The sequence below is a fragment of the Cannabis sativa genome, chromosome 8 (genome assembly GCF_029168945.1).
Source record: "Cannabis sativa cultivar Pink pepper isolate KNU-18-1 chromosome 8, ASM2916894v1, whole genome shotgun sequence".
NCBI classification, from domain to species: Eukaryota; Viridiplantae; Streptophyta; class Magnoliopsida; order Rosales; family Cannabaceae; genus Cannabis; species Cannabis sativa.
This window is the reverse complement of record NC_083608.1, coordinates 40,890,521-41,034,699: the sequence shown is the minus strand read 5'-3', so window position 1 is coordinate 41,034,699 and position 144,179 is coordinate 40,890,521. Positions and strand designations below refer to the sequence as shown.

The window sequence follows — 144,179 nt, the reverse complement described above, 5'->3', positions numbered from 1 at the left end:
GTGAAAGACTAGCTAGTGCCATGGCAACCAACATTCCAACCGGTGATGTTGGTGGTAATAATAACATAATCAAAATTGATAAAATTAATTTACATATACAGATATAAAATATAAATATCAATTAATTGGTGTGGTGTATATATTTTTTTTTTTGCAGTGATAACAAACCAAGAAGGGAGAAAGAGTATGCTGAAATTGGCTGAGAGAATGGTGATAAGCTTTTGTGCTGGTGTGAGTGCCTCCACCACTCACACATGGACAACACTCTCAGGAACCGGAGCTGATGATGTTCGGGTCATGACCCGTAAGAGCGTCGACGATCCAGGCAGGCCTCCTGGGATTGTGTTAAGTGCTGCTACTTCATTCTGGCTTCCTGTTCCACCCAAAAGAGTCTTTGATTTCCTCCGTGACGAGCATTCTCGAAGCGAGGTATATATATACACATATATATTACCATTAAAGTATGTCACTTAATTAGTATTGATGAGCAAAATAAAATAGCCATGGTTAATTATGAAAAAATTAATTATGGTAGTAGTGATGATCTCACCAATAGACTAACAATATTTTTATTTTGTTGTAAAATTTACGAAGTGGGATATTCTTTCCAATGGTGGAGTTGTTCAAGAAATGGCACACATAGCAAATGGTCGTGAAACTGGAAACTGCGTGTCTCTACTTCGAGTAAATGTTTGTATTTATAATTTGGTTACTAATTTTCTCTCTTGTTGTGTTATATAAGTTTATTTTTTTTTTTTTGGAGATCTGAAATTCATTATTTAATTTTATTCTTTTGTATTAGAGTGCCAACTCGAGCCAAAGCAACATGCTGATATTGCAAGAGAGCTGCACTGATCAAACGGCGTCGTTTGTGATTTATGCTCCGGTGGATATTGTTGCGATGAACGTGGTGCTTAACGGCGGTGATCCTGACTATGTGGCTCTACTTCCGTCTGGATTTGCCATTCTTCCAGATGGGTCCGGTGGTGGTGGTGATGGGATTGTGGAACCTTGCTCTTCCGGCGGCTCTCTGCTCACTGTTGCGTTTCAGATTTTGGTTGACTCGGTCCCTACAGCTAAGCTTTCTCTTGGATCAGTCGCAACTGTTAACAATCTTATTGCTTGCACCGTCGAGAGGATTAAGGCTTCTTTGTCATGCGACACTGCATAATATCACAGTCCTACCTAGCTACCTTCATAATAATGTAAGTTCTCATGTCTCAAGTACAAGTATTCTTAATAGAGATTTTCTATAATTCTTACAAACTCAATATATTGCCAAAAACAATGGCACGTGATTATTTCATTCATGAGTTTTGGAGCACAAAATATATAGTGCAAGTGTAATGTAGTACTATAATTAGTTATAACAATGCAATAATCCGATTGCCTTCTCAGTTGTGATTAATTCGGGTTTTGATTAGTGTTTTTTGCAGTAATATTTGATAGAAGAAGATGGTCGAAATTAGTGAAAAGCAGCAGGGGAAAGAAAAAGAAGTAAGATAAAGAAATCTAAGGTGTTGAGGAAATGCAAATATTTTGGAGAAGTCAAGAACGCACCTTACATGATCCTTTCTTAGCATTTCAAATTTCGAGTTTTGCAAGGATTATAGGGGTTCGGGTATTGACTTCATCGAACACATTATGTAGAAAAGAAGAAGGCCTTATTCAAAGACTTGAGACCTTATAGTTTTAATTTAATGGATGTAGGTTGAATGGATTCTATCCCTTTATAATTAGATTTCATCTTCATTAACATTTGTTTTTAGCATTATATTAGAGTTGTAGGCATGTGAGGTTTAATGCTTCGCATATCTATCTAGCTATATATGTTCTTAATTATTTCCCTAGCTATTTTTTACGGTTTTCAAGCTCACAACTACAGCCAGACAACTGAGACAAGGGTTTGCAATTTTTTATCTTTCCCAATTTAATTTTTAAGAGCTGTTGAAAAATGGATATTGCTTCTATAATCTAATCTCATGTGTTCATTTCTTCATTATTATTTGGTCAATTCTCACTATTGTTGCTCACTGTATATGCAAAAGGTTTCTCTTTGATTATAGGTCTCTTTTTGATTATGTATATGAGCCTAGCTCATATATGTGCAAGGAGCTGGAAGTTTCTTTTGTAACTGCTCTTGGAATTTCTTCTTTGAGGCTCCGTTCCAGGCCTCATTTTTTAAGGCAAAGTGGCTCTATTTACAGCTCATTTTGTATATATACTAAGCATTTTTATAAGTTTCTTGCAGCTCAGTAATAAGATAGGCAATCAGAATAAGTGTTTTGAAATTCTGTTGGTAGTGGTAGTGCAAAGATCAATTTTTCGTTTATTTAAAACTGTATAGTGAAATGAGTTGTAATTAGTTAAAACTTTAGGAACATTCAGGTTCAAACAATGATTTTAGGGAAATGACAGTATTCTGACCTGATGTCACGAGCAATTGTCAAGATACTTTATAACAAAAGGAAAAAAAAATTAAATCAGACAACTAATTAGTTCACCTCAGTTAACAGTAATTATGTTATGGCAACTTAACTTGTGAATTGTTTCTATAAACCCATTAACTAACTAGTTAGTTAAAACGGTTATAGTCAGTAGTTAAATGTAGTTTGTTATAAATTCTGTTAGGCATTTTCTTGTGTATCTGAATGTATTCTTCACTATAAATAAAGAGTTCAAAGCCAACTGTTTTGGTTGAGCTTTTCTTGGCATTTTACATTTCTGTTTCTCCTTCTTTTCTTCTTCTCTGGTTTGTACCACTGGTGTGTACCAATTCTTCAATCTGCCATTACAAGCTTTACATGGTATCAATCGCCTTTGACCTCTGTCTTTCATGGCTTCCCAAGATAACAACTCCTCTACCGCTGCTCACAATGATCCTGTTACTGATACTGCTACCGCTGCACCTCCTCTGCCTCCACAAGTTCAGCCATGGAATCCATTTGCTCATTCTCTCTCTGCATCGCTCACTGTAAAGTTGGATCGCACCAACTTCTTGGCCTGGAAATCCCAAGTTGTACCAACCGTAATCGGACATGATCTTGATGATGTTCTTTTTACTGGTATTCCACCCCCACGCAATCTAGTCAATGGAGCTCAAAACCCCCAATATCTTCAATGGACCAAACGTGATCAACTTCTTCTATCTTGGCTAAGGTCCTCCATGACCAAAGGCATTCTTGCTGCCGTTGCCTCTTACACCACTTCATCCCAGCTATGGCGTGCCCTTGAACAACGTTTCACAAGCCACTCTCGTGCCCGCTTACTACAACTAAAAGGTCAATTCTCTCATGTTCGTAAGGGTTCTTTAACCATTTCTGATTATGTGGACAAAGTCCAGTCGCTTTCTGACTCTATTATCACTGCTGGTTCTTCTATTTCGGATCAAGATTTAATCCTTCAATTGCTAAATGGTTTGGGTCCTGAATACGATTCCGTTGTCTCGGGTATCACCTCTCGAAGTGATGATTTAACCATTGAAGAAGTGCAAGCACTTCTAATGGCTCATGAGAGTCGACTTGATCATCACAACGCTGTTACCGATCTGACCTTAAAGATGCAAGCCAATCTTGCCTATGGCTCACAAAAACATGGTCCATCTCGCCAATTTCAACCTGCTGCAAGAGGTTTCGCACCAGAACATTCTTTCAGACCTTTTGGCCGAGGAAATGGCAGAGGTTTTCCTTCCAACTCGCGCCTCATATGTCAACTATGCTTAAAAAGTGGCCATACAGCAGCTATATGCCACTATCGATTTGATAAGAACTGGGTTACCCCCAAACCAAATGCCAATCCTCCTCGGGCTTATCTCACTGAAGTGGAAAATGATCAAGACTCTACCAGCTACTCTCCTCAAGTTCTTCTAGATTTTGGTGACGATTTTGGGTGGTTTATCGACACCGGGGCTACCAATCATGTTACCAACACTCAAGACAACCTTGACACTGCTATCGTCTACAATGGAAATGATACATTGGCTGTAGGTAATGGTAAGAAATTGGCTATTTCTCACATAGGCTCTACTTCATTACCCTCTTCCTCTCATACCTCTCTTCATCTAAATTCGATCCTTACTGTTCCCTCTATGAGGAAAAACTTGATCAGTGTTTCTCAATTGACTAATGACAATAATGTTTTTCTTGAATTTCATAAAAATGTTTGTTTTGTCAAGGACAAGATCACTGGCCAAGTTCTGCTGAGAGGGAGGCTTAAAGAGGGTCTCTACTTACTGGGAGAAAGTTCTTCAACCTCAAAAGCAGCATTACAATGCAATCTTGCTTTTATGTCATCTGATGTGGCTACTGCCTCTTGTAATTTTCCTACTGATAGTAATAGTATCAGTTCTTGTAATGACTTTACAAGTAATAAAAATCACTCTCTTTCCACTAATATGCCTATTTGCAATCCCTCTGTATTTACTTCCTCCCTTAGTAAAGATGTTAATTCTTGGCATTGCAAGCTCGGGCATCCTGGTGCTCAAACTTTAGCCAAACTATTACCTCAGCTACCCCATACTGGCACTCTAAAAGACCTCAAATTTTGCAACTCTTGTCAATTAGGCAAAAGCCACACTCTCCCATTTCCTATTTCCCAAAGTCGAGCCACTCAACCTCTTGCACTTATTCACACTGATCTTTGGGGCCCTTCCCATGATCTTTCTATTGATGGTTATAAGTACTATGTTCACTTTCTTGATGACTATAGCAGGTACACTTGGATCTTTCCTTTAACTTTACGATCCCAAGCCTTTGAGGTGTTCATAAAATGGAAAGCATTGGTTGAAAAACAATTTAATCTACCCATTAAGTCTGTACAAGCTGATTGGGGAGGTGAATATCGACCTTTTAAACGATTTCTTGAAGATCAAGGGATCCATTTTCAACATCCATGTCCCCACACACATGAACAAAATGGGAGGGCTGAGAGAAAACATAGACACATTAATGAAATCGGTCTTACTTTATTGGCACAGGCTGGTTTGGGAATGAACTATTGGTGGCATGCCATTAGTTGTGCTGTTTTCACCATCAACCGATTACCAACAAGCATTCTCAATTGGTCCTCTCCTCTTGAAACACTCTTTCACAATAAGCCCGATTACTCTATCCTCAAGACATTTGGTTGTGCATGCTTTCCACACTTGAGGCCATACAACAAACATAAGTTGGATTTTAGAACACAACAATGTCTCTTCTTGGGCTATTCGTCTCATCACAAAGGATACATATGCCAAGCACCAGAGGGAAGAATTTATATAGCTCGGAATGTCATTTTTAATGAAGCACACTTCCCGGGTACACAACCTGCATCAGTACCATCACCTGCTGAACAAAATCAGGTACATTCTTCCCCATATTTGCCTATTTTTGTTCCCAATATTGGTACACAATCTCACCCAGCTGTTGCTTCTGTTCCTACTGTTGGTGTTTCAAATGCTGAGGATGCTGCTGTACCACTTACGGTTGCTGCTGGTGTAACACCTGCCCTTGCTGCTGGTGCAACAAATGCTGCTGCAACTGATGCAACACCAGCTGCTGGTGCACCTATTGTTCCTCCTACCAGTTTAAATTCTCCAACAGCTGCTGATGTCCCACCAGTTGTAGCTACTGGAGCCTATTCAGTTGTCATTCCTGGTACTCATAATAATATGCAAGCTGCACCATTCCTTCCCCAACCAGAAAATCCACCATCTAGCCGCCTATCTCCTACCCGTAACTCACTCACCACACAGCAGCCTGCTTCCCATACACCTTCAGACACCAATATCCACCCAATGCAAACAAGATCAAAGAGTGGTATTCGCAAACCCAAAGCCTATCTTGCCACAAGACACCCCCTACCCGAATCACTCTTACCAACTGAACCAAGAAACATCAAAGAAGCCCTTAAAAACCCCAAATGGCTTGCTGCTATGACAACTGAATTTCACGCTCTCAAGAGACAAGGAACTTGGACATTAGTTCCCTACCATCCATCAATGCATGTCATTGATAACAAGTGGGTGCATAGAATAAAGTTGAATGCTGATGGGTCTTTGGACAAATACAAATCACGGTTGGTTGCTAAAGGGTATCTTCAAACTCTGGGAATTGATTATGAGGACACCTTCAGTCCGGTTGTCAAACCAACCACCGTTCGCATTGTCTTAAGCATTGCTGTCTCCTCCAATTAGCCAGTGAAACAACTAGATGTTAGCAATGCTTTTCTCTATGGAAATCTTGAAGAAACTGTGTTTATGAAACAACCTCAAGGTTTTGAGGATTCTGCCCATCCCACTCACGTTTGCCATCTTCACAAGGCATTATATGGACTGAAACAAGCCCCTCGGGCATGGAATGGCCGACTCAAAACCACACTACTTCAATGGGGTTTTCAAGCTTCAAGGTCTGATAATAGCTTATTCATCTATGGCTCGGGCAACTCATTGGTTTACCTATTGGTGTACGTTGATGATATATTAATCACGGGACCGAATTCTTCCTTAATCTCCAAACTCATCTCTGATCTGAACAGGGAGTTTTCCCTCAAAGACATGGGATCGGTCCATTATTTTTTGGGGGTAGAGATATATAGAGATCATACAGGTATGTATCTTACTCAAAGCAAATATATCACGGATATTCTCACTCGACTACACATGGAAGGAGCCAAGTCATGTCCTAATCCTACAAGCTCTACAACCAAGCTTAGTCTTACTGATGGAGAACCTTTCGAAGATATCACTTTGTACCGAAGTACTATGGGGGCTTTACAATACCTCAGCCTTACAAGACCGGATGTTGCATACATTGTTAATAAACTAAGTCAATTTCTTCATGCTCCCACCACCAAGCATTGGGAAGCATGTAAGCGGCTGTTACGGTATCTCAAAGGGACGATAACTGATGGTTTATGGCTCTCACCATCCGATTCAATGACACTTCATGGCTATAGTGACGCTGATTGGGCGAGTTGCTTGGATGATCGTCGTTCCACGGGAGGCTATGCCATGTTCTTGGGCAATAATCTAATTTCCTGGTCTGCCAAAAAGCAACAGGTGGTTGCTCGATCCTCTACTGAAAGTGAATTCCGCGCCTTAGCCAATGCAGCTGCTGAAATAAAGTGGATTACTTCCTTGCTGTCCGAGCTACAGGTTTCCATTATCCCACCACCGGTTCTATGGGTTGATAATCAAAGTGCAACATCACTTGCCGCGAATCTTGTGTTTCATGCTCGTAGCAAACACATTGAAATTGACTTGCATTTCGTCCGAGATCAAATCCTTGCACGACAACTTTCAGTTCGTTATGTCCCTTCATTAGATCAAGTTGTCGATGCTTTGACTAAACCATTGTCTACAGATCGATTCCTGTACTTAAAGAACAAACTTCACTTAGCTACTTCCAAGTTTCGTTTGAGGGGGGATATAAACCCATTAACTAACTAGTTAGTTAAAACGGTTATAGTCAGTAGTTAAATGTAGTTTGTTATAAATTCTGTTAGGCATTTTCTTGTGTATCTGAATGTATTCTTCACTATAAATAAAGAGTTCAAAGCCAACTGTTTTGGTTGAGCTTTTCTTGGCATTTTACATTTCTGTTTCTCCTTCTTTTCTTCTTCTCTGGTTTGTACCACTGGTGTGTACCAATTCTTCAATCTGCCATTACAAGCTTTACAGTTTCAAACCGGATGAAAGCATTCATTTTCTATATCTACTTATGATAATATTATCTTTTAGCCTTAAGCTTTGTTAGATGCGATTTTGTTGTTTTGTGCAGACCAATTAACTTTGTTACATTTGTGAAATGTCAATTTCGGAGAAATTTATGTTATTGTACTTGGAATTTTCTTTTCTTTCTTTCTTTCTTTTTTTTTTTTTTTTTTGAAAGAATAAACAGTTCAGTTGAAGTGATAACTATCACAACACGTGACCCCTCCCTATGGCAAACACCGTTGAAATGACCATTATTCCAGGCCATTTTTGATACACTATCCGTAGATTGATTGTCAATTCTCTTAATAAAAACAATTACAGACATAAAAAAAAAAAAAAAAAAAAAAAAAACTAGCAAGATTCCAAATTTCTAAAATCAGGGGTGTAGCTTTCCAACAAGGAGGGAACTGCATCTTCTCTAAGGCCTTCACCACCACCAGGGCATCTAGGCAATGGCAACGGAATGAAATTCTAGCCTCAACACCTAGCCGAAGGGCCCAAAGAATGGCCAAGATCTCACTTTCCATAGCTGACTCCACCTTAATTGACTTAGCAAACCACAACTAGGAATTTGACTCTCTATCTAGCCTCCCCACTGCAAGGCCCGCCACCCTATCTTTCCAAGAAGCATCAGTCAAACATATATATAGAACTAGAAGTGGACGGAATCTTTGAATGCAGCAAAGTAACTGAGTTTCCTGCAACAAACTGATAAGGACTCCTCAAATCTCAAATTAATTCTTGATCTACATGCCATAATATCTAGTCTGTTACTTTTAAAGAAGAAGGAATTTCTCGCATCCCAAATATTCTCAAAAAGATAGCCAACGTAGGTGAAGAATTTCTACTTGTCATCCAAAAGCAGCCCCTCCTGAACTATATATTTTAACTCTATCTTATAATAGGCACACCATTCAGGAAAGGGCCAGAGAACCAAAGAGCTTTTACAAACGGGCACTCCCAAAACAAATGTAGAGGGGTTTCCATTTCTGTTTCACACAACACACAAGATTATATAGAATAAAGTCCAACTTATCCCTAGTAGGAAGACTCCTGGCAAACACTCTCCAAAGCAAAATGGAGAGTCTAAAATGAATATTGTTATTCCAAATTAGCTTCTAAAACCTGCTACCAAGATCCCCTGCTAAGCTTAAGCTTTCCAAATAAGCTCTCTTAGTGGAGAAGCACCCATCAGCTGCATTCTTCCACACCAAAGAGTCTTTATACGAACTTGAAAGCCTTTTGATTGAGCCAATCTTTTCTCCCAACTCTGGTTCAAAAATTTCTTCCCATCTAGCCATATTCCATTCAGAACTATTAACCAAGAGATCTGCCACCGTTTTCATACTAGTAGCATTGCATTTTAGAACAATCCCTCGCGAATCATTTTGACCACTAAAATCCTAAGCCCTTCGAATCACCTCCTCATAGGAAGGGTCCTTATTCCAAGCCTCAAAAAACTTAAAGGTTTGAATCTTCGCTTCTTACCCTCACAAGTAACCACCAAAATAAACCCATGATCAGAAACAGATATAGGGAAATTAGTTACCTCAGAACTAGGGTAGGACGTAAGCCAATCATCTGACGCCACACCAATCGAGCCTTTCTCTAGTAAAAATACCTGAGAAACGGTTATTTTCCAAGTAAATTGGCACCCTCTAAAGCCAAGGTCAATATTGTCCGTTTAAAGGAAAAACTCTCGAAGGATTTTAGTATCATATGGGGTAACCTTGCTCCCACCCTTCTTGTCCTACGGGCCAGACATAACGTTCAAATCACCAGATAATAACCAAGGATGATCACTCTCCAAAACCTGATCAGTGAGAGACTTCTAAAACTCCTTCCTCTCTGCATCATACGTTGCCATAGATTACAAACGAAACCTAATTGATATTCGTCTCAAGGTCCCAAACAGCCACTTCAACAACTCCCTAATCTACCTTAATAACATTAAGTCAAATATCATTATTCCTAAGTAACAATACACCACCCGCAAGACCAACCGCGACAATAGTATAAGAATTTTGAAACCCAGTAGCTTTCGCTGTACTCTTCATCCTTTCCTTGTTAGTTTTAGTTTCTATCAAGAAAATATAATCTGTTTTGTACCTTCTAACCCAAGCTTGTAGAGCTCGGGCTATCAGGGTTCTAATGTTCTATGAACACCCCAAAAATTCGACGAAAGAAACCTCATTGGGGGAGGGAGACTTGATAAGGATCGCCTCCTCGCCCATTTGAAAATTTTGAACTTGTTCAATAGCAACCTCCACCAACTGAAGATCCTATGTGATAGCATTAATTTCCCCTGCATCCTCACCGTCTTCCAAGATTGACCGAACCGTGACCCCCTTTGACTTGAGATCCCTTACCACTAATCTTTTTCTTCCCCAAGCTTCCTATCTACCTTTTCCCTTGTCTTCTCTTCGCAGACGAGCTACCACCCCCATTTTCTGCCCTTCCCAAAGAAAATGTGGTGACTTTAAGAGGTGGAAGAGAAACAGTAGAATTATAATTATTTGTCTCTTCTGTAATAAGACTACTGAGCAGGAATGATCCAATCAATAACCTTGCTCTTCTTTTTCCCCGATAGGCTTTGTCCTGTAATGGACAATTCATTATCATTACAAGCAATAACTCTTTGGACCTGTAATGGACAATTCATTATCATTACAAGAAATAACTCTTTGGACCTTGTCAGGGGTAATATGGGCTGGATCCAAGACCCCATTAACAACCTCCACTAGATCCTTATTAATGGGCCAATTAACAATAGTAGACTCAGGAAATCGATGAGGCTTTCTTGACTTACACACTTCTTCATGGGGTATCTCCACTATTTGGCGACTAGTGGGACCAATGTCCCGTAAAACTCATTATCACCCATCATCACGTACCTTATTATGAATATGTGTCATAAGATTTCAAAGAAATATACCCACTGGTCTCCTATGCATCATACCTAGCTTTTCCAAAGAACGGGAACCAATACGAATAGGTTCTCGCATTCTTCTCTGCTCCCTCTTTCCATTCCCAAAAGAGGGAGCTTCTCCCAGCCCGCTGCTGCCACTACCAACGACACACTTTCTAGCTGTCCCTTGTCCTGGACTCCTTGGAACGTCACCATCAAACGAGGTGATTACCCTTTTACCCTTATCAATATTATTGGATGTCGGAGCTTCCAACCCATGTAAGTCCTCTAGTTTCTGTTTCTGCATCAGCGAGATTTTTGGATCGAAGCAGTTGCGAATGGGCACACCAACCTTAATCCAGGCTCCATACAGAGGAACTGCTTTCCTAATGGGTGGATACGCATATTTAGTGGGTCTCTCGCACTTTGAATAAGTATGAGCCAAATAACCAAAGTTGAAGCAAATAGCTGGGAGTTTGTGGTATTTATATTGCGACACGGGAAGCTTGATCAAAGTCATATAAATACCTACTTTCTTGGCCACTATATCAGTATTTTTCAAGGTCAGATTCGACTTCGACAGTCCGTAGGCCTCCAACCAAAATCTCGCCTTGCCATATTAACCGTTTGTCAATCTCCATCTTTTTGCCAATCATGAATGTTCAAAAGTGCGTCATTAACTAGCCAAGGTCGCTTCTTTAGAACGAACTTCTTATCCTCTTGATTGTCAAAGAAAACACCCTAAACTCTTTCCTGTTCTAGCATTATTTTCATCCTCCACTTGCCTTTTAGCTCCCAAATACCTTCCAAAATCTCTTTAATTCTACCTTTAGGAACACCTTTCCTAACAATATCAACACTTAGTTCAAAGTCAGGTTCATGTTCAATAGTCATAGAATCCATGAACTGTTGGCTAGCATTTTCCACATCATTACCTTCAATTATCTCGACATCGAAGTCTTCTTCCTCCTCTTCCATTACTACCTCTTCAAGATGAAGCTGAGGGTCAACAGGGGGAGAAACCCCACTACCATCCAAGTCCGTCCCCAGTGAAGTGTTCTGAATACTGGGATCGATGTTATCCTCCTCTCTTGAAGTCATGCTAAACGATTTGAGAGAAAACAATAGGAAATAGACAGCAAAGAAATCCAAAACTCTTAATGACAAAAAAACCCCTTCTAGGACAAAATTAGCCCTGTACTTGGAATTGGATCAAAGTATTGCTAAATCATGTGATAGGCTCCAGTCAACTTATAACAAAACATTCTAACAAGTGCCTCAGATGTTTGAGAGGCCTGAGCTCTTCGTGATGCAAGAACACCTCAAGCATACCTAACTCTGAAATATCCTGTAGGCATCCCTAACTAACCCTAACATCATGCAATCACAATAAAAAACGACAGTTCTTTCCTCTTCAATCTCCCTTCTAGAGTAAGAATTATATAACTTAATTGTGCACAAATAAACCTTCAATGCAAACTATAATAATCATACAGCCAAACTTGGCAGTAAACACAGTGAAGTAACTGCAGTATTAATTTCGAATTAGTTAAAGAAATTCAGATTAAAGGAATTCATCTCCACTTCCTTATTTATTTTGTGAGGTTGAGTTCATACAATGAAAGATCAACAAAATTTTGACCATAAAAAGGGATCACCTATCTTCATCAATTAATCAACCAAATTGCAATATTTCTTAACTCAATAAACTAGAGGTCACAATCTGGAGCACTAGAAACAACAATGGCAACAATTAGAACAAACTTTACTCCACTAGTTAGTAAAGCTAGACCGCTATCAATCTCAAACCCTCTTTTTCCTAGGCAATGCATGTTTCTTTGCAGCAGTTGATGGAGTCTTGCCAGAATGTGGTAGTAGACCACGCAGGGTCGCCAATATTGCAAATCCAAAGAAAGGCCAGTACATCATTAGCAGCTTATCGGATGCTTTCCCAGACCTTACCATTTCTGATAATATAGCAACCTGAAAACAAAAAGTTCACAAACAAGTTCAAGAAAGAAAAACAAAAAAGTGATACTTTCAAATTACACCAAGTTACTCTAAGTTAAGAGGAAAGTCAAGCATCTTGTGCTCCACCATCATCAGTGCAACCAAATGCATTGGAAATTCAAGCTTAGTAAAAGGAGAGGTAATATGATATTATTGGGTGGATATTGGGATTAGCTAGCTACTCTTGGCCAGAATGGAGGAGCAAAAAAAGAACGTAGAAAAAAAAAAGGCAAAATATGATTGAACTTGGTAAATTATAATAACTTGTTTTCAGGAAAAATGGAGCCTTAATAATCATTTGAAGATCAGCATCTAAAAAGTCAAAGCCATCACAAGCATGAGACATGTTAATTCATATGGGATAATAACAACACAACATAATAAGCAGAGCAACAACAAAAAGTTCATACATTGTACGGATCTATTTCCATTATTGTATCCCTATTACCACAAAATGGAACACGAACACATTTATGGGTTTTATTCACTTCAACGTGAAACGTGTCAAATTCTACCAATCACCAAAATTTTGATATTTAAGCCATTGAAAAAGGAATCAAATTCAAAATCTGATCCAAGCCCAGATCGTAGATTTCACCAATCGAAAACAAATTAAGCAATAAAAGCGAATATAAATCATTCAAAAGAAGAAGAAACTTTACCGTGGAGGTTAAGATGGAGACGCCATAGATCAAGGAGGTAGTGGGGAACCAAGACTTGGAAGCCAAAATAGCGTACATATTGAGAAGAGAAAGCGGCCATTGAAAGAGGAGCTGGAGCCAAACTAGACCAACAAAGAAATGGGGCTTCTCTGTGAAAAGATAGTCACCGTACTCGTGAGCATACCACTTCTTCAGGTTGATTAACACTTCCGGGAACAAACTCGCCGGAAAAATCGTCTGCGAATCGATTAACGGAGCTCCTATAGCTATCACTGTTAAAAACATGAACATAATCGCATCAATCAGCTTCACCAAAACACCCATTTTTGCAAATCAACACGTTTTTTCTTCTTCTCTGTAAAAGAATGTGGCTTCACACTTCTTTAATACTCCTTTCTCTTACCAATCAACCATATCAAATAATATAATTAAATCAAATTTTAGATCTTGGATTTCTGTACGTGCTAGATAGTCGCCTCTTCTATTTACTGTTTTAACCTTTGCAAACTCTATTCCTTAATACTCGTTAATGCACTGTCCAATTTTAGGACTTCTTAATTACAAATGAAAAAATAATAATAATAATAATAATAATAAATGAAATCGCCTAAAATTCATATTAAAATACAATTTAAAGAGTTATATTAACTCTATGACAACGAAATCTCTCCTTGGCACTCATCAAGGATTTCCCACCTTATACTGCCTCTTGTTTTCTAAGTTATTTGGAGGTACAAGAACTCCATTCTCAGAGATGGAAGAGTATGGTCCACGGACATTTTATTGGACCTTGTGGATGATAGATATATTGAGTTCAAAAAAAGAGTTTTCTGGTGTAGAAAGAAATGATGATAGAGTAAGCAGAGCAGCATGCCATGCAGCAAGTTCATCACAATGATAGGACCTTCCAGAAGTGGCTGATGGCGGATGCAGCGTTCATGGAAGGCAATGCTGGCTGGGTTAGCAGCATTAATTCAGATTCTGCTCTAGAGGCAGAGCTTGAGGCTATGAAAATGGCCCTACAGTGGGCTCAAGAACTTGAATGGGATAATTTTGACTTTTTCTTTGACTGTCAAGACTGGCGAGTGGCCAAAGGTTTTCATGTTGTGCTTAACTTGAAATCTTGTTTTCCTAACTGTAATTTGCATAAAAACTCTATGACAACAACAAAAGAAAATATTTACTTTACAACAAAGAATGAATCTTTTATCTTGGCAAGGTTGGAAATTTTATCATATACTTTTGGTTGTTAAAAGTAACTCAAATTCAACATTGTAAATAAATGTAATAATAACCAAAACTATGGAATGTCGCATTACAACATTGAATTACAAAGAAAATTATAGATGAAAATAGATCTTAATTCTTAAGAATTAAACTGACAAAGTACCAAAACAATGTTGTTACATAAAAACAATGTTATTCATAAACTCAATCATGAGACTAAGAAACAAACAAGGCTGTGTTTTTAAGGCTTTCTTCAACCCCACCTATTATGCTCGTCCTTTGCCAATCCAAATCTAGAACAAACATAAACCAACCAGAGATTCATAACAAAGATTATTATCTGAAAAAGAATCCAAAACTTCATTAGCACAGGGTGAAAAAAATACTATACCATGGCCATTTAGACAGAGAAGCTGTAATCATTAATCAAGCCAGTGGTCTTGAACCAACACTTGGGATCCAGCCGCCTCAGAAAAAGAAGCTTGAGACCAAACAGATCCCACAAAGAAATGAAAGCTCTACTAGGATAAGAGGAAGGGCGTTGCATCCACAAGTTTCTCAACATGTTTGACATTTGAATGACAGCTAGAATAGCAAGGAAACTAAATTCTTCTATTCTTCTTTTTCTGTTGATGTACTTTAGCTACAATATATTTATGGATCAACAAGCTCCTCTTCAATCTACATATATATAGATAACCAATAATTATTGATTAGTTTTCATAACTGCTCCGGATGTCAAAATGCCTAAAGACTGAGAATATGGATGCATACAAACATAAATCTCTTATTACCATATGTCAAAATTCCACGAGTGAAATACCAATGCATACACATATAACATTTCTCATTTCCTTCTAATGTTATGGGTAGAGCTACAAAACACGGACAGCAAACTCAGGCACAATAATACAAATAAAGAAATCAGAATATAAAATCTAGTTTAGAGAAATCCATCTCAAATCATTCATATATGTCTTTCATTATTCATACAGCTCGTAACTATCCAATCAAGAAACCACCAATTTTAACCATAAGAATTTGTTCCAAATATGCCAACAATACCAAGATCAGAATACATATATACTCAATCAGGCAACAGAAGTATGGAAGGCAGAGAGAAAAGGACCAAAAAGGCAAAAACTTTTCAGTGCACTTATTATTAGCCAGATACAATCTCTTTTTCAAGCTCTCTTTTTCCTAGCCAGTGCAGGGCCCTTGCCAACAGTTGGAGAAGCCTTTCCAGATTGTGGTAGCAGGCCTCGCAGCGTCGCTAAGACACCAAACCCCAAGAAAGGCAAGTGCAACATTATGAGCTTATCAGATGCTTTATTGGACCCTATCATTTCTGATAAAATAGCAGCCTGAAAAGAGTTTCCCGAGTATCCAAGAAGATCAATAAAATGAGACTAATCAATCATCATAACTTGAAAAAAGTCAATACTGCGGAGTATGCATTGTTATTTGTTAAGGACAACAGGATACTTCTGATTTTAACACAAACCCAATTAGACTCTAATAACAGACATTTGGCGTTTCATAGTTTAACGACTTTGTCTTAGTTAAGTCTTTATGATAAATAACCAAACAATGCGTGGGGATGTTTTTGTATGCGTTCTTCACTCTCTTCATCTCAGTATTAAATTGATCGAGAATATAAACATAAACGTAACAAAACAAGCAGAAAATTTCATACGGAGTACGGATATGTACTAAATTATAAATTCAAAACAAACCCAAGTGGTAGAATTTTCACGAACCAAAACTATTATGAAAACCCAAGTTCCAAAAGTGAAGAGAGAACTTTACCAATGCGGTAGACGCTGAGACGCCATAAATCAAACAAGTGGTATTGAACCAAGACTTGGCACTCAAAATACCGTACAAATTGATGAGAGCGAGAGGCCATTGGAAAAGGAACTCCAACCAAAGAAGACCGACATAGAAATGAGGCCTCTCGTCAACCAGATAATCGCCGAACTCACGGCTATACCAACTAGTGAGCTCCACCAAGAAGTCTGGGATAAGACTCGTCGGGAGACACGTCTGCGCGTCGATCAACGGAGCTGCCAGCGCGATAATGACAAAGAACACGAACAGTATCGCATCAGTGACTTTCACCAAAACTCCCATTCTTCCTTTCCCTGAAAATCAAAATTCTCCTCTTTCTGGTTTTGTTGTTGACTAGGTCTTTGAGACGAACCATGATTTAACTGTTTTTTTTAGTTAATAGAAAAAATAAAATGTTATATTTTGTAAACGTCTATTTCCCGTTTTACCCTTACCAACTGTTTTCTTCTGCGTTTATGAAAACCAAGATGGAAGGTTGGTTTTGTCTTTTCGGATTAATTTTACAAAAAAAAAAACCCAAAATATAATTTTGTTACCTAAAACCCCGTCGCTAAAATCTGAAAGAGAGATTGTGTTCGGAGAAGAAGAAGAAGAAGAATGAGCGAGACGAGGCCCGTACCGAGGAGAGATAGTCCATGGGGAACGCCGGAGGGAGAGCACCGTCAGCCCAAAGCCCATCGTTGCAATGATAGAGCTGAAGACGTCATCCAGGTATGAACTCCCACTCCCTCCTCTTCAACCACTATTTTAGATCCTCCTTTTGCAGAATTTGACTCTATATATTGATAAATCATTTATCCTATTCATTGCCCTAATTTCATTGCATTGCTGTCATTGGATTAGGTATTTACTGATTCAATTAGCGAATAGGTTTATGCATTTTTAATCGGTGAATCGCCGGAGTTTGATTGTTTGTTAGTCTACCACATTGGTGATTTAGGATTTTGTTAGGTTTATTTTGCTTCTAATTATTGTTGTACTCTTTTATTTCGGGAGCTAATTAGAAAATTGGAAATGAATTAAGTTGTATCGTAGATTATTTTAATTTGCAAGAAAAAGAAGATTAATCATTAGACCAAAGCAATCGGGTGGCAAATTCCTTATAACGAAAGACCCAGTGATCTTACTAGATCTTGACCACTTGGCTACAGAGTCAGCTACCGTATAACTTTGTAGGCAGAAACTCAGCATCAAAAATGCTGAAGATAGAAATTAAAATCAGAAGTTCATAGAATTTTGAAGCAACCAATACCAGTGAGGAGAACCTTTCTTAGGACAAAGACTCCCAACTGAACCAAGATTTTTAAGACCAGATAATTTACTTTGCAAAAGAACAAGCCAACCAGGATAGCTGATTATTAAGCTTCTAGTGCAGAGGGGATACATGTAGGGTCAGTTACTTCTTGCAAACAGCTACCATCTGCTGCCTAAAGATCGTGAGGGTTAAAGTCCCTCTATCCCGCCTAACCATGAATGAAAGAAGCATCCAACAACATTACTTTTACTTTATCCACTTTAGATTTAGGAAGAAGCAGCTTCTTCGACTGGAGTTTAGTCAAAATTATGATGCTGCCTAGCTCACATGGAATCAGCAGGAATGCACCTGAATTCCTCCTTAATGATATGAAGGGGAGATTCTTTCGCTTGGTGGCAGAGGAGCACAAGAAAAATTCCCCACTCTCTTTATTGACAAGCACTAACTTATCTGCTGTTGTTAGGTAAACACCCTCCACAGCATCAGTTTGTGCAATGGATGGATATTCCATAAAATTGAGGATTTTTTTGTAAAAAAAAGATCAAAATTGGGCATAGGGTTTTTCTTGTTTAGAATGTAATTTTTTTTATACTTGAGAATTGAGATACATGTCGGAATGTATTCCAAAAACTTCAGATGGGTCTATAATTGATTACTAAGACTAAAGTTTCCATGCTTTGTCTATTAAGTTACAAACTTTTAGTCGAATTGAGCTCCAAATATAAGGCTTCATAATACTCTAGGGATGTTCACACAAAAGGCTTTTACAGTAGGTACTCCTTATAAAAAGTAGGCGCTTGTAATTTTCTGAGAAATCAGCTGAAAATTGTGCCTATTTTACACCATTCTTTTGAGTTAAACTTATCGTATTGTGCATGTGTGGTCATGTAGGCTTGTTTTGAAGGAAATCCTTTCAAGACAGTTCCAGGACCTTTCAAGCTTTTCTGGCGGTGCATGCGTTCTAAACCTGGGTATGTATGGTTTATCTCACCTTAAAAATGATGTTATTATTTTCACTGTACACATAATTTTCATTCTGTCGCTACAAGTTCATCAAACGTACTTATTGTTTGCAGGGAGGAACCAACCGAGCCGTATACCTATTTGGAATTTGATCCTCCCAAAAGAGAGGTGAAACTCGAGTGAAAAGGCATTTAGAAGTGTGGTTTTTTCTATTTTTAAATTTTCTTGGATTAGGGATAAGAGATTTGGACCTTCTTCGACCTCAACCATTGGAAGGGGAGGTGAAATGTGATTACCAGTTAGACTTACCATCACCTTTTGAAGTTGTTTAATTCAGCTTGCTGATATAAATAATATGAACCTAGATTGCCACCATTAAAACAGGGTATTTCTCTTGATTTTGAGGCAATTTGGCCTTGCACATGTTATAAAAAGCAAACTCATGTTTTTGTCAACCTTACGCATGATCACTTATTCGACAGATGTCCCAATTGATTATGGTTTAAGTAACTAATCTGAATTGGGAAAAGGGAGTATGATAAGAAAAAAAAGAATATACTAATACGTTTAATTAAAGTAAGATAAATGATATGGTTCTCCAACATTCAATTGCTAATGTATATGGCTTTTTTCTTCACTTTTTTTTTGTCCTGTATAACTAGTGTAAATAAAGCTCGATCTTTTCTCTTTACTTTTATTCTTTAAGCTTTTTCTTTTTGCTAGTGTTGAGGGACGAAATGTTATTCCGGAATGGAGATGTGGGCTCTCTCTCTCTGCCTCTGCCTTTCTCCAAAACATCCAAGGAAAGCTAACTTGTAGTAAGCCTTACAACTTCCCATGGACTTGGAAAAACTTTACTGTACAAGTTAAAACAAAGAAAAGGAAAAACAAGACACTAGAAATCAATGATTGGTTCTCCAATTGTGAGATTGCGCTCCACAGTCCATGGCAAGTCAAAGATCTTGGCTGTGATAAATTTGAAGATCTTGTTTACATTGATGTTGTACGTTGCACTTGAAAAGAACAGCGTTGCATTGAATGCCTTCGCATATGATCTTGCCTGTTACACACACAAACAAAACCCAAATCAAATTTACACATCTTTCCTTAAGTTGATATGTTTAGTTAATATCTTTTGCATGATTGAAGTGTTATAGTACAATGAATCACAAAGGTTTTTCTTTTCCTCATATTGGTCTGTCTGTCAGTAAATTGTGTGGCTATGTGTTGTTTATCGATTGGTGAAAGGGACCCAATCATACAGTTAAATCTAAAAGGAAAGAAAATTATTGGCAGATCTCTAAAAATATCTTGCTTGAAACTTAGGTCAGGTGGTCAGTTTTTGCGGCCAATATTTAATTTGAATAACAAATAAAACATTCTTAGGGTTCAACATTCAAGGAAGAAGGATGTATGAATAATATATTAGAAATCATGCTTAGCACCCTTTATTGGTACAATTGAGAAATCATGCTTAGCACCTTATAACATTTAGTGGTATAATTAAATATTAAATATAATGATTTTTATAGAATATTGCTAACAAATTATAAATTGCCACCTCTAAGTTGTGCTTGCCTCTCTTATAGTAATACTGATAATTTATTTGATGGTAAGCTTTCACTATAGTGTGTCAAACATGAAAGAGAAAAAAAATGAAGTAAAACCATGAATTATTCTCAAATCATTTGAAGATTTGGTAGTTTGCGTGGTACTTGTTCCATATCAATCTTTGTCAGCTAACCAATTCATGTTGTTGCCAAGAAATGTCACGAATAGTTTAATTGAGAGACTCGGATATTTACCTGACTTGCTATTGTCCATTGCAAATCTATGGGTAGTTGGATGAAATCATCGAACTTTGTTCCAATCAAAACTGGAATTGCCGTCTACGAAAACCCCCAAAACATAAAAGAGAGGGAAAAGAAAATCATTTAGGCAATATCAACCACAACCCATAAAGATAATTAGAAAAAGAATCCACTTTTATAAAATATAGTACATAATTATGGATAATATAGTAATAGTATATATACAATATATTCATATTACCTGGTTCCATTTCCTTGCTTGTTGATACCATCCAATGACACTACAATAATTGAGTATAAAAACTATAAGATAAAGCTATTATATTAACTAACAAATTTAAGCAAAAAAGAAGAGAAAAAACATACATACCTATTCAAGGTACACCGACTTGTCAGATCGAACATGAACAGAATAGCTACAGAATCTTTACAGGCAATTCCCATATGATCCTGGTATTTCGTATCACCTACACACCCATTTAAGAACTAATAAAATTAAATCACACTTGCTATTTATTATTAATTAGCTTTCTAAAATTACATTAAATAATAATGAATAATAAATAAAAATTACCTCCCACTTCCCAAATGGAATAGGAAATTCGTGCATCTCCAACGATTAATATCTTATCAATTGAGCTTAACCCATTCTCATTTTCATGTTTAACTACCTCTTCTTTCTCCTCACCCATGTATTTTTCCTAAATAATCAATTAAATTAGAAAAATGAAAGTGATAATTATATAAAGTTTATTCGTAATTATTATTAATTAAAGCGTACCAAAAAGCTAGTCTTCCCAATATTGGAATCTCCCAAGAGACTGATCTTCAAGGAGACTAAATCCGAATCCATTGCATAATTACGATTGATCACCGGCGTCGAAACAGGTACTTCCGCCGGCGCCGGTACAGCTTGAGTGGATTCGAAATCAGTACCGTCCACAACAATCGGTGAAGGCGAGGACGCGATGCCTTGAGGAAGCATTCTGTAACGGACAGTTTTTCTAAGGCAAGACATGAGGAGTCGATCCATGAGTCGACGAATGCACCGCCGCAGAATCATCATACGCCGTTGAATTCTCCGCCTGAGGCAGAACTGAACCATATTTTGGAAAAATCAAACCCCTCTAATCCCGAAACCAAAAAAAAAAAAAAAAAACTGATCAAAGTCGTTTGCGAAAGAAGAGGGACAAATAATCAGGCCACTGCAATTGCGGCCATGAAAATGGAGAAGGGAAGCTCAGCTTCTCTGTTAAGACTCAGTTTTGTAATTTGTGGGAAAATGTGTTGGTATTTTTAGAAATATATTGGGTTCTTTTTGTTTTTGTTTTATTTTTGGGTTCTATTTTCAGTTACCAAACGGCCTTTTTTGTCATCTATATTACTCCTTTAACGGATGGTTGACCGTCAATAAAGGCGCGATTATGTATTGTCGAAATTGCCGGCTTTCGCATACTCCCTTTTTTCTCTTGATCAGGGGTACTTTCGTCATTTCGTACTACTTATCTGTTACATTAGAATATACGAATGCGTGTGTTTTTGTTTGGTCCGGAAATTTTTAAAATGTAAGAATTTTTTTCACTAATGTGTTGTATGCGTTACGTTAAGAATATTGTCCATGCCCTTTAAAAAAAATTGATATTGTCCATAAATGTTATAATGATCTCTTAAAGAATATTATATTGATTTATTTTGAAATATGTTATATACATTAAAATAAATGTAACTATAACAAGTTACTAATAGTAAAATTTTTATTATTAGAATCAAAATAATTATAATTACTTATTTACTTAATTAATTTTTTAATTCAAATATTTAATAAGATGTTTTTTATAATTAATATTTATAAATATTTTTTATTTTTATTTATAAGGAAATTAATAAAACCAAATTAGTATCAAGATATAGGTGATTTATTAATTATTTTTATTTAATTTTTAAATTAATCATAACTATTTAATGATGATTCAACAACTAAAATAAATGTGACTACTATAATTATATATTTAATATAACTATTAAAACCTCTTTCATACAAACATAGATATTATCCTTATTTTAATTTGTTTTCATGTAATTATTATTTTGTTATTAAAAAAAAAAAAAAAAAAAAACATATGCATATAGATATATATATAATAATTTGGGTTAGAAAGGAGTGGAACCCATTTTATTTATGGCTTGGGATTAGACGTGTTGTGGGACATAATTGATGCTTACAACTACGTATCTACTATATTTGAATTCAATAAGAGAGAGGGATAGTGTAGTTTTTGTATTACTGGGTAAGATTATTCAATGGTAGGTTGGAAAAGTAGTGGTCATAAACCAAAATCAAAACCATATGAGGGCCATTAAAAGCTTTAAAATTGAGCATGTGTTTGATTAAGTGAGCTTTTATTGAGTGGACCTGGGGATTTCTTACCCATCCACTTTATTATCTATGTATATCGTAATAGCCCAAAGAAAAGTTGTTTATGTATATATAAATAGGGACACGATTTTTTTTATATATACGGTTAATGAACTCTTACTCTTAAATAGATTAGTTATTTGATCTGGCTAGAATAAGGGTATTTAGGATTAAATATATTAGTAACCGATTCACTTTTTGTAATAAAAAATTAATAAATTTTAAAAAGTAAAAACTGACATGACCACCATCAGTCTTTTTTGATTGAGGCGGTGCCACATGTCATCCTTTGATTAGCTGAAAAATGAGAGCTAAGTAGAGCGGGCAGACGAAGCCCAGTTGCGCCTCAGGCGCGTGCGTGACATGCCCAGACCACACGGCGTCGTGTGCTGCATGCGCGCGTGGGTCGGGCATGGGGAAAAAGGAGCAGTTGCTCCTAGATCTTCTACCGCACGAACCCGAAGGTGCCACGTGGCACCTATGTTGGCTGGAAGAGGATTTTGGCCCATTTGAGCTTTTGTCTTTTGTGTTGTTATTGGATCTCAAAAATACCAATTTTTATAGTTTTTGGGCCACATTTTGACAACTTTTTATTTTTTTTTTCTTTTACAAATGTTATTCTTCTCAATAAAACACAAACAAAATATTTCCAACATAAAATATTTCACATTAATTTTAATGAAAATATTAATTTAAAATTTAATTAATTTGTAATTCTTTGAATAAAAACAAGAGAAACTTACAAAAATACTGAAATTTAGATTTATTTTTATAAAAATACTCACGCGAATTTTTTTTTTCAAAAATACTGTGTTTTTATAAAACAACAGTAGAACACAAAACAGAACAACTAAAAACAACAGTGGAACAACTAAAAAACAACTGTAGAACAACAATGAAAACTTAACACAGTACACAGTATAAAACTTACACAGTAAATTATTTAAGGTAAAAAAAACCAATCTTATAAGGTGAAAATAAAATATTTCTATGATCATTTTTAATCTAAAACCTAATTAAAATAAAATAAATATACCAATGTAAAACTCAATATATAACAACACATAATTTCATGAGTTATAAGAAATTTTTCTAACCAATGTTCTACAAAACATAAAGGCACGTACTAGGTACCTGATATTTTTTACTCTTTTTGTTATTAAATATCATGCATAAACTATAAATGTACTCGGTACGTGATATAACGTACTCCACTATCACTGCAGAAATACATAGAAACTGAAAAGGACAAAAATAACCTCAGTCTGACAACATGGACCCACCCTCTGCAAAACTATTGTACTATTAACTACCACCAATTGTCATTTGATTAAACTTAGGCATCAAAAAGTACAAGTCTAACACATTTTTCCACTCATACAACGTCCTTGACGTCAAGATGTCAACCTGAGCACTGGACGTCAACCTGGGCGGCGGTTGCTAAACAACTTTCAGTAAAATGGTCGTAACTCACCAATATTACTCCTATTCATGCAATTTGAAGTGTGTTAATTTGAAAGTTCTTTTCTAGATCTTTTTACACATAGCTCACACAGATTTCAATTCGAAAAATTGTCCCCAAGTCGAAGTGTGATTTTGTCTGTAAACGACTTAAAAACGATTTGATGGACACGATTCGAGTTTCAAAAATTGATGATTATCATCCGAAGTCATTTCAAACATTAGATCACCATCAATAGTCAAGATTAGTCTATAATTATTTTTCATATTTTTTGTATTATTTTATTAATATTTTAATCGATTTTCTTGCCTATAAAAGAAGAGCTCCACTAGCTCATTTTTCACATTCTGTAAAAGCCCTATAAGGTCAGAGCTTCTCTCTCTAGAAATATGAGTTCTTTCCTTAGTTGATTCTCTTGTAATTCTTGTGAGCAATAAAAACTCGAAAGTAGACGTAACTCCATTACCATTGCGACATAGGGAGTGAACTATTATAAATTGTGGTCTCTCTTATTTAATTTCTTTCATCTATTACTTTTCTTGTCAATGTAGCGAGACGATGTTGGCCAATTTTTAGTTTCAACAAATAGTCATTTCACCAAAATAATGAAAAAGTCAATCTTCTAAAATAACATTATAATAAATTAAAATACAACCAAACAAATAAATAGAATAAAAATTATTTTCTTCTACTCTATTTTATTACCTCCACCAGCCAAATACCACATAAATATAGTCCCATCTGAATTAAGATGGCATATGGTTAGAGGTAACAAAGTGGATTGAAATGGAAAGAAAATAATTTTTATTCCATTTTATTGTTTGATTGTATTTTAAAGTATTAAAATGTTATTCTAATAGAATAACTATTTTATCATTTTGGTAGATGACTATTCTATTTTAAAATAGGCAAGATGAAAAAAAAAAATTATTATTATTTTTTATACGTTTTAAATTTGAATTTATTCTATTTCTATTCTCATTATCATTTTTATTCACATGTTTTCATTCATCCAACTATATGTTGTTAAGTGGCATAAATTAACCATTCAAATCCTCCCCTTTACATGTGGCTCTTATCCTCCTTTGATCATTGCTAATATATTTAGGGTCAGTTTGACACAGCTGTGCTGTGGAAAAAAATAATTGTAGCTGTGCTGTTAAGAAAAAACAGCTGTAGCAAATTTGTGGAAAAAAATTGAGCTGAGTGTTTGGTAAATTATAAATTTCAAAGTATTGTGAGTTGTTAAGATCTATTATAATAATAATGATAATGTTATAATCTAGTTTATTATAATCACAAATATGTAAAAATATATTTTATATAATATTTTATTTTTTTTATATATTTTTAATTTTTTTTAAATATAAATTTATATGCATTTGATAAAAATAATTTATAGTATTTTTTATTATGTTTTATCAGATGTAAAAAACATTAGAAATTTAAATATATAAGAAAAATTCTAGGTTAATGTTATTTGTTAATAATAAAATAATATAAATTATTTAAAAAAAATAAGAGATTTAATAATTATTTATTTTATTATATTTAGTTTTTTTTTTATTTTTTTTAATATGTAATAAATAAGTAAATATGGTTTTAGTACAAAAAAAATTATTAGTCTTTTAATCAAAACAATTTCTCTAAAAAGTTGGGTTGGAGCAGCTTCAGCTTTTAGCTGTAGCTTCTCCAAAAAAATTTCAAAAAACTAGTTTTTAACTGTTTACTAAACACATTTTTATTATAAATTTTTCAAAAAGCAGCTTTTAGTTTTTCCAAAAATTATACCAAACGGGCCCTTAAAATTTTTTTGATGTGGAATATTATTATTAAAATTTAAGATGTCTTTTAATAATAATAATGAAAGAAAACCATTAAAAACATTGATTTTTATCATTACTCGTAGAAGACACCGATTATGTATACTAAACCCAAAATAAATAGTTAAATATTCTGCTTTTAATTAGTTCTATTACTCTATAGTTAGTAGTTAGTAAAGGACGAACCTTCATTATTTAATCATCTTACCAAACTAAACTGATTCTTTAGTAGTTGTGACTACAAATTTCTGAATCTCATACACGCAACAAAAGTGGGAAAAATCTGTTCAATGGAAAAGGAAAAACACCCACAAAAATGTGGCACATTAATATAACATAACTATACATTAAAATATACCAACCTAAGCTTCTTTTTAAGGTGGTATTTGGTTGGAGGTAATAAAATGACATAGAATGGAAATAAAACAATTTTCATTTCATTCTTTTGTTTAGTTGCATTTTAAAGTATTGAAATAACATTCTAATGTAATGTTCTTTCCACTATTTTGGTAGAATGACTATTCCATTTTAAAAATAAAGGAAAAACCATTCCAATGTAATAATAGAAAATGATTTTTTTATCAATTTTTTTATACATTTTAAATTTTATTCTATTTCATTCCTATTTCTATTTCTATTCTCATTCTTATTTTTATATTTTTATTTCTCTTAATCAAATGCCACCTAAGTATATTTGATTATAATAATTAGTTCTACAAATATTAAATAAATAAAATATTAAAAATTCAATAATCTATAATATCTTTCGTATTTCAATTTTCAACATCAAAGTATGAAAGATGACATGCCCACCTCCACAAAGTACAAAAAATTTGAAAAAAAATATTTATGTTATATTAAATGTGATTATAAAATTAAAGTAAATATTATAATTTAAATTTAATTTTATTATACATATTTTTTTTATTTTATATTATATTAAACGTTCATTATATTTTTTTATAATTTTTTTTAAAAATATATTTTTCTTATAATTCTGTTAAAAAAAAAAAGTGTATAACATTTCAAAAAAAAAAAATACTATAAAATTAAAATATTATAATTAAATTAAAATTATAATTAACAATAAATTTAAAATATTATTATATTTTATTTTTATAAATAACTCTTAATAAAAAATAATATTATTTATTAAATAACATAAAAAAAATACTAATTATATAACTCATGTCTTAATGTTAATCTAATATATAGGATAAGTCTATGGCCTAAATTGGGTGTGGGAGCCACATAATCGGATAGTTTTGGAGTGAGGGTACATTATACCTGCTGTGTATTTGTGCATATGGGAATCTAGCCTTAATTAACTTTTATGTTTTTAGGTTTAGTAATATTTTTTTAATTAATTTTTTATTTTTAAAATTAAAAATATAAAAATATTTTTAAAATTAAAAAATATAAAAATATTTTTAAAATCATATTTATAAAATTATTTTTATTTTTTTATTTTTTAATTTTTTAATTAAAAATTTTAAATAATTTTTTTCTTAATTAATATTTTGGACTAACTTTAATCTAAATTTTGGAACTCGAACCTAATCTTCACCCTGACTCTCAATTCTGGCTTTGAATTCGAATCCAACTTTAAATAAAATTAACAAATAAAAATAAAAATTAAATTTACAGAACTCATTTTTATTTTTTATTTTTAAAATTAAAAAAGAAAATAATTATAAAACGTATTTTTGCTTTCCAAAATTAAAATTTTATTTTTATTTTTATAATTAAAAAATTTAAAAACAAAAATTACCGAAGGCTAGCTAATTAAATCATATTTAATTAATTGCTACAAAAAAAAAATCATATTTAATTAATTTTTTTTTCTTTCTACGTTTTCTTCTTCATTTTTTATCTTTTTATTCATCATCTTCTATCATAATTGCACAGAGTGGGCTTCGACAAGGCAGGTGGAGGCTTTGTCGGAAAGAAAGCCAAATCTGTTGCTTCAATGTCGCCAATAGATAATCACTCTCTTTATTCTCTATCGTAGGTACTTTTTTCTTTGCCGATTTCTGAACTATTCGTTGCTTTTGATTCAAAGCCCAAAAGGAATTGAGAAGAAAGACAAAGAGGCGGAAGACGATATGACTGGTGGTGGGTTATCTACAGGGGAATCTGGGCTTCGTTCCTTTGCTTTGTTGTTTTGACAGTATTCAACGAGATAAGCTTTGTCAAACTTGGTGTTGATGCTTTCGTTTCGGATCTCAGATGGGTGTGAGGCTCGACAACATCAGGGGATCAACGACGGCGTGAACTCGATGGTGAGATCTCGTGGTTGGGCTATGGTTGTTGGGGTGTTGAGAATCATGGGGTTCCATCTCAAAATCAATTGGCAATGAGTGGAGTAGCCCATGTTCTTATATATGGCTCAATTCTCTACCATTTATTCCATGTGGGACAATATCCACAATATTGCCCCTCAAGATGATGGCTATTTTTTGCTCATCAATCTTGAACCGTATCAGAGTGGACAAGATCGGATAGGATCACTTGCCCGCAAGGGATATGGCTCTGATACCATGTTGAGAATCATGGGGTTTCATCTCAAAACCAATTGGCAATGAGTGGAGTAGCACATGTTCTTATATATGGCTCAATTCTCTACCATTTATTTCATGTGAGACAATGTCCACAATAGTTAAAGATGGATAGAGTATGTGAAGACGACAACTGATTAGGTTAATTTTGAATTGGGACTTATCACCATAGAATGATTTATTTAAGATTGAAAGTTTTGATTGATCTTGAGCATTTGATGTTTTGAGATTGATTATGTAATTGGTGTCTTTAATTTTTGGAAAACAATTGTTTTTTTAAGAGTGAAAAAGTACAAACATTCAGGTTTGAATGGGGTAAAAGTTACAATCCCAACTAATCTCACATATTCGGTCAAGATTCTTTATTCTACAAGAAATGGAATATTTTTTATTAATCTTGTTAATTTGTGTCCACAAACATAAGATTGGGATAATAATGATAATTTACACTATATTAAACAAAAGATCTTAAGAAAAACAAAACATGAACTTTACAAAATCCTTCCAACACAGCACCGAACCCTTCTAAAACCAAATATATTATATAAAAAAAAAATAAGAAAAAATGAAAACAAAAACAAAAAAAAAAACAAAAACAAAAACAAAAACAAAAACAAAAAAACAAAATCCTCCACAATATGATTACACACGGCAACAATCGTGCAACCAACTTCATTTATGTATGGTATACTAAACAAAACCAATCACAACTACATATTAAAAGTCTTGTGGATAGGGCCATTTTAAATCCTCACACTATAAATTTTCTATTATTTTTTATACGAAATATTGAAGAGATATTTCATAGTGTTAAACACTTAATATTAGTACAAATGAAAAACCATCACATATAATTTACTTTAATATATATGGAACATTTTTTAATGGGTATTATACATGAATAGTTACTAAACAAATTTAACTATAAATATTAATTTTAAAAATATTAAACTATCGAATTTTGATCTAATAACAAATAATGAAATCACAAATTTAAATTTTTATGCGTAATTTAACTACTTAATTAAAAAAATATCAAAAAATATCTATTTTTACACTATATCAAAAATATGTTCATATAAAAATATTTAACTCAAACTCAACTTTTTCTTTTCTTATTTTTCTTACTAATTATTTTTTTTTAATTTTTTTTTTTTACCGATAGAACAATCTCAGCCCAATATAAAAATGAGAGATTTTTTTAATTAGATAAAAAAAATTAAATATAAAAACTCAAAATTTTTTAATTTTACCTATTCATGGGTAATACCCATTAAGATTGCACTCATATATATATAAATGTACATTTATGTGGTGTAGTTTCAGGTTTGGAGGCATGTCAACACCATGAAAGAAAGTCTATTGTATTTTGTGGTTGTACATGGGGATAAAGCAAGAACAGGTCTACTCTGGCCTCTCAAAAGTCTTCGCTAAGCGAAATAAGTTTGGTTGGTTGGAAGTTATGTGATGAATTTTTTAAGGAGCCAAACACAAACTTTAAATAACAAAGTAATCATGCTATAATCTCATAATTGTAATACTATTTTAGTTAACCAACTGTTCTACATCAACAAAATTCTTGTGAAAACCATAATGGTTGAAAAAGAAAGAACAGTTGTGGAAAACTTTCACTCACATTTTCAAGAAAATTTGTGGTCCAAAAGAAAGACATGAAACTAAAAACGAAAAACAAAATATATAAATATTTATTATCTACATTGGAGAAAATTTCTGTTCCTTGAATTAGGGGTAAACAATGGTCTTGAACTGGGATTTCGAAGCTTTTTAAGTTCCTCTCTCTTGTATAACAGTTTTTATTCTATTTGCCTAATTGTATCAGTGGAAGGATCATGCATGTATAACAGTATAATGAGATTTGTTCTAACAGTGTAGTGTATTAGCCTGGAAGAGAACTGGCAAACCAAGAATTTTCTTAAGGAGCAGAATGGAAGTTCACTTCAGAGCTTGGACTAGCATGATTTTGCTCGCTGCGGTTTCGCTTGAGAATCTGTTTAATCTCTGCTTCTTTTTTATCTACAAAATCAATCAAGTTCTTGAAACTAGTTGCTCGAATTGTCCGTCTTGGTGTTCCAGGCACAACCTCTTCCGGGCCTACATCAGCCTCAGGGACAAATTTTCGGTACTGACAACATATTCTCAAGGCAAATGTAGTAAGAGCAATGAAGCAGGCCACACCAGAGATAAGAAACAAGCCCCAGAAACTAGTGAGAGACAGTCGGTTTGCTTCTTGGTCTTCAGGGTTCATGCTGCAGTCCTCTGTTTGCAGCCATTTCTTACGAATTTTCTGGAGATCACCATTCTCGGAGAGTTGAAGAATGGCAGTAGATAGGTCCACTGCAAGAGGAGAGTCCCTTGGAAATGCCTGAGGAAAGCAAGGAAACTGAATTAGTTTACAATATTGAACCACATTATATTTTACATGTATTGTTTTTAGATTTAGAAAGTACTTACAAATCCCCATCCACTTTTTGTGAACTCCTGCCCTACAGTTCTGTATTGACATTTGGTATGGGACAAGAAGGCCTCCACATATGGAAGCTCGTCCACAATGGCAGCTACTCCACCAGGAACTTTTGGCCCAAGCCGAAGAGCATTACCGTACTCTTCCTCGTTTCTCAAATTGACAAGCCTTGATTCTGCAATTTTGAGCTCATTAGTGAGATACTTCCAAGCAAATGATCCGTCCTGAATGCCAATAGGATCAGTGCCCGACATCAACGAGTCTATGCCTTCAATTCTTGATGTCAGCTGTTGCACTGTGAGGATTGATGTCAAACTAGCTGTGTAACTTGAGTTGATAATCAACACCACAAAAAGCCATATGATGAGTACCAAACGTCCCAGCGTACTAACAGTGTTCTCTCCTGTGTAATGTGCAAGAAGGGGATCATGTTAGTGATCCATTATGTTGTTGAAGAGATTAATTATTGGTGTGTGAATGGAAGACTAAGAATGAAGTACGTACTGTGTGAGAAAAACATCGTTGAGAAACTAAACCTGAAAGGCAAAAACAAGGTCAGTAAACGTACTCCACAAATGGCAAGATATCAGGTGAAAGCTAAAAGCTAGATTATCTAACTACATATGTTTAAAGCATTTTCTGTGAAACTTACATAGTACATGTTCATGCATTCAACTAAACTTGACCAGACAGCTTATTTGACCAAAGTCTTTCTACTCAAGAAGGTTTTTGTGCTACACAGCACGAAATAGTGGAGAATTTTACAGCATGATCTTCAAAGTGTAGAAGCACATATGGAAAATTTCACATGTTACTGGTGATTTTATAGGCACCCTAGCCACAACCAGTTCCATTTTGCATTTACATGGATTCAAAGACATCATCGGAAGCCTTAAATGGAAATAAAACATTTTTCTCTAATCCTAGAAACAAATAAAGGATTAAAAGAAGGAAATATGTACTGACCAAAAAATAGTCATGATTTGCTTTCTCGGTGGACCACGAAACTCGTGATTAGACCTATGCTCAAGAATCCAGACAACAGCACCCACAAAAAGGAAGAAGCCACCAGTCACAATCCACATTGGCAAAGTAAATGGCTTGAGGAAAGCCCATGGACTTGTCTTTGCCTCTTTGACAGGAGCAACTACAACAAGTCCTGATTCCAAGTAAGGCTGCGTAAAATCAACCATCCTTGTTCTATTTGTAGTAATTGTAATATCCCCAACAGCAGCATCATATTTCTGTTAAGAAAACCAAACCCAAACCACCCTCATCAAATTAAAAGATAACAAAGTTTAGTAAATGTGAAGACACACTAACATATGTAGGTATCCGTGTAAGATAGTATTAAAAATAATTACTAAACTAACTCTGCTATAGGTTGGACCACTGATATTCAACAATTTGATCACCACTAAGTTAAAAGCTACATTTTAATGCCAAATACTCACATTTTCTGCAACCAAACGTACAAGTTCAGAGAATTCGGGATTTCTCTCTCCATCTCCATATAGCACATATTGTCGTGGCACAGCATAAGGCAATAGCACTACAGCGGATTCAAAGACATCGATGCAAAATCCTCTTACCCCTGGAGGGTTTTTATCTTTAGCCACGATATCTTTGTAACCAACTCGATTAGGCACTGCAATTCGCAGTGGCTTGCCATTGTTGGGAAATATCCATCCTCGAGGCGTCTTAGCTGTTTCTCCTGGCCATATAATGCTGTAAAGATGTTGATTGCTGGTAGAAACATTGGGAGGCTTTGAATATACAATCTCTGGAGCAGCAATTGACAGACCAGAATGATTTGTCCAATAACCAACCTTACGAGTACCAGTCCCATCAATGTTTAGAATATCATATGCTGGATGAACTAAGTTTTTATCCGTATCAAATTGAATCCTACCACTCACACCTGTGAAGTTCGTCCTAAGTATTGTCTTTAGATATTGTGAGCCTCCATCAAAAATGTGGAGTGATGATAAGCGCAGGGAGCTTCTGTTTGTATCTCGTAATTGTGGGTCTTTAGAGAATGATATTTTACCACCCTCATTCAAAAATACATCAAGTGCACGGGCTGCTAACCAAACTGAGTCATAGGCATAAAGAGCATAAGAATTGAAACCTGAAATACCATCATGTTTTAGTTTGTCCCACCTAGACATAAACTTTTTCTTAAGATCAGTATCTGGTGTGTAATGGCGAATAGCAACAACCCCTTGTAAAAGATTCATTATGTTAGGATCAGGTAGTCGTAATGTATCCAGGTGAGAAGGAAGCCAGTCTGTTGCAATCCAAACATAACCAGCGCCCATCATCCCTATAGATTTTGCAACAGAGAAAATATTCAAGCCAGAGTCAGGGTTAACATGTACAACATACACCCGAGATTCCATGAGGTTTACACCTAGTAAAACGTCATGGATTTCACTTATTGAGGCTCCAGGAGAAAAGGCAGCCTTGTAAGAGATTCTAGCACGATTCTTTGCCAAGGCATCACCCAAAACAGAAATCCCATTTCTGCCATAATCATCATCAACAAATATGGCAATTACTTCTCTCCATTGATGATAATCCACCAAATCGGCTACTGCATACATCTGGAAGTAGTCACTCTGTGTAGTACGAACTAAATATGAATACTGCTGTGCAGAAAGAGAAGGGTCTGTCGATCCAAATGACAGAAGAGGTACATGGAGCTCATTTATAACATGTGACATGACATGAGATATCCCAGAGGACTGTGGGCCAATTGCAGCTACAACATCATGTTGAATGAGCTCCAAAGCTACAGGGAGGGTAATATCATTAGATATCTTACTTCAAAACATAAAGAGGGAAAGCTTATAATCATATAAGTGATCCAGATAAATCTTTTCCCCATCCACAAATTGATGGATATTGATAGTTAGTGAGAATTTTTAATTATCACAGCTCATTAAAAGGGCATACAAACAAAATTCAGTTTCAGAAAGAATATTAAAAGACCCAAAAGTCACAATGATCAGATCTTTAGAGAAGGCATCGATATCAGATACTGTATAGCAGTAGAAATTCTAAGTGAATCGTCAATCCTATTGTTACATTTAAAACACTACAGTACCAAAATGCCAATATGAAACATGGCAAGCCCCAAGACTACATTTTAAAACAACTACAACATTGTAATTTTCCAGTATATACGAAATTCAGTTCATATGAATATCTTGTGCCTATCCATTACAAACAACATCATATGTTGAAATTTTAAGAAGGCCTCTTATGCTCAAATGATCATACATACAGAATTTACATTCAAATCAGATTCTCGGTAACTAAATAGTTGGTGTGGGAACCAATAAATATCTTGTGATTTTTCAAGGAGAATTCAACTTTCCAGGGCAAATACCTTCAAATTTCGACAAATTTAGTATTGTATGCAAATATAGTAAACATAGCAAGTATGAGCAAAGTACTATTCTAGCATTTGAAGATACAATGGTAGTATTTGCTAGTATGTTACACAACCAACAAATAAAGTACCATTTTTTTATGCAAGTTTATACTTAGATGCCTTTGAAGGCACTATGGCCTGGCCTAAAATCTGAACTACCAAATGTCAAATTCCTTTTTGGTTGACTCTTACTAATCTAACAAATGCAATTCTCTTTCATTCAAGAAAAAAAAAAGTAATTCTCTTCGATTAAACCAAGCAAGAGGAGTTAAAGGAATTACCTTCAATAGTTCCAAGAAATTGACTACAATTGGTATCTTGGAAAACAACATTCAATGTTGTTCCATGAAGGATGCTTTTATCAGAATTTACATCCTCAATGGCTGCTAATATCGCTGGTTTAGCAGACCTCCCAATAACCGAATTGTAAGTGAACAAAGCTCCAATATTCACAACACTCGGTCTTGAAGAAGAAGAAGAAACACTGGTATTTCCAGTACCAGCCATTGGGTTTGAAGAAGAAGAAGAAACACTACTATTTCCAGCAACAGAAATTTGATTTGAAGAAGGAACAGTAGAATTGTGAGTGGCACCCATTACTTGTACAGATGCCCACAAACTGAAAATCAGCAAAAGAAATATTCTTTTCAAGCATATAAGAGCAGGGCCAGGCCTGTTGACCAAGAAGAAGACCTTCATGGCTGAAAGAGTTTCTATATTAAACCTGGTCGATTCTTCACCTCAACCCAACATCTGTTCTCGACTGGAAATATCATAAAGCAATGTCAGTATGAAGAGGAGCAATAGGAGAATGATAACAAAATTATGACAGCTAAAAGGGTTCTTCAAATTCTTAAGAACCCAGATGGAAATACAAAGATTTAAGCTTGAACATTAACATATTCATCAGCAAATGTCCAACCCAGAAAAACAAAAATAAAATAAAATAAAATAAAAGGGAAAAACATACACACCCACTAACAGTTAGGATCCAAAATCAAAGATATATGCAGCCATGGATACCATAAACCTATTGGCTGTGTTGTTACCACCCACATGGAAACAATATATAAGAAAGATTTTCAGCGAGGGTATCTATAAAGAAAATTCTAAGTGTACCATCATATACTACTCAAGAGAATGAAGACCAAAACAAGATTATAATAAAGCAATAATTATATAAAATTGGAAAACTCACATGTTCAGATAAAGAATAAATAATAAACAATTTTAAATGAATTAGAAGAATATAAATTTTGTAAATGATGACATTTCTGCTGGGATTGATTGATTACCTCCCAAGGTTAAAGCCAACTTAAGAACTGTTAAAAGGTCATTTGTGTTTGTATATGTGTATATGAATTATGATCTCAGAAGAGATTTCACATCAACAGTAATAAACTGAAAAAAGCATTCTGAAGGCTGAAAACAGTGTTAGCAAGCTCAAGAAAAGAATTATTCTCTCACTTTCACTTCTTGTGAGCTGTGCTTTGCTCAACTAGCTAAGCTTTTTCAGTTTGCTCTCTAAAGCCTATATAAATATTTGAATATTTACCAAAAGATACACTAAATATTATTTAATTAAAGTATCAAAATTTAACCTTTTTTTATTAGTACAACTAGAAGGGGTTTAAAATAATGGTCTTGTTGGGTTTATTTCCATATATGGCCTTTGCTTGTGATTCTCTATTTTAAATTTAAAAATTACTTAGTTTTTCTTTGAAATATAATAATAAAAATTAAAGGTATAAACCTTGAAAAATATAGTATTGATTGATGGAGTAGGCCCCATCACCAAAAGCTGTGGTAAAACAAGTCATGAAACATGTGGCCTTATCTTCTCTGCCACGAGTGATAAAACAACATCAACAAGGCAGCCAGCAGCCCATCCTTCTATTTATTTTTTTATTTATTTTTGTCTCGATTAAGAATAGTTATACAACCACGTGGCTAGCTCAAGTGGCTATAGTGGGTGTGTGAGTCTTGGAGGTCTTGGGTTCGAGTCCCAGATAAAACATGTTGTAATATATAAACGCTTAAATTAAAAAAAAAAAAAAATTAAGAATAGCTATACGATTATGACCCCTTCCTTTGCTAAATTAGGAAATGACAAAGGGTAAAAAGTATCACTAGTATCACGATAGAATAATTTGCGGTGAAATTTTTTTTATTTTTTATACACTTAACTTTTTTTATTTTTTTTTATTGGTAAAATCTCTTTATGTTTTAATTTTTATACACTTAACCTCCTTATTTTTGTTATTTGTGGCAAAATCTCCTTAAGTTTATTTTTCTTTACAAATTTAAAGTTTCAATTGCTGTTAAATACTAACTGGATTACTGCTGTATCGACTTTAAGATTTTACTGTTACATATACACAGGTGTATACAGTTGTTATCCAGTTGATATTTAACGGTAATATTTAACTGGCGTGTCAAATTTGCAAAGAAAAATAAGTATAAGAAAGTTTTGCCACAAAAAAAAAATATTAAGGAGGTTAAATGTATAAAAATTAAAATATAAAGAGATTTTGCCACTAAAAAAAAGATAAAGGGATTAAATGTATAAAAATTAAAACATAAGGAGTTTCGCCGCAAATTGCTCATCATAATATTATTATTATTATTAATTGTTATATTGTTATATTGTATAATTAAATATTGAGTTTTATATTTATTTAATAACTATAATTTTTCTCTCTAAATTTTAATATATACTATTTTTTATTTAACTTTCTCGAGCTATTAAAAATTCTCTTTAAATTATTGAAATTATTGGATATAAGAATTTTCGTTCGATTCCATTTAATTTTATTAACAAACGCCCGTTAGTAAAATTAAACGAAAATTTTTGAATCTAACAATCTCAATAATTTAGAGATACAATTATTTTGTACATATCAAAATTTAAAGAAACAAACCTACTTTAAATTAATATGGGTAATAATTCACAACCTTGTGGTAGTATTGAACACTAAAAAAAATATCTAATAGCACTTCGTCGCTCTCTAAAAAATAAGTTAAATTCGATACATACTAAAATTAATAAGTTATTGTGTCAAATTTAGCATAACAATAAATGTACTTTTTTATTTATAATATTGTCATTTATTATTAAATATCAATGAGTAACTTTAATATATATTTTAATTACAATGTTATCATTATTTATTTTGAAAAATATTTAGTTTATTGTAGTGATAGCTTAGTAGTTTATTAATTACACCTCTTCTCATAAAAATAAAGTCCCAACTTTGAATCTCCATCTCTCACTATCAAAAAATATTTATATGTATATGGGTAACTATTTAATGGTTACATTTTTATTGTAAACATCATGATTACATTTTTTTTACCTGTAATAAATAGATAAAAATTCTTTTTTTAGAATTGATTAATTATAATTAACTATTTTTTTAAAAAAATAATTAAATAAATATTTAACAATACCTCTTTTAGTAATTAAAATTTATAGATAATTTTTTTATAAGTATATAAATCCCTACTATAATTATTTTAACAGTTAAGATATTTAATTATAATATTTATAATTTGTTTTTTTTTACAAAATGTAGATTTATTTTTATATAAATTAAAATTCTCTCTTTATAATAAATTTTTAAATAATTAATAGTTTTTTTACAATTAGATGATGATGTATCAAGCTAGTCTAAGTAGTATATGTTCACTAATACTACATCATTTGATATTTGTGGTGAGATGTGATAGAGGTGATTTATGTGGCTCTTGATAAGATTCAGGGAACTACCCTTTGAGGTTTGAAATTACAAAAATAAAGAGAAAAGTATACTAGTAATCTCACGCACAACTAGTAATCTCACGCACAATTTTGCTTTCCTTGTATAAGTTAGATGCATTTGAGGACTTTAAATGCTTTCCTTCAACCTATTTATTTTTTACTTTTTAAATATTTAAATAAAATAATTAAACAATTAAGTATAATAATTTTAAATTAAATTATAAGTATAATAAAATTTTAATTATGAAATTATATGTGTATAATTTTAAATTATAAAGAGTTTTGTTATAAAAAGTTAAATAATTTAAGTGTAAAAAAATAAATTGCTAAAAGATCCTTATTTAATAATAAATTACAAAAAAAAAAAATCAATAATCATACTTAATTTAATTTTAAAATATAATTAATCTTAATTAAAATTTTATAAGAAAATAAATTATCAGGTTAATATCAGATTACAAGTTATTTATTATTTATATTTATTTAATTTCTAAATTAATCACGACCATTTAACAGTGATCCAAGGTTAAAAAAATATAATCATGATGGTTACAATAAAAATGTAACCATTGAAATCTCCTCATATATATGGGTGACTACTCATTTTAATTTTAACCATCATGATTATATTTTTTTAACCCGTGAACCAAAAACAACAAAACTAATGTTTAAGCCTCAAAAAGTGGTTGGATGTATCCCAATATCCTAAGGGTCATGCGACTACATGAAAATATGTCACTGAGAAACACCCCACCACTTCAAAACTCAATAAGTTCTAATTGTGACTCGATATAAAATATATATATATATATATACTAGGTGATTGTTACGTGTCAAGCCAGTTAGTTTTATTTAATATTTTAGTTTTTTATTTGAATTAATAATTAAAATAGTATAATTATTTGAACGATTTGTTTTATAAAAATAAAATATGTGTCAGTATATTTAGTAAGTAAAATATAGTTGTGTTATAATAATGTATGTTATTAATAATAAAATGTACATTAATCTTCTAATTGAAAAAAGTTCTATTATCTCATTTCATATCTAATAATAGCTATACAACTATATATTTATAGACTTTCACATTCTTTGCAAATTACTAATAAGCACCAATAATATTTTCATATTCTAATATTTTTCAACCTTCTCCTCTTGGTGGTAAAATTAAAAATAAAACTAAAAATAAGCACAAACATATAAGGAAGGGGTAAGTTGAAAAATGTCTCTTTTATTCATTAATTAATCAAATTTACCTCTAATTTTATATTTATTTGAAACATACCTCTTTTTATATGTATTGTACCCAAAATACCCTTACATAAGAGAATCACATGGAGAGTATCTTGAAGTGACAGGGGCAAAATTGGTATAATGTTTAAAAAAAGAGGTAAAAATGATAGATTTAAAAAAAAAAAGTAAAATTAAAAAAAGATAATATAAAAAGGGTATAGAGTGTAATTTAATTACAGCCCATTTTATCTTTTTTTTTTTATTATTTTTTTAAGCCCAAGCCCAAAAATCTCTAAGCCAACACAATCAATCTTCTTTTATATTATCTTTTCTAAATATTTTATCTATATTTTTCTTTTTTAAAAAATAAATAAAAAAATTAATATTCTCCCAAAATAGGTTTGTTAGAGAGATATGTGGCTAAGATGATTTTTTTAATTTAAAAAGAGATTATTAATATTTAAAAGATTGTTTATTTAAAAGATTGTTTAATTTTTTGGGTTTAATTATTGGGTTTATTTTTTAACGGGAGATCAAACCTAATCGTTAAATTTAACAGAATATTCTTTTATTTTTAAGTATATTCTGTTAAACCAAGAATGTTAAACCAAGAAATGCCGTTAGATAGGCACTTTTAATATATAAAGATATAAACATATAAAAGAACCATCTCCAAAATAAAATAGAGTGGTTGTGTATTTTACAATGACCTAAGGGTTACTTAGAGAAATAAGCATTAAATCTATTTGAAACGCCCAACCACTGTCAATTTTCGACTTGGAGACAGATGAACCTAAATATGTGAATATGCAAAGGGTTCTACTATTAATATGTGAATATTCAAAGTTCATCATTAAATATGCAAGTATTCAAGTTTCAGGCAAGAATTTTTCAGAAAAAATTCTATATTTTACCTTGTTTTGTTATAAATTTTGATTCCTCGATAAGTCCTATTGATCTCATGCAATTTCTATCCCTAAAAACCCAAAAGGTATGTGAACATTCAAAAAGAATGAATTTATAAAAGAATCGAGAAAGAAATACCAACCTTTTGTATGAGGATATGTTCTCCTAAATTTGAGAATCACTCTAAAAGTTCTTCATCCTTCACAAAATCGTTTTTAGAAAATGAAAATCCAAAAACTTTGAAAGGTTTTTGAAGTTTGAAATTTTCAAAGGAGAAGAACGCCAAAAATGAGAAATTGGGAATGAAAGGGAAATGAAGTGCGATCGATTTGTATTTGAGGGGGTTAAATACAAATAATTCCTATTCGTTAGGATATGAACACGTGGCAAAAAAGAAACCAAAGGTCACCTCATCCAATGATCACCAACGAGCATGCTTACACACACCCCGAAGGATTTTGATGACGTGGTATCTTGGGAAAATAAAAACAATTAATACAGTCGTCTTTTTGAAACCCTCAGTAAGATAACTAAAAGTCACCATATCATGATGATAACTTGCCTACCTCTCTTTAATAGTTTTCCTATATGACACAGTTGTCAATCGCAAAATTAGTGACATGTGTTATAGTGCGAATTTTTACCTAGAAATATGAGAGCAGTCTCCTATAAATTTGACATGTGGATCAAATTCTTAAGAAAAGGATGACCTGTTAATTAATGACTTTCAAAGAGTTAACCTCGCTTGATTTGAACTCACGAGATGATGCGACCTTAACAGGTCTAGTCGCATACTATGTCTTGTATAGTTAAAGACAAGCAGTACCGAGAGGATTTAATATAAGTAGTGTATATATCACAATATGTATGAAGACTAGGTAGACTTCCCTCGTGACTAGTAAAGATTGCTTCTTTACATAAAGATGGGTTTGAATGACTGATCGTGTTCGATGACTCGTCAGGAACTCATGTGTTCCACATTTTCAATAAGCGAGATTATCCGTCTATGCAATCTTAGGTGAGCACAGACATCCAAACGACAGGCCCATGGTCCACCTAACAAATACTAAACGTACCAAAAGTTTGAGAGCTTGTGCGAGAATATAAACATGCAACTCATGTTAAGAAAGTCGCATACGTTGCCACACTTAATACAAGAACATATTAAACAGATCTTCATTTATTCTTTAACGTTTATTCTGATTTAATACTGTCATTTATTGTAAAATGATTCTAAAACCGATTAGTTATGTATATCCTGAAGGTTACTTGCTTTTCATATAAAGGAGTGATCCGAATCAAATAAATTAAACTGGAATCTTTGTAATTGTGGACTAAGTAGATTGAGCTCTGACTAAATCACTATACTTTTTTGTGTTCTTGTTATTTTTTGTCTTTTGTTCAGTTTGTTAGTAGCTAATTTTTTGAGTACTCGCTACCGTAAGTGATTACTCACAAATTTTATTTGAGTATTCTTAATAGCATTAAATATTCGCACGACTTTTGGTGTTATTTAAATTCTTCCGGTAATAATTTTTAATGAAAAACTTGAAATAAAAAAAAAAAATTTACTCTTGATATCGTATATTATTTGACACTTGACAGTGGATTAAATATTTTCCAAGTTGCAGATAAGAGAGATCGTGTCACTCAAATATCATGAATATACATATTCAATTTAGAACTTTTAATATTAAATTAATGCCCCACTAAAAATTAGAGAATATTAGAGAGAGTGAGAAAACAAAAGAAAAAGCACCTACAAAATATACAAAATTTTCGTAGTACATCGCCTTAAGGAAGTTTTGGTAGATTTTCTTGTCTATTTTGGTATTTAGAAAGTTTGTTATATTAGTTTTTTTTTTCAAGTACGTTATAGCTATTTAGGACTAATTATAAATTTTTAGAAAATTCTGAATAAATTAGAGTACCGAAAATAAAATTCAAACTATTATTTATTACATGGATAAAAAAAAATAATCACGTATGCAATTAAATAAATTTTGTAAGAATTTACACAAGTATCCCTACACAAAGATCAATTTTGAGATTTCTTTTAACTAAGTGAATGAGCACGAACTTGACACCTATTGTTTTACTATGTTTCTTTTAATTTGACTTTGCTTTACCAATTTTGGTTTTGTCTAAACAAGTCTTCGAAGGACAACACAAAAATTAGAGAAAAGATTCAATTAGAGAAGAGAAAACCAGATTTAATCTTGAACTGGTTTCAGAGAAAATATGCACCAAAAAGAAACAACAAATCAAGTAAAGAGATCAGGGTAAGAGAGAGCAAGCACAACGCAAATTTTACAAGGTTCACCACCAGAAATGGGGCTACGTCCTTGGTGAGCTGCCTAAGAGAAAAACAGTCACAATCCACTATCAAGATCCAGTTTCTGAGCTCCAAGACACATGGATGGTCTAGTAGCTCAAGCTCTTCAATCCAGGTATGTACAATCTTTCTCAAAAACTCTCCTTTTCTTTTCTCTCTTAGGATCGAACCGATCATCTCACTTTTCTCTTTTTTTCTCTAACTTTTCTTCTATCTTCTTTCTGTCTAAACACGAGAGAAACTCTCTCTTTTTAGATCTAGATCTCTCATCTTCCTTTTTTATAGGGGTGTTCATCAAACCGCTCAAATTGCTCGCACCGCAAAAAAATTACGGTTTAAAATTCTTTGCGGTGCGGTCGCGGTTTGAATTTTTCCTAAACTGGGTGGTGCGGTTTGCGGTTTTGAATTATTAATAAGTGGTTCAAACCGCACCGCACATTATAAAAATACTAATTTTTATATTTATTTAGGTCCAATATGTGAATGTCCAACCCAAAGTCCACTAATTATTATATTGTTGAAACTTAAAAGTTTTTTTTTATATTTATTTTCAAGTCTTATGGTATTTTTTGACAAGTGTTGCTTAAGCTTTGTTGTATTTGTGATAGTTTAATTATTTGGTGATAGTCCAAACTGCAGAAACTGCAAAAACCACACCACACTATTTTCTGTAGTATGATTTCTGCGGTTTTTTAGTTTCGTGGCGCGGGTGCGGTTTGAGAAATTAGAAAAATCGCATGTGTGGGTTAGTTTGAAAAAATAGTCAAAAATTGCACTACCCGCACCGCAAACATGCCTACTTTTTTGTATTTCCGAGGAGTATATTGAAGCTGTAAGTATATCTGGACTTAAATTCTTCTATTTATAGTCGATGTATTAGCTGGATAAGTTAGTTAGGATCAACTAACTGTTTCTTGATTTTGGATTGCAAACGGTTAAGTTAGTTAGGTTTTGAATTGGTTTTAACTAACTTATTTTTAATTGATAATTGTGATAAGTCAGCTTATATGGAGAATTATTTCAACATTTTCAAACTTTATTTTTAGCATTATAATATACATGATGATAAAAAAAAATTAACTAAAAAAATATTTTGGAAGTTTTTTTTTTTTTTTTTGACGGAAAAATATTTTGGAAGTTGAAAGAAATAGAAAGCCTGCTAAAATAATCCTTTAAAGAGTGAACTACAGACATACGATATATCCAGGTTCTATGAATTGCTACATATAAATACTTAATTTATTTTATTCCAATAGATTGAGATTCGATACTTGGGAAATAACTTAGTGACTCTATGATGACCATTCAATTCTGATGATCATATCTTATTTAATTTGCTTAATTAATTAAATAACTACTTTGTGTAGAGACACACTGTACTCTACTGTCCTTTCTCTTTTTAACCCCGTTAATAATTTTATTGGTGTGCATGTGATGTGATTGATGGTGAATCGAATGTCTAAGACTCAAGATATAATTTCCTTAAAAAAAAAAACTCAAGATATAATAAGTCACTTTTTATGTTTACCCAAAAAAAAAAAATAAATAATAATACAAAGTACAAGTTGCGTGTTATGGTTATATTATATTATTTTGATTTTTTTTCTCTAAATTTTAACATCTACCTAATCATGTTTTTTGAATTTTTTTTTACCGTTAAAAATTCCTTTTGAACTATTGAGATTGTTAGATTTAAGGATTTTTGTCTAATTTCATTCAATATTACTATTTTAGTGATTGTTTATATACTAAACCATACTCTTCAGACTTTAATATTTACCAAATCATGTCCTTCGAACTTTAACATGTACTAAATCATGTCCCCTGAATTTTTATTCATGTTAAAATTTTTTTTTACAAAAATTGGACAAAAATCCTTAAATTCAATAAACTCAATAGTTTAAGGGGTATTTTTAACGACCTTAAAAGTTCAAGAGGCATAATTTGGTACATGTCAAAGTTCGAGCGGAAAAAATCTTCATTAACCTGTTATTTTTTTATATAACTAATTAGTTCTAATTATTTATTGTTATATATATATAAAAATTTTGTATGGTAAGAAGTAAGAACTCTTATTTTGTTCTCAGTATAAAGATATTTTCTTAATCATACATATTGTATTAATTGTAGACTTTTTATATTATAAATTAGTTATTATATACTTGTAGAAAATTAAAATTTTATTAATAAAAAAAAAATTGAACTACGTTGATACTCCAAAAAGCTAATAAAAAGTATATGTTTCTTCCACTAATATGGACCCATGCCATTAATTTTGGGGTAAGTTGAGAAATATTTTTTTTTTGTATTCATTAATAAAAAATACTCTTATATTATATTTTATTAAAATGTACCAACTTTTGTGAGTGGATTGTCCAATATATCTTCACCCTTTACTTAAGTCTAGCACCTAATTTTTATTAACTTAAGGGGTATAATGGAAACATCATCTATAAAAGTAAGTTTATCTCAAAGAATATAGAAATAAAGGTAAAAATTAAAACATGTAAAGTTAAGTGGGTATACAATGTAATTGTTGGAAATTATTTTACCAGGATCTTAGATCTACTCACAAGTATGTTTATTAACACCCTAAATATGAACTTTCTAAAACGATGAAATAAACACATATAAAGTTAAAGAAACCTTACATTGAGTGCAGCGGAATATAATGACTCCTTCCGTTCAGATATCTAGCCATTGATTCCTTTCTGTAGCAGAGCATTATCAATATCTGAACCTGGATCTCTTTCTCTGAATCTTTGATGCTGAATCTCCTTTGCTGATGATCTTTCTTCACGATCTTCCTCACTATGATTGAGGTATCACTTGCTGTGTGTGGGCACTACTCATACACTAAGAAATTTCGAAATTTCAAGAGGGAAGAGAAAGGCTCAGGTTTTTCTCTGAAGGAAAAATAGAAAATTTTAGTGTAATTTTCCTGAAGCCTTCACTATCTATTTATAGCATTCCACTAGGGTTAGGTTTGAATTATTTGGCATTAAAATAATGAAAATATCAGTTTAAATTTCCTACAAAAGTGGCAGGCCATACACTTAGTGGATTGGGCCTTGCTTTTTGCAATTTTGCAATTTTAACACCTTTTGTATCTGATTTTCTCAAAAATACCAATTTCCTAATTCAACCATTTAAATGCCAATTCTAACTATTTAATAACTATAAATAATTATTAAATAATATTGTCATTTATCATATTCATTAATTAACAAATATGCCCCTATAAACTCTTTCTTTACAATTTCGCCCTTACTTAGTGAAAAATTCACAAATAGACATAGTCTAATTTGAGAATTATAATTGATTAATCAAAACCAATTACATGAGTCTTACAAGCAATATTATCTCAACTAGTGGGGGGACCATGGGTCTATATAACCGAGCTTCCAATAAGTAGATCAAGAATTTAGCACTAAAATTCACTAACTTATTAATTCTTCGTTGAATCCACGCATAGAACTTAGAATTGCACTCTCAGTATATAGAATGTTCTATATGTTCCACCATATAGACACATCATTAGTTATCCATTGTTATAATCCTAATTTGATCAATGATCCTCTATATGAATGATCTACACTGTAAAGGGATTAAATTACCGTTACACCCTACAATGTATTTATTCCTTAAAACACTTGACCCCGTATAAATGATATTTCAGCTTATGTGAAATGAGTACTCCACCATTTATGTTCGTTTGGTCAAGCTCGAAGGAGATCATCCTTTGCTTACTATTCGCCAGATAGAAGCTATAGATTCCATGTTTATGATAGCGCTCCCACTCAATTGAACTACCGTGTTCCCAAAATGTACGTATCACCCTGACCTAAAAGTAGGCTTAACTAACAAATCAAAGAACACGAATAGCCTTTCAAGATTGAGCCTAATCATAACAGGATTAAGATCATTTGATCTAGGATCAACTAGGCGATATTGACTTGAATAGATATTACGGTAAGTTTAATAAATCTAAGTCAAAGTTCAATATCGGTCCCTTCCGATGCATACTCCATGCATCCAACCTGAGCTTTACTTTAACCAATGCTCTGGAAAGAACATAGCACTTCTCCAAATGCAAGTAAACTCTGTTGTAGATTATCATATCAGTAAAACCCTATGTCTGATAAATCTAGGAAACTTTATTCACATAGTCATGTTTGCTTTCCAATGTGTTGACGGCACAATAAACAGGATCAAGTATGTGAAAAGGGTTTCAGATGAATTCATACATTATGTACATATAATCATGAAATAAATCATGTGAACCATGCAACATTAAATGTTATTTCTGATCTATATTAATAAGTAAATCTGATTATATTGAAATGAGTTTTATTTAGGGCATAAAACCCAACAAACTCCCACTTGCACTAATATAAAACAAAAAGTGTGTTTCAAATAATCTCAACACCTTGATATGCAAATCAAGTGTAGTAGTAGTAAACTCCTCGTAATAGGATCTGAAAGGTTGAATTAACCACAACCTTTTCTCCACCATTACTCTTCCTTAATCACAAAATCATTGATAATGTGAAATTCCTCTCTATATGTCTACTCTCTTGGGATACTGGATTCTATACCTTTGGCAACTACTTTTGGTTAATCAGGAAATTAACACTAGTAGTTTAAGGCAATTTGGAATGGTGCCAAAGATGTATAGAACTTTCCTTAGGCGAATAAGTACCTTTCCCGGCTTTAACATTCGGTCTCTCTGGTAGACCTAGAGACTTCGGATAGGTTTTTAAACTTCTCCAAAATCACTATTCCACCCGGAAGTAACCACCATCTTATCGTAAAGATTTTCTAGCACAAAGGCAAATTTTGAAATCTGATATGGTGTAGTCTAAGAGTTTTTAAACACACTCTTATAGACTAACATATAGTTCCTCTTCTTTATCTTAAGATTTACTTGATTGTCTTCCAATGTTCTTCTCTTGGATTAATCTGATACCTACTCATTACTCCCACTCAACAGCAGGTGTCTGGTCTAAGGCATACAAAAGCATATCTAAGACCTCTCACTGTTGATGTAAGAAATTCTTTCATGGCTTTATCTTTTCTGGAATAGTTAAGACTTTTCCTTAGATAAATAAAATCTATGCCTAAGAAGTTGTGAAGCTTCTATAGATTGCCATTAGAAAGAAAATGCTTCAGCATCTTACTTAAGTTGCTTGCATTAGAGTAAGTAATTACCAGGTATACCACAAGCCATAGGTTTAGATAAACTCAAACCTATAATACTAGGAACAGGAAGTTTTGTTCAGTCCATTGAATGGACTTATAAACGAAAATTTCCTTTTATGTCCTTGTAATAGAAAACTTTAGGTTATTCCATGTGAATGGATTAAACCATAGTTCTATTCGCTTTCTTATTAGTTTCTTATCTTGACAATCCATTACTTGTTTAAACTCACAATGGATTTTAATCACTTGTGTCTCCCAAGTCATAAGAAGGTGAGTTCCTAGAAACTCTCCCACTACGACAAGGTACCGTGAATTATGTCGAAGAAAACTAAATGGTATTGATCTCTTCGGTTGTGACAAGACAACAGAGGCAGTGGGATCATCATATGTTATATAAGATGATAGAACACTTTTGGAATCAAGAATTAAATATCTCCTTTATTTGCTACTTGTTTTTCAGACTTAGTCATTTTCTTAGAAAAGTAGTATTTGTTTGAACAAACACTTTCTTATCTATTGACAATGGGATGGTCCACCCCTAATCACTTAGAAAAGCTAACAAACCATGGTTAACGAGTTCTAGCCTTTCTTAAGATTTTGATTAGGTCATCCATGAATCTAGTAATGATTTACATTAAGTATACAACCATTACATCATTCGAAATTGTATTACCATAGAAGGACTTAGGCAACGACTAGTAACTAATCATCAATATGCAAATCGAAATTTCGGGGAGGTAAGTTTGGATATAATTCAAAAATCAATTTAATGATCTTTGAACCGCATATCTACTAACTATTTCTCCACCCCTATCAGATTCGCAAGATCTTTAACCATTTACCTTAATGGTTTTAACTATTGCTTAGAAATTAATGAAATTTTTCAAACATTTCAAATTTCTTTGCTAAAAGGTATAATCTAGAGTTATCGTCTTAAGAATACAACGAAAAACTCATATCCACCCCCGAATGTACATCCATCCGCGAATGAGATGAACTACTTTTAGTGGATATAGGCATATTATCTCTTTGCGAGAGATTGATCATGTCAAATTCACTATGAATAAGATACAAATGCCATAGATTAAAAAATGTGGTAGTGTCTTTTGATGACATAGGTTTAGTTACATCAAAGAGTTCTTAGAATAGTGCAAGTGGATCCCGATCACGAGAATACCTAACTCATATTCCATACAAGTTTGAATCCATTAATAAAAGATGGACATTTAAACACTTGAGAAAGTGTAAGCGTATTGTATCCGGAATTAGAAATATAAGAAAATGTCTGTTTGGATTCTAAAATTAAAGTCAAAGACTTAAATTCAACCAAATATAATGAGTAATTCTTTCTTGGACCACCACTACTAATACAAACTCTAAGTCAGATTTGCCCATACAAGTAGGAGATTTCTAAGATTGAGGATTTATATCAATTGGGAATAGAATTTCGGGATTATAATCATATACATCATTTAATTTCTTAAGAGAAAATATAATGACATGAAATGATTTATAGACCATTCATCCAATGATATGTTTTGAAGCTAATTCGAAATGAATAAGCTAAGAGGAATTAGGATAATTTCGTTTATAAATAAGAATCCAACGATGCTTCGATTAGAGAAAGACAAAGTAATCTTATTTATGTAATCTTCTTGTTTCATATTGTAAAAATACTAGTCTAAGGTGTCATCAATTGATGAACAGTTAGATGTCGCATATACAATACTTATCTTTCGAGATCTTACACTATTATGTATGTCTAATGGTGAAAATCCATTAGGGATTTATCTCATTAGAAAAACAAACATGTTAGACCAACAATGAAGATTCGAAATCAAACTACAACTTAATAACAGAAAATAACATGGTTCAATATAAATTCATACACAATTCAGAAATTATAAGCATATAGCAAGTAGGAATGACTAGTGAAAATACTAAAACATACAATCCTAAATAATTTCCAAGGTTTTCAACAAACTGATACAAAGGTCCCGTAGGCGAGAGTCAAAGCATCATTTATTGAATAGAGTTGTCAGCTCTTCTAAAATAGAAACCATTCTAGCAACCTTTTATTCGATCAAAATAAGAATCCAACGTTGTCCCGGTAGGCGAGAGTCAAGGTTATTCTCATTTTATGAGCTTCCACCATTGTTTCATGTTTCATAAGTTTATCTCTAAGTAGTCACCGTAGGGGAGAGTCTAATAGAGACGAAAACTTACAAAACACTTATCAAATGAAATCTTACGGTGTTAAATGCGTTCAACGAATAACCATCCATAGGGGGACGAAGTCTAGCATCTCGAGGTTATATTGAAAACATTTAACTTTTGTAAGACCAACAATGGAGATCGAATATCTTAATAATAATCAAGCTCATTATTTAAAGTGAGTTGTATTTTCTTTGATTCTCTTTATTTAATCTATTTATTTTAAATATATATTTTATTAAAATTTCCAATTTAGAATGAAAAATTCTAAATATAAATTTTAATTTAATATTTATAAATTTTACTTAGATGGATATGAAAATAATATGAATTATTTCCATCTTAGTAATAATTTCCAATAAATATTTAGAAAAATATTCAATTTAAGTTGTTTGTTGCTATAATTTTAAACACTACGCAAGTATACGCAATCAAGTAGTAAATCTCACACAGGTGAGGTCGATCCCACAGGGAACTGGATTAAGTACCACTAAATTATACTTATGATTCTATTCGGTAAATCGAAAGCAAGTATGATTTAAAAACAGTAAAATATGAAAGAAATTCAGAAAAACTTAATAACACAATTTAAAGTTAAGCAAGATGAGACAATAGGGAGGAGAATCCTGTTGTTGTTTACCCAAGTCGTTAATGATTAATCACTATCCTATTCTTGGGGTGAATGACAGATTATAAAATAACCTAGCTCCTTTCAGATCTTCTAGATTCTAAATCACATGTTATCTAATTAATTCCTTAACTAAACTAACATGAAATCAGCATTAAGCAATAATCTACTCGTCACATAAGTCATGTAAATACTTTCGTTTCACATAGAACATTGATTATCTTAATTTTAGCATTCTCAATTCTCACTTTTCAGATTTTGAATTGAGATCATAGAGCATGCACAAGGTGATCAATCTTAAACATGAAATTAAACACAAATTAAGATAATTTCACACACAAGAATGGAGGAATGGTAATTAAACATTAACTAGGAAAACATTAAACAACAATCATCATCCTCCCTAAATGGGAAATTTAGTTCAGAAACAAATCCATAACCATTCCTATAGCAATATTCAACATAAATAAATTAAAGAGGAATAAAGAAAAGAACTGTTTGAGGATGAATTCTGGATCTTCACTTGAATCTCTATGCTCTTCCTGCCGCTCTCGACTCGTGTTTTAGGGTTCCAAATCGCTCTCACGACTTCCAATCGCGAGCTTTCTATTTATAATTGAAATTTAGGGTTCGATGGACGAAAATGCCCCTGGTCCGTACGGGATCTCGCCGCGGCCAAGCTTCCTCTCGCCGCGGCGAGAATGTGCCAAATTTAGGCACTCTCTGTATCTCGTAACTCGCCGCGGCGAGCCTCTTCATCGCCGCGGCCAGATATGCAAAAACTCAAAAATTAAGTTTTTCTTCGGCTCAGCACGTCTTTTAATGAATTTCTGCACCCGAGACCTCTTTTACTCCAAAGATCCTGAAAACATAGAAAACAAGCGTAATTCCGTCCCAACACAGCTAAAAATGCACATAAATTGGATCCAAAACATAGGCTAAAAATAGCCTAACAAACTCCCCCAAACTGACTCTTTACTCGTCCCCGAGTAAACTAAGACTAAACTAAAAAAAACTGACAATGATAGCTGAACTTTCCAACAAATTAATTGTTACCACCACCTGCACAACTTCAATCCATCAATAACCAGAATTTCAACTTGCCAACTCTAAGAACTAAGTTGAATGTGCAATTTACAAGTAAGTAATTCATACAAACATAAAGCATCGCAATTTCCATCAATATCACAACTGTTCTAACTTTCCAACATCCCACTAACACATGATCAATAAGTTTGAATGACATACTCCTCTCCACTAATGTTGACAAATTTCTATTTGGAATCAATAGGTCTTTTTCGGTTAACATCACATGGCTCAGGTACGTGGGTAGGTGAGAAGTCATTTAGGCTATCCTATACCATAAGCACTATTAACCAAGCAAGCCTAAACATTTATTTTGCTTTCTTTCCATATATCCCAAAAACAGAAATAAGAGATTGCAATTTTCTTGTGTGTGTACCTCATAATTTTCTTAATTTTTTCAAGAAGACACATTTTTTTTTTATAGGCACAACACACAATATTATTCTTTTTTTTTCTTTTCAATCTCTCATTCCTACACTTTATATTTTTTTTTTTTCACTTACAACACTTATTCCCCCCCAAACTTGCTTCAAGGCTCATGGCATAACAAAATATGTTCAGGGTGAAAAGAGTTTAGAATAACGAATTCAGCTCCGTGAAGTGGTGAAAAATTTAAAAACAGGCTAAGGCTCAACTTTGGGTATACTATGGATAAAACTTTTTTTTTTTAGGTAGGCTTGAAAGGCTCAATCGTTCCAAAGAAAACTTGCCTAAATCACTTTCCAAACAAAAATCATCAAGGATTTCGCTTCAAGAGAGTATGTCAAACAAATTCTATTCCATGTTCAATCAATCATTCCACAAACCAAATAGAACAGAGGTGATATGTGAGAATAGCAAATGTTTTAAATCTACATGAATCACTTCCTAGCACACATCCAATTTAATTCAAACAGTTGCAAGTCAAGCACACAGTTATGTTTTAATCCATTGCACAAGTGAATAACAACAATTCAATCAATCTTTCAATTTAGCTATCACGCAAGACTAAAACTAAAACAAACTAAACTAGAACAAATAAACGCGAAAAAAATTAAGTTTCTCCCCCCAAACTAAAATGCACATTGTCCCCAATGTGTGAAAATAAACCAGGGTGAGAGAGACTTACCTGAGACCCATCAGAAGGGATCAAGTCCACCCTTTGCATTCAAAAGAGCCCTCGTACTGAATGAAGAAAATTTACCACCAATAGTGTTGATTTCAGAGTTTTGCCCAAGAGTAAGCTCACCTTCAGAACTACCACACATCAATCTTTTCCAACGACGTTGAATCGTTCGAAGTCGCTCTTTAGGCTTTGCTTTCTTCTTATCAGCTTTAACAAAAGAACCCTTCACCATCTCAATCTTGCAACAGGTAGGAATGTCAGTTGGGGCAAAAACATTAAAATTGACCTCTTCATCTTGGACTCGCAACTTTAACTCCCCCTTTTGAACATCTATTAATGCTCGACCCGTGGCCAAGAATGGTCTTCCCAAAATAATGGGAATAGTTGAATCTTCCTCCATATCAAGAATTAAGAAATCAGCAGGGAAGATAAACTTACCAACCTTCACCAGTACATCTTCAATTATGCCACGAGGATGAGTTAGAGAACGATCCGCTAGTTGTAGAGTCACTGTTGTGGGCTTTGCTTTTCCCAATCCTAGCCTTTTGAAGACAGACAACGGCATTAGATTAATGCTTGCTCCCAGATCACATAGAGCTTTAGTTTCCACTGAACCCCCTATAGAGCATGGAATATTGAAACTACCCGGATCTTTAAGCTTGGGCGGTAATTTCTTTTGCAAAATGGCGCTACACTCCTCAGTTAATGCCACTGTTTCATAGTCCTCCATTTTTCTCTTCTTAGACAATATCTCCTTCATGAACTTCACATAACGGGGCATTTGTTCCAAGGCTTCAGCAAAAGGAATGTTGATGTGTAGTCTTTTGAAGACCTCTAGAAATTTTGTAAACTGCTTGTCTAGATTGGTCTTTCGGAGTCTCTGAGGATAAGGTATCTTCACATGATGATCAATACTGATTGGTGGAGACTGTTGTGGTGGTGCAGGGCTATCAGTAGCCTTCTTTTCCTTTGGTGCCGTGTACGTGCCTGTTGATCCTGAGCCCCATCTTCAACTGGTTGCTTGCCACTAGGTCCTTCATAACTCTTTCCACTCCTCAAGGAAATTGCTTTACATTGCTCTTTTCCTTTTGCCTCACTAGTGCTAGGTGAATTTCCTTGAGCTTGGTTTGCCACTTGAGTAGACAATTGTTCCATTTGAGTTTCTAGAGTTTTAATAGAGGCTCTAGTCTCCATCATGAATTGGAGCAATAAATCAGCTTGGATATTGGAGCCTCCACTAGGACTTTGTTGTTGGTTTTGTTGGTGCTGATTTCTCTGCTGGTAGAACCCCTGTTGGTTGTGCCCATAATTATTATTTTGGGAGTAGTTCCCAATGGCTTTTGCTTGATCCATTGGCAAATTATCCACATCCGCGACACTGCGAAAAGTGATGGTTGCCTCCACATATCTCACAAATAACTTGGGCTTGTTTAGCTTGCCCCCGCAATCGGCTTTGTCGAGGCCTCAACTTGAGCTGTCAACTTTGTGATGGCATCAACCTCTAGCACACCAGCTACTTTCTTAGTTTGACTCCTTTCAGTTGGCCACTGCTGATTATTTAGAGCCATCTCCTCCAATAGATCGTACGCCTCATTAGCACTCTTTCTCATAAAAGCTCCACCAGCTGCTGCATCTATCAGAGTTCTAGTGTTACCAACCAACCCGTTGTAGAAATTGTGAACCAGCATCCACTTTTCTATGCCATGATGAGGGCATTTTCTGATTAGATCTTTAAACCTCTCCCAAGCCTCATGGAGAGATTCATTATCTTGTGACGAAGTTGTTTATTTCTCCTCGTAGCTTTGCGTACTTTCTTTGGAGGGAAGAATTTAGACAGAAATTTTGTTGCTAAGTCTGTCCATGTTGCTATAGAATTTGGTGGCAAGGAGATCAACCAACTCTTGGCTCGCTCTCTCAGTGAGAATGGAAACAGTCTCAAACGGATGGCGTCATCACTAACCCCATTGACTTTGAAGGTCTGACATAACTCCATGAAGTTCGATAGATGCAGATTGGGGTCTTCAGAAGGGAGTCCACCAAACTGGACTGAAGACTGCACCATTTGTAGTATGGCAGGCTTAATCTCGAAATTGTTTGCATCCACTGCCGGTGGCCTGATACATGACTGCACTCCCGTCAGAGTAGGGAGAATGTAATCTCTCAAGCTACGGCCATTAGCTTGATCTTCCACGGCACCTCCATTATTACCGTTATTACCCCCATTGTTTCCAGCATTATTGTTCACATTCGCGACCATGATCTACGATGTTTCAAATTCTGTCGAAACTCTTTCTTGCCTCTTGTTCTTTCGATTCCTCCTGCAAGTTTTCTCAATTTCAGGATCAACTGGTAATATGACTGTTTGTCCTTGGCGGCGCATGCACTTAGGATTCCTGAAATGGATCAAGAAAATCTTGCAAGAAAAAGGTTAGAAAAATCAGCAAGAGAAAATATACCAAAGTAGAAGTTAGTATAATTTTATGTAATATTAATCTTTAACAATTCCCCGGCAACGGCGCCAAAAACTTGTTGCTATAATTTTAAACACTACGCAAGTATACGCAATCAAGTAGTAAATCTCACACAGGTGAGGTCGATCCCACAGGGAACTGGATTAAGTACCACTAAATTATACTTATGATTCTATTCGGTAAATCGAAAGCAAGTATGATTTAAAAACAGTAAAATATGAAAGAAATTCAGAAAAACTTAATAACACAATTTAAAGTTAAGCAAGATGAGACAATAGGGAGGAGAATCCTGTTGTTGTTTACCCAAGTCGTTAATGATTAATCACTATCCTATTCTTGGGGTGAATGACAGATTATAAAATAACCTAGCTCCTTTCAGATCTTCTAGATTCTAAATCACATGTTATCTAATTAATTCCTTAACTAAACTAACATGAAATCAGCATTAAGCAATAATCTACTCGTCACATAAGTCATGTAAATACTTTCGTTTCACATAGAACATTGATTATCTTAATTTTAGCATTCTCAATTCTCACTTTTCAGATTTTGAATTGAGATCATAGAGCATGCACAAGGTGATCAATCTTAAACATGAAATTAAACACAAATTAAGATAATTTCACACACAAGAATGGAGGAATGGTAATTAAACATTAACTAGGAAAACATTAAACAACAATCATCATCCTCCCTAAATGGGAAATTTAGTTCAGAAACAAATCCATAACCATTCCTATAGCAATATTCAACATAAATAAATTAAAGAGGAATAAAGAAAAGAACTGTTTGAGGATGAATTCTGGATCTTCACTTGAATCTCTATGCTCTTCCTGCCGCTCTCAGCTGTGTTTTAGGGTTCCAAATCGCTCTCCCTGACTTCCAATCGCAGTTTTCTATTTATAATTGAAATTTAGGGTTCGATGGACGAAAATGCCCCTGGTCCGTACGGGATCTCGCCGCGGCCAAGCTTCCTCTCGCCGCGGCGAGAATGTGCCAAATTTAGGCACTCTCTGTATCTCGTAACTCGCCGCGGCGAGCCTCTTCATCGCCGCGGCCAGATATGCAAAAACTCAAAAATTAAGTTTTTCTTCGGCTCAGCACGTCTTTTAATGAATTTCTGCACCCGAGACCTCTTTTACTCCAAAGATCCTGAAAACATAGAAAACAAGCGTAATTCCGTCCCAACACAGCTAAAAATGCACATAAATTGGATCCAAAACATAGGCTAAAAATAGCCTAACATTGTTACAAAATTAATTTAAATTAATTTACAACTCAAATTTAATTTTCTATAAATATATATTGCATTTCGAAAAATTAAAGTATTTAAGAATACAATTTTCGAAAAATGCATATTAAAATAAAAAATAAATCCTGGAAAAATTATTCTAATTTAATGTTGGCCCAAAATTAATTAATAAAATTAATTTACAACAAAAAATATAATTTTCCTATTTAATTAAATATATAAGAAAAATTTCAAATATTTAAGTATGATGATGAAAATCAACTTAAATATTAATTTTCTATTTAATTAAATACACTAGAAAAATACTTCAAGCAAAAATATCATCTATCTAGATTTTTCTTTGACTAATTAATTCAATTTCTAATAATATACTTTAATTCAATTTATTTTAAATTAATCAATAAATGAAAAAATCATTGATTTAAGTTGATCCAAGAATTAATTAAAATAATTAATTTACAACTTAATCTATTTTTTAAATAAAATTCGAAATTCCAGCATTTAAGAAATGCAATTTCGAAATTTGATTAATAAAATAAAAAAAATATTTTGAAAATTATTTAAATTTAGTTGAAAAAAATAAATTTCAACTAAAAATAATTTTCTATTTAATTAAATGTCATGAAAAAGAAATATTTAAGTATGATAATAAAAATCAACTTAGATATTTAATTTTCAAATTAATTAAATGTATTAAATTCAAGAAATAAATAATTAAGTTTAGAGAAGGCTTAATTATTAATCTCTAGTTTAATACTAGGAAAAATATACTTAAAATAAATTGTACCAAAATTAATTATATAAATAATTAATTTCACAATGTATAATACTTTCCTTTTAAATATTAGAAATAATAAGTAGTCTAGAAATAATTATCTAGAAAATATCTTATTTGACTAAGTATCTTTTCCACAAAATTTGAAAAAATATCTAATTTAAGTTGTATTAGAAAAAATCTAGAACTTAAATATTTTCAAATTTAAATTTAATTAAATATCAAAAATTAAGTTGCAACCACTTAATTCAAAAATATTCCATTTTAAGTTAATATTTGAAAAGATATTAACTTAAAAAATATCTAAAGAATCTTAATAACCAATGCCTAAAATTCCTCAACTTAATTTTGAAATTTGAAATTCAAAAGATATTCAGATTTAAGTTGGTTACTTGTAGATAACTAAATATCAACTTAAATAAGAATATTTAATGAAAAATTTAAATTAAGTTCCAGAAAGAATCTAGATGGTTATAATTCTATATTTAATTAAATACAATAAAATACATATAGTTTAGCTTAGAATAAAAATTCTTTAAACTATAATTTTCTTAAATTAATTTCAAAATAAATGAAATTAATTATGTTGCTAATCAATTTTATTAGGTTAAACTAGTGTAATTAACCTAGTACAGTTGTTCAAATCAGGCAAATGGGCCTTCACAATTGGGGTGGTTTGTGTGAGGGGGTGCTGGGTTCAGTATGTCGTACCCACTTCTATGGCTCCCAACTCTCACACAAGGCCCAAAAGAGAGGAATTTAACCTTAATAAGAACAACTGTTATTAATTGAATAGGCCCAAAAACTAAATGGGCCTAAATAAATTCTATCAAGAACTATGATCATTTATCTTAGCAACAACAACCTATATGTATCTATAATCAAATTAAACACATAGGCTCACACAGGCACACTTTGGATGAGTCCTATCATGTTGCTAGGTCATACACAGATGAAAGAAGATTGTAAATATACCTGTTACAAATTATTAACTTGACCAAGGGAGCCATCAGATCATTAGATCTGGCAAAAAGTAACCATGGCTATTTGCAATCAAGTAATAATAGGTTTTGAAAACTTACAAACAAGCTAAAACACATACTCCTGCAACAAGGTTAGCTGGATAGTTGGATGTAGGATTTATTTAATTTTAAATTAAATATTTAATTTCGAAATAATTAATTAATTAAAAAATAATTTTTCGAAAATTTAAAAAAAAAATTTGAAAATTCGAAATTTAAAAAAAAAAAATTAAATTTAAAATTAAACCTACTATTTTGAAAAATTAGGTTTCAACCAACCTAAATATCATTTCAAAATTTGCTAACTACTTTTAAAAATTAAATGTTATTTTAAAAATAAAAATTAGAAAAGATAAATGAAATATCTTTTCAGATTTTAAATTTAATTTAAATAAATAAAATAACAAAATTTAAAAGTTAGCAAAATATCTTATATCTATTTAAAATTACATGATTATAAATATCTTACTTTAAATTTAAATAAGGTCAAAATATCTAAAAAGATTTAATTTTTAAAAAAAAATCTTAAAAGATAAGATATAATTAAAAATATCTTAAAAGATAAGATATCTTAAAAATATCTTAAAAGATTTTATAAATATCTTATAAAATCTGACCTTAAATTTAAAACAAAATAAGATATAATCAAATTTAAAAATAAGATAGATTTTTAAGCAAGAAGATAGATACTAATTCTATTCAAATTCAAATTACACTAATATCTTGAATTAAATTTAAAAATATTAAATTAATTCAAAATGATAATTAGAATTGAATTAGGAATATTAATAGTATAAATACAAAACTATACAAAAAATTGGAAGTTAATTCCATGAAAAAGCATGAAAAATTGAAGAAAAACAAAAAATTTCGAAACTGTACGGACAGATTTGCGATCGCAGGAAAATATCAGCACAGTCCCGATTTTTTCAAATCTTCAAAAAATCATAACTAATTCAAATAAAATCCAAATTAAGTTCTGTAAAAGGCTAACTTGCTTAATTTTTTCCATACTATCCAATAAAAATAATTCCAGAGATAAAATCGCAATTATTTTTCACGAAAATTTCACAAACATCAATCAATCATCAAATAACACTCAATACAACATGATACCATCCAAAGAACATACAAACAATCGTTTTAAAGTCCAAATTTCTTGCAAGTAAATCAATTACCATGGCTCTGAGGCCAGTTGTTGGAAATTATTTTACCAGGATCTTAGATCTACTCACAAGTATGTTTATTAACACCCTAAATATGAACTTTCTAAAACGATGAAATAAACACATATAAAGTTAAAGAAACCTTACATTGAGTGCAGCGGAATATAATGACTCCTTCCGTTCAGATATCTAGCCATTGATTCCTTTCTGTAGCAGAGCATTATCAATATCTGAACCTGGATCTCTTTCTCTGAATCTTTGATGCTGAATCTCCTTTGCTGATGATCTTTCTTCACGATCTTCCTCACTATGATTGAGGTATCACTTGCTGTGTGTGGGCACTACTCATACACTAAGAAATTTCGAAATTTCAAGAGGGAAGAGAAAGAAGAAGTGGCAGCTAAAGATAGGGAGAAGAGAAAGGCTCAGGTTTTTCTCTGAAGGAAAAATAGAAAATTTTAGTGTAATTTTCCTGAAGCCTTCACTATCTATTTATAGCATTCCACTAGGGTTAGGTTTGAATTATTTGGCATTAAAATAATGAAAATATCAGTTTAAATTTCCTACAAAAGTGGCAGGCCATACACTTAGTGGATTGGGCCTTGCTTTTTGCAATTTTGCAATTTTAACACCTTTTGTATCTGATTTTCTCAAAAATGCCAATTTCCTAATTCAACCATTTAAATGCCAATTCTAACTATTTAATAACTATAAATAATTATTAAATAATATTGTCATTTATCATATTCATTAATTAACAAATATGCCCCTATAAACTCTTTCTTTACAATTTCGCACTTACTTAGTGAAAAATTCACAAATAGACATAGTCTAATTTGAGAATTATAATTGATTAATCAAAACCAATTACATGAGTCTTACAAGCAATATTATCTCAACTAGTGGGGGGACCATGGGTCTATATAACCGAGCTTCCAATAAGTAGATCAAGAATTTAGCACTAAAATTCACTAACTTATTAATTCTTCGTTGAATCCACGCATAGAACTTAGAATTGCACTCTCAGTATATAGAATGCTCTATATGTTCCACCATATAGACACATCATTAGTTATCCATTGTTATAATCCTAATTTGATCAATGATCCTCTATATGAATGATCTACACTGTAAAGGGATTAAATTACCGTTACACCCTACAATGTATTTATTCCTTAAAACACTTGACCCCGTATAAATGATATTTCAGCTTATGTGAAATGAGTACTCCACCATTTATGTTCGTTTGGTCAAGCTCGAAGGAGATCATCCTTTGCTTACTATTCGCCAGATAGAAGCTATAGATTCCATGTTTATGATAGCGCTCCCACTCAATTGAACTACCGTGTTCCCAAAATGTACGTATCACCCTGACCTAAAAGTAGGCTTAACTAACAAATCAAAGAACACGAATAGCCTTTCAAGATTGAGCCTAATCATAACAGGATTAAGATCATTTGATCTAGGATCAACTAGGCGATATTGACTTGAATAGATATTACGGTAAGTTTAATAAATCTAAGTCAAAGTTCAATATCGGTCCCTTCCGATGCATACTCCATGCATCCAACCTGAGCTTTACTTTAACCAATGCTCTGGAAAGAACATAGCACTTCTCCAAATGCAAGTAAACTCTGTTGTAGATTATCATATCAGTAAAACCCTATGTCTGATAAATCTAGGAAACTTTATTCACATAGTCATGTTTACTTTCCAATGTGTTGACGGCACAATAAACAGGATCAAGTATGTGAAAAGGGTTTCAGATGAATTCATACATTATGTACATATAATCATGAAATAAATCATGTGAACCATGCAACATTAAATGTTATTTCTGATCTATATTAATAAGTAAATCTGATTATATTGAAATGAGTTTTATTTAGGGCATAAAACCCAACAGTAATTTCTTCATTAATTTATGGCAATAAATTTGTTTTTATTTTTTTTTATTCGTATACAGGTCCAATTGAAATGAGTCATAGGCAAGAAAAAAATTTCAGGCCCTTACTATAAAAATAAATTGTATTTTTAAAAATTATTAAAAAAATATGTATATTATTTAGAATATATTTTTTTATTTGGGCCCCTAAAATGAGTAGACCCTAGGCGCAAGCTTAGCCCGCCTTAGCCTAGGGCCGACCCTACCTATACACTCAACACACTCCAACACTCCAAGCATCTTTTAACTTCAGGGATTCCAAATAAAGCTTCTCTAACTTCTTCCTTTGTAATATCCCTAAGCAGCAGTACAACTTGTTCATTTGTAACCAGTGGCCCCTGAGCCATGACACTTCTCTTCACATGTCTTCTATTGCTCATTTTCCCTCCTAGCAAACTTTTATAGTAAGCAAGAAAGGCTTCAGTCACTTGTTCTGGATCTTCACATCTGGTTCCTTCTTTAGATTCAATGGATAAGATCCGGTTTTGTCTTCTCCTATCTTTGATACTAGTGTAGAATAGAGTAGTGTTGTCATCACCCCCTCTAACCCAACTGAGTTTAACTTTTTGCTGCAAAAATAAATACATTTCCTTCTGTGTTTTAATGTAAGTTTCCTTCGCTTCCTTCTCTTTAAGCTGCAAATCATTATTAAAAGGATCCTTTTGCAATTTTTCTTGATAGACAATAAGTAGCATTTTCATGTCTACTTCTTTTGCCACAATGTCCGAGAAGGACTCTTTATTCAACTTCTTCAATTCCCCTTTAAGCTTTTTTAGTCGAGTAACCAGTTGAAACATCTGAGTACCTTTAATAGGCTTCTGCCAGACCTTGGAAACAATCCCTGAAAACTGAGGATGTGTTGACCACATTCTAAAATACTTAAATTGTTTTTTACCACTAAAAATTTCAGGGTATATGGTTAGCACAACTGGGGTATGATCAAAGATTCCCTCGGTCAAGAAAACAGCTTTTGAATTAGGCAACTTATCTAGCCAAGCTTCATTGACAAGTGCACTGTTAATCTTAGAATAAATTCTCTCATTGCATTGTCTTTTATTACACCATGTGAAAAAATTTCCACTTGCTTTAAGATCTTCCAGTTGGCAGACCTCAATGCACTTGACAAACTCATTTGCTTCATTGTATTTTAATCTGTTACCAATTCTTTCATCTTTGTGTAATATTTCATTAAAAATCCCCTAGGACCACCCATTCCTCCTTTATAACCATCTGTTGTAAGTCATTTCATAACTTAGTTCTCCCCTCAGCCTCATTGTATGCATACACAAATGTAGTATAAAACTTGTACTTACCATCTACTGTAGAAACAAGTAAATGAATAAGTTGACTAGTACATTTAAGAATACTTACATTGAAACTGGGTGGATTCCAAGCCACAATAATTCTCCCTCTTTTGTGCCATGCAATATTGGATGTAGAGCACCACCCTTAAACATACTTAGATATAAAGCCCCTAACTTCTGGGCTTTAACCCTTGTCTTGAGCAAACCAACCAAACCAATTTTATGGCTAAGAATCAAATTCTTCACTGCTTTTTGTTTCTGTTGGTCATTGATTCCTCGGACATTCCAACTTAGGATTCTATTCATTTTGAAGAGGAGGATCTCCCCCTCCTCTAGTATGATCATTTGTAAGTATTTCATGGCCTCCAATTGTGATTACTTGAACTTGTGTCTTTGTCTTCTCCTCAACATAGAAAGAAGGTCCTGCTTACATCGAAAGAGTTTGGAAGGAGTTACTGGTGTAAACCTCAGTAGCTACTTCTTTTCCTATTTCTTTCTTTCCATTAGTAACTTGTTGAAAGCCATCAACACAATTGGAGCTACGGTCCTTTTGTTCCTGGCTTTCTTTGTTTTTTTCCTTTCACTATCCATTGCTAGTTTTTTCCTTCTTTTTTTTTTTTTTGCATTCTTCAGTCGCATATGTCCCAACCCCTTGCAGTGTGTACATGGCCAATGATTTCCATTCATAAGTAATTGACAGGTTGACATTCGCACCATATTCATTCTTAAAGGAAATGTTGGCTGGGAAGTGTTGATGAATAGAGACCTCAATAAGAACTCTAGAAAAAGTAAGCTTATTCCTCTCCTTTGTTGCAGCATCCACTTGGAGAGGATTCCCCATTTGGCCAACAATTTTGAATAGTGATTTTTTACCGCAGTATTTTAGCTCCAAATATTTAACCTGAATCCAAATAGGACTGAAGTAATGTCCTCTTTTTTGAAGTTGGTATCAGGATTCCAAGCTTTCATTATCACAGGCCTTTTGTTAAAGAATACATAGCCACCATTAAGTATTCTATCCCTTGTTTGGATTGAGTCAAATCTAACTAGAAACACTCCATAAGTGAGCATTCCAACCCTGTCTACCTCTCCTTTCTAGACTCTTCTAACAAATCCATCCAAAACAAATAGAGGTGGATTAGCACCTAATACATAGCAAACAACTAAGGATCTCCAAAATTCAATTTCATCCTCATATCCTCCAATGTAATCTTAACTTCTGGCCGAGTTTCATGCTTTGAATTCTTAAAAGAGTTTTTCAAATTCCTCACAATACTACTAGATCTCTATATAAGAGGAGTTATTATATTACCTTGAGCAATGGAGGCAGAGCACATGCGATTTGCTGTAAGGAAATATTCAAAATCTGCCTGTATTTCATCCTACATCTTAATTTGCTTCAAAGATGACTTGGGAGTTAATGGAGGCTGAAATAAATCCTCCTACTCCGGTTCCGCGGATCTTGGAGCTAGAATTTCATCCTCTTCCTCTGAAAACTCCAAAGGTTCAATTTCGAGAACTTTTTCCATCGTTTTTGTTTTCCTCACGTCACATCAGCAGTGGATGTAGGACCCTTCTTCTGTTTTCCTAGGTTTTTTTTGCATTTAAATGCAGCTTCCCCTGCACTTTTGCCATTGTCTTAGCCATGGCCCCAACTCGAGTTCAGGTCGCAAGAAGAGAGAGAAAAGAGAAAGCCTATCTATTTTGTCATTTAACAAAACATAGGATCCAATCAACAACTTTCATAAAACACAAGGTCAAAAATAATATTTACTCTATATATTATAGTATTGGTTGTCAAAATTTTAAAATTTAAATTAAATATTATTAAAGATATTTATTAAATTATATAATATAGTAAATTGCATATATGCTATTATCATGTACACTAACTATTATCAACCATTACATACTATATTAATAACTTAAGTATTATTACCGCTAAAAATTAAATTTAAATATTTATTTACTATTAAAATTAAACTTATTAATACCACAAATTACTTTTAAAACAATAGTGACATGACAAGTAATATATAGAATGTTATATGACCCCTTTTGACTAAATCCAAATCCAATAATTTAAGGTAACGTAGACAAGAGAGGGAACACAGCCAAGTAAAACATGGAAGTTAGCTATATTTAACACGTGAATATGTGCCCACTCCCCGAAGTACTTACAAAACACTACATATATACATAACAAAATAATATATAGGTAAAAGTCACGTACATATATAGTTCACATATTCAGTACGGAACTTTATTATTATTTTTTTCAAAAAAGAAAAATCCAAATAAACTAAATAACCCCTCAAAACATACATGTACGTGAACTATATATGTTCCTACATGTACATGTGAACTATATAGTTCACACATGTATGTTTATGACTAATATCTTTAATTTTGTACCAACCTTTTTATCACAATATATAAGAATGATCAATGATTTATAATTAATTACAAATCTTTTACATTTAGTTACACGTTTTATTGTGACTAAAAATAATATCTTTTGTAGTGTCAAACAAATATGGTCTTGGATAATTTTACAAATACACAAAAATGACAAAAAAATTACAAATGTGCGGTTGTATAAAATTTTAAACATTTTTACGATTTTTATGATTTTATTTATAAAAAATACGGTTTTTTTATGTTATATATTTTTTTAATTTATTGTTAATTTTTTATTATTTATGTGTTATTTTTTGTTGTTGTTTAGATATTACTTTTTTGTTAGTTTTACATAATTTTTTTTTATTGTTTTCGTATTGTTTTTATAAAAAAATTATAAAAATATTAAAAAAAAAATTAAACATAAAATGTAAATTTTTTACAAAAAAAATAAATAAATTATACTTTATATAATTATCTCTTATTAATTTTTATTTAGTATATATATGTAGAGAATTTTTATTAGATTTTGTTAAATATAATAAGAACCCAACTTTTGGGTTGGAAGAATCAGTATTGATTTCTGTAGGAATTTTTAGATAGGATTTTACTATCTTGCCCCCTACACCAACAAACAAAACCAATCAAGTATAAGGTCAATTTCGACCTTTCCCTGTTCAATGACTTTTCAAAGTCAGAGAACCCAAAACGACAGCGTTTTGTGTTTGAACAAAAACCAAGGCTCGAGAATCTTCTCAGCCACTTTCTCTCTTTCTCTGTCTTCACTTCGAAACCCTAGCGAGTTTCTCTGAGAAACTCGAAGCTAGGTTTCAATCTACCCAGAAAATCAAGCCCCAAACACTATACACAGATCAGATCTACAATGATCTGATCTGTACACACCCACACACACAAATAGAAAAGATTAGGGATAGAAAACACCAGAAATTTCCCGAAGTTCACCAATAAAATTGGCTACGTCTCCGTTTGAGCTGCTCCTCGAATTTGAGAGCTCGATTCCACTATCAAGATGTTTCAATCATACAACCATGAAGATTCCAAGTCACAGGTAATAATTTTTGACTGGTAATCTCCCTTTAATACATGTATTTTGTGTTTAATCCCTCTCTCTCTCTAGATCTAACTCTCTTTTGTGTTTCTGTGCATGTACGAGCTTGGATTCTTCTTTCTTCAAGTGTTCTTACTCTGGATCTTGAAGAACTCACTCAACCACCCAGATCTGGTTGTTGCTTGAGGTATATATAGATCTAGGGTTTTATTTGTTGCTTCTGAATGTATTAGTTAGGTAGTTACAGAATGTAGTTAGAAGTGGATTTAGCCAAATCCACTCTAACTACTTTCTGTTAGGTTTATTAGAGACCGAAGGTCAACTTAGGGATTTGCATGTATTTCCTTTTCTGTCCTTTGTGTTTATGTTGTATTTGGACTTAATATCAGTGTAAGTGGAGGATTATTTTTAACAATTTCCACCTAATCCTTCACTGAGCTGATATTATAGTGGTCGAGTCATTTCTGAGGGTCATAGCTCTGTGATCCAAAGGATCACTTTAGTTCTTGATCCAACCCTATTAAGTTTAAACAATGTTTAAACTTAGATAGGGTGATCACTTTAGTTCCCATGTCTGCAGGGTTCTCTTCTGTAGGCACCTTGTCAATGTTTATGTGTCCCTGTGTCACTTTATCTCTGATGAAGTGGTACTTTATTTCTATGTGCTTGGTTCTGTCATGGAACATAGGGTTTCTGCATAGGTGTACACAACTCTGGCTATCAGAGTAAATTACTGGTTTTGTGTCTAGTAATCTTAGCTCTTCTAGGACTCCTTTAACCCATATGCTTTCTTTAATGGCCTCTGTAGTTGCAATGTACTCTGATTCAGTTGTGGATAATGCCACAACAGGTTGTAATTGGACTTTCCAACTTACACAATTTCCCCCTAGTAGTAGTATATAGGCTGATGTAGATTTCCTACTGTCTCTATCTCCAGCATAGTCTGCATCAACGAAGCATTCTATTACCGTGCTTCCTTGTTGCTTTCTGTACTTGAGTCCCAATTTAGTTGTCCCAATTAGGTACCTTAGTAACCATTTCATAGCAAGCCAGTGTGTCTTACCAGGATTTGTCATGAATCTGCTAAGTACACTAATAGCATAAGCAAGGTCAGGTCTGGTGCTTACCATTAAGTACATAACAGATCCAATAGCATTAGCATAGGGAATTTTACTCATTTCCTCCTTCTCAGCTTTGCTCTCAGGGCATTGCTTCTTAGATAGTGTGAACTGTGTAGTTATAGGTTGGCTAGCAATTTTAGATCCCTTCATTGAGAATTTCTCAATTATCTTGTGTATGTAGTCTTCCTGATTTAGAATAAGTGTCCCTTCTGCTCTGTTTCTCTTAATAGAGATTCCCAAAATCTTAGTAGCTTCCCCTAGGTCTTTCATTTCAAACTCAGTATTGAGTAGGCCCTTCATTGTGTTTACTCTTGCCCTTTCTTTACTGATTATAAGCATATCATCTACATACAGAAGTAGATATATGACTTTATTAATATCAGTACCTTTGTAGTACAAACAGTGATCATAGTAACTCCTAGAAAACCCCGGTTTAGCATAAATCCATCAAACCTTTTATTCCATTGCCTAGGAGATTTGTTTTAACCCATACGGTGACTTAATTAGCTTGCATACATAGTTTTCCTTCCCTTTTTCAATATATCCTTTAGGTTGTCTCATGTAGATCTCCTCTTCTAGTTCACCATGTAGGAAAGCGGATAGTAACATCCATTTGGTCAATTTCTAGGTTGAATTGAGTAGCTAGACTTAGCATTATCCTTATAGTCTTGTATTTTGCAACTGGTGCAAATACTTCATTAAAATCTATACCCTCCTTCTGTGTAAACCCTTTGGCCACTAATCTGGCCTTGTATCTTATAGGTTCATTCTTAGTTCTGCCTTCTTTCTCCTTGAATAGCCATTTACAGTCCACTATGCTCTTGTCTTTAGGTTTAGGCACTACAATCCAGGTTTTGTTCTTCTTAAGAGATTCCATCTCTTCATCCATTGCACCTTTCCATTTCCTGGAATTTGGTCCTTTAATGGCCTCTTCATATGATTGAGGTTCATTATTGGTCATTTCCAGTTCACTCATAAAGGCATATGCAATGTCTTCATCCCAAATATTAAAACTATATTTAGGATTAGGTCTTGGTACCCATACACTTTGTCACGACTAGTTGATAACCCCCAAGTCTTCTTGAGTGCCTTCATCAACAATGTCGGTGTTGTCTTCATCGAGTTCCACTCGAACACAGTTCCTGTGTTCCACGAACACGATCTCCACAGTTCTGTTCAGGTGTGTTCACTGTTTGTTCCACCTGAATAGATCCAGTTCCTTCATTTGCAGTGTTACCTGCATTTTCAGTATCTTTTGTACCTGCACTAGGGTTAGAAGAAATAGGCAAACATGGAAATATATCTTCTTTAAATATTACATCCCTGCTATTAATAGTTTTAAAACCTTTTTGTTCCCAAACCCAAAGTCTATATCCCTTAACTCCTTCTGGATATCCCAGAAAAACACATTTCATAGCCCTAGGTTCTAATTTCCCAACACTTTGATGTGCATATCTTTGCCTGACCAAATACTCTGAGATTAGATAAGTTAGGAGGTTTACCAGACCATTTCTCCTCAGGAGTTTTGAATCCATTTGCACTGGATGGACTCCTGTTTATTAAGTATACAGCTGTTAAAGCTGCTTCTCCCCAGAAACCTTGTGATAGTCCAGATTGCAACAGTAAGCATCTCACTTTGTTGAGAATGGTTCTGTTCATTCTCTCTGCAACTCCATTACGTTGGGGTGTTATTCTAACATCCTGTGTCTCTGTATGCCATGTTCTTTACGGTAATTGTTAAATTCATCATTACGAATTCTAATCCATTGTCGATCCTTAGAGTTTTTAATTTTTCATTTGTTAAATTTTCCACAAGTGTTTTCCACTTGTGTAAACTTAGAAAAAGCCTCATTTTTATGTTTTAACGGTAAAAATCCAAACTTTCCTTGAAAAATCATCAACAATAGATAAAAAATAGACACGGCCCCATGAGTACTTGTTTTCTACGGTCCCCACAGATCAGAGTGAACATACTCTAGTATTTTCTTAGTGTTGTGTGTGCCAGTGGAAAATTTCAGTCTATGATGTTTTCCAAGTACACAACACTCACAAAAATCAAGTTTGCATACCTTGTCATTACCTAGTAAGTTCTGTTCACTCATTAGTTGCAGTCCTTTCTCACTTATGTGTCCTAGCCTCTTGTGCCATAGCATTGCATTTGAGTTGTCAGTGTTGCTGTGAGCAGTGTAATTGCAAGGTACAACTGGTTGTCCTTTTAAGTAGTATAAGCCTCCATCTTTGTGTCCTTTCATGATAGTTAGGGCTCCTTTGCTTATTTTCATTTGTCCAGATTCAATCTTGCTAACTATGCCTTGGTCATCTAGAACACTTAGTGAAATTAGATTCCTAGCTAGGTTAGGAACATATCTAATTTCACTTAGAGTTCTGACCATTCCATCATGCATTTTAAAGCTTATAGATCCACGGCCTTGTATATCACGGGTACGGTTATTTCCAAGTATAACTCTGCCTCCATTTGTTTTCCTGAAATCAAACATAAAAGCTTTATTATTAGTCATGTGGAAAGTGCAACCAGAGTCAAGGATCCATTCATCTTTGATGGATGGTCCAACTTGGTACACTTCACCACTTTCATATCCAGTAGTAATATTAGCATCATGCATATCAGATTTAGGTTTAGAGTTTGAGTATTTAGAGTCTCCCTGTCCATGTGATTTTTGTTTGTTATTTCTTTTCAAGAAATAACAGTCTCTTTTGAAATGCCCAGGTTTACCACAGTTGTAACAGCCATTAGTTTCATCAGAGTTTCTAGGGTTAGAACTTGATCTGCCTCTTTGAAAACCTCCCTGTTTGTTTGAACCTCTGCCTTGACTTCTACCTCTGTTATTCCAAGGTTTTCTTGGACACAGTGCCCCTACTCAGGTTGACTTCACCATTAGAATGTCCACCTTTCTCTGTCCTCATTTCTAAGTCTTTAGATTTGAGTGCAGAGATCACCTCTTCTAGGGTTATAGATGTCCTTCCATACTTAATAGCAGTCTTGACTTCTCTGTAGGATTCAGGTAATGAATTTAGAATAATAATGGCCTGGTTTTCATCACTTAGTGCCTCATTTTCCCCAGAATTTGCAAGTTCAATATGCATCCTTAAGAATTCATCCAAATTTTGATCAAGAGATTTGGATGAACTCATTTTAAACCCAAAAATCCTTTCCTTCAAGAAAATCTTGTTGGTTAGGGATTTCTGTTGAAACTGTTCTTCCAGTTTCTTCCAAATCTGGGCAGGAGTTTCTTCCTTGTCAATTAGTCTGATAATGGCATCTGATAAGTTAAATATCATGATGCCAGTAGCAGTTTCCAAGTATTCCTCTTGTTGAATTTTGGTAGTTCCTTCTGGCCATTCTATAGGGTCATTAAGTACTCTCAATAGTTTCTGTTGAGCCAAGAGTGACTTAATCTTTCTCCTCCAAATCCTATAATCACCAGAACCATCAAATTTGTCAATGTCAACCTTTAAATTGCTCATAATTAATGAAATTAAGTAAAATCAGATGAAATAGATAATAATAGGCAATTCAATTGTAAAGATAATTATAATGTGTCCCAGAAATCTTGTGTGAAAGATTTTAAGTTGATCTGGTTGAGTTCTTGAATTTCTTGATTGAGTTTCTTGCTTCCTTGCTTGAGTTTTTCCTTCCTTCTTGATTAGTTTGAGTGTTGATCTTTTCCAGCTTTAACCAAGCTCTGATACCATTGTAGGAATTTTTAGATAGGATTTTACTATCTTGCCCCCTACACCAACAAACAAAACCAATCAAGTATAAGGTCAATTTCGACCTTTCCCTGTTCAATGACTTTTCAAAGTCAGAGAACCCAAAACGACAGCGTTTTGTGTTTGAACAAAAACCAAGGCTCGAGAATCTTCTCAGCCACTTTCTCTCTTTCTCTGTCTTCACTTCGAAACCCTAGCAGAGAGTTTCTCTCTGAGAAACTCGAAGCTAGGTTTCAATCTACCCAGAAAATCAAGCCCCAAACACTATACACAGATCAGATCTACAATGATCTGATCTGTACACACCCACACACACAAATAGAAAAGATTAGGGATAGAAAACACCAGAAATTTCCCGAAGTTCACCAATAAAATTGGCTACGTCTCCGTTTGAGCTGCTCCTCGAATTTGAGAGCTCGATTCCACTATCAAGATGTTTCAATCATACAACCATGAAGATTCCAAGTCACAGGTAATAATTTTTGACTGGTAATCTCCCTTTAATACATGTATTTTGTGTTTAATCCCTCTCTCTCTCTAGATCTAACTCTCTTTTGTGTTTCTGTGCATGTACGAGCTTGGATTCTTCCTTCTTCAAGTGTTCTTACTCTGGATCTTGAAGAACTCACTCAACCACCCAGATCTGGTTGTTGCTTGAGGTATATATAGATCTAGGGTTTTATTTGTTGCTTCTGAATGTATTAGTTAGGTAGTTACAGAATGTAGTTAGAAGTGGATTTAGCCAAATCCACTCTAACTACTTTCTGTTAGGTTTATTAGAGACCGAAGGTCAACTTAGGGATTTGCATGTATTTCCTTTTCTGTCCTTTGTGTTTATGTTGTATTTGGACTTAATATCAGTGTAAGTGGAGGATTATTTTTAACAATTTCCATTATCAAAAAGTATCTAACTATAGAAGTGAGAAAAAGAGAAAGAATCTTCTACATAGTGACAAAATTGAGAGCACATGTTCTTGACCTAAAAGAGGTATAGTTCATTCAATTTCGTTGAATGCATTGTGTTTTTCAGTATTTTGTAGCTATATATTATGTAAAATGCATACCACAATTTAAATAATATATAGTCCTTGTCATTGGTCACTTCAGTGAATATATAGAAGTTTAATGATGAAACAATACAGCATATATAAAAACAACAAGTGCAACAAAGTAAAAAAGTATGGTGTAATTATAATGTGGTGGGCACAAGCACAACACTAGGTAGGTCCTCTTGTTAAGTGGGTTAATTGGTATTGTGTTGGTTTGGGCATCTTCTATTCTTCTTCCTTTCTATCTATCGAATTTGTGTAAGTTGTGTGGGGATGCCTCCTGGTGATGATAAGGCCTTTGGTGGGTATCATATCATGCTGTCCCAACGTTAACCCATAGTATACATACTATCACTATCTTTTTCACTTTAATTTTCTTTTCACACTACTTCATAAAAATTTGGTTGATGGGGTTAATTTGTAGTATTGAAACTCAAGTCAAGGATGAACTCCCACTTTCTTAATATTTTTTGTATTTGAATAGCTTGTAACATAAATATTTAGAACCTAATTATGCAAATTTTTCAAAAATATAAAATAATTTATAATACTAAAAATATAGTTTAAATTATTTGTTATAGGCATATTTTATTTTTCAAACACACATGTGAAAGTGAAATAGATTGTTTAAACTTATTGTCTTTATTATAAATTATGCTCAATTTCAAGTATAATGTATGCCATCATATAAACAAAGAAAATAAAATTAGAATTATCTTGATGTCGAAAAATTAAACCCATTTTTCAGGATGTAAAATTACATGAAAAATCAAAATTATTAAGGATCCAAATTAATATAAATGTATGTAAACATTTTTTTTAAGGTAATATATATGTAAACAATTAAAATTATACTATATATATAATTTTTTTTACAACTTGTAAACGAGTTAAAACTAATATGGTATAAAACTCAGCTACATTCGAAACATATAGTTGTGAATTTACTCTGCCCACTCTGCAATGCTGATGCAGAAACAATTCATCATGTGTTAGTGCGTTGTTCTATTGCCAATTCAATTCATGTTGGATTAAGTCTGGTGTGCATCTTAATAATGTCTTTGAGATGTGTTTCGTGGACTGGTTTTGGCATCTGTTTGATGTGAACTCTACTTCCAATGTAGAGGAAGTGTTAATGATCACCTGGGCAATTTGGAATGCCCGAAATGATTTGTTGTGGAACCAAAAAACTTCGACAGCTAATGCGGTTGTTCTTTCAGCACGTTCGAATCTTAATTAATGGAAGTGCACTCAACAAAGAAGAATGGAGCCTCTACTTAACCATACTGGTCAAGGGATGGAGGATGAGCATTGGACTAAACCAGTAACCAATACGATTAAGAGGTTTTGAGTTGGCTAGCTCAAGTCTCAAGATTGGCATTCGGTGACTGTAGAGACTGTCTTGTCGCAGTTCAAGCAATACATAGTTCTCTGTGCCTCCCTTCTTACTTCGGCTTTCTTGTTTCGGATTGTAAGCAATTGTTTGATGATTTACCTAATGTCTCTTTAAATTTTGTTAAACGTATTGCTAATAAAGTCGTGCATTTCTTTGCTCGTAAATTTTGTTATATCCTAAATTTGATTTATACGATATATATAAATAAAAATCAATAAAAAATTTATTTTAATTTCAAATCTATTAATTAAATCATATTTAAATATTTGAATAATTAATAAAATCGATTATGTTAAAAATATTTATTTCCTATAACCGAATGATAGAATCTCTCAACTACTTGTGGTAATCTTTCAAGAGAATATATCAACTATAAGAAAATATCTATAATTACTTTTTAAATTCAAATTTAAATAAATGTTTATCTTTAGAATTAATAAATTAATTAATTAACCTAAAAAGACAAAACTAGTGGGACACCTGTAGGTGGCGCCTCCTTCGTCTCCCGTAAGACAAGGGATGTGTCTTTTGTCCTGACAATTTTTGCCTTTTTCTAATTTATTTAATTTTTGTCTTTTTGTCCTGACAATTTTTATCTTTTTGTCATATTCTTCTCTTCCCAAGAGTCTATTAGCATTCCAGTAGCCACTCTTCATAGTGTACCCACCTCAAAAGTTATAGTGCCAAATCAACTAATCAAGCTATTGTTGAGATCGAGTTAACGATAAAATCTAGCGAGTTTTATTCACGAAAAATAATTCATCAATAAGCTCTCTAATCCCTATTAGAGAATTTGAGATCACTCACCATATAGACAAAAGGTTAGGGATGAAATGAATAAGAAAGCGCTTTTATTTACGGTAGTACCCTCACCAATAAGCCACCTACCGCCTTTCACAAAAAGTTTCCTACCCCAAAGAATACTCTTCCAAAGAGAAGAGTATGTGGAAGTCTTCTGCATTTAGAAAATTTCGATCCGGGAAATAGATTTCTTTCTAATTTTAGTAGCAAGAGACTTCGGAATAGAATATAACCTCCAAGCTTCTTTGACCAATAAAACTTTATTAAACACAAAAACGTCCCAAAATCCATACCGCCATTAGACTTATGCTAACAAAATCTCTCCCAAGTGCACCAATAGATTTTTTGTTATCATTATCACCTCTCCACTAGAACTTGGCACAAAGTCTATAAAGTTCCTCAATCACTTCACAGGATGGCAATTCTTATTAATCTCAATTTTGACTAGCATACTTTCATAATATATATATATATATATATATATATGACTTTTCTATTATATAACTTTACACATTTAAGTATGTTTTTTCGCTTTTTGTGTTTTTGGTGCTAAAGATTACAAATGAAAGTATTTACTTTTAGAAAAAAAAAAATTGAATTGGATCCCACAATCATGAAGAACTTTACGCGAGTTTCAATTGATACAAAGCGAAACACTATCTAGTGGAATGCATAACACACCTAGAAATACCAAACATGCCATTTTAACCAAATATTTATGAATATTTTTATGCCTATATATGTGTATATGACATGATCATGTCATCATATATAAAGTATATACAGGGAAAGTGTGACAGAGCACTACTATTATTACATTATATAAAAAACGATTTGCCTGTTTTTTCTTCCTTGTTTACAAACAAATCACCATGTATAAAGAAAAGAAAAAAATTCTCAGTACTACTACATAGTGTTATTTACATATTTATTGATCAAGTTTTCTCTGAAATTGTTTCTTGATGAGGTCTATTAGAGTGAGAAAACATGTTCTTGATAGCTTCTTCCCTCTCATCAACAAAGTCAACAAAGCTAGAGATGACACCAGAACATTGACCTGATGATGATGGCCTTGGTGGTGAATTTGAAAGAGAGGGAGCATTCTGATTCTCTCGGCGTTTGTACCGGACGAATTGGTGAATCATTCTGATAAGAAATATTACAAGGGCAGCAAGAGAAAAGGCTCCACAGAGTAGATACAGACCCCAAAAGCTGATCAAATGAAGTTGGTTAGGCTCATTGTCTAGTTCATTGTCACCAGGACATCCTATCTTACAAAACCAGAGCTTGTGGATCTCCTGAAGTTTTCCAGTCTCAGAAAGTTTCAAGATTGCTGTTGACATGTCCACAGCCAGAGGAGAATCTCTTTGAAAAGCCTGATATGGTAAATTAAAAGTAAGAAAATGACACAATAACAAGATCACTACAAAACAAACTTTTATGAGATAGATAGATAGATAGATAGATACTTACAAATCCCCATCCACCCCTAGTGAATGGCTGTCCAATGATCCCGAAATCAGTTTGGTCTGATAGGAACAATTCAACATAAGGAAGCTCATCTATGATGGCTGCCACACCTCCAGCATTTGGGCCCAGCCTCAGTGCCCTTTCGTACTCTTCTGGAGTCCTTAGGTGAACAAGTCTTTTGCTTGGTATGAAAAGAATCTCAGTAAGATAGTTATACACAAATGAGCCTACTTGATAACCAATAGGCGAATTGGATGCCATCAAGCTATCCATTCCGGTGATCGAAGAAGGAAGCTGTTGTATTGTGAGGATTGAAGTTAAGCTAGCTGTGTAGCTTGATGTGATCACCATCAAGAGGAAAAGCCACACCACCATCACCATCCGCGCAAGTGGGCTCACAGTATCTTCTTCTGTAATATGATCAGAACCATATGAAAATTGTTGAGTTTAAGGAGTTGATATTGTTCAACAAACTACCAAGTACATATCTAATATTTAGATTGCAGAAGTTGAAGAAATCCTTACGATTTCTCTTGAACAATGTTGAGAAGCTAAACCTGCAATAATGAAACAGTTGAATTGAGCTTTAGACTAGTCTCTAATATGTACATCAAGAAATTTAGATTAAAAAAGAAGAAGAAAACTTACAGAAGCATTGTTGCAAGTTGCCTAACAGGAGGACCACGAAAATCATCGTTGACTCGATGTTCAAGAGTCCAAATAACAATTGCAATCATCAGAAAAGAAGCTATTGTGACACACCACAACTCCAAGGAAAATGGCTTGAGAAACACCCAAGCATTTGACTGCGGACGACTTATAGGTGCCACTATCACAAGACCAGTACTAGCGTAAGGCTGAGAAAAATCCACCATTGCTGTCCGGTTCCTGGCAATTACAATGTCCCCAACAGCAGCATCAAATACCTGTCACCAAGCTTAATTATATCAGCAAAATAGCTCTGCATATCAAACTTTTTATCTTCACTAAACAGCACAAATTTAACCACTCTACCAAGAAAATATGATAAAAAGTACAATTTAAGATATCATTTACACTGAGTGAATAAGTTCTACTTACATCATCTGCAACCAGTTTTGTAAGCTGATCATATTTGGGATTGGAATGACCATCTCCGAAAGGCACAAATTTATAAGGAACATCATAAGGGATTAATTTTCGCGCTTCAAGGAACACATCAATACAGTATCCCCGAATATCATGAGGATGGTTTACTGTAACAAAATCCTTAAAACTTGTTCTGTTTGGGACTACAATTCTCAAAGGTTTCTCATGAACCGCAATCACCCAACCACGTGGTTTTTCTGTGCCTCCACCAGGCCAAGTAGCATTGTCAAGATTTTGATCCAAAATGGAAGATTCATTCTGCTTTGCTTTCAGAGTTTCTGGTGGAGAAATTGAAAGCCCTATGCCTTCAGACCAAAAACCAAGTCTGTTAATCTTCATATTATCAATGTTAATGACTTCATAACCGCTACTAATGATACTCCGGCTGGCCGAATCAAAGCTAACATGACCAGTTAAACCGGTGAAATTTGTCTCCAGTAATTTCAAACGAAGAGTAGAGCCACCATCAAATACTCTAAGCTTGCTCAGCTGAAGATCAGATGATTTAATACTTAGTAACTTATCACTGAGAGAAAATGACAAATTTCCATTCTCATTCAAGAATCTATCAACAGCATATGCAACTGTCCAAACGGTATCATAAGCATAAAGGCCATAGACATTCAATTCAGAGCTTGATAAACCTGTTTGCTTTAAATCTTTCCATCTAGACAAAAACTCTTGCTTTTTCTTGGATTCTAAAGTGTGCTGGCGAAGACAAACTACACCTTGCACAGAATCCAGCGATTTTCGAGCCCTTGGAGAGAAAGAATCTATTGTAGAAGATAGCCAATCTGTTGCAAACCACACATAATTGCTATTCATCATTTGAAGTCTCTTGGCAACTTTGAAGATTTTCAAAGATTGGTCAACATCAACATGAACAACATAGACACGAGTACCAAATAACTTAGAAGCATTGAGCATTTCGGTTACATGGCTCGAATTAAAGTTGATTGAAAGAGGCAATTTATAAGCAATTCTCAAGTCTTTCTTCTCAAGCTCATCCTCTAATGCTGAAATACCATTCCTACCATACTCATTATCCACATATACAGTAATGACTTGTTTCCATCCATAAAACTCTATAAGACTAGCCATGGCAGCCATTTGTAAGGCATCACTATGAGTGGTTCGGAAGAAGTAAGGAAATTGGAGAGCAGATAGAGTAGGATCAGTGGCACCATAAGACACAAGAGGCACTTGGAGACCATTGGCAATTTGAGAAAGTATATGAGCTATTTCTGAAGATTGTGGACCAATTATAGCCAAAACCTCTTGTTCAAGTACCTGAAATGCTGCCCAAAGCAAATGTACACTTAAAGATACAACTTTTAACATCTCCAATTCAAGATTAAAACCTTATATAATATCAAATACATGGTTAACTGAACTCAATAGGGAAAGAATAAAAAAAAAGTGAAACTTGAAAATACCCAGAAAAGAAAAAATATATATTTGATAAAACATACCTTCAATGGACCCCAGAAAGGCACTAGAGTTAGCGTCCTCTGTAATCAAGTTGAGTGTAGTACCATTGAGTAATGTTTGGTCGGCATTAATATCTGAAACAGCAGCTTCTATAGCCGGCCTTGCAACTCTGCCAATCACTGAATTGAAGGAGAAAATTGCTCCAATATTCACAGAACGAGGTCTTTGGCAAAGGACAACATCAGTACATAAGAACAAGCAAACCAAACTAAACAAAGGCACCAACCTCATCATTCTTCTTGAAGCACCAAAACTCGTCTAAACATTAATTTTCACGAGTTTCCCAAACTGGGTTTTATAAACAAGACAATAATAATAATAATTTATGTGTAAAATATCCCAGAAATATTTGTGAATGGATATGAAAATTTGTAGGAGGGTAGTTAGCTTTGAAAAGAGCCAAAAACAAAACAATAGAAAAAAGGGAAGACTTAAACACAATACCCAATAAGAATAAAAGAGTTTAAAACTCTACATAAACTCTAGATTTTGTTGGTGTGGAAATCAAGTTGAGGTGTGAGCAGGGGTAAAAAACAATGAGTATCACATTTTGAAGGAGGGAATTTTGTGAGACCTGGAATTGGAGGCCCAAAAAACACCCAATTGTTTAATTTTTTTACTGTTATTTTATCTTTATCTTAGAAAAAGTCAGCATTGATGAGAATGGAGTGTGGACCCACGTAGATTGGAGATGAAGAAATTAAAATGTTTATATAAATTTATAATATATGTATATATTTGTAAGAATGAGACAGTTGAAGTACAAATACTTTTTTCTTCAGATCACACTAGAACTTTATTCATTTTCACAACTTGCATGGAATCATACCCTCTAATCTCTTCTCATCTCATGTTATTATTCTTAATAATATTTAATTATTGTTCTTTATATTTATCCTGCCATAAATGATACATACATGTCACTTTAATATACTGTTATTATTAGTGCTTAAGTCTTTAATGTTGGAATTTAATATTATATTCTATGCCAACAACTTTTGGATCCGGCCGCCTGTTTTATAGCATTTTCTTTCCAACTTAGCTGAAAAATATATAAAAAACCACTTACTAGCGTGGATTCCACAGAATTTTCTCTTTAATAGACAAATTACAATGTATTCTTTTCTTTTAGGAGACAAAAAAACTGATTTTTCCTCTTTTTTTTTTTTTTTTTTTTTTTTTTTTCAGTGCACAAATTCTATTGATTTTTCCTTTATGTTTATTTTGTAAGAATCCAAATTCCACAACTGTATTTATGGAGTCCATCAGAAATTTGCTTTAATTGTTGTCATCATGTCAACCAACTATGTCCAGGCCGTACTAAAATATAAGTAACAAGGCAAAATCAAATTTTAGAATTAATTTTCATTTTAAAACAAAGATTGCAACTTTCATTAAAGCAAATCAGTTAACAAAATAGCTTCCAAATCAGAAGGGACAGACCCCCTACTGGAAATATGATCAGGACATGAACCAGAAGAACGAGCTAACCAATTAGCCGCTTGGTTCCCAGATCGCTTAACAAACTGAACTGAAATATGAAAATTAGAAAAGGACCGTATAAGATTAATACAATCCGAAATAATAAGACCAAGAGGAGAAAGAATGTGGCTCTTGCTATTGATAGCATTAACCAACACAAGACAATCCGACTCCAAAATCACCGCTGTAAGACAAAAGTCCTCAACAGTCCTGCCTTCTCCCCAACAGGATTTAACCCAACTCAAAGCCTCCTTCATGGACAGCACCTCAGCAACAATAGGGTTAATTTCACCTCGGAGTTTGACAGCAGCAGCAGCAGCAAAGCACAACCCAGCATGATCTCTGGCAATCCATCCCAACCCATGACTCCTTTCTCCAGAAAAAAGAGCAGCATTACAATTAACCTTCAACTCTCCCAAAGACTGTTTAATCCAATGCTCAACATCAGCACGAGGCTGACCAGAAGAAGATGAAGCTCCTCCATTGTTATTTTGAGCAAATTTCCAAAGTTCAAGGTACGTAGTTGCAGATGAAACAACTCTTTCCACAGAAGTAGCCTTATCATTCCAAAGTAAATCATTGCGGGCCCCTCAAACACTCCAAAGAATCATTCCCAGCTTCTCAATATTCTCAGTCAAATGAGTATTACAGAAATCCTCAAACCAGCCACCAAAATCCTCATCCCCATTATTAAAAAACAGACCTAAACCTCGCTCCACACAAGCTTTGGTAAAAGAACAACCAACCATAATATGAAAAGTGGTTTTGGGTTCAAAATTACACAAAGAACAAATACTGTAAACATGAACCCGCTTAGTTTGAAGAGAGACTAGAGTTGGAAGACAATTGGTAAGAGCCCTCCAAAGCAAATTCTTAACTTTAGGAGGAAGTTTCAAGTACCAAAACTTTCTCCAAAAGCCAGAATTATCCTGCATATTCCATCTTCCATTACGCACTTGTAAAGCACGATAGGCACTCCTTACCGAATAATCACCACACGTTTCAAACGACCAATACCATGTATCAAGTTCTGGCAATGCAGGCAGCGGGATTTTACAAATGAGCTCCAATAAATCGAAACATATACACAATATAACTATATGATCGAAGTACTTCCAATAATTAATTTTTTGAGTTTCAGTTCCACAAGATCTTTGGATCTGCAAAAAAAAAAAAAAATGAAATTAGTTAGGCAATCGAGCTTCCAAGCTCTCTCTACTCTCTTTAAATAGATTTATTGTGTTTCGCATAATGAATAGTGAGCTTGAGGACCAAGACCCTATATTTATATAGGTGAGACATTCTATTAAAGTCTCAGTCACAGTTAATTGCTATAATATTTTCACAATCATTTAGAAAATTAAATTGACTAAGTAACATAATGATGACCATCAATCATAATATTTTGTCCAAAAATAAAATATTAATTTGATAAATCAAACCAATCAATTATAATTAATTATATATAGTGTGAACAAAATATTTTAATATTCTCCAAGGTCAACATTTAAATAAATATATTGCTTAAGCTCAATAATTATCTTTGCTAAATAACAAATATATGAATCATGACGATAGATCCTCATTATTTGGCGAGTATTATCTTTCATGTATTACGATATATTTATTACATAATACTGTACTTAATGTGACAATATACTTAAGCGAATAAACCATAAATTTTATGTTTATTTTGGTCCTCTGAAGATAATTTTTTCAGATCAAATTAAGATGTACATAAATATGAGAAAATATTAAAATTTGAGTTTCACTGAATAATTTAAGTTGTACAACCAAAAACTGCGAAAGGGGTAACTAAATCCCATATTTATTTTATGATCCTTGAATTTGTGATGCAACATGCCTTTAGTTAAGGATATTGCAATCACCCAATTCAGTGTTGCATGCTTAATGACCACTTATCACATCTCTTTATGGCTAAATACTTAATGTCGATATTCTAGCTTCGACCAGTACTCTTATAGTTCTTAGCCATAAATACTGTAGTTGAATTTGTTGCAAAATTTTCTTAATGGCCTACTAATAAAAATTTTAAACTCTAGGCCTAGTATGAAACTCTATAATACATCATACGAGATGTATTCTCAAAAATAATAAATGAATCTAACTTCTATAATAAAAATAACAATTAAGGTTCTCCACAATACAACTTATTGGTAATCTTAAGTACGTAATCAAATGTTGGTTTACGTGAATCAACATAGCCAGTGAAGTACATTAGAATCTAATTGGTTAACTATATTTCTAAAATATCAGTTCATCTCAATAAAACATGTATGAATATAATATTTAGTATCTTTAAGATACCTCGTCACTTTGTATGAAAAAAAAAGTGGTCTTAACTTTAGTTATTATGATACTACTTAAGAATCCTGAAATAAAAGCAGTACAAATTCTTATTCAGATTCTTAGACATATATTAGACTTCTAAAAATAGAAACAAATGAATGTTCTTAATTTATTCTCATTCCAAATCATTTTACAGATGCTGATTTGAATTGAATTTATCATACTTAAAGATAAAAGTAACATGAGATGAATAATACATAATTTTAGTTAATCAAACATGTCGTGGCTACTCTCTAATTAGTTAAAATTATTTATGTTTTTATATTCTTTATCTCAAAAAAATAATAAATTGATATATGAATTATTTCACCTTACATAGGAAACTTCTATCATCACTTGCAAGTAATATACTATCTATATATAAAATAAATATTACTCCCACTGACCTTTTGGTATATTAAATTAATCCACAACTCTTTTCAAAAATAAAGAAAAGGATGACAAGATGCAATACCAATTGTGATAAATTTGTTTTAATCTAAAAGTAGACTCTTTAAGCTTGTATATGTTCACCACCATCAGAGGAAAATATTTATGATTGTCTGTGTACCTTCTCCTCTATTTTACAGTTTTAGAATTGATGAAGAATTGAAACGAGCAACAAAAGTTAAGGTTACTTTAATAGAATCTTTTATATAGACAAGTGAGAATGTAAATCTCCTTTGTTATTGATTCTTAGTTCAAAATAAATTTCTTAGCAATGAATCTTATTTTATATCTTTATGTTTTTCCATGTCGTCTAATGAGTATTTGTTGGTGAAAAATTTATGCTTAATAATGTTCTCCACCCTATTAGGGAACTTTACTAAAGATAGACTTCATTGCTCTTTAGGATATTTATTTCTTCATTCGTGGCATATTGTACCACAAATTTAATTCTTTGCATTCCACACTTTTAATTTGTGTCTTAAATTAATATCGTAGTTGAACTTTTATTGTACATAATGTAATCACTAGAAAATATTAATTTTATTGTTTTAATGAGTCATCTTAAGGATGGACCAACAAACTCTTTAAAGAGCAAATGGTACAACATATGTGTTGTACGTTTAGAAATTGTAAGCAAATACTAAATAACATGACTTATTATAATTTTATCAATGACTTGTGTATTATTAATGATTAGTTATGGATTCACAATAACCATTAAACTTAAGGGTTGTTGTGAATCATAATTAATCTAATACTTGATGACACGTGGAAGTTTAAAAATAATGAATGATCTGTTTCAAAAGTTATGTTTCTGGATTGATCTCCCACTGATCAAGTCAATTCTTATTTCTAGTATTGTGAAATGTTTAATAAAAATATGCAACTCTTAGACCCTATATCATTTCTGATGAAATGCTCGTTTATGGTATTAATGAATGATCTTTTTCAAAAGTTATGTTCCTGGATCGATCTCCCACTGATCAAGTCAATTCTTATTTCTATAACTCTAGTGTTGTGAAATGGTTAATAAAAATATGCAACCCTTAGACCCTATATCATTTCTGATGAAATGTTCATTTATGGTATTTGGACCCAGTTTTTACCTTTCACAATTATACTCTAACTGTATACAAGTATTTTTAAAGTTTGTACTTTCCATAAAGTCAATTTTCAACTTTATCACAACTCAAAATATGTTTGAAAAACAACTTTGGTTTGAACACGATTTAATATGTACACACTACTGTTGAAGAGCATCAATCGACGAAGATTTAAAAAAGTTTAGAGTTTGCTACACAGACTCCACCCCATTTCCAATAATGCTTCATTTCTCATACATCATTATTTGTGTGTACCAGACATAATGTATTAAGCAACGATCCCATATATCCCATAATGTATTAACGATCCCTATTAAGAGTGCACCTATATATATGTGTTTTACTTTCTTCTTCATTTTTTTATTTTGTGAGGGGATTGTTAGGGCGCATTTAGAAAGCCACGAGAAAATTAGAATTGGGTGTAATTAAAGGTAATTACACAATTTTACGTATTTGTCTAACCACATAATTATACCATCAAGATGTATATTAGAGGTAATTGAGAGATCTTAATTAATTACACTTACCGTGTATAATTACTCAAATCTTTTTATTTTTCAAATTATTATTTTTCTATATAATTACTAACTATTTTTTCAAACCAAAGTTTTTAAATCTTTTGTCAATTGCATTTGAAATCAACGAATTATAGGACAAAAACAAATGCAGCAAACACTATAATTAATTTTATTGAAGTTGGGACAATAGGGAACTATCTGTTGCTATGCTTGGTTTGATTTCTAATAATTAATAGGCTCTGTAATAATATTTCCATAAGGCATATTAACCATACATAGGTAGCAAATATGTATATGATTATCTCAACCTAAGTGAATTATTTAAGCCATACAAACAGTTCAAGCCAAAGAACTTTGGCATCTTATGAATTGAAAATTAAACTATTTAACTTATGGTCCACTCATGGAGTCATAATATCATAATGACCTCGTTAGTGGATTTATAGCTTCTTTTTTATTTCTTAATTTAAAGGTTTTTGCTCTAAAGTGCACCATTATTATTCTATATATGTTTAATGCTTAATTAATTTCCAATGATATACATAATATCAACTTTCTTAGCCACTCACTCATCACTAAAACGATATAATTCATAATATAATATACCCTATATTTATATAATTCTATTCAGCATGACTCATCACATCTGTCCACAAACCAACTCCGTCCTTATTAAATTTATAATTAAAAACTCTAATTAGTCATAAATAGGTTGGTTTTTGGTTCATAATTGGTTTGGAACTAATTTTTTTTTTTTTAATTTTACCTTTTAGGTGACATGGGACTACTCAAATAAATTAATTAAAGGCAAGACAAATATGACTATATCATTATCAACCTAGGATCAGCTAAAAAGAAAAAGAAGAGAAAAGTTTGGACAAGATTGTCATGGTCGTAATTTAAAATTTGAGTGGCCAAGTGATGCACCATATTATTGTCTATTAGATACAAATTTAAGATGATGACTTAATAGTTTAGTCATTCTAAAAAATTAAATAAAATTTTAGTGGCGAAGTGATAATATACCATATTTTATTATTATATTCTTTAATTATATATTATTATTATTTTTAAAGGAATTATATTCTTTAATCTTTAAAATATAAAAGGCTAAGAACTACTGCAAGATCTTTCAATGTATAATGTATAGATATTCCAGTAACAGTGGCAGGGATTTCAGTGGGCTAGAAATCTAAGGAGAAAAACAAATTTAATAATGAATTTATACTTTGGGAATTATTTTGTATAAAATAGTACACTAATAAAGGAGGTTGTTATTAGTTGGTTGAAGCTTCATCACTGTTGGAAGATCTTAGTGGAGACTGACAGTACAGCCTTTTGGTCTTCAAGCTGTCCCAAAGTAATATGGAGATGATCTCTTTCTTATTTGGTCAAATAGTTCTTGAGTACGTGTAAGGAGTTTGTTGAGTAATTCTTTTTTACATTTTCTCAAACGTTCTAAAAATTGAGTTAACAGTCTTGATGTTATGTCCATCGTATATTTTTGGAGGTGAATGCTTCTTTTGAACTGTTATATGTTTATTTTTAATGAAGCTTGAATTTTATTAAAAAAAAAAAATTAACCTTGTAATTGCCAAAATTAAGTGTGAAAGAAGATTTCCAATTTGTGTTCAAATTACTTAGTACCGAAAAGGCTTAAACCTTAAAGCACGTTGCCTACTTGAAATTTTATTAGATTTTTTTTTTCTTTATAATTAAGCCTTTTAACTTAAAATAATAGTAATCTACTTTTTATTTGAATATTACAATTTAGGTTTGACTTTTGATACACATTTCGTAAGCAATGTACCCATGCTCGAGTCCCGATAAGCCTTGTAGATGAAGAAGACTCTTGGGTAAAAAATGTGAGAGTTGAAATACTTTGTGAGGACTCAATAAATGATCTCGTCTCAATTGTATTGTACATATTCTTCCTCAATCAATAAAGAAGGATTACAGTAGTTTTCCAGAAATGGAGTAGAGTCATTGATCACATCGATCTATCGAACTTGAACCAATATATATATATATATCTTGGTGTTGATTTCCTTATAATTTGCATTTTGTTGTTTTTGGTTTTTACGTACTCTGTTTGTCCCTGTTTTCTTGTCGATTGTTGTTTACGATTTGATAATCTTGTTATTGCTAATTGTTTGATTGTTTAAAGTTTAGTTGATTTGATTCTGCACATTTAGACGTAATTTTCCCACAAATCAGAGCTCGGTATTTAATCAAGAACGCAGAATCAAGATTATTTGTGCTACAATCTTGAAGAAACTTTGAATGTCATCAATGACGAGATTCGAATTGGAGAAATTCGATGGAACTGGGGACTTTGCACTATGGAGAGAAAGTCTAATAGGAATCCTGGGGCACTAGAAAGTCTCCAAGGTTCTTAGAGACGAGAAGTTATTGGCAGAAAAGAAACCGGAGGAAAAAACAAAAATGGAGGAGATGGCATACTATATGATCATCATGTATTTTCAAATAGTGTTCGAAGAAAACTCATCGCAGAGAAGACGACAAAAAGAGTTTGGGATAAATTGGAAGAATTGTACTTGAAGCCATCAATTGCTAGCAAGATTAATTTTCTAGAGAGATTATACGATTTTAGAATGATTTCTTTCCTTTCTTTAGATAAAAATATTAATAGATTTAATGAGATTATTGTAGGTTTGGCTAACATAAATCACAAAGTTGATAAAGAAAGTCAGGCCATCATTTTGGTTAGATCACGTCCAATCGCATATCAAGAAGTTAAGGCATCCATGAAGTATGGCAGGAATGTTATTGCGTTAGAAGATATTCTTGCCGCACTTAAGTCAAAAGATTTCGAATTATAGTTGGAGAAGGAATCCAAGAAAGAAGAAGTGTATTTGGCAAGAGGAAGATCACTCAAGAAAATAAGTTTGAAGAATAAATACCATCACTCTCAATCAAGATCGAAGTCCAGAAAGAAGGAAACAAGGAAGTGTTGCTTCTGTGGAAGGTCTGGACACTTGCAAAGATCATGCAAGAAGTACAAGGAGCAACAAGGCTTCAACAAATCTCATAATGGAGATAGGAAGGACTTTTGGCACCAACACCACGGGAAGGATTCTGCTGCAATCACAGAAAATAGTGATGACTGCTCCACGGATGGAGAGTTGTTCTCTATCTCAGAGTCTTTAATGAACATGGTATGGGTTCTTGATTCTGGATGTACTAATCGAGAGTCATTTTTTTTATTACAAGTCAATTGATGGAGGTAAAGTTTTAATGGGTAATGGTCATTTATGCAGGGTCATTGGAACCGGGAAAGTGGCCATCAAATAGTATGATGGCGGAATCAAGGTGCTGACAAACGTAAGGCACATCCCTGACCTTAAATGAAACCTCATATCCCAAGGTGCACTTGAGGACGAAGGATACAGATACAAGTCCATGCACGGAAGCTTGAGGATCACCAAAGGTTCTTTGATAGTGATGAAAGGTGAAAAGATCAATGGTTTATAAGTTTTCCAAGGAGAAACTATCCCAGCTGGTGAAGCTAGTATGGTGAAAGGACTAGAATCGGATATGAAGTTATGGCATCATAGACTTGGGCATATTAATGAACAAGGCCTCAAAGAACTTCACAAACAATGTATAATTGAAAATTTAAATTCGTGTGCTTTACCATTTTCTGAAGCTTGTGTTTTAGGGAAATAACATAAGCTAAAGTTCACTTCGGTAAGGCACATAACTAAACAGATACTTGAATATGTGCACACTGATCTTTGGGACCATTCAAGGTTCCTACTCATTCCGATAAACAATACTTTCTTTCAATAGTTGATGATTATAGTCAATGTGTTTGGACCTACTTGTTAACCACTAAGTATGAGTATCTAGAACAGTTTAGAAATTGAAAAACTCAATTAGAAAACTAAACTGATCTTAAAATTAAGAACCTTAGGACTGATAATGGGTTGGAGTTTGTTAACTCCAAATTTGACAAGATGTGTCAAGAGTTTGGGATCACTAGGCATAGAATCGTAGTGAAGACCTCATAGCATAATGGTGTTGCTAAAAGGATGAACCGAACCTTGTTGAGCAAAGTTAGATGTTTACTGTTCAGTTTTAGGTTAGAAAAACCATTTTGGGGGGAAGCCTTAACAACCGCAACTTACCTTGTTAACATAAGCCTAAATAGAGTTATAGACCTTAAGAAACCTTATGAAATGTGGTACAACAAAACCCCCAACATAATGCATACATTTGGGTGTACTGCATATATGTACACCAATCTATTGACAAGCTGGAACCTATGTCCGTGAAGGGAACTTTCCTAGGTTATGCCTTAGGAACCAAGGGGCATAGAATCTACATTTCCAGGATTGGCAAACCAAAGGTTTTGATTGCTAGAAATATTGTTTTTAATGAGTTACAATATCCTCACTTGACCTCTGAAAAGAGTAGTGTGTCTTCGTGTGTTACATGAAAAATAGAAAACAAAGACACCATAAGTGTGGAAGTGGAGTACGAAACGAAGATCCCGAAAGAAGGATCACATGTAGAAGATAGAATGGAACTAGAAGACTATGCACATACGGAAGCTGTTGTGGAGCCAAAAAAACAAGATAATGAAGACCAAATAGAGGTACCAGAAGGATTCGGATAGACAGGTCTAGAAGGTTATCAGTTGGCTTGAGATAGAACCCGGAGAGAGATTCAACCTCCATCAAGGTTTGCAGAAGCATACATAATAGCATTTGCACTGGCGGTAGTTTAACAAACTAAAATTGAAAAGCATGGAAGCTATGAAGAGACAATTTCAGATGGAAACAAGTATAAATGGCTCCAGGATATGGATTCTCTAAGAAAGAACAAGACTTGGGTAGTTATGCCGAAGCCAGAGAATAAAAAGATTGTGGAGTGTAAATTGATTCTCAAGGTGAAAGAGAATCAATGAGAATGAACAAGTCAGGTTCAAAGCCAGGTTAGTGGCTAAGAGTTTTACTCAGGTGGAAGGTATAGACTATACTGAAATCTTCTCACCTGTGGTAAAATACAAGACGATAAGGTTGATGCTGTCCTTAGCAACACATTATTTGCAGTTTGAAGTTGAATAGCTTGATGTCAAGACTGCTATTCTGAATGGATTATTGGATGAAGAGATCTATATGAAGCAACCACCTGGGTTTCAGGTGGAAGGGAAAGGAGTTAAATTAGCGTGTAAGCTTAACAAGTATTTATATGGTTTGAAATAATCCCCAAGGCAATGGAATAAGAGATTTAATACATATATGCATCAAATTTAGTTCAAATGATCCGCATACGATCACTATCTATATTTTAAGAATTTAAAGCAATCTACAACCGTGTTCTTATTGCTCTATGTGGATGATATGCTCATCATGAGCAAAGACAAATCAGTGTTCAAAAGTATTAAAGCCAAGCTCAAGAGAGAATTCGAGATGAAAGAGCTTGGGCCAGTTCAAAAGATACTTGGTATCGAAGTCCACAGAACCGTAAGGAAGGGGCTATTAGCTTGTAGCAGTCTAGGTACATCAGGAAGATTATTCAAAAATTTACCATAGAAGATGCAAGGAGTACATCCGTTCCTTTAGGAGGATCGTTTATGTTGTCAAAGGAACAAAGTCCTAACAATACAAAAGAGAAAGAAGAGATGAAGGATGTATCCTATGTTGTGGTTCTTGGATGCTTAATGTACGTGATGGTGAGCACGAGACCATATATAGCTCACGCTTTAAGCATCTTAAGCCGGTTCATGTCCAATCCATGCATGGAACATTGGAAAGCCCTTAAATGGTTATTGAGATATTTGAAAGGGCACTTAGGGTTATGATCTGACCTAAGAGAAAGGAAAAGGAGAATTAGAGTTAAATGGGTTCATGGATGCGAATTACGCCTCAAATAGATATACGAAAAAATCAACCACTTCCTATGTTTTCTTGACAAACCAGAACTGTATATGCTGGAAGGCTCAGTTACAGTCCGTAGTTGCTCTTTCTACCACGGAAGCAAAATTTATGGCGGCTACAAAATCTTTTTAAGGAAGTGTTATGGCTTCGGGGAATACTTTATGAGTTGAAACAAATCAAAGGAGGAGTGATTATGTATTTGGAAAGCTAGTTATCCATCCATCTTTTTAAAAATCTAGTTTATCATGAAAAGAGTAAACATATAGATATAAGACTCTATTGGAACAAGGAGAAGATAGAAGAATGGCTGGTTGATTTAGGGAAGGTCAGAACCGAAGATAATCTTGCTGATGTTGGAACTAAGGTCTTAACCTTAAACAAGTTTAAGCATTGCTTGAACTTGATCAATCTCAAAAGCTAGTATACTGAGATTTCTAGCACACCAGCCAATGATGGTTGCTTTCTTTCTTCATCATCGTCATTCTTTTAATTTAAAGTAACTAGGTGGAATTTGTGGTATAATTCTCGCAAATGAAAAGGTCTCCGCACTTGTCGTTTCTTAGAGTTGTTCACTCATAGTTACCGGTCCCGAAAAAAGTATTGAGGAATGGTTGTCAAGTTCGGAAGGGAGTTCCCAAATGTCTATCTTATCCTCTCTGGGTTCAGCCTTTAGGATAACTAGCCCTTCCTTGGAAAGGAGTTCCAGCTGGCTAGTTATCCCTCCTGGAATGATAAGATCCGGATAGTCGACTACAGTAGACTTTATCCTATCCAGAAGTATCTTTTGCGAGAGTCCGTGGTCCTTGAGTCTGGAAGCTCTTATGTGTTCTCAGAGGCCCTGTTACTTAAGATGACGTGGAGATTTCGCTCAAAGATGAGGTAATTAAGTTAGTTATTTCTAACTAACTATTAGCCTCATTTCTTGCAGCCACCGACTTTAGGATCTAATCCTAAACCTATAAATACCGCATTCGCTTATCATTTTAGGTACGACTAAGAATTGAGAGTTTGAGAGAGAAAAGATCGAGAGGTAGAGAGAGAGGTGCAGATAAAACAGAGAGACTGGGTTTGGGTTTTGTAAGAAGAATCTTCTGTAGATGAAGAAGATTCTTGGGTAAAAAGTGTGAGAGTTAAAACACTTTGTGAGGACTTAACAAAGAATCTCGTCTCAACTGTATTGTACTTATTTTTGCCCAATCAATAAAGAAGATTGCGGTGGTGTTCCGACATTGGAGTAGAGCCATAAATCACATCGATATATTAAACTTGAACCAGTATATATCTTGGTGTTGATTTCTTTATTTTCTCCATTTTGCTGTTTCTAGTTTTTACATACTCTGTTTGCCCCTATTTTCTTGTCGATTGTTGTTTACGATTTGATAATCTTGTCATTGATAATTGTTTGATTGTTTAAAGTTTAGATAATTTGTTTTCGCACATTTAGACATAATTTTCCCACACCTTCTTGCTCCTAGATTTACCCTCAAGAAGTGAGGAGCGCAACACCCCCAACTAGGTTCTGCAATGTGGTTATTTGCACCTAATATGTAAATCTTGGACAAGTAAGACTCGTGACCTATAGAAAAATGCATGTTTCGACCTATATCCTGTTAGACTTTTTATTTGGACTTACATTAAATTTTATTAGTTTTATTAAAATTTGAGTTAATTGGATAGTTCTTTGTTGTGTTAGTTCATATTATTGGTTATTAATAGTTAATGGGCTTAGCATATATGTGTGTAAAGTCTAAGTGAAGCAGTATGTGCTTTTTTATTTAACTGAAGTCTTTGATGAGCAGGAACAATCCAACTAGAGTTATGTAGCTAAGTCCCCTTTCTAATTTTATAAATACATATTGTTTCATTACAATTGTATATTTTTGATAATGCCAATTCCAGTGACTTTTCAAGACTTCAATGACTTTTTTGGCACTAGCGACAATTCTGATGACTTTCTAGTCGCCGATAGCAACTCTAACGATCACGGTACTCTCATTTGTTTCTAATTTTTTTTTTACAAAAAATATGAAGGAGATTTTAATAATTTTTTATGATAATACAAGTGGCATATCCTATATATGTTATGTTTTTCATTTTAAATGACATATTTCGTTCTATTAAATTTTTTTACTAAATATATGCAAACTAACCTTCCATTTACATATTTATGTAAAAAAAAACTTTTCAAATTACGAGAAAATTACACTACATACCTCTTTTAAATTTAAGTCTTTAATTTTTACTCTATTTTTTAAAATCTATTATGTTTACCTCTTTTTCTAATTATTTTACTAATTTTATCCTTATCAGCTCACAATAGTCTTCATTATTCTCTAACCAACATTTTGCCCCAACTTTCCTACAAATCTACACATTTATCTCCAAAGAACACAATCTATTATGTTTAAAATTGTGTCTTGGTTATGTGAGGGTGTGAGAATAATTTGAGTACAATACTCATAAAATGATGTATATTTGAATTAAATTTTAGGCTAATTAAGATTTTTGTCCCCCCAAATTTCGACATGTACAAAATCATGCCCCCTGAACTTTTCTGGTCGTTAAAAATTCTCCCTGAACTATTGAGATTGCTGGATTTAAGAACTTTTGTCTAATTTTTTGTAAGAAAAGTCTAACATGGATGAAAGTTCAGGAGGCATAATTTGGCACATGTCAAAGTACGAGAGACATGATTTGGTAGATATTAAAGTCTGAGGAGTATGATTTAGTACATAAATAATCACTAAATTAGTAAAATTGAATGAAATTAGACAAAAGTCCTTAAATTCGATAATCACAATAGTTCAGGGGGAATTTTTAACTGTTAGAAAAATTCAGGGGCATGATTTAGTACATGTCAAAATTTAGGAGACAAAAATCCTAAGGGAAATTTGATTTTTTATGCTTACATGTGGTTAAAATTTTTTTTCTAAACAAATAATAACTAATATTTGTAAAATATGACAATTTTTATGATATCCCTAAAATACCCCTATTTACATCACTCCATTTACACCATCGGACCACCCATCGGGCTACCCATCGGACCATCCATCGGGCCACCCCATCGGGCCACCATCGGACCACCCATCGGGCCACCCATCGGACCCATCGGACCACCCATCGGACCAAATCTGCTACCAATTTTTTTTATGTTTTTGTACATACAAAAGTAGCATCAGGTGACCATCGGACCACCATCGGACTACCATCGGACCCCATCGGACTACTAATTTTTTTTTTTTTTTTATGTTTTTGCACTAAAAAAAAGTATGGAAAATTTGAGAGGGGTATTTTTGGGTTTTAGATAAAGTGGTCATATATTTTCAATTATGATATGTATTAGTTTAGAAATAAAATATTAGGTATATGTAAGCATAGAAAATCAAATTTCCCAATCCTAATTAGCTTTATATGTAAATTTAGTTAATTTATATATATATATATATATAAATATTCTTCAACTTTTCCCTTAAATTAGGGATAATTACACCACATACTAAAATTTTTAATTTTTTTACTTTTATACTGTGGAGCGGTATTTTTTTCAAAAATACTGTGTAAGTTTTATACAGTATACTGTGTTAAGTTTTTACTGTTGTTTTTTAGTTGTTCTACTGTTGTTTTTAGTTGTTCTGTTTTGTGTTCCACTGTTGTTTTATAAAAATACAGTATTTTTGAAAAGATTTCTGTGTGACAGTATTTTTGTAAAAATTAACCAAAATTTGTTTTTTTGTAAGTTTCCTCTTAAATTACTGTATCTTTTCTTGTAATTACTGTAACTCTAGCATGATGGACAGGGAAGCCCAAAAAGGGGTTTAGGCCTTTTCAACAGCCTAGGGTGAGCAGGCCCAAGTAGAGGGTGTTATCGAGGTTTTGTAAATAATAGAAGGGTATTTTCGTAATAACAATGGGTAGCTCTGGATAACAAACAGGCTAAGTGGCTAACCAGGCCTCCAGTTCTTTCTTTTACTTTGGATATGATAAAAACCAGGAACCTTTATACAGTGCTATCAAGCTCTTAACAATGGCTTCCTCAATCACCTCATCTTTCCACACCTGGTAACACCCATATAACTTTTTCTTATTATCTTACTGCACCTGCTTTAGTTTTTCTTTTTCATTTCTGATATGAAACCTGCGTTTTCCATTTCTCGCTTTTTGGGTTTATTTATTTTCGAATAAATATGAAAATTAATAATAATAATAAAAAAAATGAATCCTCAAAGGAATAGCCTTTAATTTGTGTAATGTAGGTAGTAGATTTAAGCTATGTTACTCTGCACCTTAATGTTTTATTCCAATTGGCTTTACTATGATTTTACTATCATATTTGCTTAGAAATTTAACTATGTTTTTGTTATTCTAGTTTTAAATATGAAGAATTTATCTGGCTTTAACAAAACAGTATAATTACATTATTTGTAAGTGTCAGTGGAAAAGTTGTTACTGTTGTTTTTATCGTTATCCCAAATATTTTGATTTCTGTAACATGTGCTATTGTTCCTACTTACAAATTATATTCTGAATACATTGGCTGCTAAAAGTGATACTTCACAAAAATTTAAATTCAAAAGAAGAATCTGTGCGATAGCTTGGAATTTGAATTTATGTGAAGTTAACACTAACGGTCCGTTTGGTTGAGAGTATGGGAAACATATGATTCATGACTAGGAATGAAAATGGGAAAGAGAGTAGGAACGGAAATGAATCAATTATGAGTGAAAAACAAAATGAATAAAAAAAATTAGTAATTTATTTATTTATTTCTGTGTTGGAATTGCGATTTAATAGCCATTCTACTGTTTCTATTGGAATATCATTCCAATACTTTATAATGAAACCAAATAAAGGAATGGAATCAAAATGATTTCCTTTTCATTCTATTGGCCCCAACCAAACATACCTTAAATTAAGCCTGAAATACTTGTTGGTTTCTTGCTTAATTGCGTGTGCTTTTATAAGATGTTTTGAAGTAATCAATGCTTTTATTACTATTTTATCAGCAATGAAGGAGTCAAGTGTTTGATTTTCATGTAGTAGTTAACTCATTGTTTCCAAATCATGATGGTAAACTTGACCAAGTTGCATTTTTTTATTGAGGTGCAAAGAGACTCTTTAGTATTTCTTCAAAATTCTAAATGTCTTTTCTTGAGACAATTTCATATCAGAAGCTTATTCATAGTCCGTTGAATGTTCAGATTTTGCATTGACGTAGTTGTGGAATTATTTTTATAGTAAACTTGAAAATGTTGAGGAAGAAGTTCTGAAATTTTATGAAAAAACATTTCCTTCTGTTTCAGCAATTTGCAATCTGTATTTTTGGGAGAGAGAAGTGGATTATCTGTTTCTAGTGTTCCTGTAAACCGCGTTGGGTTTTTGAAGAAGACGATAGAATGTAAAGAATCACGAATAGGGAAGCAACCAATTGAAGTGCCAAAAAATGTGACCATCACATTGGAAGGTCAAGATTTAAAAGTAAAGGGCCCTCTGGGGGAACTCGCACTAAATTACCCTCGTGAAGTGAAGGTTGAGAGAGAGGAAGATGGGATTCTTAGGGTCAGAAAAGCAGTAGAGACTAGAAGAGCAAATCAGATGCATGGACTTTTCAGGTGAGCTCTCCATTCTCTGCTACCTTATACCTTAACTACTTACTAGTTTTCCTTGGATATGTTTTGAATGGAATTTATGGTGCACAATGATTATGATGATTCGATCGGTTGATCAATTTATTATAATTTTTGTATGGACTATAGTACAGTTTGTAGTTAATTCTTTTGTTTTCACAAGTAGAAATATTTTCATTCATATATGTCATTCTTCTTTCTACGAAAAAGAATGTCATTCTTCACTTTTCGTTTCTTTTCTTATTTTGTTAACTTGGACAACAGCCATAGGTGATAGAACCTTGTTTGTGGTAATTCAACAGAATCAACACCAGTATCCTTCTCAATCCATCTCAAATTAATTATTTGTAATTCTCAAACTTATCTTCAGCTAGGAAAAATGCTACTTTTAATCAACCAGTTGGTTATATGATAAGCGAAAGCCACATGAAACTGACAGACATAATACATAAAATATCCAACCTGAGTGAAGAGTTGTGTTGCATGCTATTTCTTTGATGAAAAATAACGTTTCTGTGTAGAAATTTGTCTTTTAACAACTTGCTAGCCCCATTTTTAAGATATCGTAGAAAGGATTAAATTCTCTATGCAAATCCTGCTAGATATTAGCTTTTTTCTTATGCTTGTTTTACTATAAAGAATTTTTTTTCATTATTATTCTCTGATACACAAAATTCTAGAGGTATGGCATTGAATCCTAATTTTCCATTAAGGTAGTTCATTGCATAAACCATTTTGTAGTAAATAAAGGGTAGTGTCATTTGATACACAGGCATTATACTTCACTTAATACATTGTGATGCTTCTTTATATTAGTTGGCTCTTACATGTACATTTCATCTTGGTTAGAACACTTACGGACAACATGGTAGTTGGAGTATCAAAAGGATTTGAGAAGAGACTTCAACTAGTCGGTGTTGGATATCGTGCAATGTTGGAAGGGAAAGACTTGGTATTAAGTCTTGGCTTCTCCCATCCAGTAAGAATGACAGTTCCTGATGGCATACAAGTGAAGGTAGAAGACAATACCAGAATTGTTGTCGGTGGATATGACAAGAGTGCCATTGGCCAGTTTGCTGCTTCCATCAGAAAATGGAGACCCCCAGAGCCATATAAAGGTAAGGGTGTTAAGTATGCCGATGAGATCATTAGAAGAAAGGAAGGAAAAGCAGGAAAGAAGAAGTAAGAGGCGCTCCACTTTTATATTTCTTTTTGTTTTTTTCGTTAATCTTTTTGCTTCTTGTTAGTGTACATCAGCGGAACAGTATGTACTAACATTAATGTTAAAAAAAATAATTTGTCTAGTTGATTTATTCTTCAATTTTCTACGAGCTAATTATTTAGTTCCAAATTGGAGCATGGTATGGTGATATTATTCATTTGTGGTAACTGAATCAAGAGATGATGAAAAGTCAAAAAGGACAATCTATAAAAATGTTTTGCTACGTTTTCTTCCTTTTCGTACAAGCCTTTCCAAGCAACAAGACTGTCCTAGATAGAAAAAGCTAAGAATATAGTGATCGAAACCTTTATATCAAGCCAACAATAGTAGAATTCTATTATCAACAACTTCATACTTCTCAGCTGGGCACAACATTTTGTCTAACTACAATTTCCATATATCGTTCCAGTCTAATAATATGCAATAAATGCTCAGAGCAGAGCATTTGACAACAGGGCTAAGCATGGTTCAGAAAGCATTTACAAAGAAAGAAAGAAAAAAAAAAAGATAAGAGAACAATGATGTCGCCACATTTCTTTACTAATACCTAAATGTAGGCAAACGACAGTGAACCTTCCACAACGTCACTCCAATTCATGCTAATTATTGAGTTCATAAAGCCTCTACCTGTTTGTCTGCAAGAAAATTGCATCAAGCAATAAATATTAAGCCAACAATTGAAGTATCTTCTATGAATCAATTATTAGTACAGAATTTCTAAGTAGAATTCGGTTTTGTTTTTAGCATTCTATACAATGTAATTACCTGAAAAAGTAATAACTAAGAACTATCGTTCTCTCCCGATTCTTCGTGGACATATGAGATCGATTTCTCAGATTCTTCAGTCTTTTCGTCCTCACCATTATCACTCTGATAATTTGAACACAAAACGGCGATAGAATAAGGATCAGAAATAGCACATTTTAACTTATTAATTGATCTATATGAATGAATATAGATAGAAACTTTGGAATCTGTATGTTAAGTAGTGAAGAGTAGGAAAATTTTACAAGCTTGATCTTATATGCTTCCACAGCTTTCTCATACTCTACTTTCCTCTTCAGAGCCATTTCAACGTACGGACACTTCTCCTAAAATAAAACGATCAATGCAATATGATTTTGTGATTTTTTAGTCACGGTATCTCTAAAATACATAGCTGACATTATATACAAACTGCTATCAAGATTGTCCGTTAACTCTATCAATAAACTTTAAGGCAGAATACCTTACGCATTAATCTCAACCAAATCTTATGAACAAATTGCTAATAATCTAAGAGAATAGAAGAAATCTTACAGCAGTAGACATCAATTTCCACTTCTCACCGCCAGCTTTTCCTACCTGCAAATAAACATTTGATGAATGAATGAATAAATTAACTTCATCTACGGAAACATCGCTATATCTATACAAATATTTAATTCCGTTCTCAACTTTTCATTCGATTTCTTGCTCAAATTTTCGTCCATTTTCTTATATAAAATATAAAAATAAAAACGAAAAGAAAAAGTAAAGCTGAGTTGAGTCGGATCTTACTGCTGAGCAAGCCTTCACATCAGGATAGTTTTCTTTGTAAGACTTCCTGAACTCCTCCCTGTTACATACTCGATCAGAACACAAGGAAACGAAAGGATGAAAAAGCATTTCCACACAACTCACTTAATCGAAAAAGCAGAATCTAAAGAGAGAAAATTACATGAAAATGAAGAAGGCACCGGCGGGACGCTTCGGAGCATCAGAGTTCTTCTTGCTTGCCTTCTTCTCCTTCACTGCGTTCCGTTTATTCAGCATCCTTCAAAATTCAAAACAGAAACAAAAGCCGTAACAATTTAAAAATCACGCACGGACCAGAAACTCTTCAATCCAACAAAAGCTAGGCTACATCAGATTAAACGATCCGAGAGAGAAACATAAACGCAGCAAAAGCAAAACAGAGAGCTGAGAGAAAGGACGATTGTGAAAGTAAAAGGCAGAGGAAGCTTAAGAGTTTACGCAGTGTCAGGCTTCTTGTGAGCAATTGCAGCTGATTTGGGACCTCTCATGCTGGCTATTCCTGATTTCTGATCTAAAAATGGCAGAGAGAGAGAGAGAGAGAGAGAGAGAGAGAGAGAGAGAGAGAGAGAGAGAGAATTGAAAAAGAAGTTGTTGTGAAATGGGAGGGAAGAATGAAGCTTATATATAGAGAGAATTCGAAACCGAACGAAATGGAAATTGCGTCGAAATTCTTTTGGTATTTTTCTTTTTTAAATTTTGGCGGGAAATTACTGATTAGATGTCGAACAGAGTTAGTTACGGGAGAGTGTTATTTTCTCATCCCCTCAGACTCATCAGAGTACGTGTTGTTTGTAGGCCTGTGTGAAATTACCGTTCCCTTACATCAATAATTTACTCCACTCCAAGAAGTTGCACGTGAAGATTACTCGCGAGTATAAACCGCCAGATTAATAAAGATTTCATCAACTCAACGAAAAGTACTTCTCGACTCTTTAACGATAATTTCATTGCATGATAACACGAGTTTCATTCATTAATATGCAATAACAGGCTTTTCAACATTTAATACTAGTGTCTCATGCACGTAAGAAAAATATTGACCATGAAACGACGTCGATCGTGCCATCAATGGATCTCTCCACTGCAAATTATATCGCAATTGCCTATTGGATTGTGGTTATGAAAAATAGGAAAATATTAATGTGAAATTTTGATCACAAATTGTATGTTTTTGGTAATAATTATTTAGTGTTTTTATAGCTTAAATTAGATTAGTGAACATATATTTAAACTATAGAGAGATTTGGAGAGCTTGCAAACATGAGAGGCCATGTTGAGTCGACAAACCCTTGAGGTTGGTCATAAATTGACAATCTGGGTTAAGTCTATAAAAACATACAATTCAAGAGAAGTACAAGCCTATTAGAACACAAGTAGAAAAAGAGTATAATAAGCCCATTATTTCTGTTCAATCTGATTAGGGGTGAAATTCAAGCTCTAAAAGCCTATCTTATATCACTCATCGTGTTTCCTGTCCAGCTACTCACCAACAAAATGGTGTAGCTGAAAGGAAACACGACACCTAATTGAGTCTGCTTTAACTTTACTTGCTCAGGCTTCAATGCCTCTATCCTATTGGGATGAGGTTGTTTGAGCCTCCTGCTATATAATAAACAGGCTTCCAACTCCTGTGATTGCCAATGATACCCCTCTTCATAAACTCTTTAACAAATAGCCTGATTACTCCACTTTAAAAGTCTTCGAATGTGCTTGTTTTCCAAATACCAGGCCTTATAATAAACACAAATTAGAATTCAACTCTGAAAAGTGCACATTTCTTGGCTACAGTTTGAAACAGAAAGGCTATAAATGTCTTGGAATTTCTGGTAGAATATATATTTCAAGGGGATGAATTGTTTGATGAATTTACTTTTCCCTTTGAACTGTTTCCACTAACCAATTTGTCCCTTGTCATTGTGCTTCTGCTGAAACTTCCTCTCTCATTCCCAATACTGGCCAAGCCACATCTGAGACCACCAACTCCTCTGAAAAAATATCAACTACTCACTCATCTTCCTCCTCAACTGATGCATCCAGTGCCTCCTCCAATAGCATCAGGTGCATCATCATTTGGCTGTCACAGCCCAGTCCCACAACAGCCTAGTGCTCATGATACATCAGCTCCTTCAACTGAAATAACTACTTCATTAGCTAATATTATTGTTGTCCCACTTCAAGCTCATGTCAACAATCATCACATGGTTAGAAGAGCTAAGGTTTGTATACTTATAAACCAAAAAGTGTTTATGGTCTCCAAGGAACCCCTAACACTTGTTGCTGCTCTTAAAGTCCCCTCACTGGAACAATGCAATGAATGGTGAAATCATTGCACTTAAGAGAAATAACACTTATGTTCTTGTGCCTTTTCCAGCTGGTAGAAAACCTATTGGGTACTAATGGGTTTATAGAGTTAAGGAGGAAAAAGATGGCTCTATCTTAAAATACAAAGTTAGGCTTGTTGCTAAAAGGTTTCTTGCAGCAGTATGGATATGATTTTACTGAAACCTTTAGCCCAGACATCAAGCCAACAACAATAAAAGTCATATTGACAATTGCTTTATCAAAAAATGGTAAATAAGGCAATTAGATGTCAACAATACCTTTCTAAATGGTGATTTAATTAACTGAGGAAGTATTCATGACTAAACCTAGCTCCTAGTTTTGTGGATAAAAATCTACCTATGATTGTCAACTTAAAAAGGCATTATATGGTCTAAAGCAAGCTCTCAGGGCCTAGTTTGGGAAACTAAGAATTACCCTTAAAAGTTTTGGTTTTGTCTCTGCCAAATCTGATTAGTCTCTTTCCTTAGGATTACTTCATCTCATACAACCTTTATCTTGGTTTATGTAGATGATATAATCATCACTGGCAGCTCTTCTACTGAGGTTTCTCTCATTATCACCAATCTAAGTGCCTTATTTTCCCTCAAAGATCTTGGACCCTAGACTATTTCATTGGCATACAAGTGAAACATTTGGATGATGGACTTATCTCTATCAAAGAAAATATATTATGGATCTCTTTTGTCGAGCAAAGATAGAATTGGCCAAGTCACTTCCAAATCCTATGATTGGAAAAATTGTCAAGCTTTGGAAGTGACTCTGTTGCTAATCCACATCGTTATAGGAGTATTGTAGGTGCTCTACAATATCATGTCATAACAAGACTTGAGATTTCTTATGCAGTGAACAAATTCTCTCAGTTCATGCACAACCCTCTTGAGTCTCACCTTAAAGTTGTCAAAAAAAATTTGAGATATCTCAAGGGCACACTTGATCATGGACTACATCTCAAGCCTTGTTCTTCTTTAACATTGACAAGCTTTTGTGATGCTGATTGGGCCTCGGACCCAGATGATCGAAGGTCAACCTCAGGCTTCTGTGTGTTCCTTGGCTTGAATTTGGTCTCCTGGAGTTCTAAGAAGCAAAAATATGTTTCCAGATCGAGCACTGAAGTTGAGTATCGTAGTCTTGTACTGAAATCATTTGGCTACAATCTTTGCTCGCTAAAGTTGGACTTTCTCAACAACCTATCCCTACAATCTGGTGTGACAATCAAAGCACTATTTTGATGTCACCCAATCCAGTTCTTCACAATAGAACCATGCACATAAAGCTTGACTTGTATTTTATTCAAGAAAGGATTCTCCATAACCAACCTCTTGTCAAACATACTCTAGCTCAAGACCAAGTTGCAGATATTCTTACTAAAGCTTTGTCTACACCTCGATTTCAACTGCTTTGATCCAAACTGAGTTTGGTCTCTTTGTCCCAACTCAGATTATGGGGGGTGTTAGTTAAGCTTACTGTACATGTTAGTTAGGATTTCGTTATCTTTGTACAGTTGTATTTATCGATAGCTTTTGTTAATTTTAACTGATTGTACTCTGTAATGAGTTGTTGCTCCTTTCCATGTGTAATGAAATCATATTTTTATCATTTCTCTCTTCATTCTGAACAACTTTTTTTAACAGTTATAAACCATCATTTAAAGTGACGTTTCTCGCTAGTTACTATCTGACAAAGGTCTTTCCAATGGTTATAAACAGACATTTAAAAAGATTTTTTCTAACATGTAAACTGTTATTTGATCAACTTTTTCTAACAGTTGTAAACCGTAGTGACTTTTTCCAACAATTATAATCATCATTCAAAGTCTCGCATTATTTTTATACCCACATTGTCAATGATTTTAGGAACCGATTGGAAATATTATAAAAGGTAGCTATAAACTGATGAGAAAAGTTAATTTTGTAGTAGGCTGCATCGGACATGAAATCGACTCATCGACATCCCTTCAACACCATTGGCTATCAGAATATTTTTCATTTGCATTCTCCACACAAGATAATTTGTATCATCAAGCTTGGCTGAGAGTGTTTGGCTAACAGAGGGAAGCTAGGGCTAATTTATAACAAAAATGGTTTTTCTCGACGTTTTTAAACAGTCGTTTAAAGTATTTCTGTCAGTTTCTATAACCGTTGCCTATACGACCGTCGTAAAACGGGAAAAATAGGCAACAATTAAAATTCGTCGCTAATGTGGACTTCCCGACGGTTTAAAATTGTCGCCTAAAATAGGGTGTAGGCGACGGTTTTAAATCGTGTCCTATACTATAGGCAACGGTTTTAAACCATCGGGAATGTAAAAAAAAATACACATTTTTCTGCCGTTAATGGCAGAAAAATCTGTATTTTCCTCTATTTTTTTCCTGCATTAGTTTTATAATTTTACCTAAATTAAAGTAAAATAACTATTTAATTTTATTACAATAACAATTAATTTTAAAACACATTAAATTTATACAATAATAAATAAATATATATAATTAATAATAAAGTATATAAACAAATAAATGTATTTATACTGAGCTCAGAGAAAGAGAAAGAGAGAGAAGGAGACAGACGGGAGGTGGTGGTGGTCCGACGTATGAGACGGAGATGAGAGGGACACCGACGGGAGGTGGTGGTGGTCTGACATATGCGACGGAGAGGAGAGCGAGACCGATAGGAGGAGGGGTGGGTGGAGATCGATGGACGAGAGAGACGAGATGAAAGAGAGATCGAGAGAGGGAGGAAGACGGCGAGAGAGGAGGGCGATGGTGCGGATGCGTGGGTGGAGTTTTGAATAGTTAAGATTTTCATTTTAGGGTGTGAAATAGGTGGGCATGTGAGAAATAGAAATGAAATAGGTAGGCACGTGAGAAATGTGGCAAGAAGTAAGTAACAATTTTTTATTGGGCTCTTATACCTGACAGTTTAAAACTGTCGTCTATATTATAAGCGACGGTTTTAAACCGTCGCCTATAAGGGCCCCATAAATTTTACGAATTCTAATTAAAACCGTCGCCTATTTTTGTAATCACTATTATAAACCGTCGGGAATAATAATTTTTCCTGACGGTTTTAAGCAGTTACTTAATTTTTTCAGCGACGGTTAATGCGTTTTTAGGACCGTCGCGAAGTCTGACTTTTGTAGTAGGGAAGGTTTTGATGAGCATTTGGTAAAGGTAAATTTTTTGGGTTTGTTGTTGGTATAGCTGGGTATTGCTTGGTAAGTGTTGATGCCATTAGAGCCGGTTATGGCTCTCACACTTATGTTAGAGAAAAATTGTAAAAATTGTATATTATATTCCGTGAATTATAATGTCAACATATATGAGATATATATTACCAAAAGGAAAACGAACAACACATATCCAAAGCAAAAGAGAAAGAACTCAATCGAATAAATGGGAAAAGTAATACAAATATAATTTGTAAATTATTATGGCTTAAGTACCTTTTCAAAAAAAAAAAAAATTAATAATATGGCTTAACAATTGAGTTTTTTTTCTTCTAAAATGCTAAATAGTTAATTAATTATATGGTGATAATCATCATTCAGTCATGTGTTCAAAATCTGTTTCTTATTGGTCTGGTCATCCCATTTGTTCAACCTCTTGAGCGATTCTTCTACCTGATGACCAAAATCAATAATATTTCAGATTAATTAATTATCTCATTTTATTTCATTTCTTTTAATAATTAGTCAATTTATATTTATATGAATAATGACAATAATTGTTCTCCAAAAAAAAAAAAAAAGAAAAAAAGAAAAAGAAGAGAGAATAATGACAATAATTTCAAACCACAAATACTAGCGCTATATAGTTATTACCTCTTTGGTCCAGTCCGTCCGAAACGTTATCCACAAAAGTATCAATGTTTGAAGAACAGTTCCTCCAATCATTCCTAGCCATATTCCCTAGAAATATACATCAGATAGACTAAATAAATTATATTTAAATAAAAAAAAAATCAAAACATTAAAACATATTAATTTAACAATAATAACAATAAATAATTCTTATTAAAAGAAGAGTGAGAAAGAAAAGTGGGCACATATGAAGAGTGAGGGAGAAAAGTGGGCACATGTTAGATACAATTTGATATAATATGGTAATAAAATTATTTTTGAGTTAAATATAATATTTGTATATATATATATATGATAATTTGAAATAAACTATTAATAAGATATAATTATTTTTAATAAATTTATAATTAATTATAATTTAAAATTTATTCTTATTTATAATCAACTTAAATGAGATTTAATAATTTTATAATAAATTAAAAATTATTCTTGAATTAAATATTCTTACATACTATAAAATATTTTTTTAATGGTATCAATATATTACTCATTTGGCTATTAAAAAATTGCATCTATATATACATAAATATATATTTATATCAATTTTAGAAGTATTAACTAATGATGGATAATAAATGATAAATTTAAGATTTTATGTTTAATTTATTTAATTAAAAAAATATTAAAAAATATTTATATCAAAATGTATATATGGAAAATATTTAAGTTAAACTTAATTTTTTTTCTGTTTAATAATATTTTTTTTTCTGTCAGCAACAATTAAAAATAAGAGAATTTTTTTGATTAAATAAAAATGTTAAGCATAAAAAGTGGAATGTTAAAAAATAATCGAGCATGAGTAGTAATAGTATAAATACGTACCTTAGCACCCAGGTTGAAGTAAAATCCTAAAAGCACGCCTAAAGGGATTCCAACCACGTAGTAACTGCCTACATTTATATATGCAACTAAAGTTTGCCATCCGCACCCAACAGCAACCCCTATTGGGATCCATATATATAATGATCAAGTACAACACTCACACATTAATTAATTATTTATATTATAAATAAATAAATAAATTATAATTGGGGGTTGATGTTGATGTGTGTATTAATTGTTTGTACCTGATAAAACGGGTTGAACCCCATTGAGGAGAAGAGTGAGGGAAAGAAGTGGGCAGAGATCAGATACAGCAGCGGCAACGGTTTCACCATCTGTAAAGGCGTAGCTAATGACGTCGCGTAAGGCAAGCACAACTATTGCCGCAATCACTGAGATCACGAATGAGATCACTGTCACCACTATAACTGAAAACGCTGCTGATTTTGGATTCCCTCCTCCCAGCTCGTTACTCACTCTCACACTGCATATAATAAATGAATTAATTGTGCCATTTACCATTATTTACTTAATTCAAAAATTAATTGTACATATAAATATAATATGATGTTAGTATAGCAAAAGTAAAAGATATACCTTGCTGCTGCATTGAACCCGACTGAGATCATGAATACCCATCCGGAAATAGTTGTGCTGCATGCAATATTTACCATCTCAATATTCTTTATTAATATCACTATTTTTTTTTTTTTTTGGGAAGGGGAATTCGAACTTGAAAGGAGAAGTGTAAAACATATGACCACTATTAATATCACCGATCAAATAATGGTAAACGAAGCTAAGAAAGAAATATTTATAAAAAGTTTATTAATTATTTAGGTACACCTCATTTATATATTTTAAAAATCACAAATTAGATTGCGTCATAATATTTAATTTTTTGTCCGTTTCTAAATTGATCACGTAAAATTTATTACACTTTGGATTTTATTTGGTCAACATGTTATATTATATTATATTAATATTATTTAATACAATATTATTTTTGATATTCAATTGTATTAGCAAGTTATGTAAAATTATATTATTTTTAAAATAAACTCAACCCCAACCCCAATCTCAGTCTCATTTCTAGATTTTGACCTTCGAGTTGTGTTGGAGTTCGGGGATCAAGTTCCAAGTTTATTTTTCAGGTCGGAGTTAGAATCTTTTCTAAATATTTTAATACAAGCTAATACATATTATTTGTTATGTATTAAATAATACAATTTACATTGTATTAAATTTATCTTCATAATAATTAATACAATACAAAATATTAACAAAACGTATTGTTACTTGTTATTTAATAAAATATGATCCTTATTATACATATCAAACAAGTTTTTTATTTGATATTTTTTTTAGAAAAATTACATGACCAAAATTTAAAAAAAAAAAATTACAAAACTACTTCAATGGGGATAAATTTTTATTTTAACACTTTGAACTTTTTTATTTATAAAAATACTTCTTTACTAAAAATAATGCTGTTTTTCATAATTTATTTATAATTAGATTATAATTATCATTTAATTATTTTTTTGATTTTTTTTATAATTTATTATTATAGTTAATTTATAATTATTTTAGCGTTGATATTTTGTTGTGCTTCAATTATTTTTTACTTTTTTATTAAAATAAGTATATTTTTTTAATTTTATAATTATATTTTTTTATAAATGCAAAACTTTAGAAAAGTTGTATTTATATATTCTTTTATAAAGAATTATTAAATTTATATATTGATGATATGACATCGACACTTGGACACCTTATATTAATACCTCGTATAGCTATAGACAAAGAAATAAGAAAAATATCTAGTGATCAACCCCCTTCGTATGGGAAATTTAAGTTTTTATACTTACAAATATCTAATATTTTTCTCTTAAAAACACATAACATAAAATATTTGTGGGATATGACATATTTTACGATATCCTTAAAATACCCCCATTTACATTATCCCCTATCCCCTCTCTTCTTCTCTCTTTCATCGGACCCGTCGGACCCAAAAATTTTTTTACCCAACACATGCATCGGACCCCAATTGGGGTCCCCTCAGACCCGTCGGACCCAAAAGTTTTTCCAGCACATGCATCGGACCCAAAAACAGAATTTTTTTGCACATGCATCGGACCCCATCGGGCCATCGTCTTCCCCAAACTGCGATTTCTCCAAATCGCAGATCTGAACTTTGGACATTGTTGGGCACCGTTCGGGTCTCCTCCGTGACGCGGTGATGAGGGTCGGAATGGTGGGTGTGGATCTCGGTCGGAGTGGTCAGTTGGAGTGGGTTTGTGTGGAGGGTTGTGCGATGTGGGTTCGAGTGAAGGGAAAGAGTCAGAGAGAGTTTGAGGGAAGGAGAGAGAAAGGGTTTGAGTTTTTGAGAGGGGTATTTTTAGAGTTTTAAAAAAGTGGTCATATGTTTTCAATGTTGAAAAATATTAGTTTAGGCATAAAATATTAAAGTATTTTTTGCATATTTTTTCAAATTTCTCCATTCATATTTCACTAAATTATATTCCACATATTTTATTTTAAAATAAAAATACATAAATTACACAAGTTATATACAAGATGCCACTTTTAAATAATGCAATATTATTAGTGTTTTATAATAATATTTTCTTAAAAAAATAATAATTACTAATTAGAGCTCAAGAATGTAAATGGAGCGAGTCGCCCCGACTCACTCTCTCCGTTCAATTAGACTCATTAAGTTTTATGAACCGGAGAGGCCGGGTCCATCCCAATTACACTAAGTTGGGTCTGACCCAACCCGATCTGATTTTTTTTAAGCTAATATTTTTTATAAAAAATAGTCCAATTGTAATCATTTTCATGAAACTACAATCCAAGTATATGTATTTTGAAAAGAAAAAAGATATCATTTTCTAGTCAAAAGTACTCCATTATCGACAAAGAAATTGTTTATGTATATAACTATATAAACATTATTGTTATTAATAATATTATTATGAAGAAGAACTGAGTGGAAAAGTTGTAGAAGAGGATAGACCTAATTTTTTTCTTTTTTATTTAATATCTAAAATGGGGCGGGTGTAGGCCACGTCTCAAAAGAAAAAAAAAAGAACCAAGGTAGTTCGGCCCCGACTTATAGAAAAAGTAGCGGGGCGGGGCAAAGACCCAAATAACGACCCAGAAAATAGCCCCATTTTGTTGCCGTTACTTATAAAGCTATATATACACGTGGATCTATAAATTCATTTAATTTTGAGAATAATGTACACACTTAAATTGTACATTTATTACATGATGTGTATTCGATAACCATATATTTTTAAGTAAGATTACATCATTTAAAGTTGTATGATTACAATTAAATACACATCATCATATATAAAAAGTGTGTGTAATTTGAAATTGTTTCATCATTTTCCTAATAAATAACTTCCCTAGTTTACTTTAATTTAGCTATAAGTATCATTTGTAATATTTTTATTTTTTAAAATTTTAATATATTTAATTTTTAATTTTTTAATCACAAAAATAAGAGTAGAATTTTTGTTTTTTAAAAATAAAAATATGCACAATCACTTTTGTTTTTAATTTAAAAATAGAAAATAAAAATGTGTATTTTGAAAAGTTTATTTTTATTTTTATTTATTTTTTATTTTATTTAAATCGGGTCTCTAGGTCCAAGTTTAGATCTGGATCCGGGTTGGGGTCGGGTTCAGCACAACCCCAGGGTTAGGATTGGGTTTGGGACCTTTGGGTATAAGTTCGGGTCTGATCGAAGTCCAAAATATTAATTAAGAAAAAAAAATTACTTAAAAATGATTTTTTTTTTAATTTTTAAAATTTTAATTCACAATTAAAAAAATATAAAATATAAAGCATATTTTAGAAGATATTTTTACTTTTTTAAATGTAAAAATAAAAAATTAATTAAAACAATATTACCTGTATATCATTTCTATAGTTAGAAATATAAATAAAGAATCGTTGTTTATTAAACATCATTATTTTGTCTTTTTTTTTCTTCTTCCCTGATTATTCAAATATTTTGTCCTTTACTTTCTCAGTAGGTTGATTTTCTCATGTGGAGCTTTCTCAATTATTAAGAGTCCGGGCAAAAAGTGGGAACTTAATAAGAAAAAAAACAAGGAATCTGAATATAAGTATAATTTATCTAAAATAAAAATAATAATAATAAAAATAGTGAGACAAGAGCTTTTTATTATTATTATTATTACTTTGCTCTTTTAATCCCAGAGCTTTTATTCCCTAATTAAATTATACCATTTTGACGCAGAATTTGAAATTGTCAGAATTTGGTATCCAAGGTTTTTTTTTTTTTTTAAGCATTTTATATATTACTTATAATTTGGAATTAGAACATCTCCATCACACTCACCCTTAGCCTCGAGTAGTTTTTGGTATCAAAGGTTAAATTTTATGCTTTGAAGATTTAAATATTCCCTTGGGATAATAGTTTTTCTGTCCTATATATATTTATACTTTGTTGTTCAAAAACGATTTCATAAATCCTAAATAATAGATCAAATATAGGGAGATTAATTATGAGTAGTAATAATGAATGAGACGACTAAAATTAATAACAATAACTTGGGGATCCTTATAGAAGAATGAGATAATCAAAAAAAGTTGAGAGAGAGTAAATTACCAAATGGAAAGTGAATCGAGAGCCAACTCTGGATTCTCAAGCAGGCCAGCAAGAAGAACCAAAATCTGAAAATACCAGGTTTCCAGGCAAAGCATAACGGCAGAAGCGGCCGAGAGCTTGAAAAATTTCGGCAACCCGGAAAACGCTTCCCAACTAAACCCGGCCCAAGTCTCCTTACACCGCTCGCTCTTCACAATATAAATGAACTGGGCCACCACAATAATCCACCAAGAGAAGCTCAGAACCAAAGAAGCGCCCAATAAGCCCATCCCAATCTTGTACACAGCCACCCAACTGAGTACTACGTGGACCACCAGCGTGGCTGCCGAGATGTACGCACTCGGCGCCACGATGCTCTGCGCCTGCAGAAATTTCTGAATCGGGAAGTTTACAGCGTAAGCGAATATTTGAGGAATAAGGCCGTAGATGAACAGAGCAGCCGCCGATGCGATTCTCTCCGACTCCCCGAGGAAAACCAGGAAAGGCTTCGAGAAAATATATACGAACGTGAGAAGTATTCCAGTGAGGGTGAGGAGTATGGTTGATCTCTGTAGATACACTCCCAGCATTCCGTACTTTTGTGCTCCGAAGGCTTGTCCACATAATGTCTCAACTGCGCTTCCCATTCCCAACTACTCCAATCATAACAATAAATATTAATTTTTTTTTAAAAGAATAGAAAAATGAAAATCTATTCACGAAGAAATTACCATAAGGCCGTAGGCGAAGATTTGAACGCCGTTGTTGCCAAGAGAGGAGGCGGCGAGTTCGAGGTTTCCGAGGTGGCCGGAGATGATTTGAGTGGACATGGACATAAGATAGTTGATCATGTAGACGATCACGGCTGGGGCGGCGAGGAAGAAGAGTAGACGGAGCTCGATCTTTAAAGCAGGCCAAAAACGCTGAGCGAATGGTACGTTGGTGTTGGAGAGTATTGTTTCGAGTTGGCCGCTCGATTCGTGGTGGCCTTTTCCAAAGGACGACAGAATAATTTGCGGCGAAGAGGAGTGGTATTCATGATTAAGGAGGGGCTGTTGAAGCAGCGGTCGTCGATTATCGACGTCGTTTGCCGAAGAATCCATTAGGGAGTTGATTGGTAATTGGTTGAGGCTAGCTGAGACGTCCTACTCTTTCTCTCTTTGGTGCCTTTCCTATACATATATATATATATATATTTATAGAAGATAATATACGTATGCCACAAAAAATGTGTTGCACAGACCACATGGGTCGGATCAGATCCGACTAGCTATCAGAATTTTATAAATGTACGTATGAAAACGTAGACTTGATTGCTACATGGAGAAATGATAACCAAGAGAGTGTTCAAAGAGATTACTTGCACTTTGCAAATAAATATTTATTATTATCTATTAGTTATAGCATATATAGCAGATTCATTAATTAAAAACTATTTCCAAACAAAAATATAGTGATTTGAATAAGAGCATTGCAATTTTCAAAAAAATAAAAAATATAATAGCATTGCTATTGGACAACAGTAGCTCAACACTGTGGCGTTATATAATTGGTTAATGATATTCTTTAAAAGTTATATGAGAAATACTTAATTACACCAATAGCGGTGCACCATTAATGTCTTTTAGAAATTCTCTTTAAATAATATTAAATTGCTACGATCGACACATATATATATATATATACTAAGTTGATGTTACATGTAATGCACTTATATATAATTAATTTCTTTTTAATTAGGTGATGTTAAATGTGTATATTTAATTTTTTTTAATTAGATAATGTATTTTTTAAAAAAATAAAATAAAATATGTTTAAGATTTTAATTTTGAGAATTTTTTTTTTTTTTAGCTATTGAAATTTGAAATATTGCACAAGTACAATGCACATATGCTTAGTTTTATAAAAATATATGCTTAGTTTTATGAAAACGTAAAAATTATAAAATTACAAATAACAAAGAAATTAATTAATTGACGTAAAAATCACTACAACAAATTTAATTATTACCGGCGGAAGCATCCGCCGGTAATAAGTATCTAGGCCGCCGGTAATTATTAATACCGGCGGAATCCGCCGGTAATTATCCGCCGGTATTAATTGGTCGCTAAAAATGGTTATTACCGACGAAAGGGGGATTCCGCCGGTAATAATATTAATACCGGCGGATTAATAGCGGTGGGGTCCGCCGGTATTAATATTTTTAAATAATAAAAAAAAAAATATTATAATCATAAATACCGGCGGACCCATCCGCCGGTAATAATAATTTTAAATATTAAAAAAAAAATATTATTCTGATTATTTAATATAATTAAATTAATTATAATAATTATTTTATAAATAAATATATTAATTAAAAATAAAATATCAATATTAAGAAATTAAGCATTAAACATTAATTAAGAAATTAAGTATTAAAATTAATTTGTCCATTACAATAAAAAATATATTAGCTTAAATAAAATTAGAAATTGTCTTTAAATAAACTTTAAAACATAACACATAATTAAAAATAAACTAACTATCATTGTTCAAATCAGTAAACTCTAAAAATTCATCTGCATTTGCGCCAAGTCTTGAACCATCAATATTTTCACGGGATTGAGCCGGCGGGGCAGGGTAATAAGGTTGTCCAGTCTGCGGCGTAGGTAAGATCTCCACATATTGTCGAGGGTGCGGGCGAACCAAAATTGGTTGTTGCTGTTGTTGCTGACTCTGAGCACTGAAAAAGCCTCCATACATAGGCTGTTGTGGAGATCCTCCCATTTGACCATACACTGGTTGTTGCTGCAACAATGACCCAAATTGACCGTACACAGGGTATGGTTGTTGGGATGAGCCTCCAATATTACCAACCATAGGTTGTGTCTGAGATCCTCCAGCGGCTTCCGAAAAAAATATAGGAGGAGACTGTGAGGGAAGCCCGAACATGTAATGCAACTGAGGCGATTGTGAAGAGCCAGCAGACATGTTGGGAGAATGTTGTTGTTGTTGTTGAAAAAACTGGGGCTGCTGAGGCGATCGTGGTTGTTGTTGTTGTTGTTGTTGTTGTTGTTGTTGTTGTAAATAATTATAATTAAAATCGTAAAAAATATAATTTTTTCCTTTTATATTTATTTTAAAAGTAAATATTACACTAAAATTTTCATTTATTAAAATTTTTTTAATTATAAAAAAATATATTATTATTAAAAAAAACTACCAAATCTTATTTAATAATCTATGTAAAAAAGTTTTATGATATTTTATGCTATTATATGATATCTTATGACTTTTTATTAAGAAAAATTACATTATTATTTTATTATAACTTCCATAATTATTTATATATTATTATAATATTAAAATTCATTATTAATTACATTTTATATTGTTAACTTTTAAAGGAATATTATTTAAAAATATTTTACGACACTATTTTTTTAAAATAAAATTATTGTAAAAATCGTAAAATATATTTTTTGTTCTTTACATCAAAATATTTTTTTCCCTTTTGTATTTATTTTTAAAGAAAATATTACACTAAAATTTTTATTTATTAAATTTTTTATTTTAAAAAAATACATTATTATTTTTAATATTTATTTTTCACATATTTAAATGTTAAAATTTAATTATTTAATTATTAAAAATTTATTTCATAAAAACAAATTTTAACTTAATTAAAAAAAACTATCAAATCTTATTTATTTAATAATTTATGTAACAAACTTTATTTTTTTTTTATGTTTTATATTCATAAAAATAAATTATATTTATTTATATTTAAATCATAAATGTTAATAAATATTTTACTTATAAGTATCTTTTCTAATAATTTAAATTTATCCTAACTTTTTTAATACATTTTTTTAAAAATAATTAATTGTATATCAATTTTATATATATTTACAAGTTGTTTATTGTTCTAAAATATTAATGATATATAATTTTTTGAAAAAATTAAACACTAAACTCTATAAATTACATTTAATATTACATAATATATATATAACATTATATAACATTATATTAAATATACAGTATATACAATGTATATACAGTATATATACATTGTATATACAGTATATATACTGTGTATATACAGTATATACAGTGTATATACGGTACTGTATATATTGTATACACATTATATACCCTGCATATATTGTACACACAGTGTATAAACTAACAATATACACATTATACAATACACATTATACAATATACAATACACAGTATAAATACAAAATATATAAAACACATTATACAATATATACAAAACAAAAATTAAAATGACAGTAAATTATAAATCCTAAATCTCTACAAATATATAATATATAAGAGTATATATAAAATTTTCAAATATAACACATATATCATATTTTTACAGAAAAAAAAAATTATGAGATATATACAAAAATATAATAAAAACTAACCTCCAAATATTTAGAACTCCGATCAATCCCGGCGTTTTACTCAGAAATATACTCCCACCGATTATTAATCTCAAAACTTTGAAGATGAAAAAAAAAATTACATATTAAAAATTAAAAAAACAATATATAAAAATGATAAAGAACAACAACAAATACATTACCGTGCACTGATATTCGGCCACTGCAGTGGTGGTGGTGGACGGCTGACGCACGGGCGGTGCCGGAAAAAAGTTGAACGGAGAAGGTGGAAAATATGGGGCGGCTGTGTTTGAAGGAAGGGGAAGAGGTGAATGGGGGAGGTGGAAATGAAAAATGGGGAAAATGGGTTTCTGAAATGGGGAGGGGTTTATATAGACTTTTAATACCGGCGGGACCCGCCGGTATTAATTGGGTTCCGCCGGTATAAAACTAAACGGTCAGAATCCCCAATTAATACCGGCGGGACCCGCCGGTATTAATCCGCCGGCAATACTAATTTCAATTAAATGGGCGGCAAAATTCCCGCCCTCATTTTTCGAGGCGGGATTCCGCCGGTAATAAATGTTATCCGCCGGTAATAATATATTTATAATTAATTAATATATATTTTCGGTAAATGAATTTTATTTAATAACTATTACCGGCGGATTACTAAATCCGCCGGTAATACCTAGACTATTACCGGCGGTTCTATTCCGCCGGGAATAATACCGCCGGTATTAACCTAATTTGTTGTAGTGAATTATAAAATATGAAAACGTGAATTAATTAAGTGTAAATTGCGGCAAAATCCTTAATATTTTTACTTTGGTTGCACTTAATCCCAAAACTCAAATTTTGGCAGCAGAACCCCCAATACTCGTGTTCTGTTAGCAATTTAATATTTTCGTCTATATTAAGAACTGTTTATGTGTGCATCTACGTGGACACAGTGTACACATGGTAATTTTATTTGTCCACGTAAAAAATTATTTAAAAAAATTAAAAATTAAAAAAAAAATTAATTTGCAATTAAAATAAATTAAATAAAAAAATAATTTTTCTTTTTTTTTTTCCTTTCTTTCTTTTTCTTTTTCTTTCTGGTCTGTTCATCTCCTCTCTCTCTCTCTCTCTCTCTCTCTCTCTCTCTTTTAGATCCGATTTAGGGTTTTCAAAACCCTTGGGCAGCCACCACAGCACCTCGGCAGTTCTCCGACCACCCCCAAGCTCTCATGATCTCCTCTCTCTCTCTCTCTCTCTCTCTCTCTCTCTCAAACCTGATCTAGAGTTTTCAAAAACATTGGGCAGCCACCATCGAAGGTTCTTCGAAAACCCCCAAGCACCTCGAGGGTTCTCTCCCCCTCGGTGCTCTCGTAATTAAGTCCTCTCGTCTCCTCATTTCTCTTATCATATATTGCGGCAAAATGTTTCTTTTTTCCAGATCAAGGTGTGGAGAGGGAGGAAATTTTCAGATTTTCACCATCCTATTTTGGTTTAAGAAACTGTATTTTTGTGTTTTGTGATTTGCATTTGTTTTCTGTTTCAGGTGAGCTTTGATTGGGTTTATCGTGGTGGTGGTTTTGGTGAGGTGTTGTTGGTTTTGGTTAGGTGATGGTGGTTTCTAGGGGAGAGAAAGAGAGATTTAGGAGGGGGGGGGGGGAGAGAGAGAGAGAGAGAGAGAGAGAGAGAGAGAGAGAGAGAGCTAGCTGTGAATGAAAAAAAAAAACTGAAAAGAAAAAAAGAAAGGAAAAAAATTATTTCTTTATTTATAATTTTTTTTAATTTCAAATTATTTTTTTTTTAATTTTTATTTTTTTTTAAAATAATTTTTTACGTGGACCAATAAAATTTTGTCATGTGTACATTGTGTTCATGTAGATGCACACGTGGACAGTCCAATATGGCACTTAACACCTAAAATAGACGGAAATATTAAATTGCTAACAGAACACGAGTATTGGAGGTTTTACCGCCAAAGTTTGAGTTTTAGAAGTTAAGTGGAAGCAAAGTGAAACTATTAAGGGTTTTGCCGCAATTTACCCATTAATTAAATATTGTATGCTAAGCATATTAGATAAACTAGGTAATATTACCGCCATTTGTGTGGTGGTTTTAAATATTTATTTTCTTGATTTATTTTAGATATTTTATTTTTTTTATTACTTATTAATTATATTTTTTATTTATATTAGTTATTATTAATGAATAAATTATTTTTAAAATTTAAAATGATAAAATAAAAATTTAAATTTAAAATTTTAAAATATTTATTATGAAATCACTTAGATTTTTTTAATTGATATTTATAATGAAATTAAATTTATACATCATAAATATTTATAATAATATCTATTAAATTTAGTTAATTTAAATAATTTTTTGTTTTATCTATGTTAATTTACAAAAACAAACACATCAAATAAATAAAAAAAAAACTTTTTATTTAGTTGATTACCTCCTTGTGGTCTTGCTGGTAGAGTACCTTAAATCTTTGCCTCAGATCACAAGTTCGAGGATTGTAGAGGAAGAATAAAAATAAGTTAATTAAGATTTTTGCCTCCTAAACTTTGACATGTACCAAATCATGCCTTCTGAACTTTTAAGGTCGTTAAAAATATCTGGAAGGTTTGGTAAGATTTGGAGTTGATTTGGTTAGGTTTCGAATTTTTTGGGGTTTTCTGGTGTAAACTGGTTAATCGAATCAGCTGCTGGGTTCCCCAAATTTTTCGTGTTGTCGATTCGTTTTAGTTTCAGAGCTTTAGTTGGTTAATTCCCTGTTAGTTTAGGGTATAATTTCCATGTTAACTTTCAGTGGGTAGATTTTTGGTTTAAAACCTAAGTCCCTGGTTGTGATTTAGTGTGTCACTTATCCATGTTATGAACGATGTGATTTAGGGGCCTATAATTCGCCGAGCAGTTTTTCCAATCAGGTTGTCCGGCACACCTGAATTCAAAAATAAGGTAAGATTAGTATAATGTTATGCATACGTATTTTCATGTTTAGCATACATGTTGTGTATGCCTATTAGAGTAAATAGACAGGAGTATCAGTATACATAGAGTTGTACTGGATATTGATAAATGTATGTTTGGCTTAAATACTGATCAATGCTATCACATCAATATGGCTGGAGTATGACTGGCATATTGAGTATAGGCTGATATTATGGTCGATAGTATTGTCATATGAACGTTCGAGACTCAGTACCGTGTGGGACACAGGGATAGGGTTATGGTTGGGTGTGTAGGCGCCTGATTATAACCCAGAATATTGTTATGTTTTATGTTATGCTTTTCTTACTGAGTCTGTTAACTCACAGTTGCTATTTCCATGTGTAGGTAAGGGCAAGGCTAAGGCTGAGCAGCCGTGAGAGCGAGAAGATGGAGATTGTACATGTCGGGGCGGTTAGGCTTGGAGCGTACGATCTTTGGGGCATCAGGGCTTATTTTGTATAGTCGCTAGGCGACAGAATTTTGTGTATATACAGTGAAACTTTTGTAAATTCTTTTGTAAACAGGATCCCAGAATTTTATATGCATGTTATTTTTATATTTTTAATTAAATAAGCAAAATTTTTATTAATCACAATTTTTTATAACCTCGTTGATTAGCAACCACAAATCATGCTAACATGCCTAAAATAGCTAGGGTGTTACACACGGCATACCCACGGCGCACCCCAATCGACCCACGACGGACCCCAATCGACCCTATCGACAGCCCTCGACGCACGTACAACCAAAGTGAGACCCAACCCACAACCCACGGTGCACGGATCTGTAATTTTGGGGCAAGGTGGTTTGATGGGTTTAATGAATCTGTAAGGTTGCGAGGTAGGAGATGTAGTTTCGATGGGGAGTCCTATGTGGGGTCTGATGTAGGGTCCGATGGGGTGCGATGTGGGTTTGATGTGGGGTGTGACGGGGTCCGAGCCGTCAATTGCGAACTTATCCTTAATAGTACTTGGTGTGGGACTAGGATTGATACAAATATTCTTCTTTAACAAAGTCACAAACAATGAAGTAAATTCATCTGGGTTCTTCGCAAGTGTAGACAAAAAGAACCTTGCATGCATGTCATTTCTAATAACTTTAGGGCGATACATTGAGTCTTTCATGTACTTGTAATTTACTTCCAATTTCAAGTCATACTGCACTTTTTCAACATCGATTTCTTTGTACAAAAGATCAACCAAACCTGAGTAGCTTACATTCGTATCAATCTCAAACGTCAAATTTTTTGCCCGATTATAAATCCAATCTCGACCCTAAAGCTCAAATACCATTATACATAACAAACGCATTAACAGTTGAAGTCGTACATACATTTTAAAAAAAAAATACAATTACAAATTCAGAAAAAAAAAAATCTAACAGAAAAGTCTTAAAAGTGATAAATCCATAAACCATCGGGCCCAATCGTACCCAATCGGGCGTAACATCGGACTCATCAGTCCCTGTTAAGATAAAAGAGGACAATCAGGTAGGCATTGGGTCCCCCATCGGACCCTATCGGGCTGCCATCGGGCTCCCTATCGGGCCCAATCGGGCCATTCTATTTGGTATAGGGGTGTGCATAAATCATCCAATCCAATGAAAACCGACCGATCCAATTACAACCGACCGCCAAACATTGGATATCCAATTGTGATCGGATCGAATTGGATGTTATTTTTGAATATTCAATTGGATTGGATTGGATATTGGAAGAGGTGTCCAAAAATCTAATACATCTAACATCCAATCGAACTAATTAGTATTTTCATTTAGTTTGAATTAGTAATTAAATGTTATGTTGTTATACGTAAAATGTATATGTATATATAAGAATTAACATTAAAATTTTACTTTTTTTTTCTTGGATTGGATGTATCTAATCCAATCTAATACATACTGGACTTAAAATATTGGATGGATTTGATCCAATATAAAAAAATACTAGGTCTAAAATATTGAATAAATCCAAATTAAACCAATAAATATATATGAAATACATCCAATAGATAGAACCGATCCAATCCAACATCCAATGGATGTTGGATCAATTGGATGACTAAAATTAATTGGATTGGATCGGATGGTAAAATCTAACATCTAATATATAATTGGATCAAATTTGGATAGGCCTAAAAATATTGGATGTGGTCTAATGAACACCCCTAATTTGGTATTATCCTATTGGGCCCCATCGGGACACCATCAAGCTTAATCGGGCCATCCTATTTAATATTATCCAATATAAAGGTATCAGGCCCCATCGGGCCCACTATCGGGCCTATCGGACCATCCTATTTGGTATTATCCCATATAAATCTATCGGGCCCCATCGGGCCCACCATCGAGCCTAATTGGGCCATCTTCTCTGACCTTAAAAACTGAAATTGCATCGGGCTAGTATCGGGCCCCATTGGACTAGACAAAAAAAATGCAAAAAAATCAAAACAAACCAGACAGCAACTATTTTACCACAAAATAACAGAAAAACAGCAAAAATCCACAGATTAATCATGAAAAGAATATTCTAAACTAAATATAAGAATAAAAAATAAAACAAATCACTTACCCGTAGATTTTTGCCGAAAATGGTCTGGTACTTGAAAAATAGAGTCTCACACTAAAGCCTCTAACTTCTACTACTTTGTAGTAGCTTGGAGAGTTTAATTTACAACTAAAAATAAAAATTTACTTTGAATTGTTAGAGAAGAGGAGAGAAAAGGGATGAGGTTGAGAGAAAGAGAGTGAAGAGAGAAGAGTGGAATAGATTATGTGTGTATAAGAGACATTTTGGTACTAAAATATTTGTATACCTATTTTTTTAATAGTAATAAATATTAATTTAGGAAATTAATTTAAGACTAATATAAGCATACAAAATCAAATTTCTCTTTCAATTTTGCTTTCTTTATTTGATGTAACAATTATGTAATATAATATACAACATAAGTAATTCTATTATAGTTCTATATTCTACAAATATTGAAGTCTCAATCGTCATCAAGTCAATTGTAATCGGCTGAGGCGGCTGATGTGAATTGATAATTGTTGATTATTATTTGTATGTAAGAAACCAACAAAGCACTATACGACACTGCTCACGTGAAGTAAGAAAAATCACACTTGCCTATTTCTCTCTAACTATTATATATATTTATTTTCACTCTCCACCTCAACCCAATAAATCATATACAATTTTGAAAATTTATGTAGTACACCTTTTAAATGGGTATTTGAATAGATTCTATGTCTCCTTCCAAAAAAAAAAAAAAGAATAGATTCTATGTCTATTTAGCATTTAAAAAAAGTTTTTGATCAATTTTTTTTTATAATCATATTTCTTACTGGTCTCTTTCTGGTGTGGACAGCAGCCAACTACATAATGCAGTATTTGGGGACTGGTTCTCGTCTCTAGCAGTGGCTCGAAGCTCATCAATCTTGGAAGAAATAGCAGCTATTGCTTGGTCACTGTGGAAGGTAGGAGTATTAATTGGATCATATTCAATGAATTTGGATTCAACCGATCTAATCCAATTATTTATTAGATATTGAATTTTGTTATCCGATCAAATCCAATCGAATTAATTCATCTGATCCGATCCGATCCAATTGATGTATTGAATTGGATCGGTTCCAACCATTAGATGCATTGACTGGTTTTTTATTAGATTAGATTGGATCCATCCAATTGATGTATTCTGTGGTACATTAGATGGATCTCAGGGTACATTAGATGGGTCTCAGGGTACGTTACCATTTTTTAACCCTAATTACCCCTAGATCAACTCCCAGCCCTCAAATCAAATAACTCCTCCATCTAACAGCGGTCGTACATCATAGAATACATTCCGTGAAGTACATCACGGGATAAAATCGTATCCCTAAATATATTATGGGTAACTTTCTTTCACAAAAAAATATATTATAGATAACCAGTAGTAGTACAGTGCCATTCCACTTCTACAAGTAAGTTTAAAATTTTTTAATCTCTATTATGTTATTATAGGTTTTATACTTAACAATACCAATTTTGTGGAGAAAAATAAAAACTGATTAGCCTATAGGATATTTAATTCAATTTTATGATATTAAACACTATAAAAAATAATTACTTTTAGTGATAATATTTTAGTCACAATACAAAATTTTTGTGACTAAATGTGACTTTTAGTCATAACAAAAAATTATTTTTGATTAAAATATAGTACTTAAATACAAATTGTCACTATTTTAGTTTTAATCAGAACAAGTATTGTGATTAAAAATACATTTAATCACAACAAATTGTGATTTTTATAACTAATACATTTAATCACAGACTTTTTAGTCACAACATAAGAATAATAATTTATAATTAGTTACAACTTTTTTACTTATAGTTACAAATTTTATGGTGATTAAAAATAAAAATTTTTGAAGTTAAAATTAATGGAAGTTAATAATATTGAATGAATCTTGAATTTTTTTTAAAGTTATAATAGACATTTTGATAATTATAGTTCATTGAAAGAACTTAATTATTTATACATATATATAAACTTGATTCATTTCTAATTGCTTATATCTCTTATAGAATATTGTGAAATTTTCACTTTGAGTTGCATGTAAAGAAAATTTTTCAAAACTAAAATTTATAAAAACTTTATTTAAGATCATTTGTGTCGTAAAAGAAATTAAATGGATTAGCATATTATCTATTAAAAAAAATGTTACATAAATTTTACTATGATTATTTAATAAATAATTTTGCGAAAGACTAGAAAAATAATTTTTTTATAAATTTATCTTTTAATTGATTCATAAAATATATATTTATTTATTATTCAATTTCTTATTTTATATATAGTAAAAAATTGTTATAAAAAAGTCTTTATTTTAAAGCTCGCCCAAGGCCTCCAAATGGCTAGAGACGGCTTTGGTTTAACTTTCAGTTACAAATAAATATCTAAATTTAATTTTTAATAGTAATAATACCTAAGTTATAATTTTGGAACTTCCTGGTTAAATAAATTGCCATGTAGTAATTTTTGATTGGTCCAAATTATTAAATTTTTATTTTAAAAAAAATAATTTAAGTATACCAATAAGAAAATGATATGTGGATATAATGGCTTAATATTTAACGGTTAATTACTTATAGAGTTTCATAAATATAGTTTAAGTATTATTACCGTTAAAAATTAAACTTAGTACTCATATATAAATATATATATATATGTTGTGTTTATGTTTGTCGTACCTACCACCTGGTCTATGCTTTTAGCACTATTCATAAATTATATGCAAATTCAATCCAAATTAAAAATATGTAACTTTTTTTTTTCTTTTCTGTTTTAATAAAGAATAAAGTCTCTCAAACATCCTGACTGAGCGCTCTCTCTTGCGCTGCTTAAAGCACTTTTTTTTTCTTTCAGTTTTTTTTTTTTCTTCTCAAGTGGGAGTGCGACCTTGGACACGTGTGAATCGATTTCCCATTTAAGAGATACTAGTAAACATCTTGCCCTTCGTATGCTTTTTCGGTGGACAAAAAATATGTTTGGTTGGAGAAATTCTCACCTCCTCTAATGACTATTGTATTATGATTTCATTCTAATATAATAGCTTTTTATCTCAAAAAAAAAAAAAACATCTCGCCTTTCGCCACATATGTTTAAAATATTTTAAATTATGTATTTTAATTAATGATAATTATTAGTAAAAATATATTAAAATTTTAACCTAACTAATTTTTAATAGGAAAATTTGTAGCATAAATATTTAAAGTATAAAATTTGTTGCTAATAAATACCCGAAAAAAATAGTAGCATAAATCCTTAAATTTCTAAACTTAACAGTGTTATTAGTACCCAATTTAATAGTGCCACATGTCAAACAATTATTTGTCCATATTATAATTCTTTAAAAGAATAAAATATAATTTATTTAAACAAAAAAAAAATTAAAAATTAATTAAACATTAAACAAAATTAAATGCTTAGTTTGTTCGACAGCAATTAAACAAAACTTAAATAGTAATAATTAAAGGATTTAAAAAATAAAATAAAATAAAATAAATACTCAAATTTCTCCCAACAAGTTCCCTTCCTCACCTCACCCTCTCATCATCATGATTCGCAACCAACCTACACCATGCTCAAATCTGACGTTAGGAATTGCTGTCGTTGTCCTCCAGCCTGTCGTCGATGAGCCAACCAGGCCTCACTACCAACAACCTCATCCCGTAAAACCTCATAGCTCTCTTTCTTTCAATTGATTCTCTTTGTCCCTTTGTTTGCAACTCATCTTAACAGTATTAATGGAGCATCTCCACGAATCAGCTCCACACATTAGTCCCCGACGGTGAGCAGACTGAGATCGTTGAAGCTCATATCTTCTTTCCTATCTCTCTCTCTCTCAGTGCGATCGTAGTTCTTGAACAGAGAATAAGAAGACAACGGATTTGAGTTTGGATTTGATTCATTTTTTGTTTAATTTTTATTCTTATGTGTGTGTTAAGATCTGGGTTCGAATTTTATTGTGTGTTTTTAATGTTTGAGATTTAGTTTTTTATTAGGGTTTTACTGTTTGAGTTTGTGTTTATGATATCTATTTTTTTTTATTATTATTATTTTCATAGATTTTGAGAACCTAAAATTTGATATAAAGAGTTTTATTTTTTATACGGGAATCAAAGTTTGCTTTTCGTTTCATTGATTGAAAATTGTTAATAGGAAGTTTATGGGATGGAAATTTTGAATATATAAAAATAGAATTGAAAGATAGTATTTGAATCGAAAATCAACGTTTATTGTTAATCTTCTTGAACTCCTTTGACCCCAGTGAGTTTTGTGCATGAGAGCTCTTGGATGAGGTTATTGAATAAAGACTTATCAGAGGTATCGAACTGCTCTTCCATCGGTTTGATAAAGTCTTTGACCTTTTTATGGTGGCTCCACCGACCCACGCAATTTTGGACATGATGAACATGATACAAAGAAAGTTAGATTGCTTTCACTTTTCACGTAATGCAATCTTAGCAACAATGTTGATTGTAGTGACAGTAGCAGGTTTGTCCATCCTTGCGTAGTCCATGTTACCGTAGGCTAAGTGGAGAAGAACTTGCTCCTTCTAGATTTTAAAATTTTCACTCCTAAGTTTAGGAATTTTACTAGTGATTTTAATGTATTTTGAGGTGGATGAAGTAGCTGCAAGAGTAGCATTACAAATTTAGATATTAAATATTTGAGACTTTAATGAATTCATATTTTACCAGTGTATAAACGTGATGAAGATGAAAATTTTACTAAACATAAAATTTCATGTGGGCTAAATTTTAAATTTAATAAAATTAGATGAAATTTATGATAGATTTAACGGTAAATACCATTTTGGACCCTGTGTTTTGCAAAAGTTATTAATTAGACCCTCTGTGTTGTTAAATGACAAAACAGACCTTGTATTTTCTAAAATTGTACAAATAGGACCCTGAACAGATTTTTCGTCAACATAAAACTTAATAATAATCTGATCTAGAAATGCTATGACAAAATTGATTACATTTTCTATATTAGTTCGTGTTAGAAATTATCTTAATGTTAGTTATATTAAAAAAAAATTATTAAAAATTGAGCTTAGTGTCCTATTTTTACCATTTTGGAAAATATAAGGTCCAATTTTTCATTTAACAAAATAGATGGTCCAATTGGTAACTTTTACAAAACACAGAGTCCAAAATGGTATTTATCCTAGATTTAATCAAACATTTAATTTAGGAAAAAAAAATTGTTGTCTATCTTAATTAAATTTATGATAATATTATTAAAATAATTATCCTAACTTCTCTGAGTAAATTAAGAAAACTAATTGAACATATTATATTAATTAATTATATAAATATAATAAAATTTATGTGGGGAAAAAATTATTATACCTATATAATTATTTGCAAATTATGTCCATTAAGGTAAATTTTAATTAATATATAATTTTATATAATTAAAGATGATATGGCTACTCCCTAATTATTTAAAATTATATTTTACTTAGATATTAAGTATTGGGCTCCACCTAAAAATAGTTTTATTATTAACATAATAGATAATTACTGATATTAGTGCTCCTAGTGTGGTCATCCGAAAATTATTAAAAAATATTCTAGACATGAGCATCTGTGTAACGCCTTATTTCTTAGGGATGCTACCGTGACATTCTAATTACTACACATATTTTTGCTAATCAAAGAATTTCTTAAAAATCATATCAAATTAAAAAAATTTATGATAAACTTTAAACTTTTATAAATATATATACATATATTCATATAAAAACTCAGGATCCCGTTTCTACAATTATATTCATGTTCAAAATACACTTGATAAATATGTTGCACATCCAAGTCGTCTTGAGACCGAATTTTTCAAGTTAAAACATCTTGACATGTACAATCATCCCCGAGTTTTGGACTCATTATTGCTGATAACTCTATGAAAATAGAGTTATTTAGCTTTTTTTGTGCATTAAATTAGCTTTGTTTTTAAGTATTTTTAATTTATTTTAGTAGTCTTTTTATTTAATTTTGAATAAATATTAATTTTAGTTCTTTATATATAAATTTTCATAATTTTGAATCATTTTATTTAATTTTCTATTTTATAATTGTTAATCTTAATGTTGTGTATTTTTGTAAAAAAATTAAATATATATATTTTAGACTTGTTAAAATTAAGAGAAATGATCTTAAAGTCCATAAACCCATGGAAGTCTAAATATTTTGTACAAAATATTCATACACACTAAAATTCACATTGTATTCATTATTTATTTATAGTATAGATAATAGGGTAAATACTATTTTGGACCCTCTGTTTTACAAAAGTTACTAATTGGACCCTGTATTTTGTTAAATGACAAAATGGACCCTGTATTTTTTAAAATAGTACAAATAGGACCCTGAATTGATTTTTTTGTTAAAATAAAGTTTAATTATAATCTGATCTAAAAGTGCTATGACAAAACTGTTTACATTTTTTGTATCTGTTCGTATTAAGTATTGTCTTCAAGTTGGTTGTATTAAAAAAAAAAGTTGTCAAAAATTAAGCTCAGGGTCCTATTTTTTTACTATTTTAGAAAATACAGGGTCCATTTTGTCATTTAACAAAACACAGGGTCCAATCTGTAACTTTTGCAAAACACAGAGTCCAAAATAGTATTTACCCTAGATAAAATGGAGAAACTAAATGAATCAAATGACCCATATGAAAAGCAAGCTCTTGCATTATATATGAAAAAAAAAAAAAAAAAAAAGATGAAAAATTGGGCCAGCAAAACAAAATAATGTGAAGAACTTGTTTTGGATAAAGTAATGGAAATGGAACAAAGTTATATATACAGACATATATGATTAAAGCATATAAAAGAAAGAAGAAAAACGTGAATTAAAGAGAAGAGGCGGCAGCGTGAGCTCCATCCAGGATGCCAACACTAAAAAGAGAAGAAAATGAAGAAAAAAAAAAAAAAAAGAGTTTTATTTGAGTGTTATTTTTAGTCTTAGTTCAGCATTTTTATTTTTGAGATTGACAAAAATCAAAAAGAAGAGGAGGAGCTTGGAAGAAGAGCTTTGAGTATTGTGATCAACTCTAAAATGAGTTTTTCTTTCTATATCTTTTTCTTTTAAAATTTGTAATTTTTACACAATTTATTATGAGTTAATTTCTCTTTTGTTAGAATTATTTGTTGACTAGAAATTATGATTTGATATTTGTTGCTATGATTAAATGAATTAATTTTGTTCATTAAAGAGTATTTTATATAATTGATTATTTTTGCTTGATCACCATTAGTAAGTACCAGCTAACCTTTAATTTTGAAAAAAAAAATAAGATTAGTAAAATTGCTTGAATGATGCATGAATATTACCTTGAAAAAGTATAATTTGTAAATGACATAAGAATATGTTATTTACCTTGTACGACTTAGAGAAATTGTACTTAAATTGGTATTCTTAAAATTAATTGGGCACAGAAATATATTAATTAATTAGGAAATCAAACCATAAACACTTTAAGAAAAAGGATTATGACATTTTAAATTTCTAATTGACATTATCAATTTACAATAATATTTATTTGCATCATTATATCAATTTTATATTTTTTTCGTCTGATTTAATAATTCTAGTTTGTTTTCTTCTCATAATTTGTGTTTGTTAATTTTTATATATTCTCATCACTTTATTTTATTTTGTTGAAACTAATTTGTGAGTAATTAGTTTTGTAAATTAATTTCTAATTTTCAATCCATGTGGCGATAATACTTGATTTATCACTTTATTACTTGTGTGATTGCGTATACTTGCGTATATTAATTTTTACAACAAGTTATTAGTGTTGCTACTGGGGATTGATTTAGTGAAATTTTATTTGTGGAACTTAATTACCATCAATTTAGTTTTTTGTTTTCATTTGTTTAGTTTTATTTTCTTGTTCTACTTTACGCTTTGTTTGTCTTGTTTTGGTTTCTCTTGCAATGTACTTGAGATGTATCTCATCGACAAGTCCTTATGAATTTTATTTAATATGACTTGTAGCCCTTGTACAAAACATGGTGGAGATACAAGGCATTTCCAATGAGGTTTTCATATCATGGTTTTGTCCAAAGAGTGTCAATTAGAGGTCTTCCTCAATGGGTTGAATTCTACAACAAGGGAATAGATAGAAAGATGAGATGGTAATACTAATTTCTACCAACTATCATTGGAGGAAGCCTATTGGATGTTAGAAGACAAGGTAACGTACAACGAATGATACTGTAATTGTCCAAATAATGACCATGTTTGTCAAGACAAATGCAACAATTTGGAGTCAAATTTTGACACTTACACTCAAGGACCAAATGATGAGATTTTGAAAAATTTTCAAGGGTTCAACATAGAATAAGAGTGTCATCAAATGGCTCAACCAAGCTCTCTTGAGATGTTGATGATGGAGTTTATGGCTAAAAATGATGTCTTAATTCAAAGCCAAGCTTCATCCTTGAGAAAATTAGAGAACGAATTTGAGCTTTTGGTCAATGAGTTGTGTGATAAATCCTATGAAGCTTTGGGTAGTGATATGAAAAAGGAGGAAGCAGAAAGTGAAAATGCCATTTTGAGAAGTGGTGATGAGTTGGAGATGTTTGGGGAAAGTTTTGAGCAATTAGAAGAGCCCACTTCAATCCAAAGTAGTGAAGAAAAGGATGAGAAAGCAAGCATTTAAAGTTTGTCAACATTTATTGCTGCTCATAATGTTGCAACATTTTCACTGTTAAATCACCTAGATTTTGATGAAATTCAGCATCAAAAAGTTTCCATTCCTCAACCTAATGAGTCATTAGTCATGGAAGCCTTCACCTATAAAGATCTTTTTTGGCCACATGGACGTACCAGTGGCCATATTAGGTTTAGCCAATTTGTTTTTGGCCGACGACGTCTACACTTCGAGCATATGTTTGATCTGCCTCTTATAGCTTTATGAATTTGTGCACCCAGTCTAAAAACTCTGCTATGGACCCCATTATCAGCCTCTTGATATCTTTTCATAAATCCCCCAATGGTAAAGTTACCCCAAGTATGCCTGCTAGCCTTCCTTCGTCGATCAACCCCTTTACCCTTGTTGCCTCAGTCATAAACCAATAATCTTGAGGGTTTTATCCGATAGTTATTTAAATCCGACCAAGTCTTCCAAGTGATCACAGGGAGTTGGCTGGAAGACAAAAATTATGCATGGAATTCTAATATGAAGGTATCCCATGAATCGAACTTTCCTGTTGATCGCTTGAAATACCATTGTTGGGTGGCTTCTGCCAAAGTAGCTGAAAAATTCTACAACACACGTCTCCGTGCACCGCCTATAGGTCTATTTGCATTTCAAAGTTCTTTAAGTGGGAAAGGGTCTTCTTTACTAGTATGCACCTTCTAGGTTGGCATTTTGAACTTAGGCGGTAGGGGAAGTGCATTTATTCGAGTAGTGAATGGTGAGCCTCGTGCTCAGTCAAGTTCTAGGTTGATGAGTTTTGGACTGGTCAGGCTTTGTACTATGCTCTTAAGATGATCTATTTGGGCTTGTACCCCTAGATTAACTTGACCTGCCTGTGGCCTGGTCTGTGTCACCTGTTGTCCCCTTTGAATTTCAACTGGCACATAATTATCCAAATTAATTGGCTGCACGTGAGGAGTTATTACTCTATCTCTTTGCCCTCTTTGTTGGTTCAAAGTGTTTTTGAGATCACCTGGTTGTGTTCCAATTCTCTCAAAGACTGACTGAGCTAGGGTCTTCTTGTAGCATCAGTATTGGTCGGTGGAATTTCCCTTTGGGTACGTTGAGCATGAGTTGCACTATTTGCCCCATATTCATTGTCATTTGAGAATGATTGACTGCGAGCAGTTGTAGTTTGATCTTGATTTTGGACTGCGTACGAGACATACTGGAAATACTGAACTTGCCCATTTTGATCATAAACAACTATAGGCTCTCGAAACCTTTCATTAAGCTGGTTGGGTGTTTCCATAAGAGAGCAAAAGTTTTGACTATTTTGCCCAAGGTGATGCCCTGACAATACTTGGCCATCTACCGTGGGATCCACATTTGTATTTTGTGGCCTAAGATTGACGGTCCGACTTGTAGGGGATTTTAGGTGTAAGTCGTTGGAAGAACTTCAGGCCCGTGCTGATTTCCAGGTGGGATATATGTCTCTTTTCCTCTGTTAGTATCCCTAATGGTGGGAATACTTTCTTGTAGTCGTTTTCCAGTTCGTTGATTAAACTATCTTATCAACTCCATGGTTTTGCGTGACTGATTGCCAATTGCCTCCTATTGAGCCCTTAGAATTTCAACCCATCTATCCATCCATTCCTGGAAAGCCTCTTTTGATGTGCGAATGTTTCATTCATGGCTGCTCGGGTATCTGCTTGATCATGATGAAGGGTGTAAGTATAATTCTGAATTTGAGACACTTCTTCTCTTAAATTACACAACTCGATATCATAATCAATAGTCACCTGAGGTTTGCCAACTAGTGGCCCCCTAACACGTGGGCTAGTCTCTCCAGCACCATGGGTACTAGTAGTTCTAGTATTTTGAGTGCCCGGAGTAACGCCAGTTCTATGAAAGATGTTGTTTGAATCATTCGCACGAGGATTTCTTGGATTTGCAAGAGTTTGAATATTTGGATTAGTCACCATAAGATCCGTAGAATCAGTAGTCTGATTCCTTCGAATTGTTACAACCATTTATGATTTTAATTGAGCGAGATCAATCCAATAGCATTCTTGAGTTTAGCTCTCAATGAAAGTACCAAAATGTTGACCTTGTTTTTGGCTAATGACACTAAGTCTTGAACGTGATCTAGAATTAATTAGCTTCAATGAGAATATGTCTAAAATAAAGCATAAACTAAGAACACGAGATTCTATAGAGGTTCAACCCCATTTATCTGGTAATAGCTTATTCCCCTTTTTAATTGTATTTTACTTGTAAGAAGAGAAGCAAGAACAACTTGATCTCACTCGAAAGCTTTTACAGATATTTAAGCATCGTAATTGCTCTCTTGAAAGTATGATTTCGACTCCCTAAATAATGGAATGACTCTACTATTTATAGGAGATAATTACAATAGAAAATAGTTTTCTAAAAGACGTCAAGTCGTGAAATAGGAAACTAATAACTTTCCTAAACTATGATAATTACATATGGAAATCCTCTAAAATAGGGATTTAATTACATGTACAATGGAAAACTGACATTAATGAGTTTTCTTCACGTGTTTTGTCCTAGTCGGACTACATAAAGCGCTAATTGCTTCTTGCCATCTAGATTAACTCTGCTTACTCTGTACAGAATCCTTTACCTTATTCTTTTATTGTTGCATCTAGCAAGTTGCTAATCCTGGGTGGGCACTTGGAAGAACATTTGTTCCGCCCAGGTCTTGATAACATGATACGTGTCACTCAAATAAGAACATGCCACATCACTTGAACAAGATTCAAGATAACAAGTTATGCTAGGGTTTGAGATGTTTAGTTTTTGGGAGAAAATTGTGTTTGTTTGTGGTGGTTTTGAGAAGCTTGTTGCAGTTGTAGTGTGTTTGGAGCTAAGTTTCAGTTTTTGAACTCAAACTTAGCTCAACAATGGTAGTTTTAATTTTAGTAGGTTTTTGGTGTTGCTATTTGATGAATTATGTTTATTATGCATTTATTAGGTATTCTGGAAAGTTAGGTTTGATTTGGGATAGAATTAAGGGAGAAAATTAGAGGTTTGTGATTTCTGCACTGAAAACGATTTTGGGTACCCTAATTTTCACATTTTCTCGATATTTAAAGTATCTCCACGCTATTTATCGACATCAAAACTTTTAACTTTGAGTTTAAGTCCCCAAAAATATTTTAGTGAGACACTTATCAGTTTTACGTTAATATGACTTAGGACCTCTAATTGTCGAGCAATTTTTCCACTCAGGTTGACCGGCATACCTGATTACAGAATTGAGGTAAGATTAATATGACACATGCAGATATGCACATGTTTAGCGTACATGTTTACATTTTCCAATTAGATAACATATCAGTAAGAACAGTATTAATTTACATATTGACTAATTTTCAAAATAATTGATCCTTGACCACTCAGAATTTGCAGTACTCAGTTAACCAGCATGGGAAAATTGAAAAATTGGGTGGTTACAACTTTTGTGTTCAATTTCTTACCTAATTGTTTTCATTATTTTTATACAATTAGAAATTTATTGAATTAAGACAATGAAAAAACGAACTTGTTTTTGTACCATACCCAAAAGCACAAGCACAACAATATATGATAAAACCCCAAATCCAAACTCATAGTAAGAGCATCTGTATGACTGACATGATGGTAATGGAGAATGGAACTTTCCACTTCTGATTGTAAAGACCTACGAACCAATAACACCAGATCAAAATAATAGCAAGAATAAATTCTATTTTTTTTTCCTATTTATGTTTAAATGGTTAATCTTTGATAAATATTTTATAGTTTTAGATTAATGAATTTAGATGCAACTTGAACAGCATCAACTTTTTCATGGCTATCGTTTTGAATGGAGACAAAAGAAAAATGGCCTATTTTAAATCATTACAATTTTGAATTCCAAATCCAATTAGTGGTGTCACACCTTGTCACCTCTAAATGAAGTTAGGAAGTAATTAATTTCTTGTGTTTGATATGAAAAGAGTTGTGTGGAAAAAGATAAAAAGTTAAGATTAGACAAAATCTTCTTTCACATTGAATAAAAAAATTGATTTTTTATAACTTTCCACACTTTTTTTTACTTACATTTCCCTTACCTTTTTTCTTTCCTTTCCAAAATATACTCTAAAGTTTGACAAAGCATTATAAATAGTCATGATATTAATCTACCTTTCTGAGCTGATGTTGCCTTGGGAACTGCTGGAAGTTTGGTTGCTGCAATCCATTCAATTTCAGAAAAAGTTTCAATGAGAAAATGTTACTAAAAGAATACCAAACAATAGTTAATGCATATGAAAACCAAACTCAGTAGCCATAATTTAACTGTCAAGTTAAGCAATTGTGACATACTTCTATTACAGAATGAAACATATTTTGAAGACAGAGAAGGCCATGGAGCTGCAATGTTGTCATTCAGATCGCAAACGAAGCTGACCCCTGTAGTTTTATCGTATGTGGCATCTGAAGGCAAGCTTGGTAGAAGGCATCCATACTCTGGAATCGAAAGAAGAAATAAATTCAAGATAAGAAAAGCTCTAAACCAATGAAAAACATGATTTTAAACCACCTGTTGAGTTATGGAAATTCTAAAATTCGAGTTACCTACCTTGTGATCCAACTGTTGCTTCCCAGTTGTACAATGATACAATCAACCATCATATGCATATTATATCACACAAGAAAAGCATCATTATCAGATTATGGACTTGTGATAATAATTATAATAGAATTGTTTGTTTATAGATAGAGTTTAATCATACTAAATACATACAAGAATACTGACCTTGAAGAGAAAAAGCTTTGATGTTTATATGACAAAGATTATAAATATTCTTAGACACATTAGCTTTCTGCAATTTCATGCCAAGAAATGCGGCACAATTCAAAGCTTGTACGTTGGTAATAAAGCTCTGCTGTTGCAACTTAGATACATAAATCTCCATTGCTTTGCAGCAAGCCGTCTGGTTTTGTATCACTTCTCCACACTCTTCAACAACATGTGTGATATTCGGAAATACTAGTGGACAAGCTGAAACATTTAACAAGCAACAATGAAAACTAGAGATTTACAAACATTTTCTGAACTTTTAGAAAACCATAGTTATTTTAATTTTTACACACATGATAAAGCATGCTCACCTTTATTTATTTTACAATTCGTGAGTCCTCTAAGAACAGTATTAGCAGAAGGAGGATCAAGTTTACTGGCCAGCCATCGAAGGACAATATTCTTACAGTCATCAATCTGGGATAATTGCGCTGGTGATATAGCCGCCTCACTCAAACTTGACATACCATTCAAGGCAATTTTTTGAGCAGCATCTGATATGGCATTTTGGCAAACCTGCTCGCAACACTCATTGACATGATCGATTTTCCTACAAGCTAAAAGAAGTCTTGAAGAGTCTACTATGCTCTCAAATGAATCAGTACTGATAACCGGGCAAGATGCTTCGGTCAGGTTTACTGCTCGAATTGAGCATATCTTTTGAAGCTTAACATTTGCTCCTCTACTAGTTAGAATCTTCTGAACATCTGAGAGACAATGCTTTGAATGAGTTAAGTTTAATGCAAGCATTCCAGTGTCTTTACTAGACTGCCCAATAAGATTCACTAAGGTAGCATCGAACTGAGGACAACATACTACGTTGGCCAAATATGGTGCAAAAGATGTCCAACAGTCAGTTGCTGTTATGCTAAGTAGATTATCCACAGCTGAAAAGTTTAATTTACAGAGTCCTGAAGAAAAAAAAAAAAAAAAGAGTATGACCAATGTAATTATATAAATCATTACAAAGCCAAATATTGATTTTAAGTGCTTACCCTTGTTGTTCACAAGCAGAACTTTGAAACCTAATGGCTAATGCAACTCTCATTAGTACACTTTTAGAGGAGTCTATTTTATATTAAAGGCATTGAAAACTACATGATTAAGAAAGATTCTTCAAAGTCAATAGTTCAAGTTTTATCGTGAGATCTTTCACAATCAACTTCTATAATTGCTTATTTTGGAACACATCTAAGCTTTCATTAGCCAGTACAATTTTTTTCAGAAGACCCTTTAGCTTCATCATAAGAAAATTGGTATAATTCCTTTATAAATGTCGTTTTCTTATCCAACAATTCATGATATGTGCAGTGACTTCATTTATTTGGTATAAAATTAACATACCTGATAATGCTGGTGCGTTACCATCGGCCAATGGCGTCAATGGCATCATTGGCGAAGGGCCCAACACAGGAAGAAAGGGTTGGGGATTTTCACTTGGGGCTGGAGAGATATGAGGAGCCATGAATGCTTTTATTTCACCAAGTGAACCGCCCTGGCATTTGCTAAAACCTTCATAGTAATTGGTTTGGTCAGGAAGTAAAATCTAATTCAATATTTGACTAAATGCAACACATAAACACTAACTCAAACTCTTCCAAAGTAACAACAGAGCATATAAAAAAACTAGTGGCAACTGTCTTCAAAATAATATAATTTTACGAAAACCCAGTTGATAATTTCAAAATAATCACAGAAAAATGAGATAGCCCCAAGATAAGATAGTAAATTGAAAAGAGAAAGAAGCAAAAGCACTCACAGAAAAACAACAGTAGAGTAAATTGAAGAACGAGACCAGAAGAAACCACCACACCTTCTCTCATGATTGCATTGTCTTGAGTAATCAGAATCCAAATGTGTCAAATATAATGAAAAAAGAATCAATAAACTATATGAGTAAGTTCGTGGTAGCTGCATTAAGACAAATCATTTTGGAGCAATGCGTGAGAAAATGGCAAAGACTGGGAGAAAGAGAGAAAATAGTTGTTAATGTTGAATGAGACATGAGTGTGAAATGGCTAAAGGAGAAAATTACTGAAAATTAGGCAGAAAATCCTACTAATAAATTAAGGGGGACAAAAAAAGAAAGAAAGAAAGAACGAAAGGAAGAAGCTTTTTTTAGGGGCTACAACTTAGTATACCAGTAGTAAGTGAAGTCACTCTATTCTTTCTTGCAACTTCACAGTTACACACGTGTTATAGAAGCAAAACACGTGTGATAATCTCGGTTGGAGATGAGAGATATGTTCACGTGCTTTAGCTTGAGAGCACATCAGATTCTTTAAAATATTTTTTTAAAAAAAAAATTAAAGTAGAAATACTCTACCCCAAATATTTTTACATCACTTAAAAAAAACAATATTTTATTTTCTTATTTTTTTTTAAGAAATTATCACTACTATTGAAAATAGAGGTCATTTACAACAACAGTAAAAATAAGATGAGAGATTTCACCCATCCAACAGACATTTTCATCCAACTCTAAAGTATATTTGGTCAGTCTATGAGCAGCTTGATTAGCATGCCTACGAACATGTATAACAATAACTCTAAAAAAAAGAGAATAAAAGACAGCGAACATCTAAAATTAGATCTAAAAAATTAAATAAATCTACAAATGTGGATGAAAGAGCCATTGAGACTCAGAGCAACAGTTTCAACATGTGTAATTGGAAGTTGGAGTTAGTGAGCCCAATTGATGCTGTGAAAAAGAGCTTTCGCTTCCATCTCATCACTTCTGAAACAGCCTTGTATCAGTTTAGAAAAAGCAGCTAAGACTTATCCCAAATGGTCCCGTACTATTGCACCAACGCCTAGTGTCTTTGTCTCCATATTAACTGTTGCGTCAACAATCATTTTTAAGCCTTCGTGGTCGCCTCCATAGAACCTGATCGTTGTCGCTGCTATTTCTTACTGTGGCAGCAGCATGAACAGCTGGTATTTTGTTGCTGGAAGTGGAAATTGCAGCAGCAGTTGAACGATTTCTTGCTGCTACGTTTCCATATATTTGTTAACATAAGCAGCAATGGTTGTGCCATCCCGATTCTTTTCACCATGGTAGACTCTATTTCATTCAGTTCAAATTGCCCACATAATACATATAATTAGCTCCAAATCCTCCTTTGAGTGTAAAGATGAAAGATGGAAAATGTAATCACTCATGTTCATTTGTTGAGCAAAATGATAGTCAATGGTGAACTTAGTGTGTTTCCAAACCTTCTTTGCATTTTGACATGTAAACAAAGCATGCCCAATTGATTTCCAAGCATGTGTATACAAAGAACAAGTTGTTGAATCTATGATTTTCCTTCGACGAAGAGCGGCAGCCACTGGAAGTGCTTCTTGAATGACTCTCCAAGAAAATATTTTAACTTTTGGAGGTAGATGTAATGCCCAAAAAATTTTCCACCATGTGAGTTGATTATTTGATGTCAAAGAATCATCTACCTTGGCCAACTCATCTGCTAAATGGAACCCCGACTTAACCGTGTGAGCCGATCTTGTGTTTGGAAGATACTTAAGGGGATAGACAAAATCCTGTCAGAAGAAAAATAAGAGTCTAACATGTTTTTGTCCCATTCTCTAGTCTCTTTAATGAGATTTGCAACTATTAAAGATGGCGGCATTGAGTATGAAAGTGGCTGAAAATTGTGATGTCCATGTATCCATGGGTCTGAAGCACAATTCACCGTAACTTTATTTCCAATTTTATATCGCAGTCCCTTGATTAGAAGCTCACGTCCCCAACAAATACTTGCTATTTTATTTTCTTATTTCTATATTATTTTTAATACTTTTTATTATAAATTATTCCAATACTAAACATATTAAAATAATATTATATTACTATTTAATTTATATTAAATAATTATTTTTGTTACTTTAAAATAAAATAATATAAAAAAAAAAAAGAAAAAAAAGGGTATCATTATTAAGCATTCTTTCTTGACATTCTTTTTTACTAAAATGACAAACATTAGAGATGCACATTTTCCCTATAAGATAAGATCCACGGGGAACCCATCCCTAATAGAGTGGGAATTTTTCATTTAAATAAGGAACGAAGCAGAGACAGGAATTATTTTTGTCCCCAAATATAAAAGGGGCAGGAACGAAGATGACACTCTCGCCCCGACATGGACCCATTTAATATATTAGTTATCTTTTTATTAGTATTTTATATTTATAGTATGTATTTATATATTTTTTTTAATATATTAGTATCATTTTTATAATTTTTTAAGTTATGTTTTGTATAATAATTAGTATATTGAATATAAATAATGTGTAATATTTTCATTTTTATGTAAATTAATATTTTTATACATTTAAATATTTGAAACAAATTTTTTTATATATTAAGGAATTCCCACCTCGTCCCTAATAGGGAATAAGCGGGGATGGGGCTGGGATGAGGATTAAAATCCTTAAAGGAGATGGGGACAGGGGAGAGCACTATTGCCAATTCCTCGCCCCGTGTGCATCCCTAGTAAGTATTTATTAAAATATATCAAAAAATAGATCTATATGATCAAACATTCTTTAAGGCATTTCCATAGAGATGCTCTCAGATGTTCTAAACTCCTATGTTTTAAATTTTTTTTAAAATTTCGTATTCATGCTCTACATTTATATAATATTATTCATTGCTCTAAACATATTTTATTATTTATTTGGGTTTTTAATTTTTCTTTTTATATTGGGATATGTATAAATATTAATATTACATATTTGAAATGAATAAAATATACTAAAACTTCAAAAAAATAGTTTTTTGTGATGTATTTTAAAGAAGCTAATGTACGGTGTAATGTAAGAGTTTGAGGTAAAATTGGGATGTGGGGTTTTAGTGATATATTTTGAAGGATAATGTAGAGAAGTTTATTGGAGTGCTCTGAGCAGTTGTTTCATGTTGTGATAAATTCAACACTCAAGTATACGTATTGTTTTAACAAGTAATACTCAAGTAAGTGAGATTATTCCCACAATGAATGTTGCTAAGTACCAATCAATTGAATTTCTGTTTCTATTTAGGAATCAAATAAACGAATTTCGGAACTAAATAATCTAAGCAAAGATTAAATAACACAACAATAAACAAGATTTAATCAACAAATGAAATATAAGGAAATTAACTTAATTCACCTGCATCTACTTCTTATTTCAATAATGCAACTCAATTTTCTTCTTCTATCTAGTATGATATCGGATTATAAATTCACTAAAATCCTTTTCATACATTAAGGTACTAAATTGCAAGGATAATTATTGTATCTTTAAGACAAGTAAACAAGCAATCTCCATTAAGTAATAATTCAAAAGTTACGCAAGCCATACAAATACTATCGTTTTGTATCGAAACCTATGTTTATTTAATTAGAGCATTCTCAATATTCTTGTTACGAAAATTCTGTTTATTACGCAAGTGTACGTATCAAGTAGTATCTCACGCAAGTGAGGTCGAACCACAGGGAATTGGATTGAGTACTACTAAATTATAATTATGATTCTATTTGGTAAAATAATAAGTTGCAATTTTAAAAGTAAATAACTCAGAAATTAAAGAGAAAATAAACGAAGATTAATCAAGATGAGAGATTAGGGAGGTGAATCCTGTTGATAAGTTACCTATGTTAATGCCTAATTGCTATCCTTATCTCAATGTGAAAGACAGATTATAAATTAACCTAACTCTTTTCAGATCTTTTAGGTTCTAAATAATATGTTCTCTAATTAACTTCTTAATTAGATCAACACAAAATCAGCATTAAGCAATAATCTATTAGTCACTAGGCTATGTAAATACTCTCGTTTTACATCAAAACCTAGACTATCCAAATTTTAGCATTCCTAATTCTCACTTTTCAGATTTCGAATTAGGATCATAGAGCATGTAAAAGGTGATCAAGCTTACACATGAAATTAAACGCAAATAAAGATAATATTCACACATAAGATGAAGGAATGACAATTATTTATTAACTAGGCATAAACTTAAACAACATTCATCATCCTCCCTTATTGGGAAATTTAGTTCATAATAACTCTAAAAACATCCATGATTAATTCAGAATTAAAAACAAACATAAAGATGAATAAAAAAGGGTAAAAGAAAGAAACTAGAAGGTGGTATCGCTCCGGGTCTTCAAGATAGCTTCCTCTCCACTTTGCCTCCACTATTAGGTCTGTTTTTGCTTGCCTTTGACCTTCAATGTCGTATTCCTTATATAGGGATAAGTGGTGAGCCTCCAATTGAGTGAAAAATCAAAATTAGGTCAAATCTGCGATTTCCGTACATAGTCGCGACTAGCATTTAAGCTGGTCGCGACTACAGGCAAAACTCGAAAAACCGAGTTTCTGCCAATCTTACTAAGTCGCGACCTGGGTCGCGACCAGGAAAAAGGGTCGCGACCAGGCTCATCAGAGGTCGCGACTACTGATGCTTCAGGAACCAAATTTTCTAATTTTTCCAAGTTTGTCCCAGTTTTTCGCCATTTGACTGAATTCGAACTTTAACACCCCGGGAACCTGAAATAATGAAAATCAAGCGTAAAACTGCTCCAAAAGACACCAATAGACGAGATAATGCTAACTTTAAAGACCCGAAATATAGGTTAATTATAACCTAACAATTCTCTTTTTAGATTTTATATTGAGATCGTAGATCATGCATTAGATGGCCAATCAAACACATACTAAACACAAATATAAATAAATCATACATCAATAGAAGAAAGAAATCAAAATAGCATTATTCCAAGGAAAGATTCAAAAATCTTCATTAAAATCCCTAAAGTAGAGTTTAACTAAAAATCTCCATTAAAACATTCATAATTAAATCTATAGAAAACATAATAAAACTAGAAAGAAAAAAAAAAGAGAAGAACTAGATTTGGGGTTGTCACGATTGCTCTAAAGCTTGATCTCCAATCTCCTTTTTCATATTTTTTTTTAGTTCTAAAAGGTCTCTCCCTTTCTGAATTTGCAATTTTCTCTTTAAAAAACGAAGCCCTCGTTCTATTTTTTTAAATTCCAAAAATTCCCTTAAAAAGCTAAAAAAAAATTCACAATTCACTGTGTAGGCGACACCTTGGTGTCAATACCAGTGTCATGGCACCTGCTACCATTGGAAAACATCAATCTCCTATGCAGTGGAGCACAGCAGTGCTAATTCCAACAGCGTACAATATTTTTTTATCTTAAAATCCTAATACGATGACTGATGGTATTTTGGTCATAACTCTCTCGATATTGCTCATAATTGGACGATTCAAACTGTTTTAAAATATAAAAGAAAGATCTAGAAATTTATTCCCAATATTTTCCTTGAAAATGAACGAATCATAGCAAAAAAATTGGATTGAATCTTCATACTTGATTTTCAATCACAAACGAGTGTTGAGCATCCAAAACTTAAAGTTCTTCACCCATTATATCTTAGAATGTCGAATTCCATAATAAATTCATCATATTCATCCCATTTAATATGTTTCTTCTCATTTTCAATTCATATTATGAATTTTACCATTTAAATCTGGAATAAGAAAAATGAGTATAATTTTGTTCCAACAAATATGTATTCACAAGAAGAAACACAAATATTGAAATACTCAAAAAGTAGGCTAAAACTAGCCTAACACTTCACTAACTTAAATTATGTTTGCACAGCGCCACTATTTAATTTGTCAAATAACCTGGCACGGAATTGCATGTTGATCTGTTAGATCTCGGTCATATGTCAAATAACATGGGTGCCCTTTCCTACTTGGTGCCTCCAGGTTTGGCTTGATCCAGAATTGGTTTCGGAGTCTGAAACTTAGTTGTGGCATGTCTCTCATGTGCTAGAGTGCAATGGCTTAGCTAATTGCACATGGATGCTGCCTAGCCGAAACTGATGTAAATCAGTACCCAAGATGTCAACCCAAGCACCCATTATTGACTTGGGAACATGTTAACTCCTGAGATGTTTAGGTGACCTCTTAAGTTTTTTATTCTAATTGCTTGGGTTGGTTCAAGACAGTATACTCCCTAGGGTTTAATATCTCAAATAGGGTGATTAGAAGCATATGTAAAAGATTAGATAGGAAGAAATCTCATGTTTTAAGAGAAACCTAGATAAATCTAGGTTAGTAGTTAAGCCCTAATGGCATTCTTAGTTTAAAGAAGTTACCAAGGTTAGGTAATTAGTAAACATTCCAATTCTAGGAAGGTGTCCTGGGTTGGTGGGGAAATGGCATTCCTCAATTATATGTATAGTAACAAGTGAGATAGGTTATTCAAGTTGGCTTCAAGAATGGGACATTCCACTTTCAGTAAGGAAGTTGAATACTTGTAAGAATTTAATGCTGAGATCAAACCCAAACTGATGATCACGACTGATGTTATTACTATCTATGCTCAAATAGTAGAGTAGGTTTTTTAAGCCAAGGGTGCAGTAGAGTACTTTTAAGAGCCCATGAGGTATCCTACCCTTAGTTTTGGTAGGAGTGGTGATGACTCATCAACTAGTTAGAGTGGAGAAGCTCCATCAGCATTTGGTGGTTCAAGTCAGAGTAAGAGACCTGGGGGAAACAATGTTAAAATGGTCATTCATATAGTTTTGAAGACAGATTAATTTAGTCGGTATATCCAGTTATATGAAGTATCATCTGGGCGAATATAGAAGCAAGCTTGGCTCTAGTACAATGTGGTGGGACACTATAAGAGTGATTTCCCCTAGTTGATGAAAGATGAGCCAAAGAAGGAAGTGAAATTCATTTAAGCTCGAGTCCTTGCTATTGCTTGGGTCGATGTTAAAGCTAGCTCATCGATGGTGTTAAGAAATTGTTAAGCTGGATAAATTAGGTTATAGTGATGGGTCAAGGTTTTGAACCCCATTGCCTAGCGCGGTTAGATATCTTCAAAAAGGTGGATTAAGTTTATGTTGATCAGAGTAGTGAATCAGGTGTTCAATGGCGGTCTTGTGAAGTTAGTTATGGTGAATATCATTTTGAACACATATTGGATTATTGTTTGAGTTGCAGCCAATATTGATTGTAAAAGAAAAGTGGTGAATTTTCAACCAGAGGGTGAATAACTTTTATGTTTTTATGGGATCAGTTTGGGGTTTCCCGAATCCCAATTAGTTCAGTATTGGAAAGCTAGAAACCTTTTTCAAGATAGATGGATAGGATTCTTAACAGTTGTGATGAGCTCTAGTAGACCCAAATAGCAAAGTTTAATAACATCAGCATAGTAAAAGAATTCTGGGATGCGTTTCCTAAAGAAATTTTCTAGTCTATCATTATTATTTTGATACCGAGAGTGGAGTCAATTACTAAGTCATCACACTAGATGGCTCCAGTAGGATTTAAAGAATAAAAGTTACAATTTCAGGGGAGGTTTGATATTGAATTTACCTAGCCCAATGTGTCATCTTAGGAAATTTCAGTTTGGATTGTTGAAAGAAAGATGGTATTTTCCAAGTTTAAACTTCGCTCGAAATATCATTAGTTGAGAACATGTGAAGAAGAAGTCTCTAAGGTGGCATCTTACGTAAAAAATTAATTTCAAAAATAAATTACATTACATAAAAATTTTTATGCCCCAAATTGGCTTACAATATTATTTTTTAAAAATAATACCAACAAAACCTACACCTAATTATACAATATAATTAACGATTCATCACTTTTCATATATTCACAATAAAATACAATCCATTCACATACATATCACATATATATAAATGCATAAAACCCACACAACATTTAATGTATACACATCTATAAAATGTCTCTAATACCAATTGTTAGTTTTATGGTACTAAATTAAGTACGTAGCGGAAGAGTTTCGTATTATCCTATTATCATTGTACCATAGCCCCTAGGATCTCTTCATGTGTGTACATTAAATAAAAATAATAAGTTTAGAGTATACCTCTCGAAACCTATCAGAGTATCCTAAAAAATGCTCGTATGTTGTATCCCTTAATCCAGTTGATGAGGAATTTGCAATTTGGACTCACACAAATGTCTTCCAAATCGATCCACCACACACAAAGAATAGTGTGGGCTATTATGATAAAGTGTATAACCTTGTTCTTATTGAGTTCTCAACACATGAGCAAGACCAATAGAGAGAAAAATAAATTTTTTTCTCTCTATAGAATTCAAAATTTACTATGTAAAGTGATGTATTGATTTCTCAAATCAGACTCCTATTTATGGTAGTTGAATTTCTTTAATTAAATTATTATTTAATTACTTAAATAA

The 144,179-nt window shown here is 32.8% G+C and overlaps 13 protein-coding genes and 1 pseudogene across 31 annotated transcripts in view; 4 read left to right on the top strand and 10 right to left on the bottom strand.

Annotated features, from left to right (window-relative positions):
- Positions 1-1,999, top strand: part of LOC115699242 (homeobox-leucine zipper protein HDG2) — a 7,270-nt gene extending 5,271 nt beyond the window's left edge. For 6 of the 13 annotated variants that reach the window (XM_030626546.2, XM_030626543.2, XM_030626539.2 and 3 more), the window contains 5 exons: positions 1-54; positions 158-429; positions 595-690; positions 803-1,205; positions 1,425-1,999. The exon at positions 1-54 is cut by the window's left edge and continues 121 nt beyond it. In XM_030626546.2, the coding sequence (XP_030482406.2) occupies positions 1-54; positions 158-429; positions 595-690; positions 803-1,171 (791 nt within the window). In that variant the 3' untranslated portion in view covers positions 1,172-1,205; positions 1,425-1,999. The remainder of the gene's footprint in view (positions 55-157; positions 430-594; positions 691-802; positions 1,206-1,424) is intronic. The other 7 variants (XM_061102964.1, XM_061102960.1, XM_061102962.1 and 4 more) reach the window with 3 other exon arrangements.
- A 10,169-nt stretch (positions 2,000-12,168) lies between these two features.
- LOC115700884 (uncharacterized) lies at positions 12,169-13,875 on the bottom strand. The gene is made up of 2 exons (XM_030628548.2): positions 13,277-13,875; positions 12,169-12,587 (listed from the first exon to the last, which is right to left on the bottom strand). Exons 1-2 carry the CDS (start codon positions 13,598-13,600, stop codon positions 12,408-12,410), a joined length of 504 nt encoding a protein of 167 aa, XP_030484408.1. The 5' UTR covers positions 13,601-13,875; the 3' UTR covers positions 12,169-12,407.
- A 1,570-nt stretch (positions 13,876-15,445) lies between these two features.
- On the bottom strand, positions 15,446-16,729 carry LOC115700885 (uncharacterized). The gene is made up of 2 exons (XM_030628550.2): positions 16,313-16,729; positions 15,446-15,867 (listed from the first exon to the last, which is right to left on the bottom strand). The coding sequence occupies exons 1-2, from the start codon at positions 16,634-16,636 to the stop codon at positions 15,688-15,690; spliced, it is 504 nt and encodes a 167-aa protein (XP_030484410.2). The 5' UTR covers positions 16,637-16,729; the 3' UTR covers positions 15,446-15,687.
- Positions 16,730-16,850: 121 nt separating this feature from the next.
- Positions 16,851-19,027, top strand: LOC115700886 (uncharacterized). The gene is made up of 3 exons (XM_030628551.2): positions 16,851-17,065; positions 18,501-18,580; positions 18,686-19,027. Exons 1-3 carry the CDS (start codon positions 16,952-16,954, stop codon positions 18,753-18,755), a joined length of 264 nt encoding a protein of 87 aa, XP_030484411.1. The 5' UTR covers positions 16,851-16,951; the 3' UTR covers positions 18,756-19,027.
- An 81-nt stretch (positions 19,028-19,108) lies between these two features.
- On the bottom strand, positions 19,109-21,730 carry LOC115700883 (septum-promoting GTP-binding protein 1). The gene is made up of 6 exons (XM_030628547.2): positions 21,165-21,730; positions 20,958-21,084; positions 20,754-20,850; positions 20,625-20,664; positions 20,378-20,461; positions 19,109-19,632 (listed from the first exon to the last, which is right to left on the bottom strand). Exons 1-6 carry the CDS (start codon positions 21,486-21,488, stop codon positions 19,468-19,470), a joined length of 837 nt encoding a protein of 278 aa, XP_030484407.1. The 5' UTR covers positions 21,489-21,730; the 3' UTR covers positions 19,109-19,467.
- Positions 21,731-30,319: 8,589 nt separating this feature from the next.
- Positions 30,320-36,107, bottom strand: LOC115699440 (glutamate receptor 3.5). Of its 3 annotated transcripts, none has more exons than XM_030626853.2 (7): positions 35,859-36,107; positions 34,845-35,326; positions 32,579-33,918; positions 32,091-32,368; positions 31,629-31,660; positions 31,115-31,527; positions 30,320-31,025 (listed from the first exon to the last, which is right to left on the bottom strand). In XM_030626853.2, exons 2-7 carry the CDS (start codon positions 35,260-35,262, stop codon positions 30,576-30,578), a joined length of 2,931 nt encoding a protein of 976 aa, XP_030482713.2. In that variant the 5' UTR covers positions 35,263-35,326; positions 35,859-36,107; the 3' UTR covers positions 30,320-30,575. The 3 variants fall into 3 exon arrangements, with proteins under 3 accessions (XP_030482713.2, XP_060958949.1, XP_030482714.2); XM_061102966.1 differs by having other exon boundaries at positions 35,762-35,863; XM_030626854.2 differs by lacking the exon at positions 35,859-36,107 and adding an exon at positions 35,538-35,735.
- An 18,623-nt stretch (positions 36,108-54,730) lies between these two features.
- LOC133030684 (small nucleolar RNA R71) lies at positions 54,731-54,888 on the top strand (annotated as a pseudogene).
- A 20,428-nt stretch (positions 54,889-75,316) lies between these two features.
- Positions 75,317-79,236, bottom strand: LOC115700806 (glutamate receptor 3.7). Of its 2 annotated transcripts, none has more exons than XM_030628458.2 (6): positions 78,606-79,236; positions 77,086-78,431; positions 76,654-76,931; positions 76,531-76,562; positions 76,009-76,415; positions 75,317-75,911 (listed from the first exon to the last, which is right to left on the bottom strand). In XM_030628458.2, the coding sequence occupies exons 1-6, from the start codon at positions 78,856-78,858 to the stop codon at positions 75,471-75,473; spliced, it is 2,757 nt and encodes a 918-aa protein (XP_030484318.2). In that variant the 5' UTR covers positions 78,859-79,236; the 3' UTR covers positions 75,317-75,470. The 2 variants fall into 2 exon arrangements, with proteins under 2 accessions (XP_030484318.2, XP_030484319.1); XM_030628459.2 differs by having other exon boundaries at positions 77,086-78,423; positions 78,606-78,742.
- Positions 79,237-80,018: 782 nt separating this feature from the next.
- Positions 80,019-81,041, bottom strand: LOC133030620 (uncharacterized). Its single transcript, XM_061103419.1, has 2 exons — positions 80,756-81,041; positions 80,019-80,695 (listed from the first exon to the last, which is right to left on the bottom strand). Exons 1-2 carry the CDS (start codon positions 81,039-81,041, stop codon positions 80,019-80,021), a joined length of 963 nt encoding a protein of 320 aa, XP_060959402.1.
- A 13,293-nt stretch (positions 81,042-94,334) lies between these two features.
- LOC115700242 (large ribosomal subunit protein uL6c) lies at positions 94,335-97,380 on the top strand. The gene is made up of 3 exons (XM_030627810.2): positions 94,335-94,494; positions 95,736-96,044; positions 96,909-97,380. Exons 1-3 carry the CDS (start codon positions 94,460-94,462, stop codon positions 97,243-97,245), a joined length of 681 nt encoding a protein of 226 aa, XP_030483670.1. The 5' UTR covers positions 94,335-94,459; the 3' UTR covers positions 97,246-97,380.
- A 207-nt stretch (positions 97,381-97,587) lies between these two features.
- Positions 97,588-99,605, bottom strand: LOC115700243 (high mobility group B protein 3). The gene is made up of 7 exons (XM_030627811.2): positions 99,277-99,605; positions 98,981-99,076; positions 98,821-98,878; positions 98,581-98,625; positions 98,292-98,372; positions 98,047-98,151; positions 97,588-97,916 (listed from the first exon to the last, which is right to left on the bottom strand). Exons 1-6 carry the CDS (start codon positions 99,324-99,326, stop codon positions 98,062-98,064), a joined length of 420 nt encoding a protein of 139 aa, XP_030483671.2. The 5' UTR covers positions 99,327-99,605; the 3' UTR covers positions 97,588-97,916; positions 98,047-98,061.
- Positions 99,606-104,535: 4,930 nt separating this feature from the next.
- Positions 104,536-111,861, bottom strand: LOC115701322 (protein DETOXIFICATION 40). The gene is made up of 7 exons (XM_030629080.2): positions 111,223-111,861; positions 110,513-111,144; positions 106,456-106,512; positions 106,104-106,342; positions 105,859-105,977; positions 104,998-105,084; positions 104,536-104,796 (listed from the first exon to the last, which is right to left on the bottom strand). The coding sequence occupies exons 1-7, from the start codon at positions 111,592-111,594 to the stop codon at positions 104,725-104,727; spliced, it is 1,578 nt and encodes a 525-aa protein (XP_030484940.2). The 5' UTR covers positions 111,595-111,861; the 3' UTR covers positions 104,536-104,724.
- A 676-nt stretch (positions 111,862-112,537) lies between these two features.
- On the bottom strand, positions 112,538-116,477 carry LOC133030319 (uncharacterized). The gene is made up of 2 exons (XM_061102959.1): positions 114,913-116,477; positions 112,538-113,503 (listed from the first exon to the last, which is right to left on the bottom strand). The coding sequence occupies exon 2, from the start codon at positions 113,462-113,464 to the stop codon at positions 113,012-113,014; it is 453 nt and encodes a 150-aa protein (XP_060958942.1). The 5' UTR covers positions 113,465-113,503; positions 114,913-116,477; the 3' UTR covers positions 112,538-113,011.
- Positions 116,478-127,064: 10,587 nt separating this feature from the next.
- On the bottom strand, positions 127,065-136,075 carry LOC115698944 (uncharacterized GPI-anchored protein At1g61900). 4 transcript variants are annotated; one of them, XM_061102958.1, is made up of 9 exons: positions 135,686-136,071; positions 135,271-135,438; positions 134,238-134,837; positions 133,882-134,127; positions 133,705-133,722; positions 133,449-133,592; positions 133,269-133,313; positions 132,663-132,783; positions 127,065-132,346 (listed from the first exon to the last, which is right to left on the bottom strand). In XM_061102958.1, the coding sequence occupies exons 1-8, from the start codon at positions 135,747-135,749 to the stop codon at positions 132,710-132,712; spliced, it is 1,359 nt and encodes a 452-aa protein (XP_060958941.1). In that variant the 5' UTR covers positions 135,750-136,071; the 3' UTR covers positions 127,065-132,346; positions 132,663-132,709. The 4 variants fall into 4 exon arrangements, with proteins under 4 accessions (XP_060958941.1, XP_030482010.2, XP_030482008.2 ...); XM_030626150.2 differs by lacking the exon at positions 127,065-132,346 and having other exon boundaries at positions 132,506-132,783; positions 135,740-136,075; XM_030626148.2 differs by lacking the exon at positions 127,065-132,346 and having other exon boundaries at positions 132,506-132,783; positions 135,686-136,070.
- Between the last annotated feature and the right edge of the window lie 8,104 nt (positions 136,076-144,179).

Excerpts from the sequence above, each read along its gene's own strand:
- LOC133030319 (XM_061102959.1), bottom strand. The coding sequence starts at position 113,464 with ATGTCTGCTGGCTCTTCACAATCGCCTCAGTTGCATTACATGTTCGGG.
- LOC115700885 (XM_030628550.2), bottom strand. The coding sequence starts at position 16,636 with ATGGGAGTTTTGGTGAAAGTCACTGATGCGATACTGTTCGTGTTCTTT. Across the intron at positions 15,868-16,312 it reads TCTCAGCGTCTACCGCATTG|GCTGCTATTTTATCAGAAAT; the intron begins GTAAAGTTCTCT and ends AACTCTTTTCAG.
- LOC115700884 (XM_030628548.2), bottom strand. The coding sequence starts at position 13,600 with ATGGGTGTTTTGGTGAAGCTGATTGATGCGATTATGTTCATGTTTTTA. Across the intron at positions 12,588-13,276 it reads TCTCCATCTTAACCTCCACG|GTTGCTATATTATCAGAAAT; the intron begins GTAAAGTTTCTT and ends TTTTGTTTTCAG.
- LOC115700806 (XM_030628458.2), bottom strand. The coding sequence starts at position 78,858 with ATGATGAGGTTGGTGCCTTTGTTTAGTTTGGTTTGCTTGTTCTTATGT. Across the intron at positions 76,932-77,085 it reads CAAAACTGGTTGCAGATGAT|GTATTTGATGCTGCTGTTGG; the intron begins GTAAGTAGAACT and ends GCTTGGTGACAG. Across the intron at positions 76,416-76,530 it reads AACATTGTTCAAGAGAAATC|AAGAAGATACTGTGAGCCCA; the intron begins GTAAGGATTTCT and ends ATCATATTACAG.
- LOC115700242 (XM_030627810.2), top strand. The coding sequence starts at position 94,460 with ATGGCTTCCTCAATCACCTCATCTTTCCACACCTG. Across the intron at positions 94,495-95,735 it reads ACCTCATCTTTCCACACCTG|CAATTTGCAATCTGTATTTT; the intron begins GTAACACCCATA and ends CTTCTGTTTCAG. Across the intron at positions 96,045-96,908 it reads CAGATGCATGGACTTTTCAG|AACACTTACGGACAACATGG; the intron begins GTGAGCTCTCCA and ends CATCTTGGTTAG.
- LOC115701322 (XM_030629080.2), bottom strand. The coding sequence starts at position 111,594 with ATGGATTCTTCGGCAAACGACGTCGATAATCGACGACCGCTGCTTCAA. Across the intron at positions 106,343-106,455 it reads GGGTTCAATGCAGCAGCAAG|TGTGAGAGTGAGTAACGAGC; the intron begins GTATATCTTTTA and ends TATTATATGCAG. Across the intron at positions 105,978-106,103 it reads GGTTCAACCCGTTTTATCAG|GGGTTGCTGTTGGGTGCGGA; the intron begins GTACAAACAATT and ends GGATCCCAATAG.
- LOC115700883 (XM_030628547.2), bottom strand. The coding sequence starts at position 21,488 with ATGGTTCAGTTCTGCCTCAGGCGGAGAATTCAACGGCGTATGATGATT. Across the intron at positions 20,462-20,624 it reads AAGCAAGGAAATGGAACCAG|ACGGCAATTCCAGTTTTGAT; the intron begins GTAATATGAATA and ends GGGTTTTCGTAG. Across the intron at positions 19,633-20,377 it reads AATGGACAATAGCAAGTCAG|GCAAGATCATATGCGAAGGC; the intron begins GTAAATATCCGA and ends TGTGTGTAACAG.
- LOC115698944 (XM_061102958.1), bottom strand. The coding sequence starts at position 135,749 with ATGAGAGAAGGTGTGGTGGTTTCTTCTGGTCTCGTTCTTCAATTTACT. Across the intron at positions 134,838-135,270 it reads TAACGCACCAGCATTATCAG|GACTCTGTAAATTAAACTTT; the intron begins GTATGTTAATTT and ends TTTTTTCTTCAG. Across the intron at positions 133,314-133,448 it reads TGTTTCATTCTGTAATAGAA|CAACCAAACTTCCAGCAGTT; the intron begins GTATGTCACAAT and ends AATGGATTGCAG.
- LOC115700243 (XM_030627811.2), bottom strand. The coding sequence starts at position 99,326 with ATGAGAGGTCCCAAATCAGCTGCAATTGCTCACAAGAAGCCTGACACT. Across the intron at positions 99,077-99,276 it reads CACAAGAAGCCTGACACTGC|GATGCTGAATAAACGGAACG; the intron begins GTAAACTCTTAA and ends TGAATTTTGAAG. Across the intron at positions 98,152-98,291 it reads AAGCATATAAGATCAAGCTT|AGTGATAATGGTGAGGACGA; the intron begins GTAAAATTTTCC and ends TCAAATTATCAG.
- LOC115699440 (XM_030626853.2), bottom strand. The coding sequence starts at position 35,262 with ATGAAGGTCTTCTTCTTGGTCAACAGGCCTGGCCCTGCTCTTATATGC. Across the intron at positions 33,919-34,844 it reads ATTTCTTGGAACTATTGAAG|CTTTGGAGCTCATTCAACAT; the intron begins GTAATTCCTTTA and ends CCCTCCCTGTAG. Across the intron at positions 31,528-31,628 it reads AACGATGTTTTTCTCACACA|GAGAGAACACTGTTAGTACG; the intron begins GTACGTACTTCA and ends CACATTACACAG.
- LOC133030620 (XM_061103419.1), bottom strand. The coding sequence starts at position 81,041 with ATGCAGGATAATTCTGGCTTTTGGAGAAAGTTTTGGTACTTGAAACTT. Across the intron at positions 80,696-80,755 it reads TGGCTGGTTTGAGGATTTCT|GGGCCCGCAATGATTTACTT; the intron begins GTAATACTCATT and ends GGAGTGTTTGAG.
- LOC115700886 (XM_030628551.2), top strand. The coding sequence starts at position 16,952 with ATGAGCGAGACGAGGCCCGTACCGAGGAGAGATAGTCCATGGGGAACG. Across the intron at positions 17,066-18,500 it reads GAGCTGAAGACGTCATCCAG|GCTTGTTTTGAAGGAAATCC; the intron begins GTATGAACTCCC and ends GTGGTCATGTAG. Across the intron at positions 18,581-18,685 it reads TGCATGCGTTCTAAACCTGG|GGAGGAACCAACCGAGCCGT; the intron begins GTATGTATGGTT and ends TATTGTTTGCAG.